The sequence below is a fragment of the Mangifera indica genome, chromosome 11 (genome assembly GCF_011075055.1).
Source record: "Mangifera indica cultivar Alphonso chromosome 11, CATAS_Mindica_2.1, whole genome shotgun sequence".
Lineage (NCBI taxonomy): Eukaryota > Viridiplantae > Streptophyta > Magnoliopsida > Sapindales > Anacardiaceae > Mangifera > Mangifera indica.
In genome coordinates this window covers 1,336,973-1,458,868 of record NC_058147.1, presented here as the reverse complement: position 1 = coordinate 1,458,868, position 121,896 = coordinate 1,336,973, and the positions used below count along the sequence as shown (strand labels likewise).

Below are 121,896 nucleotides of genomic sequence, written 5' to 3'. Positions count from 1 at the left end.
CTTCTAACCACTTTCCTTAATTGAGGTGGGTTTTTTGTTGCACCCAAGTTCCGTTTAGAAAATGTAGCTCTTGCAATACTCCTTTACTCAAAAGGATCCTTTCCGTAAGGGTTGGATTCAATTTGATTTTTTCAAGTTTGGATTCAATGACTCAGGTTTGGGCTAAGAATTAGGTTTGATTTCATAGAAAGAGTTAAATTTGGACTAAGATGGATTAAAACCAAATTAAAGTAAATTATATTTTAGCTTCATTTAGTCTATTTAAGTCATGTTTGAATTAATTCTTTTAATTTCCAACTAGATTTTATTCAAATACAATCTGAATTAAATTTAACTCTATTTTGGATTATGACAAATAATTTATAGCTCCTATCTTCTATTTATGATAAAGATTTGATATATTTTTACCTTTTAAGATTTGATTTTGGTGATCATTTAAACTTGTTTCTTGATAAAATAAAATTATATATATTTAATTTTAAATCTATAATTAAATATTTAAATGATACGTTATTATATAATGTTATGATTTTAAATTAATTATTAAATAATATATAACCACATAATAATACGTCATCTCATTATTTAATTAGATATTTAAAATTGGATACTTATTATTATCTTTTGAGGAAGTATGATTATTGGCAGACATCGGACTATAAGTCTGTAAATACTTGGATAAATTATTGTACAACTTTATTATTAGTAACACTGCCCCGTTGACATCTATTACACAGTGTAGCAAACAAGAAAACTGCGATCAGAAACTTCGAACTCCGACAAGATTAATTCGTCAACATTGATCACAAATGACCCATCGATATGCAATCATTTATAGCACTTAACCATAAGGCGGAGAGGATTTTTCTTGTGCATGGTAATGCCTGGAAGAACATCAAAATCTAAGTTTTCTTTCTTCATTCCAGGCACCATTTCCCAGTCAAATTTGTATAGAAGATTAGAAAGTGCAAGGTCAACAGTTGCAATTCCCATATACAATCCTGGACAAATTTTTCGACCAGCGCCAAATGGTATCAGCTCAAAGTGTTGCCCTTTAAAGTCAATAGAACTCCCCATGAATCTCTCAGGATAAAATTCATCTGGGTTCTCCCAAGCTTCAGGGTCTCTTCCTATAGCCCATGTATTCACAAGAACGAGTGTTTTAGGCGGTATTTCATATCCCTCTATGACGCACTTCTCAGTTGTTTCTCTTGGGACCAAAAAAGGAACTGTTGGTTGCAGTCTCATCGTCTCTTTCACTACAGTTTTAAGATAAGGCAGATTCTGAAGATCATCCTCATCTACAAAACCTTTGTTTCCAACTTTGGACCTGATTTCTCCTTGAACTTTCTTCATTATTTCAGGATTTTTCATCAGGTAGGTCATCGCCCAAACCACCGTGGCTGCACTGGTGTCTGTGCCAGCAACAAATACATTCTGCAAAGAAGAAAAATTGATAAATCATATATATTTTATATGAAAACTAAACGAAGTTGAGAAATTTATGGAAAAGATAAGACCATGAGCACTGCTTTGATGTGATCAGAAGTGAGGTCAATTTTAAATCCACACTCTTTCCGAACTTGCAGTAGAACATCAATTATATCCTCTCTATCATTCTTTGGTTTGTTGGGATCTAAATGCCCCTCGATGAGCTCCTGGTAGAATTTATCAAATTCCCCGAAGTTGTTTTGGAGACGATTTACCATTCCTGTGAGTTTGTCAACCCAGCTGCCAATGAAGGGAAAATAATCGGAAAGAAAGAAGCTTACGAACAAGGCCTGAGTCTCATTAAGTAAAGCATGAAATCTGCTTCTTTCAGTGCCTTCATCCTCATACCTCTTGCCAAAACTGATTTTGCTAATAATGGTGCTCGTAAGAAACATCATTTGCTCACTTAAGTTGACAGGTTTTGAGACCACAGCTGATTTTGATATCTTTTCAATCATACGGGAAACTTCATCTTCTCTAACCGGACGAAAATCTGCCACTCGGTTTTGAAGAGATGAACCACGCATATTTTTCTCAACTCTCTATAATAATCATCATAGGGTGAAAAAACCAAATCTAGCCCATTGTAAGATAACTTTTGCTGACCAATTAAGGCAGGCCTACTGCAAAATACAAGGTCATAGGTCTTCATAACTTCTTTAGCCATTATTGCCGATGAAACTATCAGGGTTGGCGCGTAGCCAAGCCGCAAGGACATGAGGGGTCCATACTTTTGAGAGAGCTTCCACACATTTTCAGGCTTTGAACCATCAAATTGGTGTAAATTTCCGATCAAGGGAAACCCCCGAGGCCCAGGTGGTAAACGGACGCTCTTTGATGTTTTTTGTATTTGAAGAATAAACAAGACGAAGATAGGAAAAAACAGAACCATGATTAGCAGTTCCATTATGTTATGTGTTGCCTGCTAACATGCATACAACGAAGGCAAACCAGAGCCCCAATAAATAGATTTCAGGCCTTCTTAGAATAAGGGTGATATATTTTTTTCTGGGACCGCAGACATGGTGAACTGGAAAAATAAGGTCACTGAAATTTTTTAACCAAAATGAACGTATTTATATATTACACCACAATTTTTGTAACTTCAATATTTTTCTGATTTTATGGGTTAAAATATTTAAATTATCATTATTTTTAACTTTATAAAAATTTGCGTTTATAATTTTATGTGAAATATAATTTATTATTATTTAATATTATGATTTTATATTATTATATTGTTTAATATTATTATAATATACCTAAATTATTGATGATTAAAATTAAGAATAAATTGACTAAGATTCAAGTTTAGATAAAAAATAAATGAAAAACAAATTGTTATTGATGCAAATACTAAGGTTGTGTGTTCTCGTCAACCCGTTATTTGTGTTTTTTTTAATCTAAATTTATATCTTTGTCAACTTATACATAACTTTACCCATTAATACTCTAATTGCATTATAATTATATCAAATAATATAATAATATAAAATCATAATATTAAATAATATAATAATATAAAATCATAATATTAAAAAATAATAAATTATATTTTATATAAAATTATAAATATAAATTTTTAAAAGGGTAGAGATAAAATTAATTTAAATAATTTAATATGTAAAATAATAGAAATGTATAAATTAATTATTGGAAATCAACGTAAGCAGATGTGATATTTCATCTGATTGGAAAGCATGTAGGCAATGGAGAGGGATAGAGATGACAAAACTGAGAAAGTAAACCTAGAGATGAGTCACATGTTAAAATTTTATGTAGCCAACACAGATTGGCTTTGAACAGTTGTTCAACACCTAGCGGTGCCACCGTCAAGTTGCAAAGATAGCGACTTACCGATTGGAGAAGGGCATCATCATATAAGACCAAAGAGAGAAGAGGAAAATAATGAAAGGAAAAGAAAAAAAAAAAGGAAAAGGACTCGTGATAGTCGGTTGCCTATTATATAGTTTATTAAAAACATAATTTGTTTGCATTTTAATTTATAAAATATTTTTAAAAAAAATTATTATTATTATTACATCTTAAAAAATATTGTAAAAATCATTCAAAATTTTAAATATATTATTATCGTGTTATCATTAATTTAAAAATATTATATCAATAATATATATAATATTACATCATATAATATGTATAATTTTTTTTATATATTTTAAAATATATATTTTTTATTTATATAATATAATATATACCGGGCTTCTTAATATGCTAATGGGAAAGTCGAATTACATGTCATGATAGCTTTTAAAACTATATAGAATTATTAATATAGTAAGGATTTTTTAAAGAAATTAATTATATTATGTATGTTATATCAAATATAACAATCCCTTGTTATCATCTTACTCCATCGTTCCTAATATTTATATGTTTTATGATTATTAACAATTAAAATATCATTTTCAAGCAATGACCTCCTATAGTATATTTTTATTTTTTTACTAATTAATAATAGATTCATGTTTATAAATATGTAAGAGATCCATCTGATGATGGGTGTGATAGATACATGTATAATCTTAGTATGGATTTTATACTTTCATTAAAACAACCATTTGTCTTTACTCTCATCACTAGTTAGTAAATATGTCTATTTTTTATAATATTTTATTATTCGTATATTAAATATGTTCAAAATAATTTTTGAACTCAAAATACATTTAATGCACCAATCCACAAAAATATTAAACACGTTCAGAATTTTAGTTTTTTATTTTTGAATTGGGTGTTGTTCAGGTTGAATTTGGGTAGAAGTCATAGATACAACCATCCACACAAATATTAACCTTGAAAATCGTAGAATCGATTACAGTTGGCACTACAAACTTACTTTTTCTTTCTCAACCAAAAGTTTGGTCTCTTTTGTAGTTGTTGCAAACTAAGAAATGCTAAGATTAGGTGTTTCTAAACACATGATGAACAACTCTCTAATCATATTGGTATGGTCTCCCTAAAAGCAAGCGGTTTGAAACTGTAATGTATCTATAAAATTGAAAAATTTAGGGTTGAACTGGGCTGTATTCCCTAAAAGCAATAAAAACAAGATTGAAATTCTTTCAGCTCAAACATGCAAACAAAATTTATAGCTTCTACAAGTGCATGAATTTTCAATCAATTGGAGTCTATCCTTTATGGTTTCGCCTATTAAGATTACCAGTTTATGAATGAAAATGGGATATTTCTTATCAGTAGTTGAAACTTGAAACTGTTGCTGCAATTAATAGGCACATAGCCATTAGCATCTATAAGAAAAAACAATAAACAAGGGAAGCATTATTTTAAACTTCGATCTGCAGTGCAGTATCGATCACACACGGCTTCTCTACATTCGAAAAAGATAAAACACTTCATTGACATATATATGTGCTCAGTGTTTCCTGCACCCTTATTTATGTATGGTTCCTGGCCACCAGACGGAGAGGATTTTTCTTATGCATCGCAAGACCTGGTAGAACATCAAAATCTACGTCTTCTTTCTTCATCTCAGGCACCATTTCCCAGTCAAATTTGTACAGAAGATTAGAAAGTGCAAGGTCGACATTCGCAATTCCCATGTATAACCCTGGACAAATTCTTCGACCAGCACCAAATGGTATCAGCTCAAAGTGTTGCCCTTTAAAGTCAATAGAGCTGCCAATGAATCTCTCAGGATAAAACTCTTCTGGGTTCTCCCAAGCTTCAGGGTCTCTTCCTATAGCCCATGCATTCACAATAAGGAGTGTTCTAGCGGGTATTTCATATCCCTCTATGACGCACTTCTCAATTGTTTCTCTTGGGACCAAAAAAGGAACTGTTGGTTGCAGCCTTATCGTCTCTTTCACTACAGCTTTAAGATATGGCAGATTCTGAACATCATCTTCATCTACAAAACCTTTGTTTCCAACTTCAGACCTAATTTCTTCTTGAACTTTCTTCATTACTCTAGGATTCTTCATAAGCAAGGTCATCGCCCAAACCACAGTAGCTGCAGCCGTATCTGTCCCACCAACAAATACATCCTGCACCAAAGAAAAAAAAGAGAAATATTAATTGTATTTCGAAGCTAATTGCTTTATGAATGAAGAATATGATACCATGAGCACTGCTTTGATGTGATCAAAAGTGAGGTCAATTTTAAATCCACGCTCTTTCCGAACTTGCAGTAGAACATCGACTATATCCTCTTGACCATTTTCAGGTTTGTTGGGATCTAAATGCTCTTCGATGAGTTCTTGGTAAAATTTATCAAAAGCCTTGAAGTTGTCGTCGAGGCGACGCCTCATTCCTGTGAGCTTGTCAAGCCAGCCCATGAAAGGAAAATAATGTGAAAAAAAGAAGCTTACAAACAAGGCCTGAGTTTCATTAACTAGAGCCTGGAATCTACTTCTTTCAATTCCTTGTTCCTCGTACCTCTTTCCAAATCCAACCCTGCAAATAATGGTGCTGGTAAGAGAGAACATAAGCTCACTCAAGTTGATTGGCTTAGAAGCTGCAATAGATTTAGATATCTTTTTCATCAGACGAGCAACTTCATCTTCTCTAATGGGTCGAAATTGTTGCACTCTGTTTGAGTTGAAGAGATGAACAACGCAAATCTTCCTTATCTCTCTCCAGTATTCATCGTACGGTGAAAACGCCAAGTCTAAGCCATTGTAAGACAATGTCTGTTGGCCAAGCAAGGCAAGGCAGGTCTACTACAACACGCCAAATCATGTGTCTTCATGACCTCTTTAGCCTTTTTTGCTGATGAAACTAAGATGGTTGGGACTGAACCAAGACGCAAGGACATCAGGGGGCCATAGTTTTTAGATAGTTTCCACACTTTTTTAGGGTTTGAACCATCAAACTGGTGCAAATTTCCAATCAAGGGAAGCCCCCGTGGACCAGGTGGCAGACGATTACTTTCGGGTGTTTTATGTTTTTGGAGAAGAAAGAAGAAGAAAATTGGAAGAAACAGAAGGATAATTAGCAATGCCATTGTGTTTGAGTCTTACTAGAAATGCAAAACCAGAACCTCAATATAAAGACATCAAAGTTACTGTATCAACCCTTAATAAATTATTTCAATATGTTTTTAATCAAAATATTACACACACACATATATATATATATATATATGCATCCTTCATTTTGAAATTTTTATTTCTATCCCATAACTTTATATTTTTTAGGATTAAAAACTATCCTCCCCCCGCCTCCCAACGCCTCAAAATTTAGGGCTGTAAAACTCTTATCTTTTTGCCATAAATAATCACCCTCTTAGAGTTTTAAAAAACCTCAGTTTATCCTCTGATCAATTTCAGTTTTCAAATCTTCATCTCTGGCGACCAACATCCATCACCAACCATTGATTCTCTCCCTCATGCCTTCTCAGTCGACTAGTCTTTTTTTTTCAACTATCTTTGTTGAAGACAAAGACAAGTGAACAGGGAAGGGAAAGTATTCGTAGGACAGGTGGGAGAGATCAACGACTGGCAGCAATGAATTGTCATTAGAGAAAAGGAGAAAGGAAGACTGAGATGCAACTAAAATTTTGAAAAATTTTCGGTGGGAAAGGAGGGGGGGGGGGGGGGGGGGACCTTATTTGAAAAGAAGATAGAGTTTTATAACTTTAGATTTTGGGGAACAAAAATCAGCTTTTAAACTTGAAAAATATAACTTTAGGTGATAAAAATAAAAATTTAAAAACTTAAAGATAATGCCAAAATATGTTTCTAAATAACGATTTTATCTCTGACAATAATAACAAAGTTTAAAAAATGAGTGAGTATTTGAATTTTTAATAGTTAGTGGGTGAAAAATTGGATTTGCATCAAACCTTGGGTGGAAAATAGTCATTTGGCCTTTAATTAAATATATTTATTAAACATATGTTGATTTGATTCTGTTGCTGATTTGATTTTGTTATATTAGAAAGGTTATATTGTTGATTTGATTCTGTTATATTAAGAAGGATATCAGAGCATATTAGAAGATAATATGTTTAAGATTTGATTTAATTTATAGGGATTTGATTTGATTTAGTTAAGGATTTGATTGATTCATTTCCTATTATATCTTTTCTGTAAACTATATATATTGTACTGTTTTGTATTCTAAAATAATAAGAAAACAATATTATCAATTTCATATGGTATCACAGCCTAGCATTTAAAATTTTTCCGGTGTTCTCAACTTAGTTTCCGACGAATTCAAGTCTTTTCTCCACTGTTTCTTCGATCACTGTACTTCTGTTATTTTTTCGGTGATCGTGCCTATACCAGTGTGATTAGGATTCTCTTGTCGACACATCCGTCAAAGTAACATCATCGTTCGACGTTCCACGTGCCTACACGTGCCACTAAATCTCTTGGTATCTTCCGACATCGATCTCTTGTTCTGGCGATAGTGTACCGACACTGCCTCTTCCGTTGAACTCAGACAACGCCGAGGAGTCCATCTATGGTGAGTTTGCAGTCATCCGATGCTAGAATCTTCTGTACACGCCAACCATTTTTCCGCTTGAAACATAATCTCCGATCTACTGTTTCGACGCACGTGGAACTACATCGCCACCATTAATCGACTCAGTAGACGCCAGTGGTCAGTTCTGTTGAAGACCCATCTCCACTGGTTGCTCCACGCGTTGTCGATGATGTCACCGAATAGTTCACGTATTCCGAAAGCTTTGTTGCATGATTCAACAGTCTTCTAATCAATTTGTGGGTCTCGGTTTCTCCAGATCTTTACTTTTCTTGGTTCCAAAAAAGCTTTTTGTATTCTCTGATTTGTGATTCACCATGTCCATTGAAAGCTCCAAACCAGGTGAGCGTAATGGCCGTGAAAATTGACCAAAGTGCAATCATTGTCGCAAATGGGGTCACATCAGAGACAAGTGTCATAAGCTCCATGGTCGTCCTCTTCAAACTACAAATATTGTTCAGACGTATGATTCTCCTATTGACTCATCTAGAGTGCAATCTCCACCATCTTTGATACTCACAGGTGCTGATCTTGAAGATTATCTCCGATATCAGAACACGAAACAATCTTTATCTTTTATTGCTTCGATTGCTCATCCGGGTAATTCAGCTGTATGCCTTACTCACTCTTCTTCTTTCGAGTCATGGATCCTTGATTCCAGTGCCTCTGATCACATCTCTAGTAACTCTCGTCTACTTTCTCACTTTACTGAGACTACTTTCTTTCCCACTGTAATATTAGCTAATGGATCTATCATTACTGTCAAAGTAGTAGGTTGTGTTTATCCTCTTCCACTCTTGCCTTTGGAGTCTGTCTTTTACCTCTTTGACTGTCCATTTAATTTTATTTCTATTAGCAAACTTACTCATTCCCTAAATTATACAATTACATTTACTAATAACTATGTTCTTATACAGGACCGTAGTACAGGTCGGATGATTGGCACACGACATAAGTCACAGGGCCTCTACCGACTAGATCCACCTAATTCTATAGCATGTGCCATCACTGAGTCTCCAAAGCTTCTTTACAATCGTTTGGGTCACCCTAGTTTATCAAAACTATAACAGATGGTCTCTGGTTTATCACATTTATCATCTTTTAATTGCGAGTCTTGTCAACTTGGAAAACATACTCATATATCCTTTCTAAGACGTGTCAATAATCGGGCTACATCACCTTTTGAATTAGTCCATTCTGATGTATAAGGTCCTAGTAGAGTCATGTCTACTTTAGGTTTTTAATATTTTGTTACATTTATTGATGATTATTCGTATGACACTTGGTTATTTTTAATGAAAAATAGATCTGAATTATTTTCTATTTTTCAATCCTTTTGTGTTAAAGTTGAAACACAATTCTCTACTACTATTAGTACACTTCGTAGTGATAATGCCAGTGAATATTTTTCTGCTCCCTTTATTAAATTTCTAGCATCTAAAGGCATTCTACATCAATCCTCTTGTGCTCATACTCCTCAACAAAATGAAATTGTCAAACGTAAAAATAGGCATCTTATTGAAACTGCCCGTACTTTACTCATACATAGTCATGCACCTTTTCGTTTTTGGGCTAATGTTGTTCTTACTGCTTGTTTCTTGATTAATAGAATGTCTTCTTCAGTCTTGCAAGATCAGGTACCTCACTCTATTTTGTATCATGATCAGTCATTGTTTCCTCTTCAATCTCGTGTCTTTAGGTGTACATGCTTTGTTTACGACTTATCTCCTGATTGAGATAAATTGTCTGCTCATTCTATTAAATGCGTTTTTCTTAGATACTCGTGTCTTCAGAAAGGTTATCGATGTTATTCTCCTATTACACGTCGCTACTACCTTTTTGCAGAAATTATATTTTTTGAGTCTTCTCTTTATTTTTCGTCTTCTTCTCAACTAGACAAGTCTCCTATTACAGAAGTTCTTCTTGTGTCTAATATTGTTCCCCTAATACATTCACAGTCTTCAACTAACCAATCTCCAACTAGTACAGATCTTACACACACTAGTTATTCTATAGGTGATGGTCTTGTTTCTCCTTCAGGTGAGACAGTCTCTCAAGACCCGATGCACTCGCTTCCTGCTCCAGAATCTTCTGTATCTGTGGTCTTACCTCCTGATGATCAATTTCCTATCACTATTCGCAAAGGTATGCGTTCAACTCGTAATCTTCATCCCATCTATAATTTTCTAAGTTAGCATCGTTTATCTTCACCATACTATACCTTTGTGTCCACTTTATCCTCTGTATTTACCCTTGTTACTATTCATGAGGCATTATCTGATCCCGAATGGCGACAAGCAATGATGGATGGGATGTCTACTCTACATGCTAATAATACTTGGGACCTCGTTCCTTTGCCTCCTGGTCACTCAACAGTTGGATGTAGGTGGATCTATACAGTGAAAGTTGGTCCTGATGGTCAGGTTGATAGATTGAAAGCACAGTTGGTTGCTAAAGGATATACTCAGATATACGATCTTGATTATTATGAGACTTTCTCTCTGGTTGCTAAAATGTCTTTTGTTCGCCTATTTTTCTCAATGGTTGCCATTGGCCATTGGCCTTTGCATAAGTTAGATATCAAGAATGTCTTTCTTCATGGTGAACTGCAAGAAGAAATTTATATAGAGCAACCTCCTGGTTTTGTAGCTCAAGGGGAGTCTAGATTCGTTTGTAAACTTCGTCGTTCTCTGTATGATTTAAAACAATCTCCTCGTGCTTGGTTTGATCGGTTTAGTACTGTTATTCAAGAATTTGGCATGATACGAAGTGAATCTGATCATTCAGTATTCTATAGACATACTCTATATAGATAATGTATCTATCTAGTGGTTTATGTAGATGATATTGTTATTACAGAAAGTGACCAGGAGGGTATTGAGCAATTAAAGAGGCATTTGTTTAGTCATTTTCAAACCAAAGATTTGGGCCCACTCAGATACTTTCTTGGTATAGAAGTCGCCCAGTCTAAAACTGGAATTGTCATCTCTCAGAGGAAGTATGCATTGAATATTCTGAAGGAAACAGGAATGTTAGATTGCAAACCTATAGACTTTCTTATGAACCCTAATACTAAGCTTTTACCTGGACAAGGGGAGCCATTTGCAAATCCTGGGAGACATCGAAGACTCATTGGAAAACTTAATTATCTCATCATCACACGACCAGATATTTCTTTTGTTGTCAACGTGGTAAGTCAATTCCTTCAGTCTCCATGTGATAGTCATTGGGATACAGTTATTTGGATCTTGAGATACATTAAGAGAACACTTGGAAAAGGATTGTTATACGAGGATAAAGGGCATACTCAGATCGTTGGGTATTCAGATGCTGACTGGGCAGGTTCTCCATCTGACAGACGTTCTACTTCTAGGTATTATGTATTAGTTGGAGGAAATCTAGTATCATGGAAAAGTAAAAAGCAAGATATTGTTGCCAAATCTAGCGCAGAAGCAGAATATCGTGCTATAACCTTAGTCACTTGTGAGCTTATCTGGTTAAAGCAGGTGATTCAAGAATTAAAGTTTACGGAAATATCACAAATGTTATTATTTTGTGATAATCAGACTGCTCTTCACATTTCCTCGAATCCTGTATTTCACGAAAGAACAAAACATATAGAAATCGATTGTCATTTTGTGAGAGAAAAGATTCTGTTCGGTTGTATTTCTACAAGTCATGTAAGTTTTTGTACATTATGACGCAGACTCTAGTATAAACTGCATAACAACTTTATATTATACTATGGAGTCTAAGTAGAGAGTAGTATATTTTCATGGACTTAAAGAAGAACAGAGCAATGGTGCTATAGAACATCTTGCTTGTTTTCACCCTTTCACATTGTATGCCTTCTTGTTTGAAGACCAATTTATCAAGGAAAATGATAGTAGTTGAACTAGATACTGCCAATATATATGGGGTTGAATTTTATCTGAGTTTACAAGCTGAGTTTAAATTGAATCTAAATTCAAATATTTTTTAATTGAGTTTAAATAATAGTTTTTCATTTTTGAATTGGGTGTTGTTCTGATTGGATCACACAACTATCTACAAAAATATTAACCTTTGAGATCGTAGAATTGATTACACTTGCTATTACAAACTTATTTTTTCTTTCGTAATCAAAAGTTTGGTCTCTTTTGTAGTTGTTACAGACTAAGAGATGCTAGAACTAGGTGTTTTTGAACACATGATGTTAAACTCTGCTATCATATTGGTACGGTCTCCCTAAAAGCAAGCGGTTTGAAACTGTAATATATCTATAAAAATGAAAAATTTAGGCTTGAACTGGGGTGTATTCCCTAAAAGCAATAAAAGAAAGACTGAAATTCTTTCAAAGCAAACGCACGAACAAAATTTATAGCTTCTACAAGTGCATCAATTTTCAATCAATTGGAGCGTATCCTTTATGGTTTTGCCTATAAAGATTACCCGTTTATAAATAAAAATGGGATATTTCTGATCAATAGTTCACACTTGAGACTGTTGCTACAACAGACACATAGCCATCAACATCCATAAGAAAGAATGATAAACAAAGGAAGTATCATTGTGAACTTCGATCTGCAGTGCAGTATCGATCGCACAGGGGGCTCCCTACGTTCGAAAAAGTTAAAACACTTCATTGACATATCAATATGCTCAATGTTTCTGACTCTCCTATTTACGGGGCCTAGCCATCAGAAGGAGAGGATTTTTCTTGTGCATGGTAATACCTGGTAGAACATCAAAATCCAAGTCTTCTTTCTTCATCCCAGACACCATTTCCCAATCAAATTTATACAGAAGATTGGAAAGTGTAAGGTCAACAGTCGCAATTCCCATATACAACCCTGGACAAATTCTTCGACCAGCACCAAATGGTATCAGCCCAAAATGTTGCCCTTTAAAGTCAATAGAACTCCCTATGAATCTCTCGGGATAAAATTCTTCTGGGTTCTCCCAAGCTTCAGGGTCCCTTCCTATCGCCCATGTATTCACAAGAACAAGTGTTTTAGGCGGTACTTCATATACCTCAATGACGCACTTCTCAATTGTTTCTCTTGGGACCAAAAAAGGAACTGTTGGTTGCAGTCTCATCGTCTCTTTCACTACAGTTTTGAGATATGACAGATTCTGAACATCATCTTCATCTACAAAACCTTTGTTTCCAACTTCAGACCTGATTTCTTCTTGAACTTTCTTCATTACTCTAGGATTCTTCATAAGCAAGGTCATCGCCCACACCACTGTAGCTGCACTCGTATCTGTCCCAGCAACAAATACATCCTGCAGCAAAGAAAAACCAAAATAATAAGACATATTAAAATTTATAGTATGTATGAAATAAAGTTCAGAAAAATTGCTTTATGATACCGTGAGCACTGCTTTGATGTGATCAGAAGTGAGGTCAATTTTAAATCCACGCTCTTCCCGAACTTGCAGTAGAACATCAATTTTATCCTCTTGATCATTTTCAGGTTTGTTGGGATCTAAATGCTCTTCAATGAGTTCTTGGTAAAATTTGTCAAAAGCCTTGAAGTTGTTATCAAGGCGACGCCTCATTCCTGTGAGCTTGTCAAGCCAGCCCATGAAAGGAAAATAATCTGAAAAAAAGAAGCTTATAAACAAGGCCTGAGTTTCATTAAGAAGAGTCTGGAATCTACTTCTCTCAATTCCTTCTTCCTCGTACCTCTTTTCAAATCCAACCCTGCAAATAATTGTGCTCGTCAGAGAGAACATAAGCTCACTCAAGCTGATTGTCTTAGAAGCAGCAGTAGCTTTCGATATCTTTTTCGTCATACGAGCAACTTCATCTTCTCTAATGGGTCGAAATTGTTGAACTCTGTTAGAGTTCAAGAGATGAACAACGCAAATTTTCCTGATTTCTCTCCTGTAATCATCGTAAGGTCAAAACGCCAAGTCTAAGCCATTGTAAGACAAAGTTTGTTGGCCAAGCAAGGCAGGCCTACTGCAACATGCCAGATCCTGCGTCTTCATGACCTCTTTAGCCATTTTTGGTGATGAAACTAAAATGGCTGGAACTGAACCAAGACGCAGGGACATGAGAGGGCCATAGTTTTTAGAAAGTTTCCACATCTTCTTAGGGTTTGAACCATCAAACTGGTGCAGATTGCCAATTAAGGGAAGCCCCCGAGGACCAGGTGGCAGACGATTACTTTTGAGTGGTTTTTGTTTTTGGAGAAGAAAGAAGAAGAAAACTGGAAGAAACAGAAGGATAATTAGCAATGCCATTGTGTTGAATCTTACAAGAAATTCAAAAGCAGAACCTCACTAAATAGACTTCAAAGTTGATAAATAATTAGAATTTCAAACGATCCTACGTAATTATGTACATATTTATATATATTATTATATTAATACATATAAATAAATAAATATTTATTTATTTATTTTAAATAAATAAACATAGTTTTATTATTAGATTTTTATTTTATTTTATCCAATTTATCATGATAAATGTAAAAGATGACAATATATGGAGGTATCTTAACTATGATTTTTTTCTAAAATTTTTTCACAAAACTCTATTTTTAATTGAAGAAATTTACTGAATTTTTAAGTTTAAAAAAGGAGACAAAATTGCTCCTATTCATATTAAATAGTATAAACTTTTGCTATATTATATAACGATGCAAATTAATCATTTTTTTAGAATAAAACAAAACAAATTTTTTTATTATATTTATTCAAAATCTTCAATAATAAATACTTTAAATTTGTTTTATTTTATAAGAAAATATGATTATTTGATTCATTCAATAAAAGAATCCAAAAATGTGAAAAACATTTTTTTCTTTGTTTGGGAAATTTTTGTGTCCTTTAATTATATGTTTATCTTATCTCTCATACTTTTATTTGCAGGACAATAAGGAAAGTGTCACCTCCTTTGATTAATTTTAGAATTGATCTTGACTCGATGGATAACATTTAGATGAGTTTAAATTGCTTTCTTTGTGCTTGATGGTGAAGTCTCTGGTTTAAAGTGCATAACAGCTTGATATTGTTCTATGCAATCTAAGTAGAGAGTAGTGTATTTTTCCTCCACTTAAAGAAGAACAGAGCAATGGTGCTATATAAAACACTTAAGTGAATTTTATGTTTTAAAGAGTTATTTGTTGAGAGTGAAAGGGCCTCATAGGTGTATGTATAACTCAACCGTTTTTGGATATTAAATTTCCAGGTTTGGGATTTTGCTGGACTAATTTTAGCCGCTACTTTTAGTTAATTTTGATACCAATGTGCTGGGGATGTCTATTTTATTTTGTATTTTGTGTTTTTTGCAGCTTGATATACATGATGGCAAAGCATCCGGTGAAGGTACGCTTGATGTTAATGTTAGAATCATGTATATGGTCTCTATCTAAGCATATAGAAACTAAAATTAAATTGCGGAATATTAAACACTAACCTCCAGCCATTGTTTGACGATTTGATACAGAATAATCCTCTAGAAATTGTTGTAAACTTTCGTCTTCCAGGTGATCTCTTTTTCTCATAGAATGGTGTATGTTTTCAAGTGTAGAAAAAACTCACCCAGGGACCCAATTTATAGCCTGAAGAAGCATTCTACTATCAAGAATGCTATGCAACTTGTGGAGTTATGGCATGAGAGTTACAGAGCATTACACCATGAAGAAGTAACTGCATGAAGCAGTTACCATTATCCATGAAGAAGTAACTGCTGCAGTTACTATTATCCATGAAGAAGTAACTGCTACAGTTACCATTAAGCCATGGAAGTAACTGCATGAAGCCATGAAGAAAAAACTAACAGTTAAGAGTTTCTTGTTTCTTAGTCGTTTGCCTGTCTTCTTCTAGAAAGCAGTGATGTGGAGTTATGGACAACGCATATTATTGGTTAAGGTGGGGCACCTGGGTCGGTTGTATTACTAATCAAGAATTGCTCTTCCTGCAGTGAACGAGGAACCGGAGAATAAAACTCCAGTTCCCACGAGAAAGAGTGCTGCGAAAGTTTCTGATAAATCGAAGAAGAGGAAAAAACCAAAAAGTTCCTCAGAGTCGGAAGAGGAAGAGGAAGAGGAAGAGGAAGAAGAAGAGGAGGAAGAGAGCAGTGATGAGGAGAGTGATAAAAGTGAAGAGGCTAATGGAGTGAGTGATGGACCATAGGAAACGGTCAGGTGGGAAGAGCTCTCGCAGAGGTCGAGGCAAGGGGGCTAATAGCACATCAAAAGACGGAAAAGGTGCAGGGCGTGCCCGGGTCGCCCTCCTTCGGCAAATAAAAGCTCCCAACCTAACCAAAGAAAAACTGGAAAGAGGGGACGCCCTCGCAAGTCAAAACTTGCATGCTCCCTCTCCAAATCAGAAATTTTATTATCTCTATGTAGAGATGAAAGTGTACCTTCATTTACGTAGGCCGGTATATTTGCATTAATTTTTATCTTCTTTTTTTTCAAAATTTGTTTTCAAAAATCTTTCTCACCTTATTATTATGCTTGGTTGTTAAAACAACCTTACTGGACTAATTCTTATAATTTGTGGTCAGGAAGATGAGAATTGTTCGAGTGCTGATTGTACCAAAATTCTTGTTTCAAGGAAAATTTCTTGTTCATATATTCATCCTGATTGAATTCACCCTTTTACATTATATGCCCTGTTGTTTGACGACCAATTAATTTATTAAGGAAAATTATAGGAATTGAACCAGATGCTACAATAGATTCATGGGGTCGAAGTTGTTCCAAGTTTATAAGTTAAGTTTAAGTTTGATTTGGATTGATATAATTGGCCCAAAGATTTATGCCCATCCAAAGTATTAATTTAAAAAAATTTAAATACCACCCCATCAACTCTTATTGTTAAAAAAGTCTATTGATAATAAATGTAAAAATATTATTTAATTAATAATATTAAACAAATTATCCTTTTAAATTAATTAAATTTTAAAAATTGATATTTTTTTTTTAAATTTAGTTTTAAAAACTTATATTTTTTCTCAGTTAAAATTTTATTTTTTTCCTATACTTTTTAGGACATTTCTTTGTTTTTGATCACCTACTCTGAGACCAAGCCACTTGCAATCCCCCTCAAACATCTATTCTGCGTAACAATCTTGGCTTTTCAAATCTCTCTAGTTTGATATTTCAGATTTGCCACTACACCAACACAAAGATCACAATTTCATCAATAGAAACGACAATGGCCCCCCACTCATCGGCGAAATAATCAACTATCAATTGGGGTTCCACTTTTCTGGTTTCATTGCCTTTAACTACAATTGAAAATCAATGAAGAATTGGGCGTTGTCGCCGTCTCCATCCGCAACTTTGCTAGGGATTCACAATGATCATGTGGAATTGATGGCAGCTTCAAGAGTGGACTCTTCATGCTCTTGAGTAACAAAGAGGCTAATGAAAAAGAAAATTTTCGAGCATACAGGATGCTGGGCCGACTTTCCGTTATCCTTAGATAATGGTAAAATTTCTCTTTTTAAGCTGCCAGAGACGAAGAAATGTCACACAAAAATATAAAGAAGAAAATAAAACTCTAACAGAGGGAAAAATATAAGTTATCAAAATTATTAATTTTTAAAATTAAATTAAGAAAATAAGATAAAATTTTATTTTATTTTTTAATATTATTATTTAAATGATAATTATATTTTTATCATTAATAAATTTTTTTAATCGAAATAATTGACCAATAAATATTTAAATTTTTTAAAATTAATAGATGACATTTTGTTATCCACAAAACCTTGGGGTGGGAAAAAGTGTTTCCGCCTTCTTTTTCAACTTAACCAAAAGTTGGTCTCTTTTCATCTTTTGTAGTTCCGGATTTAGAAGTGCTAAAATCAGGTGTCTTTGAACCCATCATGTACAAATCTCCTATCATATTAGCCCGGTCTCCCCAAAAGCAAAGCAGTTTGAAATTGGGATGTATCTATAAAACTAAAAATTGTCCTTGAAATTGGGATGTATTCCTAAAATCAATAATCAAAATATTTTCCGCTCAAATTAAACCTGACTCATTCTAGATGAACAACTAGGGTGGATTTGAGTTGAGCCCGTTCAAGCTCGAAACGAGCCAACCCTAACCTAGCTCGAGCTCGCTCGAGCTTAATTGTCAAAATTTGTAAATTAAAATTTTTGATACAAAACGACGTTGTTTTGATTAATATTTATTAAAACGACGTCGTTTTAATAATGAATATTCGAATTCGAAATGAGTCAAACCGAACTCGAGCTGAGTTCGAGCTCAAGCATAATGAGCTCGACGAGCCCGAACTCGAGCTCGAGCTATATTATTATTAAGTCAAGCTGAACTCGAGCTCAAGCTCGGTTCAGTTTGAATCTAGCCGTATGAACAACTAGTGTATTTATAGCTTCTACTATTGGATCAATTTTCAATCAATTGGAGTGTATCTTTTATGGTTTAAAATCACTAGTTTATGAACGAAAATGGGATATTTCTGATAAGTAGTTGAAATTTGAAACTGTTGCTGCAATTAATAGGCAGATAGCCATCAACATCTATAAGAAAGAACAATAAACAAGGGAAGCATTATTTTAAACTTTGATCTGCAGTACATTATCGATCACACACGGCTTCTCTACATTCGAAAAAGATAAAACACTTCATTGACATATATATGTGCTCAATGTTTCCTGCACCCTTATTTATGTATGGTTCCTGGCCACCAGACGGAGAGGATTTCTCTTGTGCATCGCAAGTCCTGGTAGAACATCAAAATCTAAGTCTTCTTTCTTCATCCCAGTCACCATTTCCCAGTCAAATTTGTACAGAAGATTAGAAAGTGCAAGGTTGACATTCGCAATTCCCATGTATAACCCTGGACATATTCTTCGACCAGCACCAAATGGTATCAGCTCAAAGTGTTGCCCTTTAAAGTCAATAGAGCTGCCAATGAATCTCTCGGGATAAAACTCTTCTGGGTTCTCCCAAGCTTCAGGGTCTCTTCCTATAGCCCATGCATTCACAAGAAGGAGTGTTCTAGCGGGTATTTCATATCCCTCTATGACGCACTTCTCAATTGTTTCTCTTGGGATCAAAAAAGGAGCTGTTGGTTGCAGCCTCATCGTCTCTTTCACTACAGCTTTAAGATAAGGTAGATTCTGAACATCATCTTCATCTACAAAACCTTTGTTTCCAACTTCAGACCTAATTTCTTCTTGAACTTTCTTCATTACTCTAGGATTCTTCATAAGCAAGGTCATCGCCCAAACCACAGTAGCTGCAGCCGTATCTGTCCCACCAACAAATATATTCTGCACCAAAGAAAAAAAAGAGAAATATTAATTTTATTTCGAAGCTAATTGCTTTATGAATGAAGAATATGATACCATGAGCACTGCTTTGATGTGATCAAAAGTGAGGTCAATTTTAAATCCACGCTCTTTCCGAACTTGCAGTAGAACATCGACCATATCCTCTTGACCATTTTCAGGTTTGTTGGGATCTAAATGCTCTTCGATGAGTTCTTGGTAAAATTTGTCAAAAGCCTTGAAGTTGTCGTCGAGGCGACGCCTCATTCCTGTGAGCTTGTCAAGCCAGCCCATGAAAGGAAAATAATCTGAAAAAAAGAAGCTTATAAACAAGGCCTGAGTTTCATTAAGTAGAGCCTGGAATCTACTTCTTTCAATTCCTTCTTCCTCATACCTCTTTCCAAATCCAACCCTGCAAATAATGGTGCTGGTAAGAGAGAACATAAACTCACTCAAGTTGATTGGCTTAGAAGCCGCAATAGATTTAGTTATCTTTTTCATCAGACGAGTAACTTCATCTTCTCTAATGGGTCGAAATTGTTGCACTCTGTTTGAGTTGAAGAGATGAACAACGCAAATCTTCCTTATCTCTCTCCAGTATTCATCGTAGGGTGAAAACGCCAAGTCTAAGCCATTGTAAGACAGTGTCTGTTGGCCAAGCAAGGCAGGCCTACTGCAACACGCCAGATCCTGCGTCTTCATGACCTCTTTAGCCATTTTTGCTGATGAAACTAAGATGGCTGGAACTGAACCAAGATGCAGGGACATGAGAGGACCATAGTTTCTAGAAAGTTTCCACACCTTCTTAGGGTTTGAACCATCAAACTGGTGCAGATTGCCAATTAAGGGAAGCCCGCGAGGACCAGGTGGCAGACGATTACTTTTGAGTGGTTTTTGTTTTTGGAGAAGAAAGAAGAAGAAAATTGGAAGAAACAGAAGGATAATTAGCAATGCCATTGTGTTGAATCTTACAAGAAATTCAAAAGTAGAACCTCAATAAATAGACCTCAAAGTTGATCAATAATTAGGATATGAACAATAATTAGGATATAAATAATATTATGTATATCTATTTTAGATACATAATTATATATAATTATATATATTATTAATTTAAAATTATTATTTATATGATAATACATATAAATATATATATTTAAAATAAACATGTATAATTTTTATTATTGAAATTTTACTTTATTTTATCCAATTTATCATGATAAATGTAAAATATGACAATATATGGAGGTGTCTTAACTATGACATTGTTTTTGGTTTACAAAACTCTGTTTTTAATTGAAGGAATTTACTGAATTGATATAACTATTAAAAATTAAAAATAATATAATATTTAATTATATAATAATATATTATTATTTGTATATAAAAATTATTATAATTTGTAAATTTTAATATGCTTCAATTTGTACAATCTTTATCAAAATATTAAGTGTTTGTAGATGCATCCTTTACTTTTTCTAGTACATTAAGTCAGCTGTGGAATATGAAGCTGTTAGCTATCTTCTTTCTTGCTTTTGTTATAAAACTAGGTTTTAATGTATTTTAATCTTTAATTATTGTACCATTAATAAATATTTTAAGGTGTTAGGCCAAATTATTTGATCCATATGCATTCCGTATTTCTATTAATGAAAAAAATTGTTCTCAAATCTAGACGTAACAATAGACCAGGAGAGATAATTAAAATGGACATTTCATTAAGAAAAAAAATGTATACAAATCTCACATTTTTGTGTAATTGTATATTATTTTATATTTAATTAAAAATTATTTAATTAGATAATAATATATTATTATTTAAATTCAACTGAGTTAATTAATGCTATTAAGATAATCCAATTAAATTTAATATAAATTTAATTAAATATATTTATCAAATAATTATTATTATTATTTTTAGTTCATTGATATTTGTGTATAAATTATACATAATTTTAATATATAATTTTGTGTATAAATAATAATATATTATTATATAATCAAATAATTAAAAATTAAAAATAAAATAATATTTAATTATATAATAATATATTATTATTTATATATAAAATCATATAAAAAATTTATATATATAATTTTATTATTTGTACATACGGAAATGAATAAAAAAAAGAGTACTTGCCTCAAATTAAAAAAAAAAAAAATTATATAATTTTAATTATTTTAATATTATTAATAAAACAATGATTTTATTTTTTATCCTTAATAAAAAATTTGTAGATATATCATAATAGAATAAAATTTGAATGGGTATTTGATTTTTATTTTCTACAAATATATATTTATCATTTCCCTAAAACTTGGATGAGCAATTTTAAATGTATAATTATTAATTAAAATATATATGTATAAGATTGCTTAGGTATGAAATAACAAAATTATGTGGGTTTGATGCAATTTTATCGTGCCACCCGTTTTCCAACAAATCACTCTAACCACATGGGGCATTTTCTTATGGGCCCTGTCACGATTCTTTCCACAGCCCAACTTCTCTCACCAACTTGCAACAATCAACCATATCTACCGTTGATTAAATGCTGAAAGGCTAAGATGTAGTGATATACCAAATATACAATGTTCTCCAATACACAGGAACATACCAACTTAGAAGAACAAAGTTATGAAGAATTGCTTCGTCGGATACGATTGGCCAACCTGGATTCTCTAGGCAAGCGTTAGCCACGAAACCCAAACGACAGAAACTTCTGGATAAAACGATTGGATCACAGATATCGATTTCATTTTCATTTTGTTTTTACGTGTTCAGTTAGTGCCCAAGATAGAAACCTGAAAAGACGTGGGAATCTTTTTATTTTGAGCTCCAGTATAGATTCAAAAAAAAAAAAAAAAATACTTGCCTCAAATTCGGTTCAACTACATATATATTGAGTTTAAAATTATTGAATCGGTAAAATCTTAGCTCGAGGTCCATCCGAGTTCAGCCAAATTTAAAGGTCAACATTTTGGGACTAGATGGCACTTTGTGGTGATTATCTTCTCCCTGAAGTAATGTTTTTTTTTTTTTTTTAAATATCTCCATAGAAGCTGTAGAAATCCAGACTAATTACACAAGACGATGATTTCAGATTTGAATAATTGACATACGAAAGATTTTTATAACATTTGATTGTTGTTTTATTCGGAATAAACAGCATTTCAAAAATTTCAACCAGAGTTAATATCAGAACTGATGCAATACCTACTACAGTTGAATGCTATTTAGTTTGAACTCTCTTACAAATGAAAGTGATGTATTCGAAATCAATAATATCGATAATAAAAAAGATGAATTATTAAAATAATAATACGTCCATCTTTAAAATTTCCTTTTTTCTATGGGCTGGTTGGATTCTCTGGGCTTTGTTGTTACCTTCTAAACACTTTCCTTAATTGAGGTGGGTTAGAAAATGTAGCTCTTGCAATACTCCTTTTCTCAAAAGGATCCTTTCCGTTAGGGTTGGATTCAATTTGATTTTTACAAGTTTGGATTCAACGACTCAGATTTGGGCTAAGAATTACGTTTGATTTCATAATAAGAGTTAAATATGGACTAAGTTAGATTAAAACCAAATTAAAGTAAATTATATTTTAGCTTCATTTAGTCTATTTAAGTCATGTTTGAATTAATTCTTTTAATTTCCAACTAGATTTTATTCAAATACAATCTGAATTAAATTTAACCCTATTTTGGATTATGACAAATAATTTATAGCTCCCATCTTTTATTTATGACAAAGATTTGATCTATTTTTACTTTTAAGATAAGATTTTGATAATTACTTAAACTTGTTTTTCGATAAAATAAAATTATATGTATCTAATTTTAAATCTATAATTAAATATTTAAATAATACGTCATTATATGATATTATGATTTTGAATTAATTATTAAATAATATATAACTACATAATAACACATCATCTCATTATTTAATTAGATATTTAAAACTTTATTCTTATTATTATCTTTTGAGAAAGTATGAATGTTGACAGACATCAGACTGTAAGTCTGTAAATACTTAGATAAATTATTTTACAACTTTATTATTAGTAACACTGTCCTATTGACATCTATTACACGGTGTAGCAAACAAGAACATTGCGATCAGAAACTTCGAACTCCGGCCAGATTAATTCGTCAACAATGAACACAAATGACCCATCGATCTGCAATCATTTATAGCACCTAACCATAAGGCGGAGAGGATTTTTCTTGTGCATGGTAATGCCTGGAAGAACATCAAAATCTAAGTCTTCTTTCTTTATTTCGGGCACCATTTCCCAGTCAAATTTGTATAGAAGATTAGAAAGTGCAAGGTCAACAATAGCAATTCCCATATACAATCCTGGACAAATTCTTCGACCAACGTCAAATGATATCAGCTCAAAGTGTTGCCCTTTAAAGTCAATAGAACTCCCCATGAATCTCTCAGGATAAAATTCATCTGGGTTCTCCCAAGCTTCAGGGTCTCTTCCTATAGCCCATGTATTCACAAGAACGAGTGTTTTAGGCGGTATTTCATATCCCTCTATGACGCACTTCTCAGTTGTTTCTCTTGGGACCAAAAAAGGAACTGTTGGTTGCAGTCTCATCGTCTCTTTCACTACAGTTTTAAGATAAGGCAGATTCTGAAGATCATCCTCATCTACAAAACCTTTGTTTCCAACTTTGGACCTGATTTCTCCTCGAACTTTCTCTATTATTTCAGGATTTTTCATCAGGTAGGTCATCGCCCAAACCACCGTGGCTGCACTGGTGTCTGTGCCAGCAACAAATACATTCTGCAAAGAAGAAAAATTGATAAATCATATATATTTTATAGGGAAATTGAAATTTTTACCCTCTTTGTAATCCTTGTATACATAAATGTTACTCATTCTAAAGTTTAAACAAATTTAACAGTAATATACTTCTCCATACCCCTCTTACTTTTATGCAAAAATTCTCTCTTTTTCTCTGCAGTTTTTTCTCTCTTCTTCCTTATAATATAATATATTATATTATATTATAATTAAAATATAATATAATAAAAATGGTTGGCATAATTTTTTTTTTAGTTTTTTTTGCAGTAAAGAATTCTTAATCTGAAATTTATTTTCTTTTTCAGTTTTTTTTTTTCTTCTTTTGTTTTTGAAGAATTTATTCTATTTTCTACATGATTCTTTTATCACTTAAAAGATGAGGAAGAAGAAAAAAAATTACAGAGAAAAAGAGAGAATCTGCATAAATGTAGAAGGAGGGGTATTTTAGTAAAGTAGATTACTGTTATAGTATATTTGTTTAAGCTTTAAAATGAGTGACATTTATGTATACACAGATTGTAATAAGGGTAAAAATTTTAATTTCCCTATTTTATATGAAAACTAAACAAAGTTGAGAAATTTATGGAAAAGATAATACCATGAGCACTGCAAATTATGTGATGATTAGCAGTTCCATTATGTTATGTGTTGCCTGCTAACATGCATACAACGAAGGCAAACCAGAACCCCAATAAATAGATTTCAGGCCGTCTTAGAACAAGGGTGATATATTTTTTCTTGGACTGCAGACATAGTGAACTGGCAAAACAAGGTCACTGAAATTTTTTACCCAAAATGGACGTATTTATATATTACACCACAATTTTTATAACTTCAATATTTTTCTCATTTTATGTGTTAAAATATTTAAATTACTATTATTTTTAACTTTATAAAGATTTATGTTTATAATTTTATATAAAATAAATTTATTATTATTTAATATTGTGATTTAATATTATTATATTATTTAATATTTTTGTAATATTTCTGAATTATTGATAGTTAAAATTAAAAATAAATCGATTAAGATTTAAGTTTAGATAGAAAATACATGAAAAACGGAATACTGTTGATGCAAGTGCTAAGATTGAATGTTCTCATCAACCCGTTTTTTGTGCTTTTTTTAATCTAAATTTATATCTTTGTCAACTTATACATAACTTTATCCATTAATACTCTAACTGCATTATAATTATATCAAAGAATATAATAATATAAAATCATAATATTAAATAATATAATAGTATAAAATTATAATATTAAACAATAATAAATTATATTTTATATAAAATTATAAATATAAATTTTTATAAGGGTATAGATAAAAATAATTTAAATACTTTAAATATTTTAATATTTTCATATGTAAAATAATAAAAATGTATAAATTAATTGTTGGAAATCGGCGTGAGTAGATGTGATTTTTCGTCTTACTGGAAAGCACGTAGGCAAGGGAGAAGGATAGAGATGGCGAAACTGAGAAAGTAAACCTAGAGATGAACCACATGTTAAAATTTTATGATAGCCAACGCATATTAGCTTTGAACTACTGTTCAACACCTAGTAGTGCTACCTTCAAGATGCGAAGCTAGCGGCTTACCGATTGGAGAAGGGCATCGATCATATAAGACCAAAGAGAGAAGGAGGAAAATAATGAAAGGAAAAGAAAAAAAATTAAGGAAAAGGACTCATGATAGTCGGTCGCTTATTATATCGTTTATCAAAAACATAATTTGTTTGCATTTTAATTTATAAAATATTTTTAAAAAAATTATTATTATTATTACATCTTAAAAAATATTGTAAAAATCATTCAAATTTTTAAATATATTATTATCGTGTTATCATTAATTTTAAAAAAATTATATCAATAATATATATAATATTATATCATATTTATTATATCATATAATATGTATAATTTTTTTATATATTTTAAAATATATATTTTTTATTTATATAATATTATATAATATAATATATACCGCGCTTCTTAATATGCTAATGAGAAAGTCAAATTACATGTCATGACAGCTTTTAAAACTATATAGAATTATTAATATAGTAAGGATTTTTTAAAGAAATTAATTATATGATGTATGTTATCTCAAATATAACAATCCCTTGTTATCATCTTACTCCATCGTTCCTAATATTTATATGTTTTATGATTATTAACAATTAAAATATCATTTTCAAGCAATGACCTCATATAGTATATTTTTATTTTTTTACTATTTAATGATAGATTAATGTTTATAAGTATGTAAGAGATCCATCCGATGATGGGTGTGATAGATACATGTATAATCTTAGTGTGGATTTTATACTTTCATTAAGACAACCATTTGTCTTTACTCTCATCACTAGTTAGTAAATATGTCTATTTTTTATAATATTTTATTATTCGTATATTAAATATGTTCAAAATAATTTTTAAACTCAAAATACATTTAATGCACCAATCCACAAAAATATTAAACACGTTCAGAATTTTAGTTTTTCATTTTTGAATTGGGTGTTGTTCAGGTTGAATTTGAGTAGAAGTCATAGATACAACCATCCACACAAATATTAACCTTGAAAATTGTAGAATCGATTACAGTTGACACTACAAACTTACTTTTTCTTTCTCAACCAAAAGTTTGGTCTCTTTTGTAGTTGTTGCAAACTAAGAAATGCTAAGACTAGGTGTTTCTGAACACATGATGAACAACTCTCTAATCATATTGGTATGGTCTCCCTAAAAGCAAGCTGTTTGAAACTGTAATGTATCTATAAAATTGAAAAATTTAGGGTTGAACTGGGTTGTATTCCCTAAAAGCAATAAAAACAAGACTGAAATTCTTTTAGCTCAAACATGCAAACAAAATTTATAGCTTCTACAAGTGCATGAATTTTCAATCAATTGGAGCCTATCCTTTATGGTTTTGCCTATTAAGATTATCAGTTTATGAATGAAAATGGGATATTTCTTATCAGTAGTTGAAACTTGAAACTGTTGCTGCAATTAATAGGCACATAGCCATCAGCATCTATAAGAAAGAACAATAAACAAGGGAAGCATTATTTTAAACTTCGATCTGCAGTGCAGTATCGATCACACACGGCTTCTCTACATTCGAAAAAGGTAAACACTTCATTGACATATATATGTGCTCAATGTTTCCAGCACCCTTATTTATGTATGGTTCTTGGCCACCAGACGGAGAGGATTTTTCTTGTGCATCGCAAGACCTGGTAGAACATCAAAATCTAAGTCTTCTTTCTTCATCCCAGGCACCATTTCCCAGTCAAATTTGTACAGAAGATTAGAAAGTGCAAGGTCGACATTCGCAATTCCCATGTATAACCCTGGACAACTTCTTCGACCAGCACCAAATGGTATCAGCTCAAAGTGTTGCCCTTTAAAGTCAATAGAGCTGCCAATGAATCTCTCAGGATAAAACTCTTCTGGATTCTCCCAAGCTTCAGGGTCTCTTCCTATAGCCCATGCATTCACAATAAGGAGTGTTCTAGCGGGTATTTCATATCCCTCTATGACGCACTTCTCAATTGTTTCTCTTGGGACCAATAAAGGAACTGTTGGTTGCAGCCTCATCGTCTCTTTCACTACAGCTTTAAGATATGGCAGATTCTGAACATCATCTTCATCCACAAAACCTTTGTTTCCAACTTCAGACCTAATTTCTTCTTGAACTTTCTTCATTACTCTAGGATTCTTCATAAGCAAGGTCATCGCCCAAACCACGGTAGCTGCAGCCGTATCTGTCCCACCTACAAATACATCCTGCACCAAAGAAAAAAAAAGAGAAATATTAATTGTATTTCGAAGCTAATTGCTTTATGAATGAAGAATATGATACCATGAGCACTGCTTTGATGTGATCAAAAGTGAGGTCAATTTTAAATCCACGCTCTTTCCGAACTTGCAGTAGAACATCGACTATATCCTCTTGACCATTTTCAGGTTTGTTGGGATCTAAATGCTCTTCGATGAGTTCTTGGTAAAATTTATCAAAAGCCTTGAAGTTGTCGTCGAGGCGACGCCTCATTCCTGTGAGCTTGTCAAGCCAGCCCATGCAAGGAAAATAATGTGAAAAAAAGAAGCTTATAAACAAGGCCTGAGTTTCATTAAGTAGAGCCTGGAATCTACTTCTTTCAATTCCTTGTTCCTCGTACCTCTTTCCAAATCCAACCCTGCAAATAATGGTGCTGGTAAGAGAGAACATAAGCTCACTCAAGTTGATTGGCTTAGAAGCTGCAATAGATTTAGATATCTTTTTCATCAGACGAGCAACTTCATCTTCTCTAATGGGTCGAAATTGTTGCACTCTGTTTGAGTTGAAGAGATGAACAACGCAAATCTTCCTTATCTCTCTCCAGTATTCACCGTACGGTGAAAACGCCAAGTCTAAGCCATTGTAAGACAATGTCTGTTGGCCAAGCAAGGCAGGTCTACTACAACACGCCAAATCATGTGTCTTCATGACCTCTTTAGCCATTTTTGCTGATGAAACTAAGATGGTGGGGACTGAACCAAGACGCAAGGACATCAGGGGGCCATAGTTTTTAGATAGTTTCCACACTTTTTTAGGGTTTGAACCATCAAACTGGTGCAAATTGCCAATCAAGGGAAGCCCCCGTGGACCAGGTGGCAGACGATTACTTTCGGGTGTTTTTTGTTTTTGGAGAAGAAAGAAGAAGAAAATTGGAAGAAACAGAAGGATAATTAGCAATGCCATTGTGTTTGAGTCTTACTAGAAATGCAAAACCAGAACCTCAATATAAAGACTTCAAAGTTACTGTATCAACCCTTAATAAATTATTTCAATATGTTTTTAATCAAAATATTACATACATACATACATACATATATATATATATATATATATATATATATATATAGGCATCCTTCATTTTGAAATTTTTATTTCTATCCCATAACTTTATATTTTTTAGGATTAAAAACTATCCTCCCCCCGCCTCCCAACCCCCCAAAATTTAGGGCTGTAAAACTTTCATCTTTTTGCCATAAATAATCACCCTCTTAGAGTTTTAAAAAACCTCAGTTTATCCTCTGATCAATTTCATTTTTCAAATCTTTATCTCTGACGACCAACATCCATCACCAACCATTGATTTTCTCTGTCATGCCTTCTCAGTCGACTAGTTTTTTTTTTCAACCGTCTTTGTTGAAGACAAAGACAAGTGAACAGGGAAGGGAAAGTATTCACAAGACAGGAGGGAGAGATCAACGACTGGTGGCAACGAATTGTCATTAGAGAAAAGGAGAAAGGAAGACTGAGATGCAACTAAAATTTTGAAAAATTTTCGGAGGGAAAGGAGGGGGGGGGGGGGGGGGGGGGAGGGGACCTTATATTAAAAAAAGATAAAGTTTTATAACTTTAGATTTTGGGGGACAAAAATTAGCTTTTAAACTTGAAAAATATAAGTTTAGGAGATAAAAATAAAAATTTTAAAACTTAAGGATAATGCTAAAATATATTTCTAAATAACGATTTTATCTCTGACAATAATAACAAAGTTTAAAAAATGAGTGAGTATTTGAATTTTTAATAGTTAGTGGGTGAAAAATTGGATTTGCATCAAACCTTGGGTGGAAAATAGTCATTTGGCCTTTAATTAAATATATTTATTAAACATATGTTGATTTGATTCTGTTATATTAGGAAGGTTATATTGTTGATTTGATTCTGTTATATTAGGAAGGATATCAGAGCATATTAGGAGATAATATATTTAGGATTTGATTTGATTTATAGGGATTTGATTTGATTTAGTTAAGGATTTGATTGATTCATTTCCTATTATATCTTCTCTGTAAACTGTATATATTGTACTGTTCAGTATTCTAAAATAATAAGAAAACAATATTCTCAATTTCATATGGTATCAGAGCCTAGCATTTAAAATTTTTTCGGCGTTCTCAACTTAGTTTCCAGCGAATCCAAGTCTTTTCTCCATTGTTTCTCTAATCACTGTACTTCTGTTATTTTTTTGGTGATTGTGCCTATACTAGTGTGATCAGGATTCTCTCGCCGACACATCCGTCAAAGCAACATCATTGTTCAACATTCCACGCGCCTACACATGCCACTCAATCTCTCGGTATCTTTCGACGTCGATCTCTTGTTTTGGCGATAGTGTACTGACACTGCCTCTTCTGTCGAACTCAGACAACGCCGACGAGTCCATCTATGGTGAGTTTGCAGTCATCCGATGCTAGAATCTTCTGCATGCGTCGACCATTTTTCTGCTTGAAACATAATCTTCGATCTACTGTTCCGACACATGTGGAACTACACCGCCACCATCAATCGACTCAGTAGATGTCGGTGATCAGTTCTGTTGAAGACCCATCTCTACTGGTTGCTCCACGTGTCGTCGATGATGTCACTAAATAGTTCACGCATTCTGAAGGCTTTGTTGCATGTTTCAACGGTCTTCTGATCAATTTGTGGGTCTCGGTTTCTCCGGATCTTCACTTTTCTTGGTTCCAAAAAACTTTTTCTATTCTCCGATTCGCGATTCACCATGTCCATTGAAAGCTCCAAACCAGGTGAGCGTAGTGGCTATGAAAATTGACCAAAGTGTAATTATTGTTGCAAATGGGGTCACATCAGAGACAAGTGTCATAAGCTCCATGGTCGTCCTCTTCAAACTACGAATATTGTTCAGACTAATGATTCTCCTATTGACTCATCTAGAGTGTAGTCTCCACCATCTTTGACACTCACAAGTGCTGATCTTAAAGATTATCTCCAATATCAGAACACAAAACAATCTTCATCTTTTATTACTTCGATTGCTCATTCGAGTAATTCAGCTGTATGCCTCACTCACTCTTCTTCTTTCGAGTCATGGATCTTTGATTCTAGTGCCTCTGATCACATCTCTGGTAACCTTCGCTTACTTTCTCACTTTACTGAGACTACTCCCTTACCTACTGTAATATTAGCTAATAGATCTATCATTACTGTCAAAGCAGTAGGTTGTGCTTATTTCATCTTTGATTCCACTCTTGCCTTTGAAGTCTGTCTTTTACCTCATTGGCTGTCCATTTAATTTTATTTCTGTTAGCAAACTTACTCGTTCCCTAAATTATACAATTACATTTACTAATAACTATGTTCTTATACAGGACCGCAGTACGGGTCGATGATTAGCACACGATGTGAGTCATAGGGCCTCTACCAACTAGATCCACCTGATTCTGTAGCATGTGCCATCACTGAGTCTCTAAAGCTTCTTTACAATCGTTTGGGTCACCCTAATTTATCAAAACTATAACAGATGGTCCCTGGTTTATCACATTTATCATCATTTAATTACGAGTCTTGTCAACTTGGAAAACATACTCGTATATCCTTTCCAAGACGTGTCAATAATTGGGTTACATCACCTTTTGAATTAATCCATTCTGATGTATGAGGTCCTAGTAGAGTTGTGTCTACTTTAGGTTTTCAATATATTGTTACATTTATTAATGATTATTCGCATGACACTTGGTTATTTTTAATGAAGAATAGATCTGAATTATTTTCTATTTTTCAATCCTTTTGTGCTGAAGTTGAAACACAATTCTCTACTACTATTAGTATACTTCGTAGTGATAATGTCAGTGAATATTTTTCTGCTCCCTTTACTAAATTTCTAGCATCTAAAGGCATTCTACATCAATCCTCTTATGCTCATACTCCTCAGCAAAATGGAATTGTCGAACGTAAAAATAGGCATCTTATTGAAACTACCCGTACTTTACTCATACATAGTCATGCACCTTTTCGTTTTTGGGCTAATGCTGTTCTTATTGCTTGTTTCTTGATTAATAGAATGTCTTCTTCAGTCTTGCAGGATCAGGTACCTCACTCTATTTTGTATCCTGATCAGTCATTGTTTTCTCTTCAACCTCGTGTCTTTGGGTGTACATGTTTTGTTCATAACTTATCTCTTGGTCGAGATAAATTGTCTACTCGTTCCATTAAATGCGTTTTTCTTGGATACTCGCGTCTTTAGAAAGGTTATCGATATTATTCTCCTATTACACGTCGCTACTACCTTTCTGCAGAAATTATATTTTTTGAGTCTTCTCTTTATTTTTCATCTTCTTCTCAACTAGACAAGTCTCCTATTACATAAGTTCTTCCTGTGTCCTATATTGTTCCCTTAATAAATTCACAGTCTTCAACTAACCAATCTCCAACTAGTACAGATCTTACACCCACTAGTCATTCTACAGGTGATGTTCTTGCTTCTCCTTTAAGTGAGACAGTCTCTTAAGACCTGATGCACTCGCTTTCTGCTCCAGAATCTTCTGTATCTGTGGTCTTACCTCCTGATGATCAATTTCCTATTATTATTCACAAAGGTATGCGTTCAACTCGTAATCCTCATCCCATCTATAATTTTCTAAGTTATCATCGTTTATCTTCACCATACTATGTCTTTGTGTCCACTTTATCCTCTGTATCTACCCCTGTTACTGTTCATGAGGCATTATCTGATCCCAGATGATGACAAGCAATGGTGGATGAGATGTCTGTTCTACATGCTAATAATACTTGGGACCTCGTTCCTTTGTCCCCTGGTCACTCAACGGTTGGATGTATGTGGATCTATACTGTTAAAGTTGGTCCTGATGGTCAGATTGATAGATTGAAAGCACGGTTGGTTGCTAAAGGATACACTCAGATATACGGTCTTGATTATTATGAGACTTTCTCTCCGGTTGCTAAAATGTCTTTTGTTCACCTATTTTTCTCTATGGCTGCCATTGGCCATTGGCCTTTGCATCAGTTAGATATCAAGAATGTCTTTCTTCATGGTGAACTACAAGAAGAAATTTATATGGAGCAACCTCCTAGTTTTGTAGCTCATGGGGAGTCTGGATTCGTTTGTAAACTTCGTCGTTCTCTGTATGGTTTAAAACAATCTCCTCGCGCTTGGTTTGATCAGTTTAATATTGTTATTCAAGAATTTGGCATGATACGAAGTGAATCTAATCATTCAGTATTCTATAGACATACTCTACACGGACAATGTATCTATCTAGTGGTCTATGTAGATGATATTGTTATTACAGGAAGTGATCAGGAGGGTATTGAGCAATTAAAGAGGCATTTGTTTAGTTATTTTCAAACCAAAGATTTGGACCCACTCAGATATTTTCTTAGTATAGAAGTCACCCAGTCTAAAACTGGAATTATCATCTCTCAAAGGAAGTATGCATTGGATATTCTGAAGAAAACAGGAATGTTAGATTGCAAACCTATAGACTCTTTTATGGACCCTAATACTAAGCTCTTACCTGGATAGGGGGAGCCACTTGCAGATCTTAGGAGATATCGAAGACTCGTTGGAAAACTTAATTATCTCACCATCACACGACCATATATTTCTTTTGCTATCAGCGTGGTAAGTCAATTCCTTTAGTCTCCATGTGATAGTCATTGGGATGCAATTATTCGGATCTTGAGGTACATTAAGAGAACCCCTGGAAAAGGATTGTTATACGAGGATAAATGGCATACTTAGATCGTTGGGTATTCAGATGCTGACTGGGCAAGTTCTCCATCTGACAGACGTTCTACTTCTGGGTATTGTGTATTAGTTGGAGGAAATCTAGTATCATGGAAAAGTAAAAAGCAAGATATTATTGCCAGATCTAGCGTAGAAGCAAAATATCGTGCTATGGCCTTAGTCACTTGTGAGCTTATCTGGTTAAAGCAGTTGATCTAAGAATTAAAGTTTACAAAAATATCACAAATGTTATTATTTTGTGATAACCAGGCTGCTCTTCACATTTCCTCGAATTCTGTATTTCACGAAAGAACAAAACATATAGAAATCGATTGTCATTTTGTGAGAGAAAAGATTATGTCCGGTTGTATCTCTACAAGTCATGTCAGTTCAAATGATCAGCTGACAGATATACTTACTAAATCTCTTCGAGGGCCTCCAATTAATTTCATCTGTAACAAGCTTGATGCATATAATTTATATGCTCCAGCTTGAGAGGGAGTGTTGATTTGATTTTGTTGCTGATTTGATTATGTTATATTAGGAATGTTATATTGTTGATTTGATTTTGTTATATTATGAAGGATATCAGAGCACATTAGGAGATAATATATTTAGGATTTGATTTGATTTGATTTAGTTAATGATTTGATTAATTCATTTTCTGTCATATCTTCTCTGTAAATTGTATATATTATACTGTTCAGTATTCTAAAATAATAAGAAAACAATATTCTCAATTTCATAACATATATCATATATATTTTAGTTCAAGAAACATATGTATAGGGCGTAAGTCAGACGAGTTATACAATAATACGTAACTTGAATTTGATTCGATTATACTTATCTATCCGATAAAGTCAGATGAGGTTATCCCAGTCATTAAAAAAAAAAAGAATTTGGCAGAATTATTTATGGCAATCTACGTGTGTGGTGCTTGCACTTAATTTCTAATCTTTTCCAGAAATGGACGGCATCTTAATATATTGCCATTTGAAAGTGATTTTTTTTTCTACTAATAGAACTTGTAAATACTCAGACGGATTACACAAGACGGTGATATAAGATACGATGATATAGATAGGGTTTAGGGATTTTTATAATATTTAATTGTTCTTTAAATCTAGGATGCTTCTGAAATTCGGTTATTTTATGATATAGAAAATAAGCAACGTTTCAAGATTTCAACTACATCCACCACTGAATTTTTGTTTTTGGCTAAAGATGATTTAATATTGAAACTGATGCAATACCAACTCCGGTTGAATGGGTTCTTAACTTCTTAGATTTAAAATCTTCAGCATCACATGTACACAGTTTACCAAGAAAAATTTAGAGTAATGAATTAGACAAATTAATTTCTGTTTTGAAAAAAAAAATAAAAGAAAAAGTAGATTATGGTCTTCAATGGTATTTGATTGGATTCGAATTGTGCAATTTCTCTTCTCTTGGTTTGGTGTGCATCTTTGAAACAACAAAAAAGAATGCCAAGAACATAGACATCAGAGGGAGATGATTTTGTCGATGAGAAAAACTCAAATGTCGTGTTTGTAGTCAAAGAAAATCAAGATGACCAACTGGAGAGAAGGAGATGCGCAATGAACTCGAGAGAGGAGAATTGTGTGACGTAACCAAAAGAGAAATCGCACTTGAGCATTAGAGAGAAGGCAAGGTTGACGTCAATTAGGTCTCAGGCAAAATAGTAGATCGGAGATGGAGGGAGAGAATGTCGAAAGGGATGCTAGAAACTTAAGTTGAAGAGGGGAGTGAAATTGAAACTGAAGTTGAAGAAATTTGGAGGGTGGCTACAAATGGAAAAAATATGGAAATCCTAAATAGGAGAAAATGTAACTTTCTAAATCTAAAGGAAAATTGTCAGTTTTCAAAATTAAAGTAAGAAAAGATAAAAAAAATTATTTTTTTAAAATAAAATTATTAAATGACGTTTTTACTATTTATATTACTAAAAAAATTTGATAGAAATTGAATGACAACTAGATATTTAAATTTTTTAAACTTTAGAGTTTGGAAATCCACTAGACCTTATGTAAGAGTAAGTCTTTTGGCCTATTAACATTATTGTTACTTTTGAAAATCATTTCAATCTATCAAGGCTTTTCCGAATTCATTGAAATTGTTTTCGAGCTAACCTATCATTAATGCAAGTTCGTCAACTCAGCCCCATGAAGGGAACCTATCAGCTTCATCAGGTAGAGCATGGAATCTACTTCTTTCACTTCCTTCATCTTCACACCTCATACCGAAACTCAGTCTGCAAATAATAGTAGCTGGTAAGAAACATCAATGGCTTACTTAAGCTCACGGGATTTCAATCAACAACCGATTTTGATATCTTTTCAATCCTCCAGAAAACTTCATTTTCTCTACTGGGACGAAAGTTCTTCCCTTTATTAGAATTGACATATTTTCCTCATCTTTCCAATATTCCTTATATGGACAAAAAACCAAATCGAAGCCATTCTCAGATAGCTTCTTTGCAGCAAGTGGGACAAGCAGGTCAGCCGCAAAGCTTTCATCATCATTACCATTTAATCATCTTTCGATATCTATCTATCTTCCGGGTCAATTCATCCTTCTTCCTTAGGTCCATCTTTAAAATTTCCTTTTTAATATGGGCTGGTTGGACTTTCTCCAGGCTTTTCTGTTTTCTTCTAGGCCCATTAAAAAACTTTCCTTCATTGAAGTGGGTCTTTTTGTTCCACCCAGGCCCCCTTTAGAGATGTGGCTCCTGCAGTGTACCTTCATTCAAAGGATCCTTTCCGGTTGGAATTGACTCAATTTATTTAAGTTCAAACTCCAAGTTTAGATTGAACGAAGTTAGCTTAAATTAGGTCTAAATTAAAATTAAATTGTTTTTCCATCTAATTCGAGTCTCAACTTGTTAATTTTGAGATATTCTTAAGCTAATTCTTTTAATTTTAACTTAATTTGAATAGAATTTAATTTGAATAGAATTTAACTCACTTTCAATAATAATGATATAATTTATTGTGAGAAATAATTTATAATTCTCATCTTCTGTCTTAGTCAAAGATATAATCGTTTATGGAATTAGTGTCATTTTATGTTGATCTATTTTTATCTTGAAAGATGGGATGTTGGTGATCACTTGAACATGTTTTTTGATATAGTAAAATTATATACATCCACTTTCGAGTATTCAATTAGAAACTAGATAATATATTATTATATGATTTTAAATTAAAAATAAAATAATATTTAATTATATGATAATATATTATTAAAATATTTAAAATTAGATGCGATGCAGACATTGGATTGTAAAAACATACATAAATAATTTTATAACTTTATTATTAGTACCCCATTGACATCTATTGCACAGAGTAGCAAACAAGAAAATTTTAATTATAAACTTCGAACTCCGGCTAGATTTGTCAACAATATTGAACACAGTTTGTCCATCCATCTGCTACTATATATGGTACTTAGCCATGAGACGGAGAGGATTTTTCTTTTGCATGGTGATACCTGGAAGAACATCAAAATCTAAGTCTTCTTTCTTCATTCCAGGCATCATTTCCCAGTACAGAAGATTAGAAAGTGCAAGATCAACAGTCGCAATTCCCATAGACTACAATCCTGGACAAATTCTTCGATCGGCACCAGATGGTATTAGCTCAAAGTGTTGCCCTTTAATTATATTATATATGTTATCTCAGATTTAGTAGTCCTTCACTACCATCTTACCCCATCATTCCTAATATTTATATATTTTATGATTATTGACACTGATTGATATAAAATATGGATCAACTAAGATTTAATTAAAGTTTTGAAAACGGTTGATGCATGTATACAATTGGAATTTATTGGAATAGTGAAATTTTAAATATTTACTTCTCATTAATCCTAAATCTTAATCTTAAGAAAAATTCGAAAAGTGAAGTTTAGAGAATTTTATTCAACTTGCCAAAAGATAACTTGGTTCACTACCGAAAACTTTCTGTCTCTTTATATTATAAACTTTGAACTATTTTAACTAATAAAATTATTACAAATTTGAATATTTCAAGAATTATTGAACTTTGCGAGTGAGTCTTTTAAATATCTTGATACTTTATATAGTTTTGCAAGAAACAATAATGACTTTTGACACCTTGTGACAAAAATTTTTAGAAATAATGCAATATTTTAACAGTTTTTATAATTTTGCAGAAATCATTTTTGCATATTGATTCATTGTAATAAGAAATTTTTTGAACTATTTGAGTTATTTTGTAGTCGTTTATTATTATTATTTTTAAGAAACACGTGAGAAACTTTATATTTTAATTTTTTTGAGGGATTTTTTATGGCTTTAATCATATGTTGAACTTATATCTTGTGTTTTTACTTACAAGATAGTCAGAAATGTATCATCTTCTTTGATTAATTTTGGGATTAACCTTGACCCAATGAGTAATATTTGATTGAGTTCAAATTGCTTTCTTTGTGTTTTATGATGCAGACTATAGTTTAAACTGCATAACAACTTTATATTATACTATGGAGTCCAAGTAGAGAGTAGTATATTTTCATGGACTTAAAGAAGAACAGAGCAATGGTGCTACAGAACATCTTGTTTGTTTTCACCCTTTCACATTGTATGCCCTCTTGTTTGAAGACCAATTTATCAAGGAAAATGATAGTAGTTGAACTAGATACTACCAATATATACATAAGATTGAATTTGATCTGAGTTTACAAGCTGAGTTTAAATTGAATCTAAATTCAATTATTTTTTAGCCGAATTTAAATAATAGTTTTTTATTTTTGAATTGGGTGTTGTTCTAATTGGATTACATAACTATCTACAAAACTATTAACCTTAGAAATAGTAGAATTAATTACACGCTATTACAAACTTATTTTTTCTTTCCTAACCAAAAGTTTGGTCTCCTTTGTAGTTGTTACAGACTAAGAGATGCTAGAACTAGGTGTTTTTGAACACATAATATACAACCCTACAATTATATTGGTACAGTCTCTCTGAAAGCAAGTGGTTTGAAACTGTAATGTATCTATAAAACTGAAAAATTTCAGCTTGAACTGCGGTGTATTCCCTAAAAGCAATAAAAGAAAGACTGAAATTCTTTTAGCTCAAACACACGAACAAAATTTATAATTTCAACAAGTGCATCAATTTTCAATCAATTGAAACGTATCCTTTATGGTTTTGTCTATTAAGATTACCTGTTTATGAATGAAAATGGGATATTTCTGATAAGTAGTTCAAACTTGAAACTGTTGCTACAATAGGCACATAGCCATCAGCATCCATAAGAAAGAATGATAAACAAAGGAAGTATTATTATGAACTTCGATCTGCAGTGCAGTATCGATCACACAGGGGGTTCCCTACATTCGAAAAAGTTAAAACACTTCATTGACATATCAATATGCTCAATGATTCTGACTCTCTTATTTACGGGGCCTAGCCATCAGGAGGAGGGGATTTTTCTTGTGCATGGTAATACCTGGTAGAACATCAAAATCCAAGTCTTCTTTCTTCATCCCAGGCACCATTTCCCAATCAAATTTGTACAGAAGATTGGATAGTGCAAGGTCAACAGTCGCAATTCCCATATACAACCCTGGACAAATTCTTCGACCAGCACCAAATGGTATCAGCTCAAAATGTTGCCCTTTAAAGTCAACAGAACTCCCTATGAATCTCTCAAGATAAAATTCTTCTGGGTTCTCCCAAGCTTCAGGGTCCCTTCCTATCGCCCATGCATTCACAAGAACATGTGTTTTAGGCGGTATTTCATATCCCTCTATGACGCACTTCTCAATTGTTTCTCTTGGGACCAAAAAAGGAACTGTTGGTTGCAGTCTCATCGTCTCTTTCACTACAGCTTTGAGATATGGCAGATTCTGAATATCATCTTCATCTACAAAACCTTTGTTACCAACTTCAGACCTGATTTCTTCTTGAACTTTCTTCATTACTCTAGGATTCTTCATAAGCAAGGTCATCGCCCACACCACTGTAGCTGCACTCGTATCTGTCCCAGCAACAAATACATTCTGCAGCAAAGAAAAACCAAAATAATGAGACAAAATAAAATTTATGGTATGTATGAAATAAAGTTCAGAAAAGTTGCTTTATAATACCATGAGCACTGCTTTGATGTGATCAAAAGTGAGGTCAATTTTAAATCCACGCTCTTTCCGAATTTGCAGTAGAACATCAACTATATCCTCTTGATCATTTTCAGGTTTGTTGGGATCTAAATGCTCTTCAATGAGTTCTTGGTAAAATTTGTCAAAAGCCTTGAAGTTGTTATCAAGGCGACGCCTCATTCCTGTGAGCTTGTCAAGCCAGCCCATGAAAGGAAAATAATCTGAAAAAAAGAAGCTTATAAACAGGGCCTGAGTTTCATTAAGAAGAGTCTGGAATCTACTTCTCTCAATTCCTTCTTCCTCGTACCTCTTTCCAAATCCAACCCTGGAAATAATTGTGCTCGTAAGAGAGAACATAAGCTCACTCAAGTTGATTGTCTTAGAGGCAGCAGTAGCTTTCGATATCTGTTTCGTCATACGAGCAACTTCATCTTCTCTAATGGGTAGAAATTGTTGAACTCTGTTAGAGTTCAAGAGATGAACAACGCAAATTTTCCTGATTTCTCTCCAATAATCATCGTAAGGTGAAAACACCAAGTCTAAGCCATTGTAAGACAAAGTTTGTTGGCCAAGCAAGGCAGGCCTACTGCAACATGCCAGATCCTGCGTCTTCATGACCTCTTTAGCCATTTTTGCTGATGAAACTAAAATGGCTGGAACTGAACCAAGACTCAGGGACATGAGAGGGCCATAGTTTCTAGAAAGTTTCCACACCTTCTTAGGGTTTGAACCATCAAACTGGTGCAGATTGCCAATTAAGGGAAGCCCGCGAGGACCAGGTGGCAGACGATTGCTTTTGAGTGGTTTTTGTTTTTGGAGAAGAAAGAAGAAGAAAATTGGAAGAAACACAAGGACAATTAGCAATGCCATTGTGTTGAATCTTACAAGAAATTCAAAAGCAGAACCTCAATAAATAGACCTCAAAGTTGATCAATAATTAAGATATGAACAATAATTAGAATATAAAGTATATCTATTTTAAATACATAATTATATATATTATTAATTTAAAATTATTATTTATATGATACTACATATAAATATATATATATATATATATATATATATATATTTATATATCTAAAATAAATATTTATAATTTATAATATTGAAATTTTACTTTATTTCATCCAATTTATCATGATAAATGGAGGTATCTTAACTATGACATTTTTTTTTAAGTTACAAAACTCTGTTTTTAATTGAAGGAATTTACTGAATTTTTAAGTTAAAAAAAAAGAGACAAAATTTGCTTCTATTCTTATTAAATAGAGTAAACTTTTGTTGTATTATATAAAGCTTTTTAGAATAAAGCAAAACAAATATTTTTTATTATATTTATTCAAAATCCCCAACAACAAATACTTAAAATTTGGTTCATTTTATAAAAGAATATGAATGTTTCATTCATTTAATAAAAAAATCTAAAAATTTAATTTATTTAATAAAAATATATACATAGTTCCTTCAATTTAAAAAAAAAAATTGATAGTTTTATTATAAAGATATTAATTCCAATTATTTCAATCTTACTATTAGTGTTTCATATTTATATCAATATATAAATTTTTATCAAATCTCACTGTGTCAACACATAAAAAGAGCAATACTATATGTATAATTTTTCTATAAAAATAATTTTATATTATCATATAATTATTAAAAATTAAAAATAAAATAAATATAATTATATAATAATATAATATTATTTGTGTATAAAAATTATTTCAATTTGTAAATTTTAATATGCTTCAATTTGTACAATCTTTATCAAAATATTAAGTGTTTGTAGATGCCTCCTTTATTTTTTCTAGTACATTAAGTCAGCTGTGGAATATGAAGCTGTCAGCTGCCTTCTTTCTTGCTTTTGTTATTAAACTAGGTTTTATTGTATTTTAATCTTTAATTATTGTACCGTTAATAAAGATTTTAAGGTGTTAGGCCAAATTATTTGATCCGTATGATCGGCATTCCGTATTTCTATTAATAAAAAAAATTGTTTTCAAATCTGGACATAACAATAGATCAAGAGAGATAATTAAAATGGGTATTTCATTACAAAAAATAATATATATAAATCCTGTATTTTTGTGTAATTATATATTATTTTATAATTAATTAAAGATTATTTAATTAAATAATAATATATTATTATTTAAATTCAACTGAGTTAATTAATGCTATTAAGATAATCCAATTAAATTTAATTAAATATATTTATTAAATAATAATTATTATTATTTTTAGTTCATTGATAGTTGTGTATAAATTATATATAATTTTGTTTATAAATAATAATATATTATTATATAATCAAATAATTAAAAATTAAAAATAAAATAGTATTTAATTATATAATAATATATTATTATTTATATATAAAATTTATATACATAATTTTATTATTTGTACCAACGGAAATGAGTAAAAAAAAAGAGTACTTGACTCAAACTAAAAAAAAGAAATTATTATATAATTTTAATTATTTTAATATTATTAATAAAACAACGATTTTATTCTTTAATCTTAATAAAAAAATTATAAATATATTATAATAGAATAAAGTTTGAATAGGTATTTGATTTTTATTTTTTACGAATATATATTTATCATTTCACTAAAACTTGGGTAAGCAATTTTAAATGTATAATTATTAATTAAAATATATATGTATAAGATTGCTTAGGTATGAAATAACAAAATTATGTGGCGTTTGACGCAATTTTATCGTGCCACTCGTTTTCCAACAAGTCACTCTAACCACATGCGGCGTTTTCTTATGGGCCCTGTCACGATTCTTTCCACAGCCCAACTTCTCTCACCAACTTGCAACAATCAACCATATCTACCGTTGACTAAATACTGAAAGGCTAAGATGTAGTGATATACCAAATATACAATGTTCTCCAATACACAGGAACATACCAACTTAGAAGAACAAAGTTATGAAGAATTGCTTTGTCGGATACGATTGGCCAACCTGGATTCTCTACGGAAGCGTTAGCCACAAAACCCAAACGACAGAAACTTCTGGATAAAACGATTGGATCACAGACATCGATTTCATTTTCATTTTGTTTTTACGTGTTCTGTCAGATAGCTTCTTAGCAGACAGGGGGGCAGGCAGGTCTGCTGCAAAATTTTCAATATCAGTATCGCTTCTCGTCATCTGTCGGTATCTATCTGTTTTCCCTGCCAATTCATAATTCTTTATTACGTCCATCTTTAAAATTTCCCTTTTTCTATGGGCTGGTTGGACTTTCTCTGGGCTTTGTTGTTTCCTTCTAAACACTTTCCTTAATTGAGGTGGGTTTTTTGTTGCACCCAAGTTCCGTTTAGAAAATCAATAAAACTATGTGTACCTAATTTTGATATATAATTTATATATATAGATAAGGTATCATCATGTGATTAGATATTTTTTTATCATATGGTGATACATATTTTAAAATCACCTAATCGCATGATGACATATCATTGTGTATATAAATTATGTATCAAAATTGGGTACACATAACATTGCTCTTAGAAAATGTAGCTCTTGCAATACTCCTTTACTCAAAAGGATCCTTTCCGTTAGGGTTGGATTCAATTTGACTTTTTCAAGTTTGGATTCAAGGACTCAGGTTTGGGCTAAGAATTAGGTTTGATTTCATAAAAAAAGGTTAAATTTGTATTAAGTTGGATTAAAATCAAATTAAAGTAAATTATTTTTTAGCTTCATTTTGTCAATTTAAGATATGATTGAATTAGTTCTTTTAATTTTAAACTAAATTTTATTCAAATACAATCTGAATTAAATTTAACCCTGTTTTCAATTATGACAAATAATATATAGCTCCTATCTTCTAGTTATGACAAAGATTTGATCTATTTTTATCTTTTAAGATAAAATTTTGATGATTATTTAAACTTGTTTTTTAGTAAAATAAAATTATATGTATCTAATTTTAAATCTATAATTAAATATTTAAATGATACATCATTATATGATGTTATGATTTTAAATTAATTATTATATAATATATAATCACATAATAATACATAATTTCATTATTTAATTAGATTCTATTATCGCCTTTTGAGGAAGTATGAATGTTGGCAGACATTAGGGGTGTTCAAAATTATCCGATAACCGAATCGAACTGATTTTTAAACCGAAACCCTAACCGAAAAATAGGTTATTCGAAAAATTGGTTCGGATACCGGTTCAAAAATATATAAAAACCGAATTTTCGGTTCGGTTACCGGTTTGCCAAATTTTCAAAACAGGTTAATCGAACCGAACCGGTTTTTAAAAAATCAAATAAAAATTTAATAAAATATTAATAGAATACTGAATAAATTTTCAAAAAATTAGAAAAAAATAATAAAATATGATAATTTTTTAAAATTCGGTTCAAAAATTGGTTAACCGAATATTCGGTTCGGTTAATTGATATTTTCGGTTTGGTTCAAAATCGGTTAATTTTTAAATCGGTTCGGTTTCGGTTCATGATTTTTTTCAAACCAAAAATTCAGTTCGGTTCAAAAAATACGCAAAGCGGTTCGGTTAACCGGTGTTGAACACCCCTAGCAGACATCGGACTGTAAGTCTGTAAATACTTGGATAAATTATTTTACAACTTTATTATTAGTAACACTGCCCCGTTGACATCTATTACACAGTGTAGCAAACAAGAAGACTGCGATCAGAAACTTCGAACTCCGGCCAGATTAATTCGTGAACATTGAACACAAATGATCCATCGATCTGCAATCATTTATAGCACTTAACCATAAGGCGGAGAGGATTTTTCTTGTGCATGGTAATACCTGGAAGAACATCAAAATCTAAGTCTTCTTTCTTCATTCCAGGCACCATTTCCCAGTCAAATTTGTATAGAAGATTAGAAAGTGCAAGGTCAACAGTGGCAATTCCCATATACAATCCTGGACAAATTCTTCGACCAACACCAAATGGTATCAGCTCAAAGTGTTGCCCTTTAAAGTCAATAGAACTCCCCATGAATCTCTCAGGATAAAATTCATCTGGGTTCTCCCAAGCTTCAGGGTCTCTTCCTATAGGCCATGTATTCACAAGAACAAGTGTTTTAGCCGGTATTTCATATCCCTCTATGACGCACTTCTCAGTTGTTTCTCTTGGGACCAAAAAAGGAACTGTTGGTTGCAGTCTCATCGTCTCTTTCACTACAGTTTTAAGATAAGGCAGATTCTGAAGATCATCCTCATCTACAAAACCTTTGTTTCCAACTTTGGACCTGATTTCTCCTTGAACTTTCTTCATTATTTCAGGATTTTTCATCAGGTAGGTCATCGCCCAAACCACCGAGGCTGCACTGGTGTCTGTGCCAGCAACAAATATATTCTGCAAAGAAGAAAAATTGATAAATCATATATATTTTATATGAAAACTAAACGAAGTTGAGAAATTTATGGAAAAGATAAGACCATGAGCACTGCTTTGATGTGATCAGAAGTGAGGTCAATTTTAAATCCACACTCTTTCCGAAATTGCAGTAGAACATCAATTATATCCTCTCGATCATTCTTTGGTTTGTTGGGATCTAAATGCCCCTCAATGAGTTCCTGGTAGAATTTATCAAATTCCCTGAAGTTGTTTTAGAGACGATTTACCATTCCTGTGAGTTTGTCAACCCAGCTGCCAATGAAGGGAAAATAATCGGAAAGAAAGAAGCTTACGAACAAGGCCTGAGTCTCATTAAGTAAAGCATGAAATCTCGTAAGAAACATCATTTGCTCACTTAAGTTGACAGGTTTTGAGACCACAGCTGATTTTGATATCTTTTCAATCATACGGGAAACTTCATCTTCTCTAACCGGACGAAAATCTGCCACTCGGTTAGAATTGAAGAGATGAACCACGCATATTTTTCTCAACTCTCTATAATAATCATCATAGGGTGAAAAAACCAAATCTAGCCCATTGTAAGATAACTTTTGCTGACCAATTAAGGCAGGCCTACCGCAAAATACAAGGTCATAGGTCTTCATAACTTCTTTAGCCATTTTTGCCGATGAAACTATCAGGGTTGGCACGTAGCCAAGCCGCAAGGACATGAGGGGTCCATACTTTTGAGAGAGCTTCCACACATTTTCAGGCTTTGAACCATCAAATTGGTGTAAATTTCCGATCAAGGGAAGCCCCCGAGGCCCAGGTGGTAAACGGACGCTCTTTGATGTTTTTTGTTTTTGAAGAATAAACAAGACGAAGATAGTAAAAAACAGAACGATGATTAGCAGTTCCATTATGTTATGTGTTGCCTGCTAACATGCATACAACGAAGGCAAACCAGAACCCCAATAAATAGATTTCAGGCCGTCTTAGAAGAAGGGTGATATATTTTTTCTTGGACTGCAGACATAGTGAACTGGCAAAATAAGGTCACTGAAATTTTTTACCCAAAATGGACGTATTTATATATTACACCACAATTTTTATAACCTCAATTTTTATAACCTCAATATTTTTCTCATTTTATGTGTTAAAATATTTAAATTACTATTATTTTTAACTTTATAAAGGTTTATGTTTATAATTTTATATAAAATATAATTTATTATTATTTAATATTGTGATTTTATATTATTATATTATTTAATATTGTTGTATTATTTCTGAATTATTGATAGTTAAAATTAAAAATAAATTGATTAAGATTTAAGTTTAGATAGAAAATACATGAAAAACGGATTACCGTTGGTGCAAGTGCTAAGAGTGAATGTTCTCATCAACCCGTTTTTTGTGCTTTTTTTAATCTAAATTTATATCTTTGTTAACTTATACATAACTTTATCCATTAATACTCTAACTGCATTATAATTATATCAAAGAATATAATAATATAAAATCACAATATTAAATAATATAATAGTATAAAATTATAATATTAAACAATAATAAATTATATTTTATATAAAATTATAAATATAAATTTTTATAAGGGTAAAGATAAAAATAATTTAAATATTTTAAATATTTTAATATGTAAAATAATAAAAATGTATAAATTAATTGTTGGAAATCGGCGTGAGTAGATGTGATTTTTCGTCTGATTGGAAAGCACGTAGGCAAGGGAGACGGATAGAGATGGCGAAACTGAGAAAGTAAACCTAAAGATGAGTCACATGTTAAAATTTTATGATAGCCAACCCATATTGGCTTTGAACGACTGTTCAACACCTAGTAGTGCTACCTTCAAGATGCGAAGCTAGCGGCTTACCGATTGGAGAAGGGCATCGATCATATAAGACCAAAGAGAGAAGAAGGAAAATAATGAAAGGAAAAGAAAAAAAAATTAAGGAAAAGGACTCATGATAGTCGGTCGCTTATTATATCGTTTATCAAAAACATAATTTGTTTGCATTTTAATTTATAAAATATTTTTTTAAAAAATTATTATTATTATTACATCTTAAAAAATATTGTAAAAATCATTCAAATTTTTAAATATATTATTATCGTGTTATCATTAATTTAAAAAAATTATATCAATAATATATATAATATTATATCATATTTATTATATCATATAATATGTATAATTTTTTTATATATTTTAAAATATATATTTTTTATTTATATAATATAATATATACCGCGCTTCTTAATATGCTAATGAGAAAGTCAAATTACATGTCATGATAGCTTTTAAAACTATATAGAATTATTAATATGGTAAGGATTTTTTAAAGAAATTAATTATATGATGTATGTTATCTCAAATATAACAATCCCTTGTTATCATCTTATTCCATCGTTCCTAATATTTATATGTTTTATGATTATTAACAATTAAAATATCATTTTCAAGCAATGACCTCCTATAATATATTTTTATTTTTTTACTGTTTAATGATAGATTAATGTTTATAAATATGTAAGAGATCCATCTGATGATGGGTGTGATAGATACATGTATAATCTTAGTATGGATTTTATACTTTCATTAAGACAACCATTTGTCTTTACTCTCACCACTAGTTAGTAAATATGTCTATTTTTTATAATATTTTATTATTCGTATATTAAATATGTTCAAAATAATTTTTGAACTCAAAATACATTTAATGCACCAATCCACAAAAATATTAAACACGTTCAAAATTTTAGTTTTTCATTTTTGAATTGGGTGTTGTTCAGGTCGAATTTGGGTAGAAGACATAGATACAACCATCTACACAAATATTAATCTTGAAAATCATAGAATCGATCAAAGTTGGCACTACAAACTTACTTTTTCTTTCTCAACCAAAAGTTTGGTCTCTTTTGTAGTTGTTGCAAACTAAGAAATGCTAAGACTAGGTGTTTCTAAACACATGATGAACAACTCTTTAATCATATTGGTATGGTTTCCCTAAAAGCAAGCGGTTTGAAATTGTAATGTATCTATAAAATTAAAAAATTTAGGATTGAACTGGGTTGTATTCCCTAAAAGCAATAAAAACAAGACTGAAATTCTTTCAGTTCAAACATGCAAACAAAATTTATAGCTTCTACAAGTGCATGAATTTTCAATCAATTGGAGTCTATCCTTTATGGTTTTGCCTATTAAGATTACCAGTTTATGAATGAAAATGGGATATTTCTTATCAGTAGTTGAAACTTGAAACTGTTGCTGCAATTAATAGGCACATAGCCATGAGCATCTATAAGAAAGAACAATAAACAAGGGAAGCATTATTTTAAACTTCGATCTGCAGTGCAGTATCGATCACACACGGCTTCTCTACACTTCATTGACATATATATATGTGCTCAATGTTTCCTGCACCCTTATTTATGTATGGCTCCTGGCCACCAGACGGAGAGGATTTTTCTTGTGCATCGCAAGACCTGGTAGAACATCAAAATCTAAGTCTTCTTTCTTCATCCCAGGCACCATTTCCCAGTCAAATTTGTACAGAAGATTAGAAAGTGCAAGGTCAACATTCGCAATTCCCATGTATAACCCTGGACAAATTCTTCGACCGGAACCAAATGGTATCAGCTCAAAGTGTTGCCCTTTAAAGTCAATAGAGCTGCCAATGAATCTCTCAGGATAAAACTCTTCTGGGTTCTCCCAAGCTTCAGGGTCTCTTCCTATAGCCCATGCATTCACAATAAGGAGTGTTCTAGCGGGTATTTCATATCCCTCTATGACGCACTTCTCAATTGTTTCTCTTGGGACCAAAAAAGGAACTGTTGGTTGCAGCCTCATCGTCTCTTTCACTACAGCTTTAAGATATGGCAGATTCTGAACATCATCTTCATCTACAAAACCTTTGTTTCCAACTTCAGACCTAATTTCTTCTTGAACTTTCTTCATTACTCTAGGATTCTTCAAAAGCAAGGTCATCGCCCAAACCACAGTAGCTGCAGCCGTATCTGTCCCACCAACAAATACATCCTGCACCAAAGAAAAAAAAGAGAAATATTAATTGTATTTCGAAGCTAATTGCTTTATGAATGAAGAATATGATACCATGAGCACTGCTTTGATGTGATCAAAAGTGAGGTCAATTTTAAATCCACACTCTTTCCGAACTTGCAGTAGAACATCGACTATATCCTCTTGACCATTTTCAGGTTTGTTGGGATCTAAATGCTCTTCGATGAGTTCTTGGTAAAATTTGTCAAAAGCCTTGAAGTTGTCGTCGAGGCGACGCCTCATTCCTGTGAGCTTGTCAAGCCAGCCCATGAAAGGAAAATAATCTGAAAAAAAGAAGCTTATAAACAAGGCCTGAGTTTCATTAAGTAGAGCCTGGAATCTACTTCTTTCAATTCCTTGTTCCTCGTGCCTCTTTCCAAATCCAACCCTGCAAATAATGGTGCTGGTAAGAGAGAACATAAGCTCACTCAAGTTGATTGGCTTAGAAGCTGCAATAGATTTAGATATCTTTTTCATCAGACGAGCAACTTCATCTTCTCTAATGGGTCGAAATTGTTGCACTCGGTTTGAGTTGAAGAGATGAACAACGCAAATCTTCCTTATCTCTCTCCAGTATTCATCGTACGGTGAAAACGCCAAGTCTAAGCCATTGTAAGACAATGTCTGTTGGCCAAGCAAGGCAGGTCTACTACAACACGCCAAATCATGTGTCTTCATGACCTCTTTAGCCATTTTTGCTGATGAAACTAAGATGGTTGGGACTGAACCAAGACGCAAGGACATCAGGGGGCCATAGTTTTTAGATAGTTTCCACACTTTTTTAGGGTTTGAACCATCAAACTGGTGCAAATTGCCAATCAAGGGAAGCCCCCGTGGACCAGGTGGCAGACGATTACTTTCGGGTGTTTTTTGTTTTTGGAGAAGAAAGAAGAAGAAAATTGGAAGAAACAGAAGGATAATTAGCAATGCCATTGTGTTTGAGTCTTACTAGAAATGCAAAACCAGAACCTCTATATAAAGACTTCAAAGTTACTGTATCAACCCTTAATAAATTATTTCAATATGTTTTTAATCAAAATATTATATATATATATATATATATATATATATATATATATATATATATATATATATATATATATATATATATACACACACATATGCATCCTTCATTTTGAAATTTTTATTTCTATCCCATAACTTTATATATTTTAGGATTAAAAACTATCCTTCCCCCGCCTCCCAGCCCCTAAAAATTTAGGGTTGTAAAACTCTCATCTTTTTGCCATAAATAATCACCCTCTTAGAGTTTTAAAAAACCTCGGTTTATCCTCTGATTAATTTCAGTTTTCAAATCTTCATCTCTAGCGACCAACATCCATCACCAACCATTGATTCTCTCCCTCGTGCCTTCTTAGTCGACTAGTCTTTTTTTTTTTTGAACCGTCTTTGTTGAAGACAAAGACAAGTGAACAGGGAAGGGAAAGTATTCGCAAGACAAGAGGGAGAGATCAACGACTGGTGGCAACGAATTGTTATTAGAGAGAAGGAGAAAGGAAGACTGAGATGCAACTAAAATTTTGAAAAATTTTCGGAGGGAAAGGAGGGGAAGGGGGGGGGGGGGGGGTGGAGGGGACCTTATATGAAAAAAAGATAGAGTTTTATAACTTTAGATTTGGGGGGACAAAAATCAGCTTTTAAACTTGAAAAATATAAGTTTAGGAGATAAAAATAAAAATGTAAAAACTTAAGGATAATGCTAAAATATGTTTCTAAATAACGATTTTATCTCTGACAATAATAACAAAGTTTAAAAAATGAGTGAGTATTTGAATTTTTAATAGTTAGTGGGTGAAAAATTGGATTTGCATCAAACCTTGGGTGGAAAATAGTTATTTGGCCTTTAATTAAATATATTTATTAAACATATGTTGATTTGATTCTGTTGCTGATTTGATTCTGTTATATTAGGAAGGTTATATTGTTGATTTGATTCTGTTATATTAGGAAGGATATCGAACATATTAGGAGATAATATATTTAGGATTTGATTTGATTTGATTTAGTTAAGGATTTGATTGATTCATTTCTTATTATATTTTCTCTGTAAACTGTATATATTGTACTATTCAGTATTCTAAAATAATAAGAAAACAATATTCTCAATTTCATATGGTATCAAAGCCTAGCATTTAAAATATTTCCGGCGTTCTCAACTTAGTTTCCGGCGAATCCAAGTCTTTTCTCCACTGTTTCTCCGATCATTGTACTTCTGTTATTTTTCCGGTGATCGTGCCTATACTAGTGTGATCAGGATTCTCTCGCCGACGCATCCGTTAAAGCAACATCATCGTTCGACGTTCCACGCGCCTACACGTGCCGCTTAATCTCTCGGTATCTTCCGACGCCGATCTCTTATTCTGGCGATAGTGCACTGACACTGCCTCTTCCGTCGAACTCAGACAACGCTGACTAGTCCATCTATGGTGAGTTTGCTGTCATCCGATGCCAGAATCTTCTACACGCGCGACCATTTTTTCGCTTGAAACATAATCTCTGATCTACTGTTCCGGCGCACGTGGAACTACACCGCCACCGTCAATCGACTCAGTAGACGTCGGTGGTTAGTTCTATTGAAGACCCATCTCCACTGGTTGCTCCACGCGTCATCGATGATGTCACCGAATAGTTCACACATTCCGAAGGCTTTGTTTCATGATTCAATAGTCTTCTAATCAATTTGTGGGCCTCGGTTTCTCCGGATCTTCACTTTTCTTGGTTCCAAAAAAGCTTTTTCTATTCTCTGATTCGTGATTCACCATGTCCATTGAAAGCTCCAAACCAAGTGAGCATAGTGACCGTGAAAATTGACCAAAGTGCAATTATTGTCGCAAATGGGGTCACATCAAAGACAAATGTCATAAGCTCCATGGTAGTCCTCTTCAAACTACAAATATTGCTCAGACTTATGATTCTCCTATTGACTCATCTAGAGCGTAGTCTCCACCATCTTTGACACTCACAGGTGCTGATCTTGAAGATTATCTCCGATATCAAAACACAAAACAATCTTCATCTTTTATTGCTTCGATTGCTCATCTGGGTAATTCAGCTGTATGTCTCACTCACTCTTCTTCTTTCGAGTCATGGATCCTTGATTTCGGTGTCTTTAATCACATCTCTGGTAACCCCCGTCTACTTTCTCACTTTACTGAGACTACTTCCTTACCTACTATAATATTAGCTAATGGATCTATCATTATTGCCAAAGCAGTAGGTTGTGCTTATCCTCTTCCACTCTTGCCTTTGGAGTCTGTCTTTTACCTCATTGGCTGTCCATCAATTTTGTTTCTGTTAGCAAACTTGTTCCCTAAATTATACAATTACATTTACTAATAACTATGTTCTTATACAGGATCGCAATATGGGTCAGATGATTGGCACACGACGTGAGTCACAAGGCCTCTACCGACTAGATCCACCTGATTCTGTAGCATGTGCCATCACTAAGTCTCCAAAGTTTCTTTACAATCGTTTGAGTCACCTTAGTTTATCAAAACTATAACAAATGGTCTCTAGTTTATCACATTTATCATCCTTTAATTGTGAGTCTTGTCAACTTAGAAAACATACTCGTATATCCTTTCCAAGACGTGTCAATAATCGGACTACATCATCTTTTGAATTAGTCCATTCTGATGTATGGGGTCCTAGCAGAGTCGTGTATACTTTAAGTTTTCAATATTTTGTTACATTTATTGATGATTATTTGCATGGCACTTGGTTATTTTTAATGAAGAATAGATCTGAATTATTTTCTATTTTTCAATCCTTTTGTGCTGAAGTTGAAACACAATTCTCTATTACTATTAGTACACTTCGTAGTGATAATGTCAGTGAATATTTTTCTGCTCCCTTTACTAAATTTCTAGCATCTAAAGGCATTCTACATCAATCCTCTTGTGCTCATACTCCTCAGCAAAATGGAATTGTTGAACGTAAAAATAGGCATCTTATTGAAACTGCCCATACTTACTCATACATAGTCATGCACCTTTTCGTTTTTAGGCTAATGTTGTTCTTACTGCTTGTTTCTTGATTAATAGAATGTCTTCTTCAGTCTTGCAGGATCAGGTACCTCACTTTATTTTGTCTCATGATCAGTCATTATTTCCTCTTCAACCTCGTGTCTTTGGGTGTACATGTTTTGTTCACGACTTATCTCCTAGTCGAGATAAATTGTTTGCTCGTTCCATTAAATGCGTTTTTCTTGGATACTCGCATATTCAGAAAGGTTATTGATGTTATTCTTCTATTACACGTCGCTACTACTTTTCTGAAGAAATTATATTTTTTTAGTCTTCTCTTTATTTTTTGTCTTCTTCTCAACTAGACAAGTCTCTTATTACAGAAGTTCTTCCTGTGTCCTATATTGTTCCCCTAATAAATTCACAGTCTTCAACTAACCAATCTTTAACTAGTACAAATCTTACACCCACTAGTCATTCTACAGGTGATGGTCTTGTTTCTCTTTGTTTTTCGTCTTCTTCTCAACTAGACAAGTCTCTTATTACAGAAGTTCTTCTTGTGTCCTATATTGTTCCCCTAATAAATTCACAGTCTTCAACTAACCAATCTCCAACTAGTACAGATCTTACACCCACTAGTCATTCTACAGGTGATGGTTTTGCTTCTCCTTCAGGTGAAACAGTCTCTCAAGACCCGGTGCACTGGCTTCCTGCTCTAGAATCTTCTGTATCTGTGGTCTTACCTCCTGATGATCAATTTCCCATCACTATTCACAAAGGTATGCATTCAACTCGTAATCTTTATCCCATCTATAATTTTCTAAGTTATTATCGTTTATCTTCACCATACTATGTCTTTGTGTCCACTTTATTCTTTGTATCTACCCCTGTTACTGTTCATGAGGCATTATCTGATCCCAAAAGGCGACAAGCAATGGTGGATGAGATGTCTGCTTTACATGCTAATAATACTTGGGACCTCATTCCTTTGCCTCCTGGTCACTCAACGGTTAGATGTAGGTGGATCTATACTGTTAAAGTTGGTCCTGATGGTCAGGTTGATAGATTGAAAGCACGGTTGGTTGCTAAAGGATACACTCAGATATACGGTCTTGATTATTATGAGACTTTCTCTCTGGTTGCTAAAATGTCTTTTGTTCACTTATTTTTCTCTATGGTTGCCATTGGCCATAGGCCTTTGCATCAGTTAGATATCAAGAATGTCTTTCTTCATGGTGAACTGCAAGAAAAAATTTATATAGAGCAACCTCCTAGTTTTGTAGCTCAGGGGGAGTCTGGATTCGTTTGTAAACTTCGTCGTTCTCTGTATGGTTTAAAACAATCTCCTCGCGCTTGGTTTGGTCGGTTTAGTACTGTTATTCAAGAATTTAGCATGATACGAAGTGAATCTGATCATTCAGTATTCTATAGACATACTCTACACGGACAATGTATCTATCTAATGGTCTATGTAGATGATATTGTTATTATAGGAAGTGATCAGGAGGGTATTGAGCAATTAAAGAGGCATTTGTTTAGTCATTTTCAAACCAAAGATTTGGGCCCACTCAGATACTTTCTTGGTATAGAAGTCGCCCAGTCTAAAACTGAAATTGTCATCTCTCAGAGGAAGTATGCATTAGATATTCTAAAGGAAACAGAGATGTTAGATTGCAAACCTATAGACTCTCTTATGGACCCTAATACTAAGCTCTTACCTGGACAGGGGGAGTCACTTGCAGATCCTGGGAGATATCGAAGACTCGTTGGAAAACTTAATTATCTCACCATCACACGACCAGATATTTCTTTTGTTGTCAGCGTGGTAAGTCAATTCCTTCAGTCTCCATGTGATAGTAATTGGGATGCAGTTATTCGGATTTTGAGGTACATTAAGAGAACACCTGGAAAAGGATTGGTATACGAGGATAAAGGGCATACTCAGATCGTTGGGTATTCAGATGCTGACTGGGCAGGTTCTCCATCTGACAGACGTTCTACTTCTGGGTGTTGTGTATTAGTTGGAGGAAATCTAGTATCATGGAAAAGTAAAAAAGCAAGATATTGTTGCCAGATCTAACGCAGAAGCAGAATATCGTGCTATGGCCTTAGTCACTTGTGAGCTTATCTGGTTAAAGCAGTTGATCCAAGAATTAAAGTTTACAGAAATATCACAAATGTTATTATTTTGTGATAATCATGTTGTTCTTCACATTTCTTCGAATCCTATATTTCACGAAAGAACAAAACATATAGAAATCGATTGTCATTTTGTGAGAGAAAGATTATGTCCGGTTGTATCTCTACAAGTCATATCAGTTCAAATAATCAGCTGGCAGATATACTTACTAAATCTCTTCGAGGGCCTCGAATTAATTTCATCTGTAACAAGCTTGGTACATATGATTTATATGCTCTAGCTTGAGAGGAAGTGATGATTTGATTCTGTTGCTGATTTGATTCTATTATATTAGGAATGTTATATTGTTGATTTGATTTTGTTATATTATGAAGGATATCAGAGCATATTAAGAGATAATATATTTAGGATTTGATTTGATTTGATTTATAGGGATTTGATTTGATTTAGTTAAGGATTTGATTGATTCATTTCCTGTTATATCTTCTCTATAAACTGTATCTATTGTACTGTTCAGTATTCTAAAATAATAAGAAAACAATATTCTCAATTTTATAACATATATCATATATATTTTAGTTCAAGATACATATGTATAGGGCGTAAGTGAGATGAGTTATACAATAATACGTAACTTGAATTTGATTCGATTATACATATCTATCCGATAAAGTCAGATGAGGTTGTCCTAGTCATTAAAAAAAAAAAAGAATTTGGCAGAATTATTTATGGCAATCTACGTGTGTGGTGCTTGCACTTAATTTCTAATCTTTTCCAGAAATGGACAGCATCTTAATATATTGCCATTTGAAAGTGATTTTTTTTTCTACTAATAGAACTTGTAAATATTCAGACGGATTACACAAGACGGTGATATAAGATACGATGATATAGATAGGGTTTAGGGATTTTTATAATATTTAATTGTTCTTTAAATCTAGGATGCTTCTGAAATTCGGTTATTTTATGATATAGAAAATAAGCAACGTTTCAAGATTTCAACTACATCCACCACTGAATTTTTGTTTTTGGCTAAAGATGATTTAATATTGAAACTGATGCAATACCAACTCCGGTTGAATGGGTTCTTAACTTCTTAGATTTAAAATTTTCAGCATCACATGTACACAGTATACCAAGAAAAATTTAGAGTAATGAATTAGACAAATTAATTTCTGTTTTGAAAAAAAAAATAAAAGAAAAAGTAGATTATGGTCTTCAATGGTATTTGATTGGATTCGAATTGTGCAATTTCTCTTCTCTTGGTTTGGTGTGCATCTTTGAAACAACAAAAAGAAATGCCAAGAACATAGACATCAGAGGGAGATGATTTTGTCGATGAGAAAAACTCAAATATCGTGTTTGTAGTCAAAGAAAATCAAGATGACCAACTGGAGAGAAGGAGATGCGCAACGAACTCGAGAGAGGAGAATTGTGTGACGTAACCAAAAGAGAAATCGCACTTGAGCATTAGAGAAAAGGCAAGGTTGACGTCAATTAGGTCTCAGGCAAAATAGTAGATCGGAGATGGAGGGAGAAAATATCGAAAGGGATGCTAGAAACTTAAGTTGAAGAGGGGAGTGAAATTGAAATTGAAGTTGAAGAAATTTGGAGGGTGGCTACAAATGGAAAAAAGATGAAAATCCTAAATAGGAGAAAATGTAACTTTCTAAATCTAAAAGAAAATTATCAGTTTTCAAAACTAAAGTAAGAAAAGATAAAAAAAAATTATTTTTTAAAATAAAATTATTAAATGACATTTTTACAATTTATACTACTATAAAAATTTGATAGAAATTGAATGACAATTACGTATTTGAATTTTTTAAACTTTAGAGTTTGGAAATCCATTAGACCTTATGTAAGAGTAAGTCTTTTGGCCTATTAACATTATTATTACTTTTGAAAACCATTTCAATCTATCAAGGCTTTTCCGAATTCATTGAAATTGTTTTCGAGCTAACCTATCATTAATGCAAGTTCGTCAACTCAGCCCCATGAAGGGAACCTATCAGCTTCATCAGGTAGAGCATGGAATCTACTTCTTTCACTTCCTTCATCTTCACACCTCATACCGAAACTCAGTCTGCAAATAATAGTAGCTGGTAAGAAACATCAATGGCTTACTTAAGCTCACGGGATTTCGATCAACAACTGATTTTGATATCTTTTCAATCCTCCAGAAAACTTCATTTTCTTTACTGGGACGAAAGTTCTTCCCTTTATTAGAGTTGACATATTTTCCTCATCTTTCTAATATTCCTTATATGGACAAAAAACCAAATCGAAGCCACTCTCAGATAGGTAAGAAACATCAATGGCTTACTTAAGCTCACGGGATTTCAATCAACAACCGATTTTGATATCTTTTCAATCCTCCAGAAAACTTCATTTTCTCTACTGGGACGAAAGTTCTTCCCTTTATTAGAATTGACATATTTTCCTCATCTTTCCAATATTCCTTATATGGACAAAAAACCAAATCGAAGCCATTCCCAGATAGCTTCTTTGCAGCAAGTGGGACAAGCAGGTCAGCCGCAAAGCTTTCATCATCATTACCACTTAATCATCTTTCGATATCTATCTATCTTCCGGGTCAATTCATCCTTCTTCCTTAGGTCCATCTTTAAAATTTCCTTTTTAATATGGGCTGGTTGGACTTTCTCCAGGCTTTCTGTTTTCTTGTAGGCCCATTAAAAAACTTTCCTTCATTGAAGTGGGTCTTTTTGTTCCACCCAGGCCCCCTTTAGAGATGTGGCACCTGCAGTGTACCTTCATTCAAAGGATCCTTTCCGGTTGGAATTGATTCAATTTATTTAAGTTCAAAATCCAAGTTTAGATTGAACGAAGTTAGCTTAAATTAGGTCTAAATTAAAATTAAATTGTTTTTCCATCTAATTCGAGTCTCAACTTGTTAATTTTGAGATATTCTTAAGCTAATTCTTTTAATTTTAAAATAAATCTTGTTCAAACTTAATTTGAATAGAATTTAACCCACTTCCAGTAACAATGATATAATTTATTATGAGAAATAATTTATAATTCTCATCTTCTATCTTAGTCAAAGATATAATCGTTTATGGACTTAGTGTCATTTTATGTTAATCTATTTTTATCTTGAATGGGATGTTGGTGATCACTTGAACATGTTTTTTGATATAGTAAAATTATATACATCCACTTTCGAATATTCAATTAGAAAACTAGATAATATATCATTATATGATTTTAAATTAAAAATAAAATAATATTTAATTATATGATAATATATTATTAAAATATTTAAAATTAGATGCGATGCAGACATTGGATTGTAAAAACATACATAAATAATTTTATAACTTTATTATTAGTACCCCATTGACATCTATTGCACAGAGTAGCAAACAAGAAAATTTTAATTATAAACTTCGAACTCCGGCTAGATTTGTCAACAATATTGAACACAGTTTGTCCATCCATCTGCTACTATATATGGTACTTAGCCATGAGACGGAGAGGATTTTTCTTTTGCATGGTGATACCTGGAAGAACATCAAAATCTAAGTCTTCTTTCTTCATTCCAGGCATCATTTCCCAGTACAGAAGATTAGAAAGTGCAAGATCAACAGTCGCAATTCCCATAGACTACAATCCTGGACAAATTCTTCGATCGGCACCAGATGGTATTAGCTCAAAGTGTTGCCCTTTAATTATATTATATATGTTATCTCAGATTTAGTAGTCCTTCACTACCATCTTACCCCATCATTCCTAATATTTATATATTTTATGATTATTTACACTGATTGATATAAAATATGGATCAACTAAGATTTAATTAAAGTTTTGAAAACGGTTGATGCATGTATACAATTGGAATTAATTGGAATAGTGAAATTTTAAATATTTACTTCTCATTAATCCTAAATCTTAATCTTAAGAAAAATTCGAAAAGTGAAGTTTAGAGAATTTTATTCAACTTGCCAAAAGATAACTTGGTTCTCTACCGAAAACTTTCTGTCTATTTATATTATAAACTTTGAACTATTTTAACTAATAAAATTATTACAAATTTGAATATTTCAAGAATTATTGAACTTTGCGAGTGAGTCTTTTAAATATCTTGATACTTTATAGTTTTGCAAGAAACAATAATGACTTTTGACACCTTGTGACAAAAATTTTTAGAAATAATGCAATATTTTAACAGTTTTTATAATTTTGCAGAAATCATTTTTGCATATTGATTCATTGTAATAAGAAATTTTTTGAACTATTTGAGTTATTTTGTAGTCTTTTATTATTATTATTTTTAAGAAACACGTGAGAAACTTTATATTTTAATTTTTTTGAGGGATTTTTTATGGCTTTAATCATATGTTGAACTTATATCTTGTGTTTTTATTTACAAGATAGTCAGAAATGTATCATCTTCTTTGATTAATTTTGGGATTGACCTTGACCCAATGAGTAATATTTGATTGAGTTCAAATTGCTTTCTTTGTGCTTTATGACGCAGACTATAGTTTAAACTGCATAACAACTTTATATTATACTATGGAGTCCAAGTAGAGAGTAGTATATTTTCATGGACTTACAGAAGAACAGAGCAATGGTGCTACAGAACATCTTGTTTGTTTTCACCCTTTCACATTGTATGCCCTCTTGTTTGAAGACCAATTTATCAAGGAAAATGATAGTAGTTGAACTAGATACTGCCAATATATACATAAGAGTGAATTTGATCTAAGTTTACAAGCTGAGTTTAAATTGAATCTAAATTCAATTAATTTTTAGCCGAATTTAAATAGTAATTTTTTATTTTTGAATTGGGTGTTGTTCTGGTTGGATTACACAATTATCTACAAAACTATAAACCTTAGAGATTGTAGAATTAATTACACGCTATTACAAACTTATTTTTTCTTTTCCAACCAAAAGTTTGGTCTCTTTTGTAGTTGGTACAAACTAAGAGATGCTAGAACTAGGTGTTTTTGAACATATCATGTACAACCCTGTAATTATATTGGTACAGTCTCCCTAAAAGCAAGTGGTTTGAAACTGTAATATATCTATAAAACTGAAAAATTTCAGCTTGAACTGGGGTGTATTCCCTAAAAGCAATAAAAGAAAGACTGAAATTCTTTTAGCTCAAACACACGAACAAAATTTATAGCTTCAACAGGTGCATCAATTTTCAATCAATTGGATCGTATCCTTTATGGTTTTGTCTATTAAGATTACCTGTTTATGAATGAAAATGAGATATTTCTGACAAGTAGTTCAAACTTGAAACTGTTGCTACAATAGGCACATAGCCATCAGCATCCATAAGAAAGAATGATAAACAAAGGAAGTATTATTATGAACTTCGATCTGCAGTGCAGTATCGATCACACAGGGGGTTCCCTATATTCGAAAAAGTTAAAACACTTCATTGACATATCAATATGCTCAATGATTCTGACTCTCTTATTTACGGGGCCTAGCCATCAGGAGGAGAGGATTTTTCTTGTGCATGGTAATACCTGGTAGAACATCAAAGTCCAAGTCTTCTTTCTTCATCCCAGGCACCATTTCCCAATCAAATTTGTACAGAAGATTGGAAAGTGCTAGGTCAACAGTCGCAATTCCCATATGCAACCCTGGACAAATTCTTCGACCAGCACCAAATGGTATCAGCTCAAAATGTTGTCCTTTAAAGTCAACAGAACTCCCTATGAATCTCTCAGGATAAAATTCTTCTGGGTTCTCCCAAGCTTCAGGGTCCCTTCCTATCGCCCATGCATTCACAAGAACAAGTGTTTTAGGCGGTATTTCATATCCCTCTATGACGCACTTCTCAATTGTTTCTCTTGGGATCAAAAAAGGAACTGTTGGTTGCAGTCTCATCGTCTCTTTCACTACAGCTTTGAGATATGGCAGATTCTGAACATCATCTTCATCTACAAAACCTTTGTTTCCAACTTCAGACCTGATTTCTTCTTGAACTTTCTCCATTACTCTAGGATTCTTCATAAGCAAGGTCATCGCCCACACCAGTGTAGCTGCACTCGTATCTGTCCCAGCAACAAATACATCCTGCAGCAAAGAAAAACCAAAATAATGAGACATATTAAAATTTATAGTATGTACGAAATAAAGTTCAGAAAAATTGCTTTATGATACCGTGAGCACTGCTTTGATGTGATCAGAAGTGAGGTCAATTTTAAATCCACGCTCTTTCCGAATTTGCAGTAGAACATCAATTATATCCTCTTGATCATTTTCACGTTTGTTGGGATCTAAATGCTCTTCAATGAGTTCTTGGTAAAATTTGTCAAAAGCCTTGAAGTTGTTATCAAGGCGACGCCTCATTCCTGTGAGCTTGTCAAGCCAACCCATGAAAGGAAAATAATCTGAAAAAAAGAAGCTTATAGACAAGGCCTGAGTTTCATTAAGAAGAGTCTGGAATCTACTTCTCTCAATTCCTTCTTCCTCGTACCTCTTTCCAAATCCAACCCTGCAAATAATTGTGCTCGTAAGAGAGAACATAAGCTCACTCAAGTTGATTGTCTTAGAAGCAGCAGTAGCTTTCGATATCTTTTTCGTCATACGAGCAACTTCATCTTCTCTAATGGGTCGAAATTGTTGAACTCTGTTAGAGTTCAAGAGATGAACAACGCAAATTTTCCTGATTTCTCTCCAGTAATCATCGTAAGGTGAAAACGCCAAGTCTAAGCCATTGTAAGACAAAGTTTGTGAGGCAAGCAAGGCAGGCCTACTGCAACATGCCAGATCCTGCGTCTTCATGACCTCTTTAGCCATTTTTGGTGATGAAACTAAAATGGCTGGAACTGAACCAAGACGCAGGGACATGAGAGGGCCATAGTTTCTAGAAAGTTTCCACACCTTCTTAGGGTTTGAACCATCAAACTGGTGCAGATTGCCAATTAAGGGAAGCCCGCGAGGACCAGGTGGCAGACGATTACTTTTGAGTGGTTTTTGTTTTTGGAGAAGAAAGAAGAAGAAAATTGGAAGAAACAGAAGGATAACTAGCAATGCCATTGTGTTGAATCTTACAAGAAATTCAAAAGCAGAACCTCACTAAATAGACTTCAAAGTTGATCGGTAATTAGAATTTCAACGATCCTACGTAATTATATACATATTTATATATATTATTATATTAATACATATAAATAAATATTTATTTATTTATTTATTTTAAATAAATAAACATAGTTTTATTATTAGATTTTTATTTTATTTTATCCAATTTATCATGATAAATGTAAAAGATGACAATATATGGAGGTATCTTAACTATGACCTTTTTTTTTTATAAATTTTTTCACAAAATTCTATTTTCAATTGAAGGAATTTACTGAATTTTTAAGTTAAAAAAAGGAGACAAAATTTGCTCTTATTCATATTAAATAGTATAAACTTTTGCTATATTATATAACGATGTCAAATTAATCATTTTTTAAGAAGAAAACAAAACAAATTTTTTTATTATATTTATTCAAAATCTTCAATAATAAATACTTTAAATTTATTTTATTTTATAAGAAAATATGATTATTTGATTCATTCAATAAAAGAATCCAAAAATTCAATTTATTCAATAAATAAATATATAGAAAGAGAGAGAGAGAGAGAGAGAGAGTCCCCTTAATAAAAGAAAAAAAATTGATAGTTTGATAACTCAAAATACTTTTATCACTTAATATAATTATTAATATATAAAAATATGAAAAATTATATATATTTAGTTTTAAATATATAATTAAATATTCAACTAGTGTATTGGATTATCTCAAATCTCAATTTAATATTAAAACTAAATACATATAATTTTATTATAAAGATATTAATTCAAATTATTTCAATCTCACTATTGGTGTTTTATATTTTTATCAATATATAAATTTTTATCAAATCTCACAATATCAACACATAAAAAGAATAATATTATATGTATAATTATTTGATTGGTGTGTTGTATTTCTATTAATAAAAAAAATTATATAATTAAATAACAATAATAATATATAAATAATAATGATATATTATTATATAATTAAATAATTAAAAATAAAAATAAAATAATATTTAATTATATAATAATATAATATTTATAGATGAAATCATACGTAAATATATTATTAATATATTCATTAGAGTTGTAAATATCCAGACTGACTTAACAAGACGATGATGTCAGATTTGAACAATTGAAGGAAGGAAAGATTTTTATAATATTTTATTGTTGTTTTATTTAGGGTAAACTTTGATTTTTCACCAATGAAAACAAGCTTACCGACTCTCATTTAATGGTGACAATGACTTCTTGATTTTTCATCCGGAGTAGCCTAAATTTACTCACGCAACTGTTTTTAATTGGTTGTATTGTAGGCCCTTTTTTGTTTTAGACAGAGAAATTAGATACGCTTGAGGTCTTTATTTTGAATTCTATTTCTTGTATCTCTTTTTAAGTGCTCTTAATATAGTGTATACTTTCTTTCCTATCTCTTCTCTAATTATTAAAATTTGTAATGTTATTAGTATAATTTATTCTGATATATCATAATTTTTTTAATATATTATTATTTTATTTATATATTATAAATATAAATATTTTAATTATGATATAATTTTATTTATAAATTATAAATTATAAATATTTTAATTTCTGTTATTTTTTATTTATAATTGTATTTAATTTACAATCTAAAGTTTATAAAATTATAAATCTGGACCTGAAATCTTGAATATCATTTGTAATTTGATGGTCTTTATCTCAAATGAAGACGATATGTCTTTCTTCCAACGAAGATAATTTTATCTTTGTTTTCATTTTTAATAAAAAATGGTTGGAGAAATTATAGAGAGAGAACGAAAGAGAGATAATAGGGGAAGAGAGGACGGTCGACGGTCAAGGAAAGTGAGATCGGTGCCAGAGGAAGAGGAACAAACTTTTGAGAGGATTTTGTCACTTTTTAAACCATAGGTTAGGAGAAAAATATAATTTTTTAAATATGAGAAAAAAATATGATAAAATTTTAATATTTTGTTAAATAACGATTTTACCTCTAATATTAATTAAAATTTTTGATAAAAATTTAATTATAGATGAGTGTTTAAATTTTTAAAAATTGATAAATTAAAATTAAAAAATTCACTATACCATCTATGGGAATAAGTCATTTGGCCTTTTTAAAATAACGTTACCCTCTCAGAGTATATTTTTTACACTTACCCCTTGAATATGTTATAAAAAACACAGTGTAAACTTCTCACACTTATGCCCTAACGCATATTTGGCAGCTAGCACATTCCCCAATACAAGACTTTTAATACAAGGGCCAAAATCGACCTATCCCTAAGGTTTACAGAGCATCCGAATAAAGTGATGTGGGAGTAGGCTCATTTTTTGTGGTAGATTAAGTTAAGTTAGATTAAATTTATTATTTAACTTAAACTAATTAATTTTTATTTTTATTTTTATTTTTAATTTCATATCTTAATTCAAATTTAACTTATTTATATCTTTAAAGATATTATTCACTAATTTTGTAATATTGTTTTCTTCATCAATTATACTTATATTCATTTGAATGAATTCAAACTTAAATGAATTCATTTAAAAGATGAGATGTTGGTGATCACTTGAACATATTTTTTGATATAGTAAAATTATATATATCTACTTTTGAGTATTTAATTAGAAAACTAGATAAGATATTATTATATAATTTTGAATTAAAAATAAAATAATATTTAATTATATGATAATATATTATTAAAATATTTAAAATTAGATGTGATGCAGACATTGAATTGTAAAAACATACATAAATAATTTTATAACTTTATTATTAGTACCCCACTGACATCTATTACACAGAGTAGCAAACAAGAAAATTTTAATTATAAACTTCGAACTTCGGCTAGATTTGTCAACAATATTGAACACAGTTTGTCCATCGGTCTGCTACTATATATGGTACTTAGCCATGAGACGGAGAGGATTTTTCTTTTGCATGGTGATACCTGGAAGAACATCAAAATCTAAGTCTTCTTTCTTCATTCCGGGCACCATTTCCCAGTACAGAAGATTAGAAAGTGCAAGATCAACAGTCGCAATTCCCATAGACTACAATCCTGGACAAATTCTTCGATCGGCACCAGATGGTATTAGCTCAAAGTGTTGCCCTTTAATTATATTATATATGTTATCTCAGATTTAGTAGTCCTTCACTACCATCTTACCCCATCATTCCTAATATTTATATATTTTATGATTATTGACACTGATTGATATAAAATATGGATCAACTAAGATTTAATTAAAGTTTTGAAAACGGTTGATGCATGTATACAATTGGAATTTATTGGAATAGTGAAATTTTAAACATTTACTTCTCATTAACCCAAAATCTTAATCTTAAGAAAAATTTGGAAGGAAAACTTTAGAGAATTTTATTGAACTTGCCAAAAGATAACTTGGTTTTCTATCGAAAACATTCCATCTATTTATATTATAAGCTTTGAACTATTTTAACTAATAAAATTATTACAAATTTGAATATTTCAAGAATTATTGAACTTTGTGAGTAAATCTTTTAAATATCTTGATATTTTATATTTTTGTAGAAAACAATAATGACTCTTGATACTTTGTGACGAAGAATCTTAGAAATAATGTAATACTTTAACAACCTTTGTAATTTTGCAGGAATCACTTTTGAATATTGATTCATTGTAATAAAGAATTTTTTAAACTATTTGAGTCATTATGTAATCTTTTATTATTATTATTTTAAAAAAACACGTGAGAAACTTTATATTTTAATTTTTTTGAGGGATTTTTGACAGCCTTTCATCATATGTTGAACTTATCTCTTGTGTTTTTACTTACAAGATAGTTAGAAATGTATCATCTTCTTTGATTAATTTTGGAATTGATCTTGACCCAACGAGTAATATTTGATTGAGTTTCAATTGCTTTCTTTGTGCTTTATGACGCAGACTCTAGTTTAAACCGCATAACAACTTCATTTTATACTATGGAGTCTAAGTAGAGAGTAGTATATTTTCATGAACTTAAAGAAGAACAGAGCAATGGTGCTATAGAACATCTTGTTTGTTTTCACCCTTTCAAATTGTATGCCCTCTTGTTTGAAGACCAATTTATCAAGGAAAATGATAATAGTTGAACTAGATACTGTTAATATATACATAAGGTTGAATTTGATCTGAGTTTACAAGCTGAGTTTAAATTGAATCTAAATTTAAATATTTTTTAACGAAGTTTAAATAATAGTTTTTCATTTTTGAATTGGGTGTTGTTCTGGTTGAATTATACAACTATCTACAAAACTATTAACCTTGGAGATCGTAGAATCGATTACACTTGCTATTACAAACTTATTTTTTCTTTCCTAACCAAAAGTTTGGTCGCTTTTGTAGTTGTTACAGACTAAGAGATTTGTAGTTGTTACAGACTAAGAGATACTAGAACTAGGTGTTTTTGAACACATGATGTACAACCGTGCAATCATATTGGTACAGTCTCCCTGAAAGTAAATGGTTTGAAACTGTAATGTATCTATAAAACTAAAAAATTTCAGCTTGAACTGGGGTGTATTCCCTAAAAGCAATAAAAGAAAGACTAAAATTCTTTTAGGTCAAACACACAAGCAAAATTTATAGCTTTTACAAGTGCATCAATTTTCAATCAATTGGAACGTATCCTTTATGGTTTTGCCTATTAAGATTACCCGTTTATGAATAAAAATAGGATATTTCTGATAAGTAGTTCAAACTTGAAACTGTTGCTACAATAGGCACATAGCCATCAACATCCATAAGAAAGAATGATAAACAAGGGAAGTATTATTATGAACTTCGATCTGCAGTGCAGTATCGATCACACAGGGGGCTCCCTACATTCGAAAAAGTTAGAACAATTCATTGACATATCAATATGCTCAATGATTCTGACTCTCTTATTTACGGGGCCTAGCCATCAGAAGGAGAGGATTTTTCTTGTGCATGGTAATACCTGGTAGAACATCAAAATCCAAGTCTTCTTTCTTCATCCCAGGCACCATTTCCCAATCAAATTTGTACAGAAGATTGGAAAGTGCAAGGTCAACAGTCGCAATTCCCATATACAACCCTGGACAAATTCTTCGACCAGCACCAAATGGTATCAGCTCAAAATGTTGCCCTTTAAAGTCAACAGAACTCCCTATGAATCTCTCAGGATAAAATTCTTCTGGGTTCTCCCAAGCTTCAGGGTCCCTTCCTATCGCCCATGCATTCACAAGAACAAGTGTTTTAGGCGGTATTTCATATCCCTCTATGACGCACTTCTCAATTGTTTCTCTTGGGACCAAAAAAGGAACTGTTGGTTGCAGTCTCATCGTCTCTTTCACTACCGCTTTGAGATAAGGCAGATTCTGAATATCATCTTCATCTACAAAACCTTTGTTACCAACTTCAGACCTGATTTCTTCTTGAACTTTCTTCATTACTGTAGGATTCTTCATAAGCAAGGTCATCGCCCACACCACTGTAGCTGCACTCGTATCTGTCCCAGCAACAAATATATTCTGCAGCAAAGAAAAACCAAAATAATGAGACAAAATAAAATTTATAGCATGTATGAAATAAAGTTCAGAAAAGTTGCTTTATAATACCATGAGCACTGCTTTGATGTGATCAGAAGTGAGGTCAATTTTAAATCCACGCTCTTTCCGAATTTGCAGTAGAACATCAACTATATCCTCTTGATCATTTTCAGGTTTGTTGGGATCTAAATGCTCTTCAATGAGTTCTTGATAAAATTTGTCAAAAGCCTTGAAGTTGTTATCAAGGCGACGCCTCATTCCTGTGAGCTTGTCAAGCCAGCCCATGAAAGGAAAATAATCTGAAAAAAAGAAGCTTATAAACAGGGCCTGAGTTTCATTAAGAAGAGTCTGGAATCTACTTCTCTCAATTCCTTCTTCCTCGTACCTCTTTCCAAATCCAACCCTGCAAATAATTGTGCTCGTCAGAGAGAACATAAGCTCACTCAAGTTGACTGTCATAGAAGCAGCAGTAGCTTTCGATATCTGTTTAGTCATACGAGCAACTTCATCTTCTCTAATGGGTCGAAATTGTTGAACTCTGTTAGAGTTCAAGGGATGAACAACGCAAATTTTCCTGATTTCTCTCCAGTAATCATCGTAAGGTGAAAACGCCAAGTCTAAGCCATTGTAAGACAAAGTTTGTTGGCCAAGCAAGGCAGGCCTACTGCAACATGCCAGATCGTGCGTCTTCATGACCTCTTTAGCCATTTTTGCTGATGAAACTAAGATGGCTGGAATTGAACCAAGATGCAGGGACATGAGAGGGCCATAGTTTCTAGAAAGTTTCCACACCTTCTTAGGGTTTGAACCATCAAACTGGTGCAGATTGCCAATTAAGGGAAGCCCGCGAGGACCAGGTGGCAGACTATTACTTTTGAGTGGTTTTTGTTTTTGGAGAAGAAAGAAGAAGAAAATTGGAAGAAACAGAAGGATAATTAGCAATGCCATTGTGTTGAATCGTACAAGAAATTCAAAAGCAGAACCTCAATAAATAGACCTCAAAGTTGATAATAATTAGGATATGAACAATAATTGTAATATAAATAATATTATGTTTATCTATTTTAAATACATAATTTTATATATATATATATATATATATATATATTATTAATTTAAAATTATTATTTATATGATAATAAATATAAATATATATATTTATATATCTAAAATAAATATTTATAATTTTTAATATTAAAATTTTACTTTATTTCATCCAATTTATCATTATAAATGTAAAAGATGACAATATATGGAGGTATCTTAATTATTACATTTTTTTTTAAGTTACAAAACTCTGTTTTTTTTAAGTTACAAAATTTGCTCCTATTCTTATCAAAAGTTGATAAACTTTTGTTGTATTATATAAAGCTTTTTAGAATAAAGCAAAACAAATATTTTTTATTATATATATTCAAAATCCCCAACAACAAATACTTAAAATTTGGTTCATTTTATAAAGGAATATGAATGTTTCATTCATTTAATAAAAAAATCTAAAAATTTAATTTATTTAATAAAAATATATACATAGTTCCTTCAATTTAAAAAAAAAAAAACTGATAGTTTTATTATAAAGATATTAATTCAAATTATTTCAATCTTATTATTAGTTTTTCATATTTATATCAATATATAAATTTTTATTAAATCTCACTGCATCAATGCATAAAAAAGAGCAATATTATATATATAATTTTTATATATAAATAATTATATATTATCATATAATTATTTCAATTTGTATATTTTAATATGCTTCAATTTGTACAATCTTTATCAAAATATTAAGTATTTGTAGATGCATCCTTTATTTTTTCTGGGCCAAAAAACTTATTCACACCCAAGGTATAGTGAAATTTAAAGTCCCGCCCATCAACTTTCAAAAACCCAAACACCCACCCATTGTTTGGAAAACTAATACCTAACCTCCAAAATTAAGTTAAGTTTAAGGGTAAAATCATCATTTAATAATAATATTCAACATTTATATCATTTTACCCCTTTAATTTAAAAAACTAATAATTTCATCCAAAATTAAGTTTTAAAAAGTGATATTTCTCCACTACCAAGGGTTTCCAATTTTGCCGTTTCCAATTTCCCTCCTACCTAGGGTTTCCAGATGAGGAGATCGATCTCTTCTGGATCATTGTTGTCATCCAGACGAACAGTTTTGACTATTTATCTAGATTTTGTTCAAATTTTGTCAAATTTAAACGTCGTCAACCTAATATTGAACCCCGGTGGGAGAGACGACACCGAAAGTGAGAGAGATCGGCCGTCGTTGATCGAAAATTCATTGGTGAAATTGGAAACCCTAGATAGAGGGAAAATGTCACTTTTCAAAACTTAATTTTGGATGAAATTGTTAGTTTTCAAATTAAAGAGATAAAATAATATAAATGCTAAATATTATTGTTAAATGATGATTTTGTCCTTAATCTTAACTTAATTTTATGGGGTAGATGTTAGTCTTCCAAACTATGGTTGAGTGTTAGATTTTTGAAAGTTGGTGAGTGGGAAGAGGTGTTCACTATACCTTGCGTGGGAAAAGCTATTTCGGCCTTTTTTCTAGTAGATTAAGTCGGCTGTGGAATAGGAAGCTGCCAGCTGTCTTCTTTCTTGCTTTCGTTATTAAATTAGCTTTTAATGTATTTTAATCTTTAATTATTGTACTGTTAATAAATATTTTAAGGTGTTAGGCCAAATTACTTGATCGGCGTTCCATATTTCTATTAATAAAAAAAACTGTTCTCAAATCTGAACGCAACAAACAATAGAGCAGGAGAGATAATTAAAATGAGTATTCTATTACGAAAAAGAATGTATACCCACCTTGTATTTCTGTGTAATTGTATATTATTTTATATTTAATTAAATAATAATATATTATTATTTAAATTCAACTGAGTTAATTAATGCTATTAAGATAGTCCAATTAAATTTAAAACAAATTTAATTAAATATATTTATTAAATAATTATTATTATTATTTTTAGTTAATTGATATTTGTGTATAAATTATACATAATTTTAATATATAATTTTGTGTATAAATAATAATATATTATTATATAATTAAATAATTAAAAATTATATAATAACATATTATTATTTTTATATAAAAAATTATATATATAATTTTATTATTTATGCATAAGAATACAACGGAAATAAGTCAAAAAAAAAAAAAAGTACTTGCCTCAAATTTGGTTCAACTACATATAAATTGAGTTTAAAATTGTTGAATCGGTAAAATCTTAGCTCGAGGTCCATCCGAGTTCAGCCAAATTTGAAGGTCAACATTTTGGGACTAGATGGCACTCTGTGGTGATTATCTTCTCCTTGAAGTGATGTTTTTTTTTTAAATTTCTCCATGGATGCTGTAGATATCCAGACTGATTACACAAGACGATGATGCCAGATTTGAATAATTGACACACGAAAGATTTTTATAACATTTGGTTGTTGTTTTATTCGGAATTAACAACATTTCAAAAATTTCAACCAGAGTTAATATCAGAAATGATGTAATACCCACTCCGATTGAATGCTAATTAGTTTGAACTCTCTTACAAATGAAAGTGATGTATTCAAGATCAATAATTTTGATAATAAAAAAGATGAATTATTAAAAAAATTATTAGTGAGATGAGTTTTGAGGCAAACCCTTAATCTCAAACTGGGTTAAAATATGAATTCAAACCATAGTGGCAGCTTGGCTTAAAACCATGCTTAAGGATTGCTTATTTCCCACCCAAGTTTTGATATGATAGTTATTCAGCCACCTACTTCTCTTACTTCCTTTATCTTTAAACCTCTTACTTAGAATGGATACGATTCATATTCACGATTCAGATATATAACTAAGATTTATTATTTAAATTCATGATTTATTAATAAAATAATATTATTTAATTAATTGAATTATAAATTAAATTCAAATTAAATTAAATTATTTATTTAATTTAATTTTAAAATAAATTGAATTTTTTAATTTATATTTAATTTATATTTAAAATAAATAAATTTAAATCATCTAATCAAACCGACTTAAGCCGTAAATACTTGGATAAATTATGAATGTTGGCAGACATCGGACTGTAAGTCTGTAAATACTTGGATAAATTATTTTACAACGGGAAAAGGACTATTTCCCACCCATGTTTTAGCCGTTTCTCAATCACATACCCACTCCAGATGAAAAATCCAATCACCCACCCAAAATTTAATCCGTTTGTTTCCACCCACATCTGCCGTTAAATTTTCCGTTAAATAGAGGGGTAAAATCGTTATTTTACTGTTTATATTCCACTGATTTAATTCGATCACATTTTCCCCCTCCGATTTTAAAAGTTACACTTTACCCCCATCCCTAAACTTTAAAAAGTGACTTTCACCCCCTCAAATCCCTAATTTTTTTTCATTTTCCCTCCGGCCACCAGCGACGACGTGGATGGAGGGAGAGTGACGAGGGCTCGTCCATTCTCTGGACGACGCTCGTCCCTGGAATGGACTACGATCATCCATTCTCTGGACGACAGAGTGTCGTCCATTCTCTGGACGACGCTCGGTTGTCCAGACTGGACGACGCTTCGTCGTCCAGAAAGGACGACAATGGACGACGATTCATCGTCCAGATCTGGACGAAGCGTCGACCTTTCTGGACAGAGCGTCGACCGTTCTGGACGACGGTTGTCCTTCTTGGACGACGGTCGTTCTTCTTGGACGACAGACGACGATCGTCGTCCAGAGGTGGTCGACCTTTGGATGAAATCTTTTCAGCCGTCGCCGGAAAAAGTTGCTACATTTCAGGGGGGAAAAGTAAATTTTTTAAAACTTAATTCAAGGGATAAATGTTAGTTTTTCAAATTAAAGAGGGAAAAATGAGATAAAATTTTAATTATTTAATATTATTGATGAAATTACTAATTTGCCCTTTAATCTAACTGAAAAACATGTGGGTGGAACAAACAAATTAAATTTTGGATGGGTGATTGGGTTTTTTATCTGGTGTAGATATGTGATTGAGAAACGGCTAAAACATAGGTGGGAAATAGTCCTTTGCCCTTTTACAACTTTATTATTAGTAACACTGCCTTGTTGACATCTATTACACAGTGTAGCAAACAAGAAAACTGCGATCAGAAACTTCGAACTCCGGCCAGATTAATTCGTCAACATTGAACACAAATGACCCATCGATCTGCAATCATTTATAGCACTTAACCATAAGGCGGAGAGGATTTTTCTTGTGCATGGTAATGCCTGAAAGAACATCAAAATCTAAATCTTCTTTCTTCATTCCAGGCACCATTTCCCAGTCAAATTTGTATAGAAGATTAGAAAGTGCAAGGTCAACAGTAGCAATTCCCATGTACAATCCTAGACAAATTTTTCGACCAGCGCCAAATGGTATCAGCTCAAAGTGTTGCCCTTTAAAGTCAATAGAACTCCCCTTGAATCTCTCAGGATAAAATTCATCTGGGTTCTCCCAAGCTTCAGGGTCTCTTCCTATAGCCCATGTATTCACAAGACCGAGTGTTTTAGGCGGTATTTCATATCCCTCTATGACGCAGTTCTCAGTTGTTTCTCTTGGGACCAAAAAAGGAACTGTTGGTTGCAGTCTCATATTCTCTTTCACTACAGTTTTAAGATAAGGCAGATTCTGAAGATCATCCTCATCTACAAAACCTTTGTTTCCAACTTTGGACCTGATTTCTCCTTGAACTTTCTTCATTATTTCAGGATTTTTCATCAGGTAGGTCATCGCCCAAACCACCGTGGCTGCACTGGTGTCTGTGCCAGCAACAAATACATTCTGCAAAGAAGAAAAATTGATAAATCGTATATATTTTATATGAAAACTAAACAAAGTTGAGAAATTTATGGAAAAGATAAGACCATGAGCACTGCTTTGATGTGATCAGAAGTGAGGTCAACTTTAAATCCACACTCTTTCCGAACTTGCAGTAGAACATCAATTATATCCTCTCGATCATTCTTTGGTTTGTTGGGATCTAAATGCCCCTCGATGAGCTCCTGGTAGAATTTATCAAATTCCTTGAAGTTGTTTTCGAGACGATTTACCATTCCTATGAGTTTGTCAACCCAGCTGCCAATGAAGGGAAAATAATCGGAAAGAAAGAAGCTTACGAACAAGGCCTGAGTCTCATTAAGTAAAGCATGAAATCTGCTTCTTTCAGTGCCTTCATCCTCATACCTCTTGCCAAAACCGATTCTGCTAATAATGGTGCTCGTAAGAAACATCATTTGCTCACTTAAGTTGACAGGTTTTGAGACCACAGCTGATTTTGATATCTTTTCAATCATACGGGAAACTTCATCTTCTCTAACCGGACGAAAATCTGCCACTCGGTTAGAATTGAAGAGATGAACCACGCATATTTTTCTCAACTCTCTATAATAATTATCATAGGGTGAAAAAACCAAATCTAGCCCATTGTAAGATAACTTTTGCTGACCAATTAAGGCAGGTCTACTGCAAAATACAAGGTCATAGGTCTTCATAACTTCTTTAGCCATTTTTGCCAATGAAACTATCAGGGTTGGCACGTAGCCAAGCCGCAAGGACATGAGGGCTCCATACTTTTGAGAGAGCTTCCACACATTTTCAGGCTTTGAACCAACAAATTGGTGTAAATTTCCGATCAAGGGAAGCCCCCGAGGCCCAGGTGGTAAACGGACGCTCTTTGATGTTTTTTTTATTTGAAGAATAAACAAGACGAAGATAGGAAAATTACAGAACGATGATTGGCAGTTCCATTATGTTATGTGTTGCCTGCTAACATGCATACAACGAAGGCAAACCAGAACCCCAATAAATACACTTCAGGCCTTCTTAGAATAAGGGTACATGGTGAACTGGAAAAATAAGGTCACTGAATTTTTTTGCCCCAAATGGACGTATTTATATATTACACCACAATTTTTATAACTTCAATATTTTTCCCATTTTATGTGTTAAAATATTTAAATTACCATTATTTTTAACTTTACGAAGATTTATGATTATAATTTTATGTGAAATATAATTTATTATTATTTGATATTATAATTTCATATTATTTTATTGTTAAATATTGTTATAATATACCTGAATTATTAATGGTTAAAGTTACGAATGAATTGACTAAAATTCAGGTCTAGATAAAAAATAGATAAAAAACAGATTGTCGTTGATGCAAGTGCTAAGGTTGAATGTTCTCGTCAACCCATTTTTTGTACTTTTTTTTAATCTAAATTTATATCTTTGTCAACTTATATGTAACTTTAACCATTAATACTCTAATTGCATTATAATTATATCAAATAATATAATAATATAAAATTGTAAATTAAATAATAATAAATTATATTTTATATAAAATTATAAATATAAATTTTTGTAAGGGTAGAGATAAAAATAATATAAATATTTTAATATGTAAAATAATAAAAATATATAAATTAATTATTGGAAATCGACGTGAGCAAGTGTGATTTTTCGTTTGATTGGAAAGCACATAGGCAATGGAGAAGGATAGAGATGGCGAAACTGAGAAAGTAAACTTAGAGATGAGCCATATGTTAAAATTTTATGATAGCCAACACAAATTGGTTTAGAACGGCTGTTCAACACCTAGCAATGCCACCTTCTAGATGCGAAGCTAGTGGCTTACCAACTGGAGAAGGGTATTGATCATATAAGGCCAAAGGGAGAAGAAGGAAAATAATGAAAAGAAAAGAAAAGAAAAAAAATTAAGTAAAAGGACTCATGATAGTCGGTCGCCTTTTATATCGTTTATTAAAAACATAATTTGTTTGTATTTTATCTTATAAAATATTTTTAAAAAAATTATTATTATTATTATTACATCTTAAAAAATATCGTAAAAATCATTCAAATTTTTAAATATATTTTTATCATATTATCATTAATTTATATGTATTATGACTATTAAGGAAAAGGACTCATGATAGTTGGTCGCCTAATATTTATATGTTTTATGATTATTAACAATTAAAATATCATTTTCAAGCAGCAACCTCCTATCGTATATACTTATTTTTTTACTATTTAATGATAGATTAATGTTTATAAATATGTAAGAGATCCATCTGATGATGGGTGTGATAGATATGTGTATAATTTTAGTATCCCAAATAAGACTTTATACTTTCATGAAGACAATCATTCGTCTTTATTCTCATCACTAGTTAATAAATATGTATATTTTTTATAATATTTTATTATTCGTATATTAAATATGTTCAAAATAATTTTTGAACTCAAAATACATTTAATGCATCAATCCACAAAAATATTAAATACGTTCAGAATTTTAGTTTTTATTTTTGAATTAAGTGTTATTCAGGTTGAATTTGGATAGAGGTCATAGATATAACCATCCACAAAAATATTAAATTTGAAGATCGTAGAATCGATTATAATTGACACTACAAACTCATTTTTTCTTTCTCAACTAAAAGTTTGGTTTCTTATGTAGTTGTTACAGACTAAGAGATGCTAAAACTATGTGTTTCTGAACATATGATGTACAACCCTCCAATCACATTGGTGCGGTCTCCCTGAAAGCAAGCGGTTTGAAACTGTAATGTATCTATAAAATTGAAAAATTTAGGCTTGAACTGGGGTGTATTCCCTAAAAACAATAAAAGCAAGACTGAAATTTTTTCAGCTCAAACATACAAACAAAATTTATAACTTCTATAAGTGCATCAATTTTCAATCAATTGGAGTTTATCCTTTATGGTTTTGCCTATTAAAATTACCAGTTTATGAATGAAAATGGGATATTTCTTAGCAGTAGTTTAAACTTGAAACTGTTGCTGCAATAGGCACATATCCATCAGCATCCATAAGAAAGAATAATAAGCAAGGGAAGCATTATTATGAACTTCGATCTGCAGTGCAGTATCGATCACACAGGGGGCTCTCTACATTTGAAAAAGTTAAAACACTTCATTGACATATCAATATGCTCAATGTTTCTGACTCTCTTATTTACGGGGCCTAGCCATCAGAAGGAGAGGATTTTTCTTGTGCATGGTAATACCTGGTAGAACATCAAAATCCAAGTCTTCTTTCTTCATCCCAGGCACCATTTCCCAATCAAATTTGTACAGAAGATTAGAAAGTGCAAGGTCCACAGTCGCAATTCCCATAAATAACCCTGGACAAATTCTCCTACCTGCACCAAATGGTATCAACTCAAAGTGTTGCCCTTTAAAGTCAATAGAACTCCCTATGAATCTCTCGGGATAAAATTCTTCTGGGTTCTCCCAAGCTTCAGGGTCCCTTCCTATCGCCCATGTATTCACAAGAACAAGTGTTTTAGGCGGTACTTCATATCCCTCTATGACGCACTTCTCAATTGTTTCTCTTGGGACCAAAAAAGGAACTGTTGGTTGCAGTCTCATCGTCTCTTTCACTACAGCTTTGAGATATGGCAGATTCTGAACATCATCTTCATCTACAAAACCTTTGTTTCCAACTTCAGACCTGATTTCTTCTTGAACTTTCTTCATTACTCTAGGATTCTTCATAAGCAAGGTCATCGCCCACACCACTGTAGCTGCACTCGTATCTGTCCCAGCAACAAATACATCCTGCAGCAAAGAAAAACCAAAATAATGAGACATATTAAAATTTATAGTATGTACGAAATAAAGCTCAGAAAAATTGCTTTATGATACCGCGAGCACTGCTTTGATGTGATCAGAAGTGAGGTCAAATTTAAATCCACGCTCTTTCCGAATTTGCAGTAGAACATCAATTATATCCTCTTGATCATTTTCAGGTTTGTTGGGATCTAAATGCTCTTCAATGAGTTCTTGGTAAAATTTGTCAAAAGCCTTGAAGTTGTTATCAAGGCGACGCCTCATTCCTGTGAGCTTGTCAAGCCAGCCCATGAAAGGAAAATAATCTGAAAAAAAGAAGCTTATCAACAAGGCCTGAGTTTCATTAAGAAGAGCCTGGAATCTACTTCTCTCAATTCCATCTTCCTCGTACCTCTTTCCAAATCCAACCCTGCAAATAATTGTGCTCGTCAGAGAGAACATAAGCTCACTCAAGTTGATTGTCTTAGAAGCAGCAGTAGCTTTCGATATCTTTTTCGTCAGACGAGCAACTTCATCTTCTCTAATGGGTCGAAATTGTTGAACTCTGTTAGAGTTGAAGAGATGAACAACGCAAATTTTCCTGATTTCTCTCCAGTAATCATCGTAAGGTGAAAACGCCAAGTCTAAGCCATTGTAAGACAAAGTTTGTGGGCCAAGCAAGGCAGGCCTACTGCAACATGCCAGATCCTGCGTCTTCATGACCTCTTTAGCCATTTTTGGTGATGAAACTAAAATGGCTGGAACTGAACCAAGACGCAGGGACATGAGAGGGCCATAGTTTTTAGAAAGCTTCCACATCTTCTTAGGGTTTGAACCATCAAACTGGTGCAGATTGCCAATTAAGGGAAGCGCCCGAGGACCAGGTGGCAGACGATTACTTTTGAGTGGTTTTTGTTTTTGGAGAAGAAAGAAGAAGAAAATTGGAAGAAACAGAAGGATAACTAGCAATGCCATTGTGTTGAATCTTACAAGAAATTCAAAAGCAGAACCTCACTAAATAGGCTTCAAAGTTGATCAGTAATTAGAATTTCAACGATCCTACGTAATTATATACATATTTATATATATTATTATATTAATACATATAAATAAATATTTATTTATTTATTTATTTTAAATAAATAAACATAGTTTTATTATTAGATTTTTATTTTATTTTATCCAATTTATCATGATAAATGTAAAAGATGACAATATATGGAGGTATCTTAACTATGACCTTTTTTTTTTATAAATTTTTTCACAAAATTCTATTTTCAATTGAAGGAATTTACTGAATTTTTAAGTTTAAAAAAGAGACAAAATTTGCTCTTATTCATATTAAATAGTATAAACTTTTGCTATATTATATAACGATGTCAAATTAATCATTTTTTTAGAAGAAAACAAAACAAATTTTTTTATTATATTTATTCAAAATCTTCAATAATAAATACTTTAAATTTATTTTATTTTATAAGAAAATATGATTATTTGATTCATTCAATAAAAGAATCCAAAAATTCAATTTATTCAATAAATAAATATATAGAAAGAGAGAGAGAGAGAGTCCTCTTAATAAAAGAAAAAAAATTGATAGTTTGATAACTCAAAATACTTTTATCACTTAATATAATTATTAATATATAAAAATATGAAAAATTATATATATTTAGTTTTAAATATATAATTAAATATTCAAATAGTGTATTGGATTATCTCAAATCTCAATTTAATATTAAAACTAAATACATATAATTTTATTATAAAGATATTAATTCAAATTATTTCAATCTCACTATTGGTGTTTTATATTTTTATCAATATATAAATTTTTATCAAATCTCACAATATCAACACATAAAAAGAATAATATTATATGTATAATTTTTTAATAAATAATTATATATTATTATATAATTAAATATTTAAAAATTAAAAATAAAATAATATTTAATTATATAATAATATATTATTATTTATGTATTTTATTTTATTAAATAAAAAATATTTCAATTTGTAAATTGTAATATGCTTTTAACTTGTACAATCTTTATCAAAATATTACGTGTATGTATTTGCGTCCTTCATTTTTTCTAGTATATCAAGTCAGCTGTGGAAAATGAAGCTGTCAGCTGTCTTCTTTTCTTGCTTTTGTTAGGTTTTAATGTATTCTGGTCTTTAATTAGTATACTGTTAATAAATATTTTAAGGTGTTAGGCCAAATTATTTGACCGGCGTGCTGTATTTCTATTAATAAAAAAAAATTGTATGATTGAATAACGATAATAATATATAAATAATAATGATATATTTTATATGATTAAATAATTAAAAATAAAAAATAAAATAATATTTAATTATATAATAATATAATATTTATAGATAAAATCATACATAATTTTATTATTAATGCATAGGGATATAATGGAAATGAGTTAAAAAAAATAGTAATTGCCTCAAATTCGGTTCAACTACAGTATATAGAGTTTAAATTTGTTGAATCGGTAAAGTCTGAGCTCGAGGTCCATCCAAGTTCAGCCGAATTCAAAGGGCAACATTTGGAGCAAGACGGCAGTTAGTGAGTGGTGCTTATCTCCTCCAGAAATGGGCGGCATCTTAAAAATATCGCCATTTGAAAGTGATTGTTTTTTTAAATATATTCATACAAGTTGTAAGTATCCAGACTGATTCCACAAGACGATGATGTCAGATTTTAATAATTGAAGGAAGGGAAGATTTTTATAATATTTTATTGTTGTTTTATTTAGGATGCCTTATTTAGGGTAAACATTGACTTTTCACCAATGAAAACAAGCTATTAATGATTCTTTTTTCATTACGCCCCCTCGTTGTCATTGTTTAACCATTCTTTGATATATGTGTACAGATTGATGGGGATTGGGGGCCTTTCTCTTTTTTTTTTTTTTTTTCTAATAATTTGGGGTTCCTTCCTTTGGTTGGAACAATTTTGATGAATTGATTTCATTGTGTGTATTAATTGCATTATCAGGGGAAATAATAATACATTGTTGCTTTGTTGGTACGAGTACCAAATTATGAGCCAGTTAGCAAGATGTGACAGAAAACTTAAGAAGCAATAAATGTAATTTCTAGAGTCACGGGGTTAAGTTGGAAATGTAAGCAGGACATGTTCTTTGTTGCATAATTTCAACCACAATGGGTCCCCTTGCAAGTTGTTCGTTCGTTGTATTAGAGAAAAATTTTTAGTGAAAGTGGTGATGGAGCTTTTTTTCCTTTCTTTATAATAATCCAATTTGATATTGACTTGGCTCTTTGCTTTTTACACGTGTCCTGTCATTGGATCCATACAGATTATATTCTGCTACGCATTGTGTCTCTGTCAACCCAATACCCACTTTGGTTCCGGGCAAAGCCGTTCCGGTTACGAATTCAGACTTGATCAATTTTCTATTGGGACTGGTTGAAGTGTTCAATAATTAGATGACACCTCAGCGTGGAGATGGGTTCTACAACGGAAGGTCTTTTCAAAAGAGGTAATAATACGTTTTATCAAAGGCCAAAAAATTATTTTTCACCAGTATATTAATATGTGAAAATAAATATATATTTATTAGGTTTAAAAAATTTAAATAAAAATATAATTATTATTTTATTAATAATATTAAAAAAATATAAATTTTATTAAATTTTTTTCTTCAGATTATAAACTCTAACAACTTCATCTAATGGTGATAATGAATTCTTGATTTTTCATCCGGAGTAGCCTAAATTTACTCACGCAACTGTTTTTAATTGGTTGTATTGTAGGCCCTCATTTTTGTTTTAGACAGAGAAATTAGATACGCTTGAGGTCTTTATTTTGAATTCTATTTCTTGTATCTCTTTTTAAGTGCTCTTAATATAGTGTATGCTTTCTTTCCTATCTCTTCTCTAATTATTAAAATTTATAATGTTATTAGTATAATTTATTCTGATATATCATAATTTTTTAATTATATTATTATTTTATTTATATATTATAAATATAAATATTTTAATTATGATATAATTTTATTTATAAATTATAAATTATAGATATTTTAATTTATGTTATTTTTTATTTATAATTGTATTTAATTTACAATCTAAAGTTTACAAAATTATAAATCTAGACCTGAAATCCTGAATATCATTTGTAATCTGATGGTCTTTATCTCAAATGAAGACGACACGTCTTTCTTCCAACGAAGACAATTTTGTCTTCGTTTTCATTTTCGATAGAAAATGATTGGAAAGATTATAGAGAGAGAACAGAAGAGAGATAAGAGGGGAAGAGAGGACGGTCGACGGTCAAGGAAAGTGAGATTGGCGCCAGAGGAAGAGGAACAAACTTTTGAGAGGGTTTTGTCACTTTTTAAACCTTAGGTTGGGAGAAAAATATAATTTTTTAAATATGAGAAAAAAATATGGTAAAATTTTAATATTTTGTTAAATAATGATTTAATCCCTAATATTAATTAAAATTTTTGATAAAAATTTAATTACAGATGAATGTTTAAATTTTTAAAAATTGATAAATAAAAATTTAAAAATTCACTATACCTCCTATGGGAATAAGTCATTTGGCCTTTTTAAGATAACTTTGACCCTCTCAGAGTATATTTTTTACACTTACCCCTTGAATATGTTATAAAAAACACAGTGTAAGCTTCTCACACTTATGCCCTAACGCATATTTGGCAGCTAGCACATTCCCGAATGCAAGACTTTTAATACAAGGGCCAAAATCGACCTATCCCTAAGGTTTAGAGAGCATCCGAATAAAGTGATGTGGGAGTAGGCTCATTTTTTGAGGTAGATTAAGTTAACTTAGATTAAATTTATTATTTAACTTAAACTAATTAAATTTTATTTTTAATTTTAATATTAATTTTAATTTTATATCTTAATTCAAATTTAACTTATTTATATCTTTAAATATATTATTCACTAATTTTATAATATTGTTTTCTTCATCAATTATACTTATATTCATTTGAATGAATTCAAACTTAAACTTAAATTAAGTAATATAAATTTAAACCGAACCAATTCAAATTAAATCCACCTTTATTCTGTTTTCCACCTTTAGTAACTAACTCTATGCATGATACTTGATTCAAATTATAAAATTATATTTGATACTTATAATTCTGAAATATCTACGATCAATTGGAAACATAAGTTGACTTGTTATTACTGAGTACTGACACATCATGTGTGCAAATACGGTGAAATATAGATCATTAAAGGATGTAAATTACATAACATACCTCAAATAAGCTGCTCTCTAATTTGATCAATTCTTATTCATACATGGTTCCTAGCCATAAGCCGGAGAGGAGTCTTCTTATGCATGGTAACGCCAGGCAAAACATCAAAGTCTAACTCTTCCTTCATCATTGTAGTTGGCATTTCCCAGTCAAATTTGTAAACAAGATTTGCAAGAACAAGCTCCACGATTGCAAGTCCCATATATATCCCTGGACAAATTCTTCGGCCTCCACCAAATGGTATTAACTCAAAGTTTTGTCCTTTCAGATCAATGGAACTGCCATTGAATCTATCTGGATTAAATTCTTCTGGCTTTTCCCAAGCTTCAGGGTCTCTTCCTACCGCCCATGCGTTCACATAAACCATTGTTTTAGGTGGTATTTCGTATCCATTCAGCCTGCAATTTTCTGTCGTTTCTCTTGGGACTAGCAATGGAACAGTTGGTTGCAATCTCATTGTCTCTTTCACTACAGCTTTAAGATAAGGGAATCTCTGAACATCATCTTCATTTACGAAACCTTTGTCACCAATTTTGTTTCTGATTTCTTCTTGAAGTTTTTTCATGGCTCCAGGATTCTTCATTAGGTAGGTCATCGCCCATATCACCGTAGCTGCACCTGTGTCTGTGCCACCAACAAAAACGTTCTGCAAAGAAAATATGGATATCAATAAGTTTTTCAAACGAGAATTCGGACTGAAGAAGCTAAACTGCATGCCCATATCACCGTAGCTAGCAATCGGGAACTCTGAAAAATATATATTTTTTAAATAAATCGCACATAAACGTATAAATATGAAAAGTATATCAATTATTCTTATAAATACTAAATTTTATTAAACAAAAAATAAAAACTTTTTTTTATAAGATACATTTTTTTAACAAAAGTAAATATATACTTAGCGTATTTAATCTATCAACTAACAATCAAATAAATATATTAAATCTGATAAAATCATTTTTTTAGTGTTTATTAATAATTGAAAAAGTTAAAGACGAAAAGGAGATGAGTTTTTATGTCAGAGAGGAGACCAAAAAGATAGTAATATATAAAATTATTTTTTAATGGACTAAAAAATTAAGGAAAAGAGCAATTTTTTTTTCTTAAAATGCATTTTAAAACTTTTCGTATTTTCGAAACGCCTCCCAAGCGTTTCATAACACTTTTGGGGCGTTTCGAAAATGAAAACATTTTGGAAAATCAAAACACACCCCATGGTGCGCTCCCCTGCTTCCTAGACTACATGGATGAAAGGACGTACCATGAGCACTCCTTTAATTTGATCCCATGTAAGATCAATTTTAAACCCACGTTCTTTCCGAATTTGGAGCAAAACGTCAATTATATCCTCCTGGGAACTCTTTGGTCTCTTTGGATCCAGATGCTCGGCAAGAAGTTCATCATAAAATTTATCAAATTCGTTGAAGTTCTTCTGCAGACGACTGATCATACCAGTGAGTTTATCAACCCAGCCCAGAAAAGGGATATAATCTGAGTAGAAGAAGCTTCCAAACATAGCCTGTGTTTCATTAAGCAGTGTATGAAATCTGCTTCTTTCAGCTCCTTCATCTTCATTTCTCTTGCCAAAAGCAACTCTGCAAGTAATGGTGCTGGTAAGCGACATCATTAACTCACTTAAGTTGACAAGTTTAGAAGCAGCAACTGATTTCATTATTTTCTCAATCATACGGGAGACTTCATCTTCTCGAATCGGACGAAACTGTTGCACTCTGTTGGAATTGAAGAGATGAACAACGCATATTTTCCTCATCTCTCTCCAGTAATCACTGTATGGTGCAAAAGCTAAGTCTACGCCGCGGTAAGATAACACCTGTTGACCGAGCAAAGAAGGCCTGTTACAAAATATAAGATCATGGGTTTTTAAGACCTCTTTCGCCATTTTTGCGGAGGATACAATCAAGGTTGGCACGAAACCAAGTCTTAAAGACATAAGAGGGCCATACTGTTTAGAGAGATTCCAAAGATACCGTTGAGGGTTTGAGTTCTCAAATTGATGCAAGTTACCAATTAATGGAAGACCTCGAGGGCCAGGTGGCCTGTGGACATTTTTGGTTGGTCTGTATCTTTGGAAAAGAAGCAAGAGGAAGATGGGAAGAGATAGGAGAATGATTAGCAACGCCATTTCAACAGAGAACACTTGAGACAGAAACTGCAATGGGATAAACATATATATATTATTTTCATAAAACTATTTACACTCAGTTTTAAATATCTAATTAGATATTTAAATGATAAATTTTCATATGATAGAGTCCTAATCACATGATAATATATTATCTTCAATCCAATTAGGTATTTAGACGATAAATCTTTATATAATAGAGTCATAATCACATGATAATATATTATCTTTGTAACAAATTGGATACTCACAACTTTGGTACACATGGTATCCTCTGTTATTTTATGTACACAGAATATTTTTGGTTTAGAGCATGGATGGGACCTGATAGTTTTACCGTATATCTAATCATAAAACAGGGTAGGTTGAAGAGTAAAAAATTTTATGACCGCCTAGACTTACACTGAATTATAATCTTGATCACAATTCTGTTTGGTTAAATATTATTTGAATATTTGTTTGATTTATTTAATCTATCCAAGATTAAGAAGGATAGTTAGAGTCAAGAACTCCGGAACCAAGAAGACATGGGAGACATATTTTGACAAGTGAAGCCTGGTTGGGATTCATTGTCATGATGAACGTGCATGTAAATATTAATGGTATCTGAAGCTTTAAATTAAAAGTTAACAAGATTAAATCCAGTTAATCATGATTATGGATATTCATGTCTTCTCTGTATTCCTTATTAAATTTATCTTCCATCTTCAGTGAGAATGAATCAATGATTTTCCCATTTTATCGGTAGTTTCTTTCTGCAAAACAAGCATGCATGGACAAAAGAAAGTACGCAGGCTGACTATAGATAGGTTAAGTAACAATATGTTAATAACCAATATTACATCAACGTTCTTGATTGAAAAGGGGTCACAATTATAGAATAAGAAAACCTTAACATCATGAACTAGTCCAGGTTCATTGTTCTTATTGGCTGGTTGATCTCGATCGTGGGCTATCATTCTCATGGAAAATAAATAATATTTTTTGTTTATTCAGAATGCTTTCATGGGAAACGATAATTTTGAATCCTAAACGCATATTGAATTTGGATACCATAACTAATAACTTGATGGTCATAAGGGTGTTAATGGGGTTAGTGATAGGTAAGATTCAACAGCTACAGCAACAGGCTAAAACTATTTCTTATAGATCGAGTTTAGGACTTTCCATGGAGAAATTGTCTTTATAACATGACAGAAAAGTTGGGTTTATGATTAAGCTATAAATTAAGACGCAAGAAACATGATTAAACTAATTTTTTCTGTGTAAGATGAATTACTGAAGTGTAGAAATAAAACAGACGCAAGGATTTTAGGGGTGGACAATTCCACTCGACATCAAGGTAAACTGGTCTGCAAAAGGAAAGGAAATTACACTGTCAAGCTACTAAATTCTGAACAATGGAAAAAGGGACGCATGCCTAAGACTTGACAGACAAAACAGCCAAGTATACTATTAAGTTAGACACAAAAAGGTCTACTTGCATGTTTTAATCTATTTAATCTGTAATCTCGTATAACTCAAATAATAGTGATACCGTAGCAACAGATTATTAAAATTTTCCACTAATCTGTGTAAAAACTAGTAATATACTTTAAAATTTACAATATTTTTTCATATGTTTGCATTCAAGTTTATCCATACTTCTCGTTAATTTAAACTTTGACACTACCTAAAGGTAACCAAGCTTTTATTTATTACAAGCGTGACTTCAGCCAAGTTATAACCTAAACAGAAATCCAAAAGAAGGCAAAAAACCACAAAACATGGACAAACCATATTTAATATTCATTATACTATAATCAAGTTGGATTGAAGACTTCTTCAATCATCCCTTTGCCTTATCATATTACATGTAGTTCCTAGGCACAAGGAGGAAAGGATTTTGAGAGTAAATTAGTTGATGAAAATGAGAATTATGGCATGAAATCTACAAAACCCCATTTTCGACATGACTCACGAAACGAAAATATGGGTCATGTCAAGCTCATAGACTATACAAACCATATTGAGATCTTAAGTAAAATTTATGGGTTGATTTAGCACAATCCCTTAAAAAATATTAAAAATATATAATTTTACTATCAATTTAAAAAACCATGAGTAAAAGCCTTCTTAATTGTTTTACAGGCCCTAACATATCGGCTATTGGCCACTTTGAGGGTTTAGGTATCATCTGACCCTTAAGCAGAGTGACTCCTCCTCAAGATTTGAATTTCATTAATGGTGAAACGTCCGGAAGGCCTTCGACTTAGCGATTGGCGGGAAGGCCCCATTGTGTTCTGGACTGTCTTGTTTCCAGGCCATGTTGGGCCGTCCTGGGGTTAGCTGCCGTGCAACAGGCCTACTCCAACATAGTTCACTGTCTTGTCAATTAGCATGTGACTTACGATTATCCATGCAACTACAGCACATACGTATCACGTGTAACGTTTGAAAAAGCGGAGAAAAGAATTTTAAATATAAAAAATATCAATGATATTAGAGTGACATAATTAAATTTTAAAACGAGTTTATTAAATAAATTTATTGGATAACATTAAATAATAAATATTTTTAATCTAATAATTTTATATTAACTTTCTTTAAATTATATTATTTTTTAAAATTAACCTCTGAATGTTTACCTTTGTTTTATCTGTGAATCCCTCAGAAGCATTGAATGATATGAATCATCAAAATAATTGCCTTTTCGGTAAAGTTCAATGAAGCCAAAGCAAGCCATTTGTATCATGTTGTGTGGTGCAGTGAATGTGAAGCTGAAATTACAGTACAATTAGATGCATGTTGTGGCTAAGATAGAACGCCAGAGTGTCGTGGGGACCATGCTCACTTATTTTTGCTTCTAAAGTCAATAATAGAAAGAAAGCTAAGAAGTGGCATCAATACCTCTCATTGCGTTTGCGACTTTACTCCCAACAAGCTGCTTCTCCTAGTTCTTCTTTGTTGGAATAGATTAAAGCTAGGCGGCCCTATTTACCCGAGTATGAACCATTCATTACCCTGAGGTAACTTAGGGTTCGGTTTGGGCAGAAGTGAATCAATGTTCAATTTGAAAGTATTCAAACTGGAATTGGGTAGCCTCATCTCCAGTTTGAGTTATTGATATATTCATCTTTTGCGATAATTTTTTTTAATAAGTTTTCTTTATTATTTTTCATGACCTTTTTTCTTTTTTTCTATTACGTTTGAACGATTTCTCCATTAATGCCATCACCAACTAAAACTAAATTTTTAATAATCAAATAGAATTTAAGTCAATCCATATTTAGGTTTGACTCTATTTTAATTAGAAATTAATTTGATCTAAATTGAGATAAACTCGAGTTTGGAGTAATTCGAATTCTATTTGATTTGAAAGAGTCGAACACAAATTTATGTTCAAACTTAACAAACTTTTCTTAAATTAAATCGAGCTTGGCTCAGCTTAAAGAAAATTAATTTGGTATTATAATCAAACAAAAATAACTTTAAATAATATTATTTTATTATATATTCATCAAAATAATATCGTTTTAATTGATTTAAATTAAGTTATTTGAAACTTATAAACTAACACCCCCTTGACTCGATCTTGATAATGCAAAACCAAGATGGAAAGTTAATTATTATGAAAAGAACATTTGATCCCATTATAGCCATGTGACATGTGAGAGGGGCTCCACCAGATAACATGTAAAGGGGCCATAATGGTGGACAGTCATATGCCGTTGTACCTAAATGCCAGTTGCTTGCTTCAGCAAATAATTCTCTAAAATATGAGTAAAAAAGCATAGACTTTGATTGCCTTTGTGATTGCGACTATTGCTTTCAGTGAGCTTTAGACATTGCTGCAATTTCGTGAAAACGTCGTCGTGCTTATTGAGGTGAGTGAATTACATGTTTGCACCCAAGGTTTTACTCAAAAACAATTTTTATCCAATAACAGCATTAATCACATTTTCTTATCCAGAATCGAATTTTGTTAATACTTTTTGACACAGTGTTGGAAAGTTAGATTATCATATAATCACTAATTATTTCATTTTTAAAATATGAAATTTATTTTACAATTCTATTTTTTTTAGTTTCTTTTTACCCTATCATTTTCTTTATGAGAGTCAACCAAACCCTAGTTTTCATTCTTTCTTTTAATGACTCGTATTTGATGATGATTTAACTTTCACACATAATCTTGACACCAACCTCACTGTCTTTGGCTTATTACTCGCCTTAATATCATCATTTCCAACTTATTATGCATCGATTAAACCTCTAATGATTCATCCCACATGTTGATTTCTCCCTTTCTAGCTTCATTTGACATCAAATGCGACTTACAACAACTCATCCCACTAATTTCCCACTCCATCCATTGTCAACTTAACTGTTAATTACTTCTCATCTACGTTCAAACAAAGATCAAGTCATTGCTCTTGCAATCTCCCTCTAAGATGTGACTTAATCTATCTCTAATCTTTTTTGCACCTTACCTCATTGTTACATGATTTTGTTGTTCGCGACAGTTTCGCATCATGGTGAGATTTCAATTAAGAGATAACAATAGTGTCAGAGACTAAATTTTATGTTTTTAAATTTGTCAAAAAAGTTAAAAAAATCATATTTAAAGTGTTACTAATAGGGATGACAATTTGGACCCGACTTTAGGGGCTCCGACCCTTCCCGACCCTAACGGGGAAAGGGACGAGGATGGGGATGAAAAAAATCTCCATAATCGGGGACGGGATACATGTGTCCCCGCCCCGCCCCGCCCCTCCCCTCCCCATCCCCTCCCCCTAAACTTAATATATTAATATAATAATTTCTAAACTATTAAGTTTTAGAAATTTTTACATTATGATTTATTAAAACTATAACTTTAATTTTACTAATTTTTGAATTATCAATTATTAGCTTTTACTAATTTCTAAACTATTAATCTAATATATTAAAAAACCCCAGAATCTCATTATCATAAAATGCAAATGCACCAAATTAACTTTATGCACCAAATCTCATTTCAACTTCAAAACTTAGTTAATCAATCTACCAGGTTTTACACACAAAAAATAATAAATTATAAACTTGATAAAATCAATTGAAGTGAATGAAAAATGTTAAATTTAATGTTATTATAAAATTACCCTAAATCACATACATGAAGAGCTACTAATGAAGAGATTGATTATTACATATTGTTAGATTTTATGAAAATTTTATATTTAAACTAAAATAACAAAGAATATTTTGTAGCTCTTGTAGCAAGTGATATTTTGGGAAAATATGATTTATTTTATTTATTGAAATATATAAAAGAATTAAAATTTATATTTATGGGTATAGGGAGGGGATTTTTCCCTGCGGGGATGGGGAGGGGATTTTTCCCCACGGGGACGGGGCAGAGATGGGGAGGGGATTTTTCCCCGCGGGGATGGGGAGGGGGTGGGGAGGAGATTTTCCTTTGCAGGGAGGGGACGAGGATTATTTTTTATCTCCGTAATGGGGACGGGGCGAGGACGGGGATTGATATCCTTTACAGGGACGGGGACGGGGACGGGGGCGGGGATTGATATCCCCTCCCCGCCCCTCCCCATTGCTATCCCTAGTTACTAAGTACATATAAAAGGATTACTATATTGTGTTTATAAAATGTATGGATTTTAAATTTATTATTTTGCCTATATATTATTAATAAAAATTCTATATAAGAAACTCGAAAAAATAGACTTGTCATCGATTTTCGAGCAATGCACTCAACTCAAACTGAAATTAAGATATTTTTAATTTAAATTTGATTTATTTGAATTAAACTTTAAATTAATATCCCCGTCCCCGTCCCTCCTCATTGTCATCCCTAGTTACTAAGTACATATAAAAGGATTACTATATTGTGTTTATAAAATGTATGGATTTTAAATTTATTATTTTGCCTATATATTATTCGTAAAAATTCTATATAAGAAACTCGAAAAAATAGATTTGTCATCGATTTTCGAACAATACGCTCAACTCATACTGAAATTAAGATATTTTTAATTCAAATTCGATTTATTTGAATTAAACTTTAAATTAAATCAAAAATTGATTGAACTTATATCTACTTATTAGTGGAATGACCCACCTCTTACTCCCTCTTTCCGTATCTGTGGTGGGTGCATGCTATGCTACTTATGTCCACCAAAAAGAGAACAGAAAAGATTAAGGCGGCTTTGAGGTACGGGGATTGCTGGATTTAGACCAAACAACGAATAATTAAGGCATAAGAAACTTACCCAAAAAAAAAAATAATTAAGGCATAAGAGCTGGTTATAGCTAGGCAACAAATATAATTGCAACTAAACTATCCTACTATAGCATAAATATGTTTTTTTGGGGGGTAGAGAGTAAGGTGGACTCCACGTGCGGTTACGTGTCCGCACATCCATAAGCCACGTTTCGCGTAAAGACAAAAGAGCTGTCACTCACTGGGTGGTTGGTAGTGGTTTGATTCCATGGTATCGCCGTAACATTTATTTGCTTGACGGATACTCGACAACCTCCGTTTGCCTCTAAAACACACCGTTTAATGTATTTTTTGTTCCTTAGTCTTCACCTGCTTCACATGAAAAGCCCCAGTTAGGGCCCCACGCTCAACTCCTTTTTTTTTAAATAAATAAATAAATAAAAACAACTCAACTCCACTTTTTCCCATCCATCAATTTCTCAATCATGCCGTGTGTCACACGATAACTTGCATATTTTAATTCCGACTTGATTAAAAAATTCTAAATTAATATTTAACCATAGGTTTAACTCAAGATATCCTAATCTTAGCCTAATCCACCTTTAATCTATTTGCCCTTTTGTCTTTTGCACAAAAGACAATATCAAATCCAACTTAAATATATTATAATCAATTTCAAATTAAATTTAATTTGTTTGAATCATAAAATAACAAAAAAAATTATTAAAATAACCAAGAAAAATTATAAATAAATTGATTTTCTAATACAATAACATTGATGTGATAAAAAGATTTGAATTGAATTGAACTAAAATTTATTTATTTTATATTTGATTTATTTAAATTCAATTAAATTTATTTGAATTAAATATCAATTAAATCTATCTCTATTTAATGCTAATATTTAAATATTATAAGTAGTTGATTAGATTCAAATTGTATTGGTAAGGTGTTGTCACTTATATTATTATGCCATAATGGAAAAAATGGGTTATTTACGCGAGTGGAAAGACCGTAAAATATCGCGAGTGTTGTGAGAGCAACGTCTGCATAAGACACTTATTTTTTTAGTTGTCTTAATTTAAATTAAGAAAATAAAAAAAAGGTGCGCGTAGAGATATCTGACAGCTTTACCTCGCCTATCTCAACGGACCTGGCAAACAACGCAACGGCCTTTCTCAATGGGCGGATTCCAACGCAAGAGTGAACTACATTTAAGGAGTGCGTTGAGGCCCGTGGTCTCTCTGTTACAATTCCAACACAACACAAAAATATAGGGTCTCTATTCTGAGCTGAGAGAGTGCGTGGGAGAGAGTGAGGTCTGTGTGACTATTCGAGTAAAAACAGATAAGAAAGAAGAAAAGAGATGGGAAGATCCACATCCACTTCTTCTTGTTTGAAAATTATCGCCTGTGGTAGCGACTCAGCTGATAAAGATGATCTTGATTTCTCTGAGGTATCTAATTGGTTTTTATCACATTTGACTTTTCATTTTCTCAGTTGTGTTTCTTTGCTGTGTCGTTTCGATTTACATTTGATGGTTTTTTGAGTTTAGACGACTTTAAAGCTGCATCTCTAGAATTGAAGTTGTTTATGTTAAGATCTGACAAATCTAGAGTGTTTATCAGAGTAAACGCTCAAGTTCAGCTCAGCTCTGTAGGAGTAGTAACTGTTATGTTAAATATGAAGAAGTATAATTGGATAATTGTGGGTTGTGGCATTTGAAATTGTGGTAGTTCTTAGAACTCTTGAGGATTGAGTGTTTTAAGTTTAACTTCCATTGGCGTCTTTACTGATGTTCATTTCAAGCAAATCTAATGATGACGTAATTATTAGTATCTGCTGGTCTTGTACAGTATGATCCACTACCGAGGTTATTGTAAAAGTTATCACATGACTGAGAATCTTGAAGCATTGAAGCACATTGATTTTATTGGCTTTCCATAATGGAAAAATGAAAAATCAAATGTACTATTTATAAATATATATTAGATTGAATAGATTTATTTACTAATTGTTCAGGTGCTGCCGTTCTCATTTAGCTAATTGTTACTCTCTTTTTCTCCATTAGTGACACTGTTGTGATACGTTCAATGTGAAATGCCTTTTTGTTTTACTTGCAAGGCTCTATGAAATTCTCATTTGGGCACTAGGGCTAAAGTCGGGATGAGAATGGTGTTGGGAAAGAGGGGTTGGTTTTATTGCAATTTCATTTGCTTCTCCTACAGAGTTAATTGATATTTGAATATCTTTACAGAGCAAAGGTGCAAATGACAAACGCGGGTGGAGTTTTCGAAAGAGATCTGCTCGGCATCGAGTGCTAAGCAACACTGTGATTACAGAAACCCCTTTATCTGCCAAAAAGGAGAGCCCAGAATCTGCTGATGTCAACTTCCTACCACCCAATAACTCCAATGTTCCAGAGAAAGTGTCCATGATACAATGCATTGAAGAGAAACCTCAGCTGTCAACTCCAGTGGAATTGAAAAAATCTGAGACCACTGCTGTCACTGATACTGAGAGCAAGCATAATTCAATCCCTGATGAGTCTATTGTTACTGTCATCCAGGCTGCTGTCCGAGGGTTCTTGGTGTGTCTTTGTTTCTGAATTGTATGATTCATGAATTTACAGTCATTATCATAGTTAACTTTTCTTATCTTCAAAATTGTTTTCTAGGCTAAAAGAGAACTCCTAAAGCTTAAGAATGTAGTTAAGTTGCAAGCTGCTGTACGTGGGCACTTAGTTCGGAGACATGCCGTGGGAACCCTACGTTGTGTTCAAGCCATTGTTAAGATACAAGGTCTTGTTCGTGCTCGTCATGCCCATCTTTCTCTGGATATTTCAAGTACTGAGAAGAAGGTAACATGCAGTTCAAAAAACCTCAGTAATGCAACTGAGTTTAAGTGAGTCTATCCAAATTAGATGATGTTTAATGAGGAAGCAAATTTTTTCTGTACAATGCTGGTTGAATTTAGTCAAACAATTGTATTTATTACGTTATTTGATAAGCGGTGACTATTACAGTTGTTTAGGTTTCTAATGCAAATTCATCTTTGTTCTTCCCTCCTAGATTATGGTTTTTTGAAAGAGAAGTAACAATGTCACCTAATCCTCTAAATGAAAGAATCCTTACATGCATTTTGTAGAAACAGTTGTTGTTGTTTGTTTATCCTTTGATATGACTTTTTCTATTCATTCTTTATTGTTTCAGGAGAAGGAAAATTTGGTATCTAAACCAAATGAAACCTACATTTCTATTGAGAAACTACTTAGCAATAGTTTTGCTCGACAGGTATGTAGGTTGTCATTTCTATTCTGTAGTTTTGCAGATGTATTGTAGGCCTATGTTGCATTCCTTATTACAGATTATCCCAGACATACTGATCCTCTTTTGCTCCACTATTCTCTCTGATTAAAGCTAATGAAATCAACACCGAAGACCAAGCCCATCAATATTAAATGTGATCCTGCTAAATCAGATTCTGCTTGGAATTGGTTGGAGAGATGGATGTCTGCTTCAGCTATGAAACAGTCACCAACAACAGAGTCACCTGAAAAAAAGAAGACTGAGAATTTTGCCTCTCCTGTAGAAACTATTCATTCTGAAGTTTCATGTGATTCAGTGCATGTGGACTCAAAAACAGTTGTTAAGGAATCTGTTATGCTATCTCAAAGTGAAGAAAATCTGATGACTCCTGATGCAGACAAGTTTGTTTTTCAGCCATGCCAGCCAACTTCTATGTTGAGAGGTGATTTGGAGCTGTGTCAGCCTGAGAACACCAACACATCTGATGTGAATGAGATCCCAACAGAGATGAGTTATCATCATAATCAAGTAAAGCAATCAGATGAAGCTTCTGAAAAGGAACTGAACTCTCTTTCTAGTGACCCTGAAATTGAAAGTAAACAACACAAACATTCAATGAAAAGGGTTGCCTCTGACAATCTTGAGACAGAGGAGAAGAAGTTTGTATTTGGATCAAGAAAGTCAAGTAATCTGTCATTCATTGCTGCTCAATCAAAATTTGAGGAGCTCAGTTCATCAGCCAATTTAGAAAAATCAATCAGTTCAGTGCACCAAGATGTATCAGTTGACTCAAATGCAGACACAGTTTTCTCTGGGGCAGATACTTTGAACAGGACAAAGGATCTTGACACAACAGAAAATTCACTGTCTAGGTTTTATGGTGACTCTGACTGTGGCACTGAACTTTCTGTTACTTCGACTCTTGATTCTCCTGATATTTCTGAAGTTGGAACCAGAGAATATGGGAATGAAGCTAAAGTGACGGAGAAGGAAATTTGTGATCCAACCAACTCAGGTAACCTTGATATCAAAGATGCAACTACAATCCCAGTGTCTGATAAGTCCCATTCAGTTGTGGATCAACCTGAGAAGGTTGATGAGATCGAAGTTGAATCTGTTACTTCAGCTGCAGTTGTAGACTCTCCACCTTTAGAGCACAAGCCAGAAGGTATTTCATCTGATGTCCACAAAGTACCGAACAATGAGACAGGGCATCAAACATGCAGGTCATCCCCGGAAGCCTCTCCCAGAAGCCATATGACTGTTCCAGAGTCCCATGGAACACCTTCAAGCCAGGTATCTGTGAAAACTAAAAACAGCAGAACAGAAAGGAGTGGATCCAACCGAAAGCATAAGTCCCTGTCAGCAAGCAAGGGATCTCCATCAAATCCAAATCATGATTCTGGTGCAAGAAGTAGTATGGAACGGTTGCCAAAAGATCAGAAAATTGGGAAGAGACGCAATTCCTTTGGTTCTACAAAAAGTGATAACATTGACCAACAACCAGGAGATGGTAGCAGTAGCAGTTCTATCCCCCATTTCATGCAAGCCACAGAATCTGCAAGAGCCAAGCTTCAAGCAAATAACTCACCTAGATCAAGTCCAGATGTCCCTGACAGAGACATCTACATCAAGAAGCGGCATTCCTTGCCTGTTGCAAATGGAAGACACGGTTCTCCCCGTATCCAGCGGTCATCTTCTCAAGCTCAGCAGGGTGCAAAGGGAAATGGTACCCATCCTATTCATGGTACTTTCTTTACTTTTCTCATTTTTTTCTTCAAATGATAGTCGTGCTGATTTATCTGCACTAGCTTTGCTTCTGTTTTCTTTCTCTGTTTATTTTTTTTTTTGCTTTTTTGATCAAAGTATGGCTATGTCTGAATGTTCTACAGGCCTTTCCTCTTCCATAGATACACCAGAAAAAAAAAAAAATGCGAGAAGAAGAATGTTCACCATTTATATGCTAAGAGCTCCTTATTGATTGTAGTCATGGATTCCAGAGTATTTTAGAGATTATATTAATGTCTTTCTCCAACTACTGTGCTTGTTAGTCTTTTATAAAGAACATGCATATTACTTAGCATTCACATGGTAGGTGCGTACATGGAAGGGCTCTGTCTTTGTGAACATCCTCCTAAATGTTCTCTGCCTGTGTATTGGCATTTTCCAAGAATGTTCTCCTGCTCAGTTCATCTACATATTAAAGCAACCAATACCACTGTCTATAATTATTGCTAGATTTATGTCTTGACAATCACTGGAGTGGCTGAGCATTCTGGCATGCCAACACTAACAAACACTAACACCTGTAAAATGCAAATATTACTGAAAAAGGGTTTTTCTTTTTTAGTCAATTTTTATGTAATGTTCTTGGCAAACTGACTTTTGCACTTGTTTGCATGGTTCTTGCTTTTTTCAGAGAGAAAATGGCAAAGGTGATGAGAAGCATGATGGCAGTTGTGTTAGTAACCTGTTCGGACAAGAGATTTGGATTAGATTGGATTGGATTGTTGGTCTACGTGACTGATCACTATATAGATCTACACCTCTAGTTCCTTTGCATTCGACTATGTGGTAGCTGAACTATGCATTGTGGTGGTATTATGGCAGGAAAGGATACTGTAAAGGTATAAAAAAGGAGTGATCAGGATCCGTGTATATTGTTAGTACCCAATCATTTCTAAATATTTTTTTTCGAACTTCGCCCAGAGGAATGCTTGTGTGTTTATTCAATCTGTGTGATTATAAAGGCTTGTTACAGATGTTTTGGGATGTGTATCTGAAAGTTTGATACATTGACTATCAAGTGGAAGGCTTCTGCTGTAGTTGTTTTCCCACTTGCATTGTAATAAATTGATTAGTTTTCATTCCCCCGTGATTTAATTTCCATCTGTTTGTTATTTGATTGATTATATACTCGACCAACTGTATGGAGCCTTGTACTGATTATTCAGAAGCTGGCTTAGATATCTGGGTTCTAGGATGCCTTGGCAGGTGGTTGGCCTGAATTTACATGTTCTTGTATTGCTAATTGAATTAAGTCCGAATTCCAAAATTACAAGGAAACAACTGTAGCAGAAAGAGTACAATTTAAGTGAATTCTAGCTTCACTCAAAGGATAAAATAACCATGGTTTTGAAACTCGGACCAGGATCTAATGGCCAGTTTCCACGGTTTTAAATCCCGAACCGGGATCCAGTGACCGGTTACCATGGCTTCGAAGTCTTGAAACTTTTTAAACCACACGTTTTGGACCAGTACAACCCGGTCAAACCACTATATTGAGTTATTTTGCAAAATTTTGTTCTGTCTAAGACCTACGATGGCACATTGTCATGTGTGCCTCCAGGTCATAATTGGGATTTATTTGCTTAATCATTAAATAGATTTTGTTATTGTTGAAACTTGAATCCAATCCATTTTATAATGCAAAACTCACACCATATCAGCAGATTACTATTTTGTTTCATTAAACATTGTTTTAATACCAGTCAAGTTGGAATCAAGTATTATTCAACTCCAACTTATATAGATCTTAATTTTAGAGATTAACAAAACTAATAAAATATTAAAATTTTTAAAAAGATTATCTGAATTCAAATCTTAATCACATTTATTAAATATTAACTTATTTAGTATAATAATTTTAACTCTAAAATTCTTTAATTATTAAAAAAAAAAATTTGTATTGGATTGTTAACCTCGATCGGCTTCTTAACCAGTTAAGACGTAATCTGGACCTGAATACATTTTCCACTCGGGTTAAAAACAATTATCTATGACTATAAATGGGGTTTTCATATCGCAAGTTCTGTCGTACCAGGTGAAAAGTTGAGCCCAACTCTCACTCGGAGAAATTCTTGGTCTAAAAACCCAAGCACGACGACCATGCACTATATAACAAGCCACGTGGCAATCTCCAGATAGAGAGACAAGAACTTGTAGGCTATTGCTGGTGTTCACGTAACTAATCATACACATTGATCATCTACCGTTGCTTCAATCCTAACAAGTGTGGTCAGATCAGAATCTGCATTCTTTTACCCATTCTCAATCACGACGCGTGTAAAAAACACACCACAGCCTAACTAGGTCCTTCGGAGTACACGTGTCCATCCATTCATTCGCGTACATAACAGATATTGAATGACAAATGAGAAAAAGGAAAAAGGAAACCAAGTAGTATCACACATCGAAACGGCAGCGCAGAGCAGCGAATACGGAGGATCTAGGGTTTCCTGGGATCTCTCCGTCATTAGTTATTGCTTGATAAAGTTTCATAGGCCTCTCCCTCCCTGGTTCGATCCTGTAAAAATCTTACAGTTATTAGGGTTCTCGAAATTGGGTAAGAGATTTTCTTTAAAAACACAGTAGTCATAAGAAGCGTCTACTTGGAGTTTCGAATCTGATAGAAACCCTAAAAAAGAGAATTCGTTCCTTGAAAAAAAGAACAGTACCTGTACTATAAAACATATACTGAGAATCGAAGCTGGAAAAGAGGTTATTTTGAGAATATTGTAAGTAAAAATGCGAGGATTGCACAAATCGAAAAGGGTTTCTTGGGCATCGGATGTAAATCTTTGTCAGGTAAAAGAGATTATCAATTTTGACTAATTTGATGAGTATGTATCGGGATTAAGGTGATGAAGACATAAAACTGATGAACCTAAAAACCAATATAGTCCTTGTGAAACTTATTGTTATGTGGTTTATTGTATGTATTTGATATAATGCTTTGGTGTGTGGCTTTTCTATATCTGAAACGTTTTTGGGTTCATGCATTAATGGGATTTATGCAATGATCGTGTTTCCCTAAATTGAATTCGATGAGTAGATTTTTGAAGATAAGTTTGCTAAGATAGAAGATTTATATAAATTTTTCGCATTGTCAGCGATCTGGAAATGCAGTTTGCATTGAAGCTGTTTGTCACCTCGAATTTTGATTTCTAGAACTAGTTGTTGAACAGGTAGGAATTGAAGTTATTTATTTATGGTGACTGAAGTTTCTTGTGAAATCATTTGTGGTGTGCTTCTTTTGAGTTTTAATTATATAATTTGCTAAATTGTGTTTAGTGAAGACCCAAGTTGATTCACTAATTCTACAGAACTGGAAGTTCAGAGGTTGGGCTTGAACTTAATGCATTCTCTAAATTTCATGCTATGTAATTGATGTAATGTTAGTAATAGTTTAGATCAATTAGCAAGCCTGTATTAAGTTTCAACTGAATTTGAGGAAGAATGTTTGACTATGAAGTACACCTAACTCTTAGAATTTGTAGGAATGTGGAATCATTTCTATGATCATTTGAATTGCTAGTCCTGTGAAGTAATCTGAAAATGTGTCTAATGAGATGAAAATATGGAAAGAACATAATATCAGTTAATCTGTGATAAATGTAGAAAACAATTGTATAGAATCTAATTATTATACACTTTTTAATGCATTCTTAGCTAAAACAAAGATGGTGAGAGAGGTAAGCCATGAATTCATCAAAAGATTAACACAACTTGGTTCAGGCACTTGAGTGAATGCTTATTTAAAACTAATTGAAACTTTTAATGAGATAATCACCATGAATAAAGATTTTTTTTTTAATTTTAAAAAATTTAAATTTGAAAGTGCACAAGGAAAAGAGAAAAAGTTGTACTACATTTTGAAGTGGTGAGAAAATATTTGATGGGATGTGATTTGTCAATGTGTATAAGGGAATTTACTGGAGTGCTTGGCAGATTACAGTTTATGATCTTGTATGGGTATATTATTTCTGCAAGATAAAAATAATGGTTCACAATAGAAAATATAACAAACTGAGGTGGTTAATATAACAATGAATGAAGGTTTGTGCTTGAACTTGCCAATTTTTATTATAGGCATTGGATGTTCTTTCTCAAGAAATTTCCGCATATAATATTTCTGTTTCTAGCATTATTTCTTATGAAGTGCTGGGAAGTAAGTAGCATACCTTTTATAGGACAATATTGAGTTTGTTGTGCATATGCTTGAACTTATATGTGGAAGTATGAAGAATTAGAGAGTATTGATTTGTTCATTTTTTGCTATTAGTATCGTTGTGTCAGGGGAATGCTTTAGAATGGGGTGATACAACCTATCTAGGCTATGTTTATTTTTTAAATTGCTTCTTTGGTTTGGTTTTACACTCCATGAACAATAAGTTAATGTCACATGTAACAGTATAACATACAGAATGCTTGTCTGAATTTTTCTAGAGATTTTCATCATAATCATTATTTTTCAATCAAAGTTTCTTGGTTATTGTTGCTTCAGAGAGCTTTAAATTGAATGTGTATCAGAGATTATGGTTCCATTTACAGGGTAAACTAATGCTTCTCTGTATATAGGTGAGGCTTTTTTTGTCAGAGGAGTCTCCTTCACAAGTTGGGTTAGGTCCGCAAGACCACCTGCAAGCAAAGTCTTCATTTCCAGCTCATTCAAATGGAGTGGTCAGTGATGAGTTTCTTCCTCCTGGCTTTGAGGGAACTCATCCTCCAAACCAATCACAAATTAAGTTGTCTGAAATTCCTCTAATCAAATGGAGTTGCCCTACCAGGGTAAATCACAGTTTCAGTTTGTAATTTTGACCACTTGCTTTAACTTAAATGTTAATTATTGCCAGAAATAGTTATAGAGTTAAAATTCATTGTTATTACAGTTTCGATTGGACCTTAATTGGCAAGTGGTTGCTGGGGATGAGAGCAAAGAGGTGGAGATTCAAAATCAAAGAGAGATGAGAGTGCTTGAGGCAGTTTATCCTCGCCCATCTGCCATTCCTCCAAAGTTCGATACTCTGCTAGTTTCTTAACATTCATCCCATCATGGGTACTACTTTCCTTTGACTGAAATGTTTGTTTTTTTCCTCTCTTAACAGCCCCTCCATCCCAGCGGACATAGAATTTGAGCATTACAATGATCAGCAAACTCCTCTGATACCCATTACTCCCATTGAAGATGAAGAAGCTACAGCAGACACACCATCTGGTTCAGTGGCACCATTTAGTGTTCCCATCAGCTCACAGCCCCCACTTTTGCCTCCTGGAATTCCAGCACCTCCTCAGCTTAACATATTTGGCGTGTCAAACACTTCTGTCAATGAGAAACCAGCAGCATCTGGAATGACCTTTGATGTTGACCCTGAAGTAGTTGCTGCTGCATCTGCTGCCTTGAATGAAATGACAAAGAGCAATGAGCATGGCAATCTGATTGACCATGACTTGCTCATTAAAATACTCAGCAACCCTAATTTGATTGAGAAATTAGTGACTGATCAAGGAGCTGCCTCAAAAATGCAGAACAAACCCAAGCCAACTTTGCCTTCAGTATCGTCAGACCACCCTCCTCTTCCTTCCGTTCCTGTTACAACCGATCGGCCTCCTTTTCGAGTGAATATGATGGAAACCAGTTCACCTTCACTAGCGGCTACTTCAAGTGGGGCTTTTTATACTCAACCAAACGGGGTAGGAGTGGGGCACCCTCCAAATGCATGGGTTAAACCACCACCTGGGGTTATTCCATCTTCATCTTCAGTTTCTTGTGGGGTTTCTCAAACAAAAGACATGAACTACTATAAGAATTTGATTCAGCAACATGGAGGGGAAAGACAAGAAACTCCTCAGACACAGCAATTTGGTGGCCGATACATTCACCATCCAGGAACCAACCAAGAATTAATAAATAACCCCAAATCTAGAGACTCGAAGCCCAAAATAATGAAGCCTTGTATTTATTTTAACAGTGCAAGGGGATGCCGTCATGGGGCCAACTGTGCATACCAGCATGATACATCGGCCCAGCAACGGGGCAGTAACATGCCCGAGATGCAAAATGCCAAGAGAATGAAAATGGATAGAGAGATTAGCAGTTAAAAAATTCCCAAAAAAAGGAAAAAAAAAATAACTTTGGCTTGCTGTTGTTGCAAGTAATGTAATTCCATTTCAATACTTTTTTCTTTGTCGCATTTATAATCAGGATTTGAGTTACGGGATGAATATCTTGTATTTGACGATCTCAACTGAGGATTTTCACTATCGTCATGACCAATTACCTTCCAAGTTTCATTTCCCACAGAGTGCTCCTTATTTTATTTTTTTTAATTATAAGATAACATTCTCTGTTGCTTCCATGGAAACCAGATTCTGCTTGATTGGTTGTTGTAAGCCTCGCTTTGTTTAGTTTATGCGAATAACTGTGACAGTCGGCAAAGTAACTTTGGGCGGAATTCAGCGGCTCCAAATGTGTTTCAGCCGCTCGCTTCCGCAAGTGGTTTTCCCAGCTCGCTTATATTGCTGCAGCACAAGTCCACTGAAATCAGCTTCTATGTAAAAACTCCTTAGAGATTCTTATTTCAATTTTCAATCGGGTGGTTCATGGAATTTTTACTCCAATTTCTGAAGAACTTTCCTTTCAAAGCTACAGATTGAGTTCAATGCCTTAGACTCACGCTTAGCATCGTGCATCGAGTTCTTAGCCCAATGCAACACACATCATAGTAGATATGAACTGAATCGAACTCGTATATCCCTTGACTCAAGTTTAGCTTTAGTGGAAAATGACAGGTTTCAAATTCGACATATAAGTGTTACACACGTAAAGTTAAATAATCGAACTCAGCATGCCAAATCCAGGTTAAGCGGAGAACCGATGATTACTATGTTATCCTTTGAGATTATCTATTAAAATAATGTTATGCATACCTATTTTGAGTGTGTGTATATATATATACATACACACACAAATATAATGTGTCATCATATAATTGAATATTATTTTATCATTAATTCAAAATCATTTCATTACTTAATAATATATATTAACTGTAGAGTTTTTTGTGCACTCAAAGTAAGTGAACATAATTTAATTATATGGGTGAGTTTGGTTGAGGGATTTTAAGATTACCTTGGTAATCTATCTTTTATTCCTTTGTTTGATTTGTCAGTAATAAAATATTACAGTAATCTTCTATTACCAATGCTGACGTGGCAGGTAATATAGGTAGTAATCTGATTACCACCTTCACCTTGGGTATTTAAAGATTACTGGGGTAATCTTGAGTTTATTATAATTATATTATTATTTATTAATTTTTTGAGATAAAAATAAATTTATTTTTAATTAATATGACAAATAATATAAAAAATATTTAAAAATAATTATATTCAAGGGCATTTAAGTAAAATAATTTACTAGTAATCTTTTATTACCTTTAACCAAACACAATAATTATTTACACCTATCAAATTTTATCAAACATAGTAATCATTTATACCCAGTAATCTTCTAAGTAATCTATCTTCAAGGTAATCTTTTTATTTTAGTAATCAAATATTACCCAAACCAAACGCCCCCTATATGTTAAAACATTGGGCGTCTCTGATAATTTGATTGATAAAAACTGGGGCCATTGGGCCTTGTAATTGGCCCTCTACGAACTTGACCATTCAAATAAAAACTTGAAACAGAAAGATTCACAAGTCAGTTCGATTGGAGACGACAGCCAGCGGCAGCCCTTCTCGAAGAGTTTTCAATTATTTATTGTCGAATCAATGGCGCCACCTCCTGGACCTTACTCCGGCACCAGCACGCTCGCCCTGGTGATCGATTATACTTGTTATATTGAAACTTTTATCTTCAGTTATTTAACATATAAATTGTCATCTGTTGATTATGGCAAAATTAGTGTAATTTATGTTTCCAGCACGCTGGCCCTGCTGATCAATTATTCTTGTTTTTGTGTAGGTGGCTCGTGTGTCGGCCTTCAGTTTTGGTGTGGTTTATGGTAGCATGAAGCTCAAGATTCTTAAGGTCATCCCTCATATTTGATTCTTAAAAAGCATCTATGATTTTGAATCTGATATTATGACGCGTTATTAGATCTAATTCTGTTTTATTGTGATTAGTTATCTGGGGTTAAGTTCAATATAGGAAATATATTTTTACTACATGATCTATACTTGTTGTATCAGTGAGGACGTTCATGGGATATGCACTGCGTTAGAATAGAAAAAAAGGAATGCATACACTGGGTTCTACTTGAGAAGCATATACTCTTGTTAATATTTGTTGGTTTAGAGACAATATTAGGTAACTATTTGTCTTGACCATTGCAGTTGATATTAAGTTTAGAGCTGTTAAGACAACTTTACTGGTCTTTGTGATGAAGATTCCATATTGATAAAAGCAATTCAGCCTATTAGGAAGTCACATGTATTAGTATACAGCATCTAAATAGTTTACAAGTCTTTGAATTGTTGGTAATGTTTTGCTCCCTTGTTATGCGTGGCTTTCATAATCAAAAGATTGGAGAGGACCCCCTCTCTTGAGGAACCATTGGATAATGATGGCATGATTTATCACTCTTTTTAATATATGAGAATAGGGCTGGTCACCGTTACTAGGAAAGGAGTTACATTGGAAATCAGTTTATCGTCTCATAAAACTGGTATTGTGGAAGTTGGGTTTGTTAAATGCTTTCATTGCATGCATCCTCAAGGATTTATGCAGCAGGATTCTTTGTGATCATTTAGTTTGAAGAATATCCTGAATGAAGCTTGGCTAAGGTGGTGAAATTCTTAATGATTTAGAAATTTATTCATCTGTATTATTATCACTTAATGAGGACGTTACATATGTGGTCCTGTTATAAGCCATGGATAGGAACAACAGAGATTTTTTGTATTCTGTAACGTTTATGTGAGAAAGGCAATGCAGCCCATTACCTCTTTATTTGTTTGTAAAATTCAACCTTATTTCTTGGTTTTTTTTTCCTTTTAACCAGATGAAGGCAAAGTCCCATAAGAAAGCAGAAGCCAAGGCACATCACTGAGGGGCTATTCATCGTATGGAATAACAAGACATGGGGCTCCTGTTTCAAATTTGAAGCATTTGAACACTATTGTTGGTAATTAATTTTGGTTTATTATCTTTACCGGTAGAATTCTCAGTATTGATTTTACTTTTGAAAGTGCGTGAGGATAAGATCTTGATCTAAGTGTTGCTAGTTTATCCTCTGAACTGTTGGAATTCACATTATCTTCATAGGGAGAAGGAGAATTATTGTTTTGGTTTAGTTGACTCCCTTTTGTCAATTTTTTTTCACGATCTAATGGAATAATTTGAGTTTGGTGCAGAATGTCTCCCACAACTCAATGTTGTGTAGTGATACTAATTCTTTCCTTTCATTTGTTTGTATTCAGGGAAAAAAAATTATTTACAGAGTTTAGGACTTATGATTTAAGGAATTAAAAAATTGCTGCTGTCTGTTTGATATGTGAATCCCTTTTGACCTGGTTCAATTGTTGATGAACTAAAACTCTGCTGGGTTGAAGTACCACATAGAGTAACACTACATACTTTGGATGAAAGTATACTGATTTGGTGATTGCTGTTCTAATGTCACTATTGTAGTATCCTTAGACATTTGTCAGAGCTGCATAATTTCTTGAATTACTTGTATAATTGTTATATATGTTGAGCTATTATAATCTATTTTTCACACTGAATGATAACAAAAATCACTCCCTCTTCTTTCATGCGAAATTTCAATATATATCCTCATAATTATTCTATGAATTGATTTTTGATGGTAACTATTGATATTGTCCCAATTAGCAAATAACAAGTTATTTAAAATTGCGAAGTACTATATGCTTTGGATGTCATTCGTCTCGCCGTTTTGTCCCAAAAAGTCACCTCTTGAGACAGAGTGAGAAGTTTGTGTTGACCCAAAACACTCAACTTCTGTTTAACAGAGCCCAATGATGTGGAATTTTTTGCATATCACAGCCCTCTAATTGAGGGGTTTAGGCAGGTGATTTTGTGGATTTTCTCGCATCAACCTAAACTTCTAGTTTAAGGGGTTTAAAGAAAGCACTTGATGTTGTTTTTATTTGCACATGACAAACCACTTAAAAATCATGAGGTATTATCCGTTTTGTTTTTCGTTAGTTTCATAGTTTCTCATAAATGCAGTTTACAAGAGAGAATAGAGTCAATAAATTTATACTAATCAAGGCCCTCTAATCATGTTTTACCAAAGTATTTTGACATAAGAAGTATGCAATATTCAGGTAGTCTATATCACGTAGGTGCTGGGATAAGTTGCTAGAGTTTTGATTGGTGTACTATAAACAGGATGCATGCATGATGTAACAAAAAGCCCAGTGCTAAAAAGATTGATATAAATGTGCTTATTTTATAGTCAAAATTTCCCAACTTTAAGAATAGCTTGAGCTTTTATTTTAATTAGGACCATTTCTATATATGTTATAACGTAAAAGGTGAATCGTGGCGCCACTCTGTCCAAGTTGAGGAAGATGGATGAGTTGGATTCCATGAAGCTTTTGAATGGGGTTAGATTAGAAAGATGATGTTCACGAGACTGATTATTTTGTTCCATTTCCAAGGGTCTTGTGGTCTTTGACTCTTTGTTGTAAACACAATTGTGGGTCCTTTGTATTCTTTGAAGTTGACACATCTACAGTTTATAACAAAGAATCTCTCCTTCTGTAAATCATTAGAGCTTCGTATCAAACAAAATTTAAATCAGACTTGTTGAATTTCAAGTCCATGTTAAGTTTGTATGAATTTCCTGAATCATCCAAAATTTGTCGGTGGATTCATCTTTTTTAACAAATTTTATTTTTTTCGGTGATTTTTTTCTCTTTTAATTTTTTTTTCATCTCGACAATCCATTTTTTTTAATGTTTTTCAATTTTATTTAGTTATCTCATCAACAATTTAAACAAGTTTTATCTGATTTTTAAATTTGAATTAAACTTAAATTAACCTTTGCTTAAATGTGGGTTAACTCAAATTCACTAATAGGTCTCACAAGACAAGATAAAAAGTATATATTCAAGCAAATTCAAGTACAATCAATTAAAATTAAATTAAATATATAAATGAATCTTATTAATTATCTATACAAATAGATATAGTGGTATGCGGTCCTCTTAGTTTGTATAAAAAATTATTAATATTTATTTATATAAATAATTTTATTTAATCAATTAATATAAAATAATAATTAAATTAAATAATATTATATATATAAATAAACTTCCTTTAACTTATCCATATAAATTTATATAAGGAGAGGAAAAGCAAAACTGATTTGTGCAATTGAATTTCACCTTTATGCTATTTTAATTGTTTTTTTTTTTAAATTTATAAAAGCTCTCATGATAGCCAGCCGGCAGCCGCAACCGACAGGACTAACTCATCAAAGTTACAGTGTCTTAGTGTCTGTTTTTGTATTTCTTAATTCGATAATGTAATTGAAAAATCTCCACTTGCCCCACTTCACAAACTTATTTTCAATACCCTTCACTCATTCTCTCACTTGAATTAGGCTCACAGTCTCACACATTGGCAGAACCAGAGAAGGGTAAGATGGGTTCAGTTTCACTGAAAATAGGAGATGGAACAGCTAGATTCAGGAGAGCAACAGCATGTTCATCAGCGCTTAACATTCTCATGCTTTTCTCTGTTATTACCACTAATCTTTTTGCTTTATACGCCTTCACATCGTCCTCCAAAGGCAACCAAAACCACCCTCATCTTCACCACCACAGGAACATCTCTTTGATCTCTGAACATGTGTCTCTCATCCTTAAAGAGATAGACTCATCTCAAAAGAAACTTGCCAAGATGGAAAAAGAGCTTTTAGGATATGATACCATTGATCTTTCAAGACCCAATATTGCGAAGGAGCTCAAATTGTTTCTCCAACACCACCAGCTTCCTCTTGGTAAAGATTCAAAAACAGGGATCACTGAAATGGTAGCATCTGTTGGGCATACCTGTGAGAAATCTGCTGATTTGTTGACTCAGTATATGAGTTACAAGATATCTGGGCCTTGTCCAGATGATTGGAGCCTTGGTCAGAAGCTGATTTTGCGTGGATGCGAGCCTTTGCCCAGAAGGAGATGCTTTGCCAAGTCTATCCCTAAGGTGGGTCTTCAGTCTTTCCCTACTTCTCTTTGGAAACCTGTTAGTAATAAAACTGTTATTTGGAGTGGTCTTGGTTGTAAGAGTTTTAGTTGCTTGAATAGTAAGGTGTTGAGTAGAGAATGTGTTGGTTGTTTTGATTTGGTTAATGGGTATGAGAATCAAAGATATGTTAAGGCTAGAAGCAAGAATGATTTTCTTATTAGTGATGTATTAGGTTTGGGAAGTGGAGGAATTAGAATAGGGTTTGATATTGGAGGTGGATCTGGCACCTTTGCTGCTAGAATGGCAGAGAGAAATGTGACTGTGATCACAAATACATTGAATATTGATGCTCCATATAGTGAATTCATTGCTGCAAGAGGGCTGTTTCCCTTGTATTTGAGTTTGGATCATAGGTTCCCCTTCTATGATAACGTGTTTGATCTTGTTCACGCATCAAGTGGATTAGATGTTGGAGCTAAACCTGAGAAATTGGAGTTCTTAATGTTTGATCTCGACCGGATTCTAAGGGCCGGTGGGTTGTTTTGGTTGGATAACTTCTATTGTGCCAATGATGAGAAGAAGAGGACATTAACGCGTTTGATAGAGCGATTCGGGTATAAAAAACTGAAGTGGGTTGTGGGGGAAAAGGCAGATAATGGCAAATCTGAAGTATATCTATCTGCTGTTCTACAAAAGCCAGTGAGAGTGTCATGAGACTGTGATAAGGTAAGCATACTGTTTGAGGTTTTTAGCCTTATTATAGTTGCAACAGAATTTGTCGTTGATTGACTCAAAGATCCTCATAAAATTCATTTGAATGTAGAATAAGTGTTTCCATTGTTTCTTTTCCCCCAAACAGAGGGGATGATAATCTGTTCTATAGTTGAAAAATGTTTTATCTATTGTTTTGTAATTTAGGTGATAACAATTATTTAAGTTATCTGGACAATGTAATGTTGTTAAATAAGTTGTTTATATTTTACGTCATGACTCTGTTAAGGGTGGATTCAATCCTTGAACCTATGTTCGATTGTTTGGCTTGAACATGCAGAACTTGAATTGAAGCTCCATTGCGGCAGCTCGGCTCAAGTTCAAGGTTTGCTAGCAATTCTTTACTGGAGCTATTAGTATCCTGTGATTTTTCTTCTTCTCATTTTCTGGCAATTCATTATCTTCTCCGACATCATTGTTCACTACTCAAGATAGCTCAAACTCGAGTTAGCCCTTATTTCACCTCAGCTCAAATCCACCCCCATTTTTAACTAGTATTACAGTTTTGACTTCCTCTAAGAATTTTTATTGTAAGAGATGTTCTGATGTCCGGATTTATTGTCTTTCATAGGAATACTGATGAACCATTTGTCTAAATTTCTGCAATTATCTTACCAATTATTTAATGCTTGGATATGAAGTTGTGTGCCCTTGTACTTGTGTAGCCTTCTCAAATTCGCAAATAAGCTGTAATCGATAATTTCACTGGTCCTTGCCTTCTTTCTTTATCCCCATTGGGTGAAGCATTCACAGCTTTAATGGTTAACCATTGATTTGCAAATATTAGATACAGCAATCCCTCATTCCTAATCAATGCATGGTTTTCTCCTTCTAAAACCTCTGCATAAAGGAATCTGAGTGGCTCATAGGGGAACAAATGTGGAGAGGCTCTATAGTGTTTTGACAAGTTTTTTCGCTTTTACACTGAACCACATAATCATCCCATCTTTCACATTTACCATGGACGGAATTGAAAATATGATCTCAATTCCGAACCTTTGCCGTTTTTGAAGTGAGCCAGTAGTGCAACACCGCAGCATGTGTCTTCCATGCTTCCTCTCATGATACCCTAGTTTTGCCTGGTTTTGACGATCAAGCCTAGTTGAAAGTGGAGATGGGAACCCAATCAGTAGAATCAAATTGGAGATGGACTAGATATTAAAAATTAAAAAAAAAAAGGCTTGTGGCTTAGAAGAAGAAGTGTACCGGTTTGAATGAAAAATTGTGAGAAAGCCAATAGAGGATTGCTAATTTTGGGTTGTAGAGGTCTTCTTTTGGAGATGCTAACTTGAGTTCCTTGGACGCCTCTCATATAGCCTTTTTTAGGGCTCTCTGCATTCCAATCCCCATCAGAAAATGGCAAAAATCTTTAGATCTTGAGCTTGCAACTCTTGAGATTGCCCCCAAAAAAATACATTTCGGGGAATTCCACTATGGATCTATGGCTTCTACACCACAGGGAATGTCTGTCACTAGCTTCCAAGGCTATCGAGCTTGGCTCTCTCTCTCTCTGTGGGCAAGGCCACACAAATATCGGCTTAAGAATTTCAATTTTACTGTAGTAAATTGATTGGGAGATTGAATGAAAGGGAAAGAAAATAATAGGGCTTTGCAATTAAGAGAATTGATTGTGAAATCAAGGAAGAAAATAATAAGGTTTTCCAGTCAAACACCAATCAATAAAAGGGTATTTATATCATTTTAATTTAATATTATAACTTTAAAAATCAATTATTAAGGTATTTTCATCTTTGAATGTTTCTATCACCAAATTTAATGAGAATCATTAACAAAACTTGATTAAAAAGATGAAAAAGTGTCTTTTCTAAAGTTCAAAAAGCATCATTCAAGCAAAAAAACAGTGGGAAATAGTTGTTCTACTACTAGAAAATCTGATTCTGTAAAACTTTACCCGTTTCATACTAGCTAGAATTGAGTATTACGTGAATATTACGTTAGAATATAAAAAAGAGAAACAATAAAATTATATATACATATTTTGTATACATAATTTGGATATACAGATAATATATCATTATGTAATCAGATGAATTTAAATTAAATATAAATTAACAATCAATCACAAAATAACATATCATAAATGTATCCAAATTATGTACTAAAAGTGTATACATATAATATTGCCAGGAGAAAAAAAAACACACAAATCAATATCTGCCAAATTCAATTCACCCTTACAAATTCACCATCCATATGGTGAAGCAGTGAGATAGGGTTTGTCTTCTATCTTGTGAAGCACTTTTAGCAGTGAACTAGAATTCATACACCTATAATTTTTTTCCAAATTAGGACTTTGGAGCCTAAAAGCCAATCATAATGCTCAATTTGAACTTAAGCTTATTCAGATTTATGCATAATATCATTAATAGACAATATCACCAGATAAAGAAATGAACTAATTTTAAACCAAACTACCAAATTTAAGCTCCAAATGAAGATTGCCCGGTGGATCCAAAGTCGAATCTATTTAAAACGAATTCACCCCTAATCCAAATTAATGACAATTCTTATCTTTACATAAATTCTTCTTAGAGAATTGGTTAGCCCAAGGCCCAAAATACAAGTCCAATGCCAATGGCAAAAAGGCATTTCATAATCTGATATGCAATAATAGGATGATCCTAATATTAGTAGTTTCACTTCCTACTTAACAAATTTCACCTTACATTCATTGATTCATCAGTCTGCCGTCACTTAAAAACTAAAACAAAGGTGATGAATGGCTTCTAGGCCTTTCTGGAAGCACTGTTTACAACATCATCCATATATTTTTCCAGGTCGATCACATTATACTCACAGGATCTTCTCCTTTCATAAACAATGCCGTCAGGAAGAAATTGGAAGACTATCTGGCGATGGGTTGATTGAGATTTACTGATGACCACCTCACGCACAGCCACCACCTGCCATGGAACAGTCGATGCCTTGCATTGCAGCGCTGTTAAGAAGCTTCATTCCCTCTTCGCTCATCTGCTTTACTTCTTGAGGTGACAGAATTCTTATGCACCGGACGCACCCAACAAATTCTCTGTATGCAAATATGGAATCAACACCATCAGAAACTTAGTACTGGAGTGAAAATGCACTTAATAATCCAGGAAAATATCAAAAACTGACAGATATATGCACATAAATTAACAAAGAAGACAACACTTACTCCCAAGGGTCATCTCCCACAAGTAGAACATCATTTTCATAATCTACATACACCAATTTCCATTCAGAGCCTCGGGGGTCATTCAGCAGACCCTCAAGCCCAAACATATGCTCAATGGCAGAGCAAAGTTCATCGTAATTTTTAAATGTCGTGACATCAATGGACCTCCCAACTGATCCTGCCTTTTGAACCTGTCAGCCAGGGACAATTTCATAACCTCATGTCAACTGCAATTGAAATTTAAAACAGAAAGGATACAGGAATAAAGTAAATATACACAGAACAGGCAAATATTCAATCCATCACTGACTCTAACCGGCACTATCAAAAAATTGTCAGTAAGCAGTTTTGCCAACCTAATGTTTCTCCATTGAAACTCAATACGTGCCATAAAATGAATTCATAATTTGAAGTCCACAAATTTATAAGGAACCAATAGGGCAAGATGTAATATGTATAATAATAAGATGGTAGAACTTTAGTACCTTGGTATATGTCCGCACAGGTGTAGCTACTTGCTGCCATGAGGTATTCTGCAATAGACCGCTTTCATCAAAATCCACATTACTTGAAGAAGTGCCACCTGAGTTGTCTTGGAAGTCTTGCCTAGAGACAGCCTGAGAATCAGCTAGGCTTGCAGAAGTAATCTGAGATTGAACATCCTGGCTAGAGCTGAAATTGTTAATTAAACAATCAGAAGGATTCTGGAAATTAGCATCCTTCAATGTACAAAACCCATCCAGAATCGCACTTGAGACAGAATGATCAATCATAGTATTTGCACCGTTGCTAGCATCAATGTTAACACAGCTGTAAGTCCCACTTTGATTATTGCTCTCATCTGACAAATCCCTCAGCCCATTGGTGTTTACACCACAGGGGTCTTGCTGAGCAAATGGAGTAAATGGGTCAACTTGCGATAAAAACCTCAAATTAGTCAGATGATGATCCCACATCTCCTGGCCTTGTGAAGGTAAAGAGGGATTGATTACTTCAGGGAACACTGCTGAAGGATCTTGAAATCCAGACATGGGTAATGGCGCCGTTTTACCATACATACCAGCAAGTGACTGACTAGTAGTGTGCGATATCCATTCTTCAGTGTCTACAAAAGGAAGTAAGCCATTCAGATTACCAGAATCATATTGGGGTATATTAATTGGTGGCCCGTGCGATACAGCCGATTCCAGTTGTGACTGCATTGACCAAGCACTGGTTTGCAATTGCATTGGAGCCTGGTTTGGGTTATGGTATGTAAGTTGGTTTACTAAGTTTTGTGGATTTAGACTAGTCACCAGTTTTTCCATGCTGTTCTCTCCAATTAAAGATAGATGACTAAACTGATCAGTTGATTGCTCAGGTTCTGACCTCAAATTATCATTTCCAGTTGGAGTTTGCTTCTCACATTTAATTGGAGGATTTGGTTTTGATGAACTTATATTTAAATTATTACTTTGATCAACACATAATCCAGAAGTATTTTGGTTTTCTATCCTTGCATTTTCTGACTGGATAAGCTGAGGTTTCTGATTGACTATAGCCTGCAGGGTTTTCCCCTCTTCTTCCGTTAATGGTGCTCCCTTGGCATCAGAGGTTTGTTGTAGAGAAGAGGCAAAGGTTCCAGAACTATTACACAGCTGAGGTTTCAGCATCATCCTGATCAATTGCTCAGGACAAAGGTTTGACAATGGAGAGTAAGGCATAACCCCATTTCCAAGCTCAGGACAGATAAGAGGTCGTTTCAATAAATTTGCCCACTCAGTTTCTGTTCCTGGTGCAACAATTATAACATAAAGATTAGTGTCTAACAAACACACTTCACTGTAAACAATTAACATTAAGAGTACAAAACTTACCTAAAAATCCAGAAGAAAATGGTCGTTTAAGTCCTGAAGTCAGAGACGAATATATGAACAGACTTTCAGGAGTCTCAATTTCCCATGAACTAACCCTTTTCTGCTTATCACTACACCCTGGCTCATCCCACTCTACCTGTTACAAAGCAGATGTCTGGGGTTCAATTGTCAAACTGAAAAATTCCACAGAGGACCAGCTTTTATAACTTAATATGAACAGAATGAAGAAAATCAATGTTAGATCAGAATTGACTGACATCTAGATATAATGTAATCTACCTGAAGGTTTCGCCACTTGGAACCAGGCCACCTCAGTGGATCCAAATCACTAACCCCAACTATCGTTCCCATGTATCTGTGGAAAACAAGATAAAAGATTAACAAACCAACATTCAGCCTAACTTTCCAGATTGCAGCAGAAACTGCAATAGAACAGTTAGTGTACCCGCAACAAACAGAAAAGATGAGATAATTGATTTAATTGTTTTCATCATGAACAGTCCTTGACATTATCTGACACACATACTAAGTTGTGTAAGTACCAACCCTTTCTTCTCACAATACCTAATGCTAGAATGAATATGAGTAGTCAACACTTGAAACAATACCTCCGTTTGCCTGACTCCTCCGTTTCAAACATCATTCCAAACCGCATACCAACTGAAATTTGGGTCCCATATACAGACTTTCTGTATTTAGTCACAGGAATAACAAATTCTGAAGGACATGCCCTACAAGATAGTAAGATCAAGAATAAGCTTCAAGAACCAATAAGAAATGGGGAGAGAGGGTAACTGCAACTGGGAACAGAATAAGTAAAATAATCTATGTTAAACAAACCTCGGGTTGTAGAAAATAGTAAATGGGCTACGATTGGAAGCAGCATGAGCTGCAGCAGCAAGTACACCAATGTGCATGCTATCAGCTGATAGTACTGATGAAGGTAATGCTGTTTGTTGGCGATTTGCATGCCTTACACCCACCAATAACTGTGATTTTTCATCCCTTACAACACAAAATGAACAAATATTCATATGATGTATAATGTGCATTTATTAAACAATTCCAGAAGGACTAATCTGTTAGGACAGAAATTATCAACATAATAGTTGCCCAAAGAAGTCAGCTACGCCACTAGACTATTAGGCATATACAGCACCACAGGAATGAATTACTTGAATTCAAAGTTTTCAACAGATAAACTGAGTCAAGTTTTGCAAACTAAGTCATTTATGACTTTCATGACAGAATGTCAAATTTAAATAAAACACAAGACCCAACCAAACATTGCGTCATATGACCAAACGTCCAATTTAAAAGCTATTTATGACTTTTAAAACAGAGCCAAATGAGGCCATAACCAGAAAAATTACTGATTCACATTGAATAAGCAAGAACAAATGATATGTTTACATAACCAAAAGTTAAATTACCTGATAAACAAAACAGAATCACCTGCTCTGAGCCTTTTAGACCCAACAAACAAACTCCACCCTGTTGTGAGAAGATGCCTTTTCGGCTGCCCTGCATAGAGGAAAAAACTGTGATTAGTCATTGTGCTAAAACTACACTAAACTGGTCAACAAAATTTATATAATTTATACTGCTGGCAATAATCTGACAAGAAGATTCACCGATTATCTGGATCCTAGGAACGACACTTCCATGAATAATCAAATTAATAACCACTGTATTTGATATCCAAAAATATAAAGAAAAGAACCTCACCACGGTATATATGGCGAAATGTCCAGGTATTATCATGCAAGTCACGAACAACAAGTTCTTGTGTTGGAGGTTGCATTGAGTAATCCTGGAAGGAGATATAATGCAATGAGTAAACATAAATACACCATTCTATCATTACTACTTGCGAGGATTTCCACCAGAGATAATGCTCACCAACGGAGGAAACAGCTTCTCTGCAGCCCTGCGTGGCACTGAGAAGCCACCATGTGTGCTTGTATCACTTGCAGTCAGAGTTTTGCAGAAAAATTCAGTTGGATGTTTGCTGGGCTTTATTCCAAAGTCTGGTATAGGGAAGATGTCTTTTTCCTGACAAAAAAATAATAAAAATACATGGCTTTTAAAAAAACAATTCCTACCACCTCTGTGTTAGTTGGGATTTTGGTTGTTTTCCAGGATACATTTTCAGAGGCTTCATTATATAACGCAATAGATTCATTCAATTACTTTCAAAAAAAGTTCAGAAGATCAAACTTACAGAGTTCAATGGTTGAAGACTCATTTGAGCATAGACTTCATCTGTATCTTTGTCTGCCTATAATAGATTGCAGATAACAGATTACAAACTGTGGTACATAGATGATTCAAAGCAGTATACCAGTAATGTATATAGAGGAAAATTATAATCAGCCAAAAAGACATACATGTAGCGTAACATTGTGAACTTGGCACAGCAACTGAGATGGAAGATTAGGATAGTTAGGGATTTGTGAAGTTGCCGATCTCTTAGTAGAAACTGCTACCTGACCAAACAAAAAAAATGTACACAAGTTTACAGATGACAGAATAAGTGACAGTAAGATAACTGGGATGCTCTTATTTTCACCCTGAATATGTTTTTTAGAAACACTCTCACTACATTACCGCTTCCAGACTATGCAGTACTTGGGATATGCAAATTCTTTATTACTAAAATCATGCACCTCTAATCATCACAAAATAATAAGGAAAATGCCAAGGGCACCTCATTCAAAGGCACTTGTATGTCAATTTCTCAAAATTAATTCCCAGAGAAAGCAAGAGTAAAACAAAATTAAAATAGCAACCAGAAAGACAGGTCCCATGGCTTCCTATTAACCAGACAAAAGGCCAGTATACTGCACAAGGGAGAGAACCAAATCTCCGCTAAAGGCATGCCAAGGAATCAATATATAGTGGGGCAATTCAGCTGGTAACTAATAGATCTTTTAGTTTTGATTGTTTCTTGACATATCTACAAATTCACGTTGGAAAGGTATCATAGAAACAAACTACAGAGGACATCTGTGAAAAGATATTTCTCAAAATCCGGAACTAGTTTGGTTGTTGAGAATGGATCGATGATGTTGTAGACATGAGAGCACTAGATGAAACCAGACACTAACTTTTTTAACAGAGCCAAGAAAATAATCAAATGTTTAAGGTAGTGAAGTGAGTTTTCACTCACAATTCTAGTTGTCAGCTTAAAATATTACCTCAGAATCCACCCCCACCACCCCCCCCAGAAAAAAAGAGAAAAGAGAGATAAAGAAAGAGCCTATTAGGATTCATCGAGGAAGGCCACATTCCCTAAGACAAACTGAGATGGTATAGATTTTATATTCCATTGATCAAGGAAACGATATTATAGTCACAGATTGCTTCCCTACTCTTTTATCACACAGAATTTCTTTATACTAATTATTTATTTTCAGAAGGGCAAATAGTATTTATTCAGGGAAGTAAGAAATGCACCTGTTCACTATGTCCCTGAGGGAAGTAATGCACAAGACTACCCAGCTGAGGCAAAGACACAAGGGGACCTGCACAGGCATGCCATAGCTCCGAATTTATAGCTTTCCTTGTCCCTGAAATTAACCAGGACAAATTCTTTATAAGATAAACTCCGAGAATGCTTCTTCAAGACCTCATCAAATACATAAAATAGTTAAATTTTAAAAGCACTGGGCCATCAAGACCATTTTGTTGAACATAAAACGCTCGAAAGATGAAAATTGAAAACATTCATACATTTCAATTCACAAACAGATAAGAAAATTTTTATTACAAAACAAAAACTATTTTTTCCGAAGCCAAAGCAACGATCTTGAAATGCTTCTTCAAATAAAACATTTGTTGAAAATTCAAAACAAACCAGACTGATCCTGCATTTCTTTCAACATCTTCATTTCCTCTAGCAAAGTAGTCTGTGCTCGACCAACCAAGCCTCCAACTTTGATCTTCTCTTCAACAAAGCCCATCTTCTTTATGACAAAAAGCAAAATCCAAAAGCTAAACCCTTTTATCAATATCTCATCTTCCTTTTTCTTCTATTCCAATCATCCAAAACTAGGATTGACCCATGTCAAGGAATCTAAGGTTATTGAACATCAACCAATGGAGGTGAGCAAAGAAGAACCTTCAAGATTCCAACCTCAAAGAACAACGCCTGCAGAAAAGGTTGGTAGCTCCTGAAAAAACAATCTACAAGGAGGGGCTTTTACACAACCCAAGATAAAAACTCATCAGTTTGCATCGAAGCACGCCAACCAAAGTATGAATAGTCTCTCTTTGTTCTTGTTTTTATCTCCTCAAAGAAACCGACCTTTCAATGAAATTCACTCATCAGTCATCACAATAACAATAAAACTGACCTGATTCTTTCTTCAACCCAAAGCCTCGCCCTCTCTCTCTCTCTCTCTCTCTCCCTGTCTACAAAGAGTAGCTATATACTTGCTTGAAACTGGAAAGAGTGTGCATGCTCTTATCCTGCGCACACACTTTCAGTAAAAAGCGATTCCGTTGCAGCTTTAAACTGTGTATAAATATTTAAAGACCAAATGCAATACTAAGTAGTAAAGAAATGCAAAAAGCAGAGCCAACACCAACACAACACGAAAACTCAACAACAGTACTTACATCCAGCATTAAAAAGAAAGGAAAAAAAAAAGTTCTTTTAAAAAAAAAAAGGATGGAGGCCGGCCTATAATGCTTAGTATATGGCGCATTCTAGCACGTGGATTACGAGGATCACATCACATCACTTTTAGCTTTTGCTTACCTCCATTTTTTACCTGCTCTATTTTAATTTCCCCAAATCCTATTAATAATGATCTCATTCTGACATTCCACCTCATGTTAAATTCTCAAGTTGTAGCGACATATAATTGAACATTCAACAGTGAACAAGCAGCAACAAAAATAAATAAATAAATAAATAAAAAGAGAGGCATCGAAGTTTGTCTCGTGCTTTCGCGCCTGATATTTGACCCTTCGTTACGCATGCAGTTCACGACAAATTAATTGTGGCAGAGGCGCACGTTAACCTGTACGCAATGAAACGTGTCACAAGGCTGAGAATCATGGGTCGCAGCGGGCGCCGTTGCTTAGTATTGTGCGTTTCAGTACAAGTAGTTGTGGTGTAAAAAGATCTTCACGTCATGCCAAGATCCTTAATTGAACTTAATGGTTAACAGGGGATTTGTTGCAACAAAATCTCTTGCAAATAAAGTAGGCATATATTGTTGGGTTGAAAATGGAAGATTTCTGAACCAAAATGACAAAAAAATTTTGGTGGGTGGAGCACTCTGGAGAGAATCGGCTATTAAAGGTTATCTAAACGAGATGACTCAGATTCATTCATTTCATGCATTGTTCATGATAATGTGAAATGTTGCATTTTGGCCACTGTTGCAGGGTTGAATACGCATGGAAAGAACAATCTCGCACGCATCCCCAATCTCCATATTCATATTTGAAGATTAAGATTCATGTAGGGCCAAAGGGATATTCCCACCCAAAGTTTGTTGATTTTTCAGTTCCACTCCTTAACTATAAATATCTCATTTACTCACTTATAAACAATTAAAATTAGCAAACCGTTTAAAATTTTATTTTTTTAATCTCTTTTTATCTCTTTATACTGTAAAAATTAATAATTTTTTTTAAATCAAATTCTAAAAAATAATATTTTTTTATAAGGTTTAGTTTTCAATTTTTAGCATCATCGTTGATAGACTCTCTCTTTCAACACTTTTCTTCCTCTGACATTATCTCTCTCATCATTTCTCTCTCCTTAGACCGGTTATTTAAAACAGGAAAGCTAAAAGTTTTATTGGGAAGATGAAGCCTACAAAGATGAGGGATCTCATGTTGATCTTGTCTTTGTTTAAGAAGATGATTTGTCTGAAAGATGATTCGTCTTTTCAGGCGAGCGATGTATAACTGTCGGAGGAGAAGAGACATTAAGGCAAACCATCAAGCGAAAAAAATCGCCAAATATTTAAATTAAATCTTAGAGAGAGAAATATGATTTTCTAGTACTTAAATTAAGTGAAAATTTATTATTTTTTAAGATTTAAAGGAAAAATAGATAAAATGTAAATTTATTTTTAATATTATAAATAAAATAATAATTTTATTTTTAAAATTAATCAATTTAATAGTTTATAAATAAATAAATAAAAATTTTAAAATTAAAATACAACGTTTTTTGATAGGAAGTAGTCTTTGGCTTTTATCTAAAACTGTAAAATGGGCAGCTGGTGGGTTGAACTTTGAAGATAAAGTCCTTTTTGAACAGTGGGCATCTTCTACTTTATTCAATTCTTAAAAACTCCATCTTTGAATAAGAAAATTTTTGGTTTTTCTGCAATGAAAACATAAAACAAAAGTTCCCAAATCATTTAATTTTGTTTAAGAAGCAATATCGTCAACTTTTTCTTATCACCAATCCCCACACCAGAACAGACACGTTATTTTGTATAGGAAACGTGAACGCCCTCGCCTTCGCGCATGCATTTATATGGATGTGGGTCATAGGCCGACGGACGGTGGGGATTTGACGCTGAAATCGAGCGGCACGCGAGGTTAGAATTAGACCTCCACGATTGTGCACACTGTTCAATGGCTTTGGAACGTAAACTCGCCGTATTCTCAGCGTAATAATATTTAACTCTAAACGATGCTTGTAAATTACAGTCCAAAATCCATTGGCCCTCCTCGTATTTCTGATACTTAAAAAGAGAAATTGCTCTCTGTGGTGAGGACTGATTTCTGGTTAAAAAATAAATATATGCATAGAACTGAAAACTTAATTAAGTAGTTTTTTTAGATAATGTAATTTTTTATTTAATATAAAAAAACATATATCTTCATAGAAAAAATGTGATATCATCCATATTATTATTCTTAAAATTTAAACCTCCAACCTTATATTTGAAATTACAACAGTTTCCAATATGAACACCAAAGATACTAATGGTCGTTTGATCTTTTGTTTATGTTTGACTAAATCCTTTTTTTTTTTTTGTCATTTTTATTTTCTGTTATCGGTCCACGTTATAAACTTAGTGCTTGACCTTTAATCCTTCATCATCATCATCATCATCAAGTATCGTATCTAACATGCTTAAACTGGATATTTGGAGATCTCAAGTGGTCCAACTTAGCTTGCTTTTAGGCAAGTGACATCACTAAGCAGAGTGAAGATAAGCCTTATTAATGAGAAAGTGAAGAGCTGTGCGGTGTGTTTTTTTGACTTACTGCAATTGAAATGCTTACAAAATGATGGTGAAAGGCCTCCCGGATTTAGCAGTGTGGTGGGATCCCGCTGTACCAAGAAATCATGTGAAGGGTCCTTCATGTTGAGTTGAAATAACCAAATGCTATTGGGGTCCTTTGATCAACCCTTTGCAAACTGTGAAATAACAAAATCATGTGAACGAGTAAACGTTATTCGAATTGGACTGCTCATACAAAGAACTAATCACATTAAGCAGTTGAATAAACATAGTGATTCCTTATAATTTTTTTTTTTTTAATGAGTAAATCTTATTTGAGTTACACCACTCTTCTAAATAAGAATTAATCACATTAAAGAATTTGAATAAATATAATGATCGGTGTCACAATCTTTTCAGAAGAGGCCTTACTACGCCAAGTTGAAACCAACCTTTACACCATAAAACTTAAATAGATTTAGAACTTATATTTTC

The 121,896-nt window shown here is 33.0% G+C and overlaps 16 protein-coding genes and 4 pseudogenes across 20 annotated transcripts; 6 read left to right on the top strand and 14 right to left on the bottom strand.

The window, feature by feature from the left end:
- Positions 1-661: 661 nt before the first annotated feature.
- LOC123230052 lies at positions 662-2,525 on the bottom strand (annotated as a pseudogene).
- Positions 2,526-4,676: 2,151 nt separating this feature from the next.
- On the bottom strand, positions 4,677-6,505 carry LOC123229988 (annotated as a pseudogene).
- A 6,017-nt stretch (positions 6,506-12,522) lies between these two features.
- Positions 12,523-14,194, bottom strand: LOC123228662 (annotated as a pseudogene).
- Positions 14,195-14,979: 785 nt separating this feature from the next.
- On the top strand, positions 14,980-16,536 carry LOC123228666 (cyclin-dependent kinase 11B-like). The gene is made up of 2 exons (XM_044654124.1): positions 14,980-15,276; positions 15,875-16,536. The coding sequence occupies exons 1-2, from the start codon at positions 15,207-15,209 to the stop codon at positions 16,084-16,086; spliced, it is 282 nt and encodes a 93-aa protein (XP_044510059.1). The 5' UTR covers positions 14,980-15,206; the 3' UTR covers positions 16,087-16,536.
- A 1,929-nt stretch (positions 16,537-18,465) lies between these two features.
- Positions 18,466-20,190, bottom strand: LOC123228658 (cytochrome P450 83B1-like). Its single transcript, XM_044654115.1, has 2 exons — positions 19,281-20,190; positions 18,466-19,205 (listed from the first exon to the last, which is right to left on the bottom strand). Exons 1-2 carry the CDS (start codon positions 20,157-20,159, stop codon positions 18,597-18,599), a joined length of 1,488 nt encoding a protein of 495 aa, XP_044510050.1. The 5' UTR covers positions 20,160-20,190; the 3' UTR covers positions 18,466-18,596.
- On the bottom strand, positions 18,466-50,115 carry LOC123228659 (cytochrome P450 83B1-like). Of its 2 annotated transcripts, none has more exons than XM_044654116.1 (3): positions 49,211-50,115; positions 48,501-49,135; positions 18,466-18,570 (listed from the first exon to the last, which is right to left on the bottom strand). In XM_044654116.1, the coding sequence occupies exons 1-2, from the start codon at positions 50,087-50,089 to the stop codon at positions 48,527-48,529; spliced, it is 1,488 nt and encodes a 495-aa protein (XP_044510051.1). In that variant the 5' UTR covers positions 50,090-50,115; the 3' UTR covers positions 18,466-18,570; positions 48,501-48,526. The 2 variants fall into 2 exon arrangements, with proteins under 2 accessions (XP_044510051.1, XP_044510053.1); XM_044654118.1 differs by lacking the exon at positions 18,466-18,570 and adding an exon at positions 27,015-27,193 and having other exon boundaries at positions 48,510-49,135.
- Positions 23,163-40,642, bottom strand: LOC123228660 (cytochrome P450 83B1-like). Of its 2 annotated transcripts, none has more exons than XM_044654120.1 (2): positions 39,717-40,642; positions 23,163-24,005 (listed from the first exon to the last, which is right to left on the bottom strand). In XM_044654120.1, the coding sequence occupies exons 1-2, from the start codon at positions 40,593-40,595 to the stop codon at positions 23,397-23,399; spliced, it is 1,488 nt and encodes a 495-aa protein (XP_044510055.1). In that variant the 5' UTR covers positions 40,596-40,642; the 3' UTR covers positions 23,163-23,396. The 2 variants fall into 2 exon arrangements, with proteins under 2 accessions (XP_044510055.1, XP_044510054.1); XM_044654119.1 differs by lacking the exon at positions 23,163-24,005 and adding an exon at positions 38,890-39,629 and having other exon boundaries at positions 39,717-40,619.
- Positions 27,015-28,804, bottom strand: LOC123228661 (cytochrome P450 83B1-like). The gene is made up of 2 exons (XM_044654121.1): positions 27,896-28,804; positions 27,015-27,819 (listed from the first exon to the last, which is right to left on the bottom strand). Exons 1-2 carry the CDS (start codon positions 28,772-28,774, stop codon positions 27,211-27,213), a joined length of 1,488 nt encoding a protein of 495 aa, XP_044510056.1. The 5' UTR covers positions 28,775-28,804; the 3' UTR covers positions 27,015-27,210.
- Positions 44,301-46,036, bottom strand: LOC123228667 (annotated as a pseudogene).
- A 3,588-nt stretch (positions 50,116-53,703) lies between the features above and the next one.
- On the top strand, positions 53,704-55,340 carry LOC123228664 (secreted RxLR effector protein 161-like). The gene is made up of 2 exons (XM_044654123.1): positions 53,704-53,924; positions 54,872-55,340. Exons 1-2 carry the CDS (start codon positions 53,895-53,897, stop codon positions 55,223-55,225), a joined length of 384 nt encoding a protein of 127 aa, XP_044510058.1. The 5' UTR covers positions 53,704-53,894; the 3' UTR covers positions 55,226-55,340.
- Positions 55,341-60,563: 5,223 nt separating this feature from the next.
- Positions 60,564-62,362, bottom strand: LOC123228663 (cytochrome P450 83B1-like). The gene is made up of 2 exons (XM_044654122.1): positions 61,436-62,362; positions 60,564-61,348 (listed from the first exon to the last, which is right to left on the bottom strand). The coding sequence occupies exons 1-2, from the start codon at positions 62,312-62,314 to the stop codon at positions 60,740-60,742; spliced, it is 1,488 nt and encodes a 495-aa protein (XP_044510057.1). The 5' UTR covers positions 62,315-62,362; the 3' UTR covers positions 60,564-60,739.
- Positions 62,363-67,038: 4,676 nt separating this feature from the next.
- Positions 67,039-68,846, bottom strand: LOC123229176 (cytochrome P450 83B1-like). Its single transcript, XM_044654812.1, has 2 exons — positions 67,960-68,846; positions 67,039-67,872 (listed from the first exon to the last, which is right to left on the bottom strand). The coding sequence occupies exons 1-2, from the start codon at positions 68,836-68,838 to the stop codon at positions 67,264-67,266; spliced, it is 1,488 nt and encodes a 495-aa protein (XP_044510747.1). The 5' UTR covers positions 68,839-68,846; the 3' UTR covers positions 67,039-67,263.
- Positions 68,847-73,002: 4,156 nt separating this feature from the next.
- On the bottom strand, positions 73,003-75,596 carry LOC123229610 (cytochrome P450 83B1-like). The gene is made up of 4 exons (XM_044655536.1): positions 75,573-75,596; positions 75,335-75,461; positions 73,795-74,648; positions 73,003-73,711 (listed from the first exon to the last, which is right to left on the bottom strand). Exons 1-4 carry the CDS (start codon positions 75,594-75,596, stop codon positions 73,103-73,105), a joined length of 1,614 nt encoding a protein of 537 aa, XP_044511471.1. The 3' UTR covers positions 73,003-73,102.
- Positions 75,597-76,783: 1,187 nt separating this feature from the next.
- LOC123229146 (cytochrome P450 83B1-like) lies at positions 76,784-78,542 on the bottom strand. Its single transcript, XM_044654758.1, has 2 exons — positions 77,611-78,542; positions 76,784-77,523 (listed from the first exon to the last, which is right to left on the bottom strand). The coding sequence occupies exons 1-2, from the start codon at positions 78,487-78,489 to the stop codon at positions 76,915-76,917; spliced, it is 1,488 nt and encodes a 495-aa protein (XP_044510693.1). The 5' UTR covers positions 78,490-78,542; the 3' UTR covers positions 76,784-76,914.
- A 4,129-nt stretch (positions 78,543-82,671) lies between these two features.
- On the bottom strand, positions 82,672-84,936 carry LOC123230063 (cytochrome P450 83B1-like). Its single transcript, XM_044656163.1, has 2 exons — positions 84,052-84,936; positions 82,672-83,436 (listed from the first exon to the last, which is right to left on the bottom strand). Exons 1-2 carry the CDS (start codon positions 84,931-84,933, stop codon positions 82,828-82,830), a joined length of 1,491 nt encoding a protein of 496 aa, XP_044512098.1. The 5' UTR covers positions 84,934-84,936; the 3' UTR covers positions 82,672-82,827.
- Positions 84,937-92,270: 7,334 nt separating this feature from the next.
- LOC123229907 (protein IQ-DOMAIN 32-like) lies at positions 92,271-97,313 on the top strand. Its single transcript, XM_044655940.1, has 6 exons — positions 92,271-92,591; positions 93,393-93,725; positions 93,813-93,995; positions 94,348-94,428; positions 94,555-96,190; positions 96,863-97,313. The coding sequence occupies exons 1-6, from the start codon at positions 92,502-92,504 to the stop codon at positions 96,880-96,882; spliced, it is 2,343 nt and encodes a 780-aa protein (XP_044511875.1). The 5' UTR covers positions 92,271-92,501; the 3' UTR covers positions 96,883-97,313.
- A 1,278-nt stretch (positions 97,314-98,591) lies between these two features.
- LOC123229866 (zinc finger CCCH domain-containing protein 6) lies at positions 98,592-102,510 on the top strand. The gene is made up of 4 exons (XM_044655860.1): positions 98,592-99,030; positions 100,804-101,013; positions 101,115-101,239; positions 101,331-102,510. Exons 1-4 carry the CDS (start codon positions 98,971-98,973, stop codon positions 102,322-102,324), a joined length of 1,389 nt encoding a protein of 462 aa, XP_044511795.1. The 5' UTR covers positions 98,592-98,970; the 3' UTR covers positions 102,325-102,510.
- A 1,381-nt stretch (positions 102,511-103,891) lies between these two features.
- On the top strand, positions 103,892-105,584 carry LOC123228996. The gene is made up of 3 exons (XM_044654536.1): positions 103,892-104,049; positions 104,195-104,260; positions 105,234-105,584. Exons 1-3 carry the CDS (start codon positions 104,002-104,004, stop codon positions 105,279-105,281), a joined length of 162 nt encoding a protein of 53 aa, XP_044510471.1. The 5' UTR covers positions 103,892-104,001; the 3' UTR covers positions 105,282-105,584.
- Positions 105,585-107,736: 2,152 nt separating this feature from the next.
- Positions 107,737-109,378, top strand: LOC123228845 (probable methyltransferase At1g29790). Its single transcript, XM_044654314.1, has one exon. The coding sequence runs from the start codon at positions 107,849-107,851 to the stop codon at positions 109,103-109,105; it is 1,257 nt and encodes a 418-aa protein (XP_044510249.1). The 5' UTR covers positions 107,737-107,848; the 3' UTR covers positions 109,106-109,378.
- Positions 109,379-111,629: 2,251 nt separating this feature from the next.
- Positions 111,630-119,522, bottom strand: LOC123229929 (auxin response factor 5-like). Of its 3 annotated transcripts, XM_044655978.1 has the most exons (15): positions 118,555-119,104; positions 118,056-118,397; positions 117,656-117,768; positions 116,587-116,685; positions 116,421-116,477; positions 116,099-116,251; positions 115,925-116,009; positions 115,630-115,720; positions 115,037-115,201; positions 114,805-114,927; positions 114,476-114,551; positions 114,197-114,332; positions 112,826-114,111; positions 112,341-112,531; positions 111,630-112,211 (listed from the first exon to the last, which is right to left on the bottom strand). In XM_044655978.1, exons 2-15 carry the CDS (start codon positions 118,159-118,161, stop codon positions 112,070-112,072), a joined length of 2,823 nt encoding a protein of 940 aa, XP_044511913.1. In that variant the 5' UTR covers positions 118,162-118,397; positions 118,555-119,104; the 3' UTR covers positions 111,630-112,069. The 3 variants fall into 3 exon arrangements, with proteins under 3 accessions (XP_044511913.1, XP_044511914.1, XP_044511912.1); XM_044655979.1 differs by having other exon boundaries at positions 112,826-114,105; positions 118,056-119,522; XM_044655977.1 differs by having other exon boundaries at positions 118,056-119,104.
- Between the last annotated feature and the right edge of the window lie 2,374 nt (positions 119,523-121,896).

What these genes read in the sequence shown, in the direction of transcription:
- LOC123228666 (XM_044654124.1), top strand. Translation starts at nt 15,207, where the DNA reads ATGTCTATTTTATTTTGTATTTTGTGTTTTTTGCAGCTTGATATACAT. An exon ending in TGGCAAAGCATCCGGTGAAG is followed by an intron (nt 15,277 to 15,874) that starts GTACGCTTGATG and finishes CTCTTCCTGCAG; the next exon opens with TGAACGAGGAACCGGAGAAT.
- LOC123228658 (XM_044654115.1), bottom strand. Translation starts at nt 20,159, where the DNA reads ATGGCATTGCTAATTATCCTTCTGTTTCTTCCAATTTTCTTCTTCTTT. An exon ending in ACATCAAAGCAGTGCTCATG is followed by an intron (nt 19,206 to 19,280) that starts GTATCATATTCT and finishes TCTTTGGTGCAG; the next exon opens with AATATATTTGTTGGTGGGAC.
- LOC123228661 (XM_044654121.1), bottom strand. Translation starts at nt 28,774, where the DNA reads ATGGCATTGCTAATTATCCTTCTGTTTCTTCCAATTTTCTTCTTCTTT. An exon ending in ACATCAAAGCAGTGCTCATG is followed by an intron (nt 27,820 to 27,895) that starts GTATCATATTCT and finishes TCTTTGGTGCAG; the next exon opens with GATGTATTTGTAGGTGGGAC.
- LOC123228660 (XM_044654120.1), bottom strand. Translation starts at nt 40,595, where the DNA reads ATGGCATTGCTAATTGTCCTTGTGTTTCTTCCAATTTTCTTCTTCTTT. An exon ending in ACATCAAAGCAGTGCTCATG is followed by an intron (nt 24,006 to 39,716) that starts GTATTATAAAGC and finishes TCTTCTTTGCAG; the next exon opens with AATGTATTTGTTGCTGGCAC.
- LOC123228659 (XM_044654116.1), bottom strand. Translation starts at nt 50,089, where the DNA reads ATGGCATTGCTAATTATCCTTCTGTTTCTTCCAATTTTCTTCTTCTTT. An exon ending in ACATCAAAGCAGTGCTCATG is followed by an intron (nt 49,136 to 49,210) that starts GTATCATATTCT and finishes TCTTTGGTGCAG; the next exon opens with GATGTATTTGTTGGTGGGAC.
- LOC123228664 (XM_044654123.1), top strand. Translation starts at nt 53,895, where the DNA reads ATGATCAATTTCCCATCACTATTCACAAAG. An exon ending in TCCCATCACTATTCACAAAG is followed by an intron (nt 53,925 to 54,871) that starts GTATGCATTCAA and finishes TTACCTGGACAG; the next exon opens with GGGGAGTCACTTGCAGATCC.
- LOC123228663 (XM_044654122.1), bottom strand. Translation starts at nt 62,314, where the DNA reads ATGGCATTGCTAGTTATCCTTCTGTTTCTTCCAATTTTCTTCTTCTTT. An exon ending in ACATCAAAGCAGTGCTCACG is followed by an intron (nt 61,349 to 61,435) that starts GTATCATAAAGC and finishes TCTTTGCTGCAG; the next exon opens with GATGTATTTGTTGCTGGGAC.
- LOC123229176 (XM_044654812.1), bottom strand. Translation starts at nt 68,838, where the DNA reads ATGGCATTGCTAATTATCCTTCTGTTTCTTCCAATTTTCTTCTTCTTT. An exon ending in ACATCAAAGCAGTGCTCATG is followed by an intron (nt 67,873 to 67,959) that starts GTATTATAAAGC and finishes TCTTTGCTGCAG; the next exon opens with AATATATTTGTTGCTGGGAC.
- LOC123229610 (XM_044655536.1), bottom strand. Translation starts at nt 75,596, where the DNA reads ATGATCAATACCCTTCTCCAGTTG. An exon ending in TCAATACCCTTCTCCAGTTG is followed by an intron (nt 75,462 to 75,572) that starts GTAAGCCACTAG and finishes CTCATCTCTAAG; the next exon opens with TTTACTTTCTCAGTTTCGCC. An exon ending in ACATCAAAGCAGTGCTCATG is followed by an intron (nt 73,712 to 73,794) that starts GTCTTATCTTTT and finishes TCTTCTTTGCAG; the next exon opens with AATGTATTTGTTGCTGGCAC.
- LOC123229146 (XM_044654758.1), bottom strand. Translation starts at nt 78,489, where the DNA reads ATGGCATTGCTAGTTATCCTTCTGTTTCTTCCAATTTTCTTCTTCTTT. An exon ending in ACATCAAAGCAGTGCTCGCG is followed by an intron (nt 77,524 to 77,610) that starts GTATCATAAAGC and finishes TCTTTGCTGCAG; the next exon opens with GATGTATTTGTTGCTGGGAC.
- LOC123230063 (XM_044656163.1), bottom strand. Translation starts at nt 84,933, where the DNA reads ATGGCGTTGCTAATCATTCTCCTATCTCTTCCCATCTTCCTCTTGCTT. An exon ending in AAATTAAAGGAGTGCTCATG is followed by an intron (nt 83,437 to 84,051) that starts GTACGTCCTTTC and finishes TTTTCTTTGCAG; the next exon opens with AACGTTTTTGTTGGTGGCAC.
- LOC123229907 (XM_044655940.1), top strand. Translation starts at nt 92,502, where the DNA reads ATGGGAAGATCCACATCCACTTCTTCTTGTTTGAAAATTATCGCCTGT. An exon ending in ATGATCTTGATTTCTCTGAG is followed by an intron (nt 92,592 to 93,392) that starts GTATCTAATTGG and finishes ATATCTTTACAG; the next exon opens with AGCAAAGGTGCAAATGACAA. An exon ending in TGGTACCCATCCTATTCATG is followed by an intron (nt 96,191 to 96,862) that starts GTACTTTCTTTA and finishes TGCTTTTTTCAG; the next exon opens with AGAGAAAATGGCAAAGGTGA.
- LOC123229866 (XM_044655860.1), top strand. Translation starts at nt 98,971, where the DNA reads ATGCGAGGATTGCACAAATCGAAAAGGGTTTCTTGGGCATCGGATGTA. An exon ending in AATGGAGTTGCCCTACCAGG is followed by an intron (nt 101,014 to 101,114) that starts GTAAATCACAGT and finishes TTGTTATTACAG; the next exon opens with TTTCGATTGGACCTTAATTG. An exon ending in CCATCTGCCATTCCTCCAAA is followed by an intron (nt 101,240 to 101,330) that starts GTTCGATACTCT and finishes CTCTCTTAACAG; the next exon opens with CCCCTCCATCCCAGCGGACA.
- LOC123228996 (XM_044654536.1), top strand. Translation starts at nt 104,002, where the DNA reads ATGGCGCCACCTCCTGGACCTTACTCCGGCACCAGCACGCTCGCCCTG. An exon ending in GCACCAGCACGCTCGCCCTG is followed by an intron (nt 104,050 to 104,194) that starts GTGATCGATTAT and finishes GTTTTTGTGTAG; the next exon opens with GTGGCTCGTGTGTCGGCCTT. An exon ending in TGAAGCTCAAGATTCTTAAG is followed by an intron (nt 104,261 to 105,233) that starts GTCATCCCTCAT and finishes CCTTTTAACCAG; the next exon opens with ATGAAGGCAAAGTCCCATAA.
- LOC123228845 (XM_044654314.1), top strand. Translation starts at nt 107,849, where the DNA reads ATGGGTTCAGTTTCACTGAAAATAGGAGATGGAACAGCTAGATTCAGG.
- LOC123229929 (XM_044655977.1), bottom strand. Translation starts at nt 118,161, where the DNA reads ATGGGCTTTGTTGAAGAGAAGATCAAAGTTGGAGGCTTGGTTGGTCGA. An exon ending in AGAAATGCAGGATCAGTCTG is followed by an intron (nt 117,769 to 118,055) that starts GTTTGTTTTGAA and finishes GGTTAATTTCAG; the next exon opens with GGACAAGGAAAGCTATAAAT. An exon ending in ATTTTCTTCTGGATTTTTAG is followed by an intron (nt 114,112 to 114,196) that starts GTAAGTTTTGTA and finishes TTGTTGCACCAG; the next exon opens with GAACAGAAACTGAGTGGGCA.